The 144,179-nt window shown below is 40.5% G+C and overlaps 8 protein-coding genes across 21 annotated transcripts in view; 3 read left to right on the forward strand and 5 right to left on the reverse strand.

Moving 5' to 3' along the window:
* Positions 1 to 2,629: 2,629 nt before the first annotated feature.
* On the reverse strand, positions 2,630 to 51,851 carry LOC127513401 (mediator of RNA polymerase II transcription subunit 13-like). Of its 8 annotated transcripts, none has more exons than XM_051895144.1 (31): positions 51,683 to 51,851; positions 33,389 to 33,626; positions 26,968 to 27,052; positions 25,370 to 25,453; positions 24,945 to 25,090; positions 24,668 to 24,853; positions 24,443 to 24,580; positions 23,045 to 23,189; positions 22,874 to 22,942; positions 21,570 to 22,124; positions 21,003 to 21,192; positions 20,160 to 20,238; positions 19,953 to 20,071; positions 17,647 to 17,746; positions 17,355 to 17,569; positions 16,711 to 16,868; positions 15,513 to 16,366; positions 14,644 to 14,823; positions 14,301 to 14,524; positions 13,658 to 13,844; positions 12,392 to 12,635; positions 10,704 to 10,947; positions 10,436 to 10,624; positions 9,788 to 10,011; positions 9,581 to 9,723; positions 9,354 to 9,512; positions 7,465 to 7,629; positions 7,001 to 7,158; positions 6,761 to 6,922; positions 4,865 to 4,962; positions 2,630 to 3,984 (listed from the first exon to the last, which is right to left on the reverse strand). In XM_051895144.1, exons 1-31 carry the CDS (start codon positions 51,695 to 51,697, stop codon positions 3,852 to 3,854), a joined length of 5,886 nt encoding a protein of 1,961 aa, XP_051751104.1. In that variant the 5' UTR covers positions 51,698 to 51,851; the 3' UTR covers positions 2,630 to 3,851. The 8 variants fall into 8 exon arrangements, with proteins under 8 accessions (XP_051751104.1, XP_051751105.1, XP_051751103.1 ...); XM_051895145.1 differs by lacking the exon at positions 51,683 to 51,851 and adding an exon at positions 50,980 to 51,588; XM_051895143.1 differs by lacking the exon at positions 51,683 to 51,851 and adding an exon at positions 45,928 to 46,670 and having other exon boundaries at positions 19,953 to 20,068.
* Positions 51,852 to 55,574: 3,723 nt separating this feature from the next.
* LOC127513405 (zona pellucida sperm-binding protein 3-like) lies at positions 55,575 to 59,698 on the reverse strand. The gene is made up of 10 exons (XM_051895155.1): positions 59,569 to 59,698; positions 59,319 to 59,500; positions 58,717 to 58,814; positions 58,555 to 58,640; positions 57,083 to 57,263; positions 56,746 to 56,851; positions 56,573 to 56,661; positions 56,376 to 56,464; positions 56,206 to 56,301; positions 55,575 to 55,754 (listed from the first exon to the last, which is right to left on the reverse strand). The coding sequence occupies exons 1-10, from the start codon at positions 59,621 to 59,623 to the stop codon at positions 55,600 to 55,602; spliced, it is 1,137 nt and encodes a 378-aa protein (XP_051751115.1). The 5' UTR covers positions 59,624 to 59,698; the 3' UTR covers positions 55,575 to 55,599.
* Positions 59,699 to 62,005: 2,307 nt separating this feature from the next.
* On the reverse strand, positions 62,006 to 66,206 carry mtfp1 (mitochondrial fission process 1). The gene is made up of 4 exons (XM_051895161.1): positions 65,992 to 66,206; positions 62,980 to 63,107; positions 62,667 to 62,899; positions 62,006 to 62,572 (listed from the first exon to the last, which is right to left on the reverse strand). The coding sequence occupies exons 1-4, from the start codon at positions 66,059 to 66,061 to the stop codon at positions 62,506 to 62,508; spliced, it is 498 nt and encodes a 165-aa protein (XP_051751121.1). The 5' UTR covers positions 66,062 to 66,206; the 3' UTR covers positions 62,006 to 62,505.
* On the forward strand, positions 65,927 to 75,617 carry lman2la (lectin, mannose-binding 2-like a). Of its 2 annotated transcripts, none has more exons than XM_051895157.1 (9): positions 65,927 to 65,950; positions 69,233 to 69,351; positions 69,710 to 69,827; positions 69,998 to 70,080; positions 72,476 to 72,508; positions 72,623 to 72,784; positions 72,867 to 72,981; positions 73,057 to 73,176; positions 75,139 to 75,617. In XM_051895157.1, the coding sequence occupies exons 2-9, from the start codon at positions 69,268 to 69,270 to the stop codon at positions 75,279 to 75,281; spliced, it is 858 nt and encodes a 285-aa protein (XP_051751117.1). In that variant the 5' UTR covers positions 65,927 to 65,950; positions 69,233 to 69,267; the 3' UTR covers positions 75,282 to 75,617. The 2 variants fall into 2 exon arrangements, with proteins under 2 accessions (XP_051751117.1, XP_051751116.1); XM_051895156.1 differs by lacking the exon at positions 65,927 to 65,950 and adding an exon at positions 67,000 to 67,214.
* Positions 75,618 to 78,668: 3,051 nt separating this feature from the next.
* On the reverse strand, positions 78,669 to 83,861 carry wbp1 (WW domain binding protein 1). Of its 2 annotated transcripts, none has more exons than XM_051895158.1 (4): positions 83,607 to 83,861; positions 82,830 to 82,932; positions 82,278 to 82,445; positions 78,669 to 80,368 (listed from the first exon to the last, which is right to left on the reverse strand). In XM_051895158.1, the coding sequence occupies exons 1-4, from the start codon at positions 83,667 to 83,669 to the stop codon at positions 80,061 to 80,063; spliced, it is 642 nt and encodes a 213-aa protein (XP_051751118.1). In that variant the 5' UTR covers positions 83,670 to 83,861; the 3' UTR covers positions 78,669 to 80,060. The 2 variants fall into 2 exon arrangements, with proteins under 2 accessions (XP_051751118.1, XP_051751119.1); XM_051895159.1 differs by having other exon boundaries at positions 83,490 to 83,619.
* A 287-nt stretch (positions 83,862 to 84,148) lies between these two features.
* LOC127513408 (ADP-ribosylation factor-like protein 3) lies at positions 84,149 to 95,554 on the forward strand. The gene is made up of 6 exons (XM_051895160.1): positions 84,149 to 84,217; positions 89,698 to 89,841; positions 89,931 to 90,047; positions 92,665 to 92,715; positions 93,011 to 93,196; positions 95,111 to 95,554. Exons 1-6 carry the CDS (start codon positions 84,215 to 84,217, stop codon positions 95,156 to 95,158), a joined length of 549 nt encoding a protein of 182 aa, XP_051751120.1. The 5' UTR covers positions 84,149 to 84,214; the 3' UTR covers positions 95,159 to 95,554.
* Positions 95,555 to 116,013: 20,459 nt separating this feature from the next.
* On the forward strand, positions 116,014 to 127,629 carry pax8 (paired box 8). Of its 5 annotated transcripts, none has more exons than XM_051895151.1 (12): positions 116,014 to 116,175; positions 116,514 to 116,653; positions 119,190 to 119,355; positions 120,382 to 120,579; positions 120,698 to 120,774; positions 120,872 to 120,997; positions 121,582 to 121,745; positions 121,828 to 121,933; positions 122,261 to 122,500; positions 122,607 to 122,708; positions 125,781 to 125,867; positions 126,701 to 127,629. In XM_051895151.1, the coding sequence occupies exons 2-12, from the start codon at positions 116,632 to 116,634 to the stop codon at positions 126,769 to 126,771; spliced, it is 1,359 nt and encodes a 452-aa protein (XP_051751111.1). In that variant the 5' UTR covers positions 116,014 to 116,175; positions 116,514 to 116,631; the 3' UTR covers positions 126,772 to 127,629. The 5 variants fall into 5 exon arrangements, with proteins under 5 accessions (XP_051751111.1, XP_051751114.1, XP_051751110.1 ...); XM_051895150.1 differs by having other exon boundaries at positions 116,018 to 116,175; positions 122,258 to 122,500; XM_051895154.1 differs by lacking the exon at positions 122,261 to 122,500 and having other exon boundaries at positions 116,016 to 116,175.
* Positions 127,630 to 135,744: 8,115 nt separating this feature from the next.
* Positions 135,745 to 144,179, reverse strand: part of LOC127513183 (PH and SEC7 domain-containing protein 3) — an 11,364-nt gene continuing 2,929 nt past the window's right edge. Inside the window, exons 2-6 of the mRNA XM_051894805.1 lie at positions 143,302 to 143,372; positions 143,009 to 143,154; positions 142,787 to 142,931; positions 139,120 to 139,266; positions 135,745 to 137,214 (exon numbers count right to left, since the gene is read on the reverse strand). Of these exons, the coding sequence (XP_051750765.1) occupies positions 136,930 to 137,214; positions 139,120 to 139,266; positions 142,787 to 142,931; positions 143,009 to 143,154; positions 143,302 to 143,372 (794 nt within the window). The 3' untranslated portion in view covers positions 135,745 to 136,929. The remainder of the gene's footprint in view (positions 137,215 to 139,119; positions 139,267 to 142,786; positions 142,932 to 143,008; positions 143,155 to 143,301; positions 143,373 to 144,179) is intronic.

Below are 144,179 nucleotides of genomic sequence, written 5' to 3' on the forward strand. Positions count from 1 at the left end.
TCGAGGAAAGTAAGAACAAATCTTTGATACTCCAGTTAGATTACAAATATGTTTGAATTTTAGGCCAATCTGAATCTTTAAACCTAAACAGCCTCGCCAAACTTTCTACAGCTTCTGGTGTTCTTAACGTTTATAACACCAACACCGAAAAATAAAGGGATAAGCATTCATCTTAAAGTATTTATATTATTAATTATTTTGATGTTCATGTAGTCAATTGTTAGACTTCAGACTAATGAGTAACACCACAAAGGAAAATGATTAAAAAAACTGTAAATATAGTTCAGACACATTCAAATCTTTTTTTATAAGTGTGCACAACAATCCGGTTGTTAAGACTGACGTCACGCGGCAGCGCTTCCGGGTCCAAACACTCTATCTCATACTACAAGAAACAACAAACGGTGCTAAAATATACACACGATGTGGTGTAATACTACCAAAAAATTATAATCATAACTTTTATCTCCATACCAAAATCCCAGATGGCCAGACAGTGATTCATCTTTTGTAAATTGTTAAAATATTAATGTCGGTGATGCTGTGAGCATGGAGACTGTTGTGTAGACTGTAAGTATTTAAAATTTTTAACTTTTTAAAATGTTAAATGTTTATTATGAATACATAGCGCTCATAACCGGCCGTCGAGATGGCATTCTCAAGTGAAACGAGTCGAGGCTTGGACCCTGAAACAGCGTTCCTTACGTCACGACTTAACAAGCGGATAGAGTCAAACTCAAACGTAACACTTTATTTTAAGGTGTAGTTACATGTACTTACTATTAGTATCAGCAGTTAATTATGCATAATTAACATCAACTAACCTAAACCAAACCTTAACCTGAACCCTATCGTAAGTAGGCTACATGCTGTTAATTAATATCATCCAGTACTTTGTCTAATTACACTGTTACTTTAAAATAAAGTGTAACCAACTCATATTTCATATTGTGTATAAACCGTTACGACTGTCTACCTGTTCAGGGTGTTTCCCAGCATTTGGTACACTGGGATTCGCTCCAGCATTCCCACAAGCCTATGTAAGATGGATGGATGGATAGATGTTACAAACTTTTTCCATGACTGAAAAGTCACAAGACAGGTTTATTTTGAGAATGAGCCAAACACAATCAAAATGTAATTAAAATTGTAATGTTTCTTGACCCGGAGCTGCTCAGAACTTCTGGCCAAAAGCAGCTAAATATGAACTATTTCCCGTACAGAATCTCCAGATCAAAACACAGGTGAAGAAGAAGCAGAAACAAGCAATAAAAGCATTGCTTATGCTTAAGTCTTTGAAAAACAAAACAAAACAATTTTCTCTGATTTTGTTCAAAACGTTGCTTTTTTTTTTTTTCATGAAACATACCCAAATCCAAGTGTTGATTTAAAAAAAAAAAAAAAAAAAAAGAGTGCATGAAGGTAGAATAAAATGTTGTTGTTTTAAAGCAGAGGCTCAGTTCTTTCTTTTGATATAGTTCAGATATTTACACAACAAAATATTTTGGGGGGCACTGGCGGGGAAACAGTTAATTACTTTCTATGCCTTTCCTTAAAGGGAAAGTTCACCCAAAAATGAAAATTTGATGTTTATCTGCTTACCCCCAGGGCATCCAAGATGTAGGTGACTTTGTTTCTTCAGTAGAACACAAATGATGATTATTAACTTCAACCGTTGCGGTCTGTCAGTCGTAAAATGCATGTCAATGGGAACTCCATCTATAAGAGCGATCGGTTTCTCGCATAAACTGATCGTTTCGTGTCTTAGGACATCAATGTGTGGTCACGAGCCGCAGGGTTTAATTTGGATTTGTCTGTGCATGTTTTTTTTTATTCTCATAGATGGTGTTACCGTTTCAATGCATTATATGACTGACAGACTGCAACGGTTGGAGTTAAAAATCATCATTTGTGTTCTACTGAAGAAACAAAGTCACCTACATCTTGGATGCCCTGGGGGTAAGCAGTTAAACATCAAATTTTCATTTTTGGGTGAACTATCCCTTTAAAAAAAAAAAGTCAAACTAATAATGTGAATTTTTGCTGAATCTGAACACTTTAGTCATGTTTGGTCTGGCGTGTTGCGGATATTTAATAAAGTAGAAGTTTTCAATCCGATTTTCAACCCACTTTGTATAATGTCGGTAGTTATATGGATTGTAAATGAACAATGGTTACTCATTCTCTGTGTCACCTATACCAAGAAAATCAGGTTTATTTGTCAGCAAAAGTCTTCTCCCTGTTGAAAAAAACAGCATATGATGGTTAGGTATGTTTTGAAGCATGGAAGCTGGTTTGAGCTGGTCAAGTGCTGGTCCTACAGGTATTTCCTACTAAATCAAGGCGGTATTTGACTCTGGTCAAGCCTATCAGACTGGGCGTGGCCTCAGACGGCAACATGCCCAGTGCATTATGGGTGTTGGAGTTTTCCTAACTATTTGGAAAAAGGGAAGACAACTGAACCTGAGTCAGGTAGAACAGATTTCAAAAATTTTCACCTTTTTACCGCATAGGCAGCCAAGTTTTATTGAAAGCCCATTTTGACATTGGTGAATTACACCTTTGAGCCTGAACATTTAAAAGAAGACTGTGCTAGAATAACAGTCAACAAGAAAAACACAGGCAGGAGAACATTCATATGTCATTTACTTTAAAAAAAAAAAAAAACGTGTAAAAGATACAAATCACTCTGTTGTCACATCGGCTTGATATTTCAAATGATGGTTGGTATAACAAATGCTTTTTATTGGTACATTAAGAGTCATATTTGCTGCACTTGAATAACATAATATGAATAACATAATATATATATATATATATATATATATATATATATATATACACACACATATATATAAGTTATTCAATAATGATGTGTGGTAATATTTCAAAAAGGCAGAGAAAAAAAAATCAATAAAAAAAACTTCATAGGAGTCATGTAGAATAAAATAAAACAAACTGACATGAAATGTACAGTTTTAAGAAATATCAAAACACACTGCTGAAAAGTGTATTTACAAAACATGCAGGAAAGTACAAACGCAGGTCGCTGTCGATGGACCGATCTGACATCTTTAAAAAGCAAATAGCAAATAATGCATATGCAAGTTTTATGCTGATATATGCTGATTTAACTCTATTGCCTATTCAAGTTTATTTAACAGAAAATGCATTATAAATATAATTTGTGCTGCATTTTTAGTTAAGTTATTAAATAAGAAAAGGCTTGAAGACATTTCATAACAGAAAATAAAAAGTAATGCATCGTCATTCATACATGTTTTATAATGCGTCATCCTCTGGAAAACTGTTCAGATGTAAACCGAGCACAGCGGTCATCATGTGCGCCACAGCGGCATTAGAAAGACATTTCATATATAAATATGCCTTTTAGCATCTCATAGTTCTATTTAAAATTAGAATTTGCTTGTGTGATCTCAAGGCTGTGAATCTAGAAAAAAGGCCTTGATTGATTTTATTCAAATGTTTCATAAAAATAATCCTCTGTAAATGTTACTCTTACACTATGAACATTTTAAACAACTGTCAGACGTTGCTTATCAAGTTTGTCAGTCCAATGTTGGATCATAAAAGTGCCATTTTGTTGTTCGTTTCTAATATATTTCAGTTCTAACGTCTCCTTTAACCGTGCTGGAGATGATCAGAGTCTCTCACATGAACGAATGAATCAAATCACCCACATGATGATGCTGAGCTCTGTTTTTACATTGATGATTATATTCCATCTTCACACTTCATTTCAGAAGTGTGTCTGTCTTTCTCAAGCACAAAAACCTCATGCGTTCCCAGCTCATCATGAGAAGCGGAGGAGAATCAGTGCGTGAGCTCCTCTACAGGAGTTTCAGGATACCGTTGTACATCTGCGTGAGGACGGTGAAATGAACGGGAAGGCAGGAACGCCGGTCTTGTGCGGCGGGATCACAGGTGAGCCAGGACAGAGCGTTATACTGCTCCAGAACAAACCTGAAACACAACAGCACAAACCTGAACATGTGAAGACCAGCATGAACCTTCACGCTGGTGCGGGTTTATGGGCTTTAGTTTGGAGCTGTTTACCATCAAAACTCTGCTCAATCTTTCTGGTGGGTTTGAGTGTGATGATAGCCGATAAAAAATAGGTTCTAAGAACGTTTCACTAACGTTCTCATTAAGTTATGAAAACATTATCTGAATAATCTCTTAACATTCAAAACTTCTTTTTTTTTTAACCAACATCTTCTTGCGAAACGTGATTTATACATAAACTTCTGTAATATGGCTGTTTTTTAAAGCATGACAAGAAGAATAAAGAGAAGAAAATTTAAAATAATAATAATAATAAAAAAAATAATAATTAAAAAAAAAGTACCAATACACCACTAAAACATAACCATCAGAACAACAACCTTGGATGGAATCAAAAAATTCAAAAACGACAAAAAGTTAACCAGCCAATCTTAAAAAAACAAAAAAAAAGTTCAAGAAAATTTTAAAAAGTGTGCTCAAAAACTTCCCCTTTTTTAAATGTTTTAAAAATGTTTTTTCTTGGTTATGTGAACGTTAAGGGAACATTCCATTTTATCATTCTTCAAACATTACGGGAACGACGTTACTTCTGAATGTGTTCTCTGAACATTCTGAAACAAGTAGTGACACTTTAAAAAAAATGTTTGACGATCGTCCAACTAAAATGTATCAGAAAAATATTCCATGGACGAAGTATAAATAATGTTTTTGTGCTAACGTTTTGGGAACATTATTACCGAACATTCTATTAACAGGAAGAACGTTTGTTCATTACATTGAGAGAACATTCTGAGAGCGTTCCCTTTTAGCTGGTTAGTAGTTGTGCTGGTAAACAGACCTGAGCACGTCTGAGGTGGTTTTGGAGTCCAGCGGGTGAATGCGCAGAGACACCAGATCATCCGTCTGAGCGATGGAGATGTGATGATGCAGAGACGCCTGCGAACACAAACACATCTTAGATGAAGAGAGATGCAGGTAATTCACACACACATCTTTCTCTAATTCAAATAAATGCTATAAATCATTCATTCATTCAAATAAATGTAATCATGCACACTACTTTATCTCTAGGGGCTTTCGCACCCAATAGTTCTAGGAACTCAGTTATAGGAACTAGCCACTAGAATAGTTCCCTGAGAACTAATTTCTCCCCAAGGCCATGTTCCTGGTTGCATTCACACCGGGAATAGGAACTCTGAAGTGGTCGACAGCGGCACCTTTAAGCACGGCATTTACAAACGCTAAAAACCGGTGGATGGAGGATGCCGTGATCGGAGTTGTGTTTGTTGTGTGTCGTGGGTTTCGTGATAACGGAGATGGAATGTAAACGCATAATTTACGCAACTGAAAGAGCAAAAAGTGGGGCTAAGAGACATAATCTCCTATGACAACTTTCAGTATTACACATATCATCGAGGTGGAGAAAAGAACTCAACCCTGCAGACAACAGGTAAATGCCGTTATCACTGTTTTCCATGTTCGTGAAGTAAATATGTTTACACAGCTTTTTAAAAATGCCGGGTGCCAGAGTTTGACATGTTTGACCAATCTACGTATACTTACATCATTGATAGATTCTATAGTGCTGGTTTAGACTTTACTCTGAAGTAGGAGCTAATTTAGTTCCCCCAAAAGGAGTTTCTAGAACTAAAATCGTTCCTAGTTCCTGCGGTGTGAACACGCCAAAATCTGGGTACTTCAGCCAATAGTTCTAGAAACGATGAAAAGGTTCCTCTGGTGCGAAAGCCCCTTCTGTATCTGATTTAAAGTGGGCAGAATACTAGATCTAGTGAGCCATAACTGACAAAATGTTAACATTTTAACATATCATTTTAACCCTTCTGGTCAATTACAGCTTTAACTTGTCAATGCTGGTAAATGACAATGGTATAAGTGGGATAATCCATGGCTAGCTGTGCATTAAACCATTTGAATGCACTCCGCTTTGCGTAAGGCGGTTCTTTGCCTCCACGTCATGCATTAAAATCATGTAAAGCACAGCTAGCCGTGGATTATTCCTTACTTAAATGGGTCCTTGATAATGATTTCACGTTTTAACTTTAGTTAGTGTGTAATGTTGCTGTTTGAGCATAAACAACATCTGCATTTACGACGCTCAAAGTTCAATGCAAAGGGAGATATTTTCTTTTACAGAAATTGCCTTTTAAGGACTACAACAAATGGCTGGTAGGGACTACAACGAGCTTCTTCCCGGGTTAGTGACATCACAAATGCCAAAATGTACATAGCCCGCCCCCGAGAACACGCAACAAAGGGGGTGAGGCCATGTTGGGCTGCTTTGTTGATGTTTGATTAACCCAAGCGTGAGCTGTTAAAGCTCCGCCCTCTTCTGGAAAGGGGGCCGGGAGCAGCAGCTCATTTGCATTTAAAAGGGACACACACAAAAACAGTGTGTTTTTGCTCACACCCAAATAGGGGCAAATTTGACAAGCTATAATAAATGATCTGTGGGGTATTTTGAGCTGAAACTTCACAGACACATTCTGGTGACACCAGAGACTTATATTACATCTTGTGAAAAAGGACATTATTGGTCCCCTTTAAACCCCAAAGGTGTGATAAAGGCAAAATATGGTGATTTTCCTCAGTAACTACAGCTGAAAATCAGTTCACATCCATCCTGTTCTTGCTAGATTTGTAAACATTTGACATTACAGAACATGTTGTTGATAGTGAGCGACGGATGTGCTGTCAGTTGACAGGCAGCTGGTACCTTGAGGAAGAGCGGACACTGATGCTGCGCTTGCGGGCAGGAGGCCCAGAACCAGTGCGGTAGCCCGTCGGCCGGAGCCGTGGACACGTAGTATCCCAGAGCCAGCGGCTGCTGCTTCAGCTCCTCCGGAGAGTCCCGGGACAGCAAACGCTCGCTCTGACTCTGCAAACACACCAAAACACACAGTTTCACACGGTCCCAGAGCGACGTGGAGGAGCAGAGTGTGCGTTTGGGACTCACCCGCGTATGCTGGAAGTGAGAGCCGGTGCTCGGGGACCCTGGGGACGGGACGGGGGACGCGCTGGGCGACGGGTGCAGCGTTCCTGTGAGCAGCATCATGTCGTCGTGGCCGATGTCACTCTCCAGCTCATCGGGGAAGGGCAAACCGAACATGTCATCTACACACGGACGCACAGACACATTAAACAGATTGTAATATAGAGCAAATCTCAATGTATGTGTAAATGTGCGCTGTGCTTTGGCGACATATTCCTTGTGTGCTCAGGCCTACTTGGGTAATAAAGTTGATTAAATTCGATTTGATATGTGGGAGTGATGGTGCTTTATATTTGTAGGAGTCTCTTGACCCTCTTTCTGAAGTTACATGCTGCAGCCAGATGTACTGTACACCCACTGACTGAACACAGAACACACGTCTGCGCCCTCTAGTGTTGTGAGAGTTGTGTGTGAAAGTGTTGTCGTACCGGGGTTGTCTTCGGTCGGGTAGGTGCTCGGCGCCACCTGTGTGGTGGAGGAGGTGGGAAACACCAGGATGTGTGTGCAGGACGCGTCCTGAGGAGTGTTGAGCTGAGACGTCTGCAGGTTCAGAGCGGTGCTGCGGCCGAACACTGAGCCCATCGTCACTGCGTCTGTGCAAACACGCACACACACAAAAACACAAAAAATTCAACATTTAAATTTAATAGCAATAGGCAAAAATGCATCTAAGCTGCAGTGAACTCTTGTCACCATCATATCTGCAGGTAAATACATGGACCTCACCCAGATGATGATGAACTTGAACGAGCACCTTTTTCACACTTTCTTTAGTGTGTAATGTTGCTGTTTTACAATGAAAAAACTCTGCAATGTTCCAAAGCACAAAGTCTCTCCAGCAGGAGTTATTTTCTATATCAGTAGAGCTGAAATTCAGATATGTTAATGAAGTTTAGTTTCTGACCAATCAAAGCAGACTGAGCCATCTGACCAATCAGAGCAGAGGAGGTTCTCGGAAAGGCGGAGTTTAGAGAGACAGAAACCTGATCGAACTGTTTCTGTTGAAAAGGCTCAGTAAGTTGGTTGTTATTGGTGGGTTGGGAATTATTGACAGCCGTAACTTAGTCCCGCCCCCAGAGTTTGACGCAACTTGTTCATGTTCCGGAGGGCTCGCGTGATTTCAAGCCATAGATGAGTGTGAGTAACTTTGACCGTCTTAAACCTTGTTTTATTGATATTTGTTGTATTCTGTGTTTAAACGTTATGATGTTGAAGGTATCCGTATTTCCGTGAAGCTAATGCTAGCAGTATAACAGTGTTTACTATCTTTGCACGTGTGTTCCGATGCGCGCTGCACAGGTTAAATATTGATGAATGAAACATATTTTCCATATTTTTACTTTAGTGTTTACACTGTACAAATGCCATTAAGCCATATTTATGTGGATTGGGAAGATTACACTGAACTGAGTAGTTATAAGAAAATGATTATGTGTATATGTCATACATACACATTTAATATCACGTGTCCTCACGTGTTTATTCATTTGATTTAAGTGTCTACCATTAACCGATTATTTATATTTCTGTTTTTATTATAGAAACCACTAGGGCAATATATTGCAATACAAAAATGCAACAATATCTTATCGTTGATAGTGACAATGTATTGTGTAGTTCACCCAAAATGAAAATTACTGTGTGAGAATTTTCAAGTTTATATTATCTAAAATAAATCTGTGTTTCAGCATTAAAATCATGAATATTTTTATTCTGGTGTCACCATCGTCCTGTGCATTGGGTAACTAGCACCAAGTCCAAGCCTAATTATTTCCACTCCCAATATAATACCAAATTTGCAATTTAATAGTACATTTTTGTTATCGTTTTACCATATGTCTTGGAGTATCGCAATAATATTGTATCGTGAGTTTAGTATCATGATATGTATCGAATCGTGACATGAGGGTATTGTTACACCCCTAGAAACCACACCTAATATCACATACACCTGTTAATGCTCCGCATTGAGTATGTCAGATGGCTTGAACCTTCTTTTAAACAACAGTGATTGGACTTTTGAACTTTTGTGCATTTTTACCGATGCCCCTTGATGATCCCAATTAAGTCAGAATCAAATACAGTCCAGAAACCTACTTAACAGTTTCAGACACTGAGAAAAGAGCTGATGCTGCAATGTATCTTATGAGAAAATTGAAGTTTTTGACCTTTGATGCATGTAAACCTGTTGTAGGAGACTCCAAAACAAAATTAGAAGCCTTTAAAATAGCATAATAGGGGCACTTTAACTCCCTATCTTTATGCAGGTGAATGCTGTCTGAAACTGAAGCATTCGGACTGAAGTGCACATTTTCACCTGGCATCACCACAAAAGATCCCTGCGGCTCCATGGAAACCAGGCAGGCGCTGAGAATGGAGGGCGAATCAGCAGCGGACAAACCACACATACGACACGCTTCCCGCAGCTGACGGCCAATTGAATGCAGCGAATGCTCGCCCAGCAGCACACTCCAGTCTGAGAGAGAAATAGAGAGTTTAATAAACTGATGATCTCTGTTGAAAATATTAGTCAAGCTGACACACCTTTCAGTTCCCCGTGGCCCAGTCTTCCCAAACGACCAATCACGATCCTCCACGGCAGTGAGGTCATCTGAATAATGCCTACGCACCATTCCCATAACTTTTGGAGGCCAATTTTCCGAGGAGAGAACTTCGGCCGCCGAGCTCTGTGAGTAATGAGAGATTTTAGACTGGAACTGAAACGGATGAACTCAAATGAACAGGCTTTACCTGTTGGGCACATCGATGTTGATGACGCAGGTCTCCAGCAGCTCCCCCTGCTGGTCTGTGCAGGACACCAGGATCCAGCGCTGGTCATGCGACAGACAGTATCCCACAAACAGCACGTTACAGCGTGAAGGAGCGTCCGAACATACGTCACCCGCCTCAGACGGTTTGCTGCGTGTCGGAGCCAGAATGAAAGGTGGGGAATACAGACGCATAACACCGGGGCTCTGGGAAATAGACCGGAGAAATCATTTATTCAACACAAATCAAAGCAAGTAGACAAATGAAATGAAACTATGTTATATATAAATACATTACAATCACAAAGTTTGGGGTTAGTAAGATTTATGGTTTTCAAAGAAATGCTCACCAAGGCTGCATTTATTCGATCAAAAATACAGTAAAAACAGTAAAAATGTGAAATAATATATTAATATATGTGAATATATAGTAAAATGTAATTTATTCCTGAGATCAAAGCTGAATTTTCAGCATCATTACTCCAGTCTTCAGTGTCACATGATCCTTCAGAAATCATTCTAATATGATGATTTGCTGCTCAAAAAACATTTTGCGGTCCACATAGCTCTGTTTATTATGACCAGAGTGATTTAACACATGCAGTGCAGACATAGTATAGTGAAGCGTGACCTCTGGGCTCCTGAGCACTGACTGTACAGTGGCCGCAGGGCCGAATCCAGTGAGGGACCTGATGTGCGTCTGTGTGGGTAACAGGCGGCGGCTTTGTGAGTATGTGGAGAAGGCCAGCGATCGCAGCTGCTGCAGGTACACAGGACTGTCTCCGCTGGCCGGCTGCAACAGATACTGACACGGCAACACCTGCCAATCAAAGTTAACAACTGAGACACCATCAGTGATTCATGAGCTGAAGTGAAAGGAGTGTTAGGATGAGCCTGACCTGCAGCACCAGCGCTGGCCGAATGCTCTCTGGCAGCTCGCTCAGCATGTCCGTGTAGCAGCGCAGCAGCGCTAAAAGCCACACGCTGCCCGCATCCACGCTATCCCTGCCCTCTTCGTCCCCTGACCCCGCCCCCGAACACAGGAAGGAATCCAACACATAAAGCACGATCACGGGTGGGTGGGCGTGGCTGTCTGCTGACTCCGCCTCTGTAGGAATGCCAATCCGTTCCCTCTCTGCTGAGCTACAATGACATTAATCATAAAATGTAGTAATTAATAACTAAAAATATTAATAAGGATGACTGGATGATTTATAATATATAACAAATCAAACATTATTATCTGTTCACTTGAAAAGGATTCTGCTGAACCACCTCAGGTACGCTCAATTCTTAAAGGTGAAGCATGTAAGATTTTTTATGTTAAAATACATTCTCTCAACCCAGTTTATTGTTCACTCACTACTATTAGTATGTCATTTATGGGTTTATCTCGCCCAGAAGTGTAAACGTTGAGACCCCCAGGCAGTGTTGCCAAGTCCCCGGTTTTCCCGTGGAATTGGGCTACTTTCACACTCTTGCCGCAGGTTGTTTTTTATGTCCGTGGGTTGAAGTGACCCCAAATAGCATGATATTTAGCACCTGGAATGCGAATTTTACCAGAGGAACCCCGCCAATAACGCAGATTTTACCCCCCGGAACATGATTTTTACCCGGGGACCCCCCTGAAAGGTGATTGGGCTAGTTTTCAGTAGCAATCGGACGGGTTTTGTTGTGAAAACCTAGCAACTCTGCCCCCAGGCACCATTGAGAGCATCCGCTCAGATCTGTCAATCATTTTCCAGCTCAACCAATAGCGAGAGTTTGGGCATGGCTACTGTAGCAGGTGACTGATTACATGGGAAAAAGATATTCAGCTTCAGTTACTGAAGTGCAAGCCATAATTCACTGCATTTAGACCTTCAAAGATTAAACAGATCATGAACAAAGACATTGCGGGACATTGCGATGCTATGCACTACAATGGACACTTCAGTACAGCGTCATGATGCACCCGTTCAGAAAGACAAATGTCCCAGTTCATGTTTTCTTTGATGTGTCCAGTGTAGACAGACTCAAACAGCTGTGGTGCAGATACAGTGGATGGGTTTATTATAAGCAGGATGCTCTTGTTCACTGTTTTAGTCTACTCCATTGTTTACTTATGACACATAGTATCACAGCTAAAAGTAATATGTATGTTGGACCTTTTATTGAAAGTAGCCTACTTTTAACTGTTGAGACATGCCTTCACAAGTACCTATAAGAACTGTGAGCTGAAAGGGGTTTTTGCGAGACTGTTTGAAAATATGCTTTATTTTTTAATTCCGCTAGGTGCCACTAGGGTCACAGAAACTACATACTTCACCTTTAAAGTATTAACCAAAATCTAGATACAGTATGTTGTTACAGCCTTAAGAAGCACCAATTGTTATTTATCATTACTGGTCTTAAAGCACTGCATTATTCCAACCTGAGCACAATTCATCTATTTCTATTTTTTTTTTTTTCATAACCCATTATATGCAACAGTCAATTCTATGCAGTATGCTGGGAATTATATCAGTGGAGAGTCATGGACACACATGAATTGCAGCGGTTCACACAAATTGATGTTCTGAGACCAGCTAAAGTTGTGTCGTCTCACCTCTCAGCGCTCTCTGCTGATGGTGTGGTGTTTAAGTCGCCCGTAACCCCCTGTCCTGCTTCTGTGCTGCTGGACTGGGACGTGGTGCCGCCCGTAGGGTTAGGGGTGTTTCCTGAGTGTCCGTCTCCATCAGCGGCAGCAGGCTGTTGAGTGGTTGCTGGCGTGGCGAGAGGAACAAAAGCAGGTGGAGGCTTTGGGGGCAGGAGGAGGCTGCTGTCCAGCGTCAGGGCAGAGAGCTGCGGCACTGAAAAAAAGAGTGATGTCACTTCAAAATACGCCGTGTAGAACTTGCGATTTCACTCATTTTTCATCAAACTGCCAGATAGCCTTCTGTGTGAACACAAGCTGGAAAACTCAGTGATCCCAGCATCAAACTCTTTTTTTTTTTTTTTTTTTTTATGTTTTTAAAACGTTTTTTTTTTTTTTTTTTTATAGTTATGTGAACTTTAACTTACATTTTATCATTTTGCAAACATTATGGGAAGGTTAATTTTGAATGTTTTCTGAACGTTCTGAAAAAAAGTAACATTTAAAAAAAAAAAAACGTTCCATGAATGATGTATAAATAATGTTTTTGTGTGTATATAAGAACATTATTAAACACTAGATAACTTAGAACAAACATATTAATGTTACTAAAAGAACGTTTGTTCATAACGTTGAGAGAACCTTGCCAGAACATTAGCTAAAATTCTGAGAACGTTCCCTGTTAGCTAGGAGAACAGGGCTCTTCAGCTCCAGTGTCTTGCTGAATTCGGCTCTAACCCTAACCAAACCAACCAAACACGAACAAGCTAATCAAGGTGTTGAGAATTACTTGTAAATTACAGATAAATGGGTTAAACTAGGATTGGTACTGAAGCCTGCAGGACACTGTCTTTCCAGGACAGGAGTTGAAGAGGGATCAGTCCTGGAACGCTTCTATGTGAACAAGAGCCAGAGCGGATACTGTGTAGCGTGTTGTAGTGAGAACACCAATTAAAGTTTGTATACGGACAAATTGCCATGAACAGGAGCAATACTGCAGCCAGGGAGCTGCTCACCATCTGCGCAGAATGTGAAATGAATCACGAGTTAATGTGTATTTAATGGTTGAGTTACATTTGTTTGACAAGAATATTACTCCGGGACCAACAGAAGACATTGATCCAGGAACACATCCTACTTGGTTAAATCGCGGCCACCTTTAACGGTACAGAGCATCGCCACAATCATTAGTGATTTGCTTCAATGAAACATGAACAGAATAACAGGAGAGGTTCCTACCGAGTGTGTGTCTGCAGGTGTGTGTGTAGAGTTTGAGTTTGTTGAGATTTTCCTCCTGATGTTGTCCAGCGCAGAGCCCTGAGAACCACTGATCATCTGTCTCCTCCTCACACTCCACTGATCCCACTGGGACAATCCCGTCTCTGGACACCCGTGCCAGCGGCCGGTGCTTCCCCAGCCGACACGTCTGTGTGAAAGAAACATGAATGCAAGATGAGTCCTCAACATTTCTGTTTTCCCAAAAGAAAAATTTTGTCAGCTTTTAAGAGTTGTCTTGCAGAGTTTAACTCCAATCCTAATTACACACACCTGAACAAGCTAATCAAGGTCTTCAGCTACTAGAAACTTCCAGGCAGGTGTGTTGAGACAAGTCAGGGCTAAACTCTGCAAGACATTGGCCCAACAGGAGCAGGATTGGACACCCCTGACCCAAGCATTGGGCAGGGCCCAGTGTGAGGTAGCGAAAGCGGGGTCCCCCTCAGCCCGTTCGCTGTCGGGCCCACTCAGGCACGGGGCCCGGTGTGGTCACACCATTTGGACCACCCTAAGGACGGCCCCGCTCCTGACATAGACAAGAACCTCTAATTTACACAAGGGAGATACATGTCTAGCAGTTCAGAACATGTGAGTGATAATGATGTACCTCATAGACAGCGCTGAGATCTTGGAAGAAAGCTTTGGTGCCGCTGAGCAGGGCGTCACTATTGGGACACAGTACCAGGAAGGCCACATCCCTCTGACCTCCGTACGGCTCCAACAGAAACTTCTCCCAGAAGGGAAGAGCCAGTGGAGACAGAGAAAGAAAATCCCTATCATATCCCAGTAGCACGCTGGGGATCGGCAGAGGCTCTGGGGATTCCTCAGAACCTGACCATCAGAAACAGATGTTTAATCATTTCAAAAATTTGAATGAAGAAAATATTTTTTAGAAATATGGAGAATAGTCGTAATGAAGATCTGATGTGTTGTGAGGAGTGTAGTCTTACCATATGAACCTCGTCCAGCCATCTTGTGGAACTGCTGCCATGTGAGAGGACCCTGAACGTGCTGGATGTTCTCCCAGCTCCGGCCTGTCCTCTTCTTCTGGATCGCATCCTGCAGGAATGGCTGGAGAGACAGCAGCATCCGCACCACATCTTGAGAGGACAGCTTGCTGATGTCCAACACTGAAGACATGCAAGGAGAACAGCTGCGTTAATAAGGCATTGCACAATTCTGTGGGATGGGCAACTCCGGTCCTGGAAGAGCACTGTCCTGCAGTTCAGCTCCATCCCTAACACACCTGAAAAATCTAACCTAAGTCTTGAGAATTGCTTGAAAATTATGGGCTCTGTGGGCAATAAGGTTGCCAGGTCATTGCTGTGTGACTGTTAAGGTGTTCTAGGAGATTTTTGGTGTGTTGCTACATAGTTGCGAGAGAAGGAAAGGAAGATTCCAGTCCTGGAGTTGTGTTTTTATCAGTTGTGTTTGAGTAGGGAAGGAGCTAAACTCTGCAGTGGATTTCTGGGATTTCCCCCAGTGTCCCCAGTGTTCTTGGTGGTTGCCGGAGGATTGATATGTGTGGTCTCTTTAGCATGTGTCTCTGCAATTGCAAGAGTGCTCTGGATGTTTGCTAGGGTGTTGTGGGTGATTGCCGGGACATTGCGAAATGGTTGTTAGCATGTTATGTGGTTGCAAGGGTATTCTCAGTAGTTCTTATGTGGTTGCAATTTTTTCTTGCCGTTTTTAATTGCTTGATTTACAGTAACTATGGCTTTGGTGAGGTCTTCTGAGTTAGGGTTAGCAATAATGCATAATATTCTGGTCTCTACATACTATACATCTAGAGTCCCTACAGCCATTTAGTAACTCTTACCGTTGGTCTGTGGCCAGGCGTGCAGTGCACTACTTCTCACTGTAGCTTGTTCCACCTTCCCTCCAGCTGCATTGTCCACATACTGCAGTCCCTGCACCAGCGCGTTATAACACTCCACACATGCATCACTGCTGTCTGCCCACAGCCTGTCCATTGCCCAGCTCTGCATCAGCACCCCCTGGCGCCCGTGACAAGAACAGCCAGGTGATCTGTGCAGGGAGGTCAGGGATATGATTGGCTGAGAGCACTGCTCCTGTAGCAGAGAGATCACCGCGGAGGGCGTCTGTTGTTCCTGAACTCTTCGGCCGGAAGGGTCTCGTCTGCACAGTGCCAGTCTCCTCTCTGCTGCCCGGCCTGCCTCAGAGCCACGGCCAAATATGTCCAGCTCATCCTCCAGGAAGAGGCCCGCCCCGTGTGCCAGCCTTCGGTTTACGATCGCACTGAAGCCGCACATGCAGCGATACTGGTCCTCACAGGTGGAGTCTGGGATATAGACACCAACATCCGCCCCTTTAACATTCATGTTACAGGCACAGATGCAGCAGCTGTCAAAGTTGCGGTCTTTGAAAATATTCAGGACAGAGTCAGACAGCAGCAGTATAACGTAGAGACTGTGCGCCTCAGGCAGCAGCGCTCCCGATACAGACAGCTCAACCGAGCTGAGCGGCACGCTGGTGGAGGGGGTTGACGCTGGTGAGCTGAGCTCAGTACCATCCTGTCTGACGGAGCCCTGCCCACCACGGGGGGTACGAGGTGTCGGCACAGAGAAGCGAGAGGTACCAGGGGAAGGCAGGATGCCTGCGGCGGTGCCAGTGGCCATGGGAGTGAAGTCCTGCTCCAGAAGAGCACCGCTGCTGAAAAACATTCACGTGAGTGACTCTTGCTGCAGTGGCCAAAGTGAATATGAAGTGAATTTTGCCAAAAGTACAAAAAACACGCATGGCATTTGGCATTAAAAAATGAAGCTTATTTTTAGGACCATTAAGATTGATTTGCATTGATGCCTTTTCATAACAATTAAGCACATTTTCTCCCACATACTCTTTATGGTAATGTGAAACAAATACATTTAAACTGTAAATTTTAATTGTATGCATACATGATGGTAGCATTTGTTGTACTCAATTATGCTGATTTTTAAAGATTGACAGCTTTTTCATGCGATTCACCCATCAAATTTTGAGACATTTGGACTTACATGCCGAAGGGATTTTGAGAGGTCAGGCAGTGCTGCTCCATCTTGGTCATATCAGCCCAGGACGGTCTGTAGAAGCAGTGCTCAGGGATTTTAAGAGCAGGCAAACACTGGCTGGGTAAGGAACGCAGTGGGGCGTACATGGAGCAACCAATCAGCAGCTGGACAGAGGGCATACGGGACACAAATGAATAATCAGATATCTACACAAAATAAGTGGGTAAAACAGTGGTTAGCATGAAACTGTGAAGAGCTTAACTGGTCAAGTCATTCTCTATATGTATTTTTCCTTTCAAACTTCAAGACTTCAGTATTATTAAACTTTTAGACAAGGCTTTAACAAGGCAGCATCTAAGGTTGTTGTGATGAATTTTTGATTTCTTATTCTCCCAATGTATTTTGCTTTATCACTATGTGTTTTCAATCGAATCATTGTTAAGGTTCTTTAGTGTCAGAATTCAGACGTAAATAATATTTGAAGCCACTGCTGAAGCAGCACATAGATACGAGGCCCAGAGAAAGAATTAGAATTAGCCACTGAAACAGATAACACGGCTCAGTCCTGAATAACCCTAACCTAAGTTTGCTGCGGAAAACACAATGTAACTGTTATACAAATAAAGATGGCGCTAAACAAGCAGACGTACATCCTCGGCTATGGGGCTGATCATGTCTTCTTCCACTTCCATCTTGAAGTCTGCAAGCTGGCTGTTGGGCTGAGAGGTGCCGGACTGATCCTGACCCGCTGAGGGGCCGGCCGGCTCGTGGCTGGGTGTGTCGCGGTACGTCATGATGGGAGAAAAGGCCGCGTGCTGCTCTAGAGACGGAGGTGTGGGGAACATGCGCTGGAGCTCTGCTACTGCTGAAAAGACACACCATAGACTGTTAGAGATGACGGTTCTCCTGGTATCTGCTGACCTGTAGTGCTGCTGGACTTACTTGAGGGATACGGTGCTATAGCTCTCCCCTCGACTCCTAGTGGCCGCTCCTCCACTGTGACGGCCCCAGTCCTGGATGACTGCTGGTTTGGAAATGTGCTCTGGTTTACATGGAGAAACATTTATGAATCATGCAACATTTAAGACATTTCAGAGTTCTGATAGGCCAAACAATAGCCAGGGCAGCATTTCCCCAAAACATCGTAAGCCTAAGTAAACCTAAGAGAACGTTGGTTTCAACCATCTACTCACGATGCTTTTGGGAAACGCAGCCCCGGACATATATGTGGCAAAAACTACTGATATCTCTCTCTCTCTCTATAATATATATATATATATATATATATATATATATACACACACACACACAGGTGCTGGTCATATAATTAGAATATCATCAAAAAGCACTAATTCCATTCAAAAAGTGAAACTTGTATATTATATTCATTCATTACACACAGACAGATATATTTCAAATGTTTATTTCTTTTAATTTTGATGATTATAACTGACAACTAAGGAAAATCCTAAATTCAGTATCTCAGAAAATTAGAATATTGTGAAAAGGTTCAATATTGAAGACACCTGGTGCCACACTCTAATCAGCTAATTAACTCAAAACACCTGCAAAGGCCTTTAAATGGTCTCTCAGTCTAGTTCTGTAGGCTACACAATCATGGGGAAGACTGCTGACTTGACAGTTGTCCAAAAGACGACCATTGACATCTTGCACAAGGAGGGCAAGACACAAAAGGTCATTGCAAAAGAGGCTGGCTGTTCACAGAGCTCTGTGTCCAAGCACATTAATAGAGAGGCGAAGGGAAGGAAAAGATGTGGTAGAAAAAAGTGTACAAGCAATAGGGATAACCGCACCCTGGAGAGGATTGTGAAACAAAACCCATTCAAAAATGTGGGGGAGATTCCCAAAGAGTGGACTGCATCTGGAGTCAGTGCTTCAAGAACCACTACGCACAGACGTATGCAAGACATGGGTTTCAGCTGTCGTGTCAAGCCACTCTTGAACAACAGACAGCGTCAGAAGCGTCTCGACTGGGCTAAAGACAAAAAGGACTGGACTGCTGCTGAGTGGTCCAAAGTTATGTTCTCTGATGAAAGTAAATTTTGCATTTCCTTTGGAAATCAGGGTCCCAGAGTCTGGAGGAAGAGAGGAGAGGTACACAATCCACGTTGCTTGAGGTCCAGTGTAAAGTTTCCACAGTCAGTGATGGTTTGGGGTGCCATGTCATCTGCTGGTGTTGGTCCACTGTGTTTTCTGAGGTCCAAGGTCAACGCAGCCGTATACCAGGAAGTTTTAGAGCACTCCATCCTTCCTGCTGCTGACCAACTTTATGGAGATGCAGATTTTATTTTCCAACAGGACTTGGCACCTGCACACAGTGCCAAAGCTACCAGTACCTGGTTTAAGGACCATGGTATTCCTGTTCTTAATTGGCCAGCAAACTCGCCTGACCTTAACCCCATAGAAAAAAAATGGGGTATTGTGAAGAGGAAGATGCGATATGCCAGACCCAACAATGCAGAAGAGCTGAAGGCCACTATCAGAGCAACCTGGGCTCTTATAACACCTGAGCAGTGCCACAGACTGATCAACTCCATGCCACGCCGCATTGCTGCAGTAATTCAGGCAAAAGGAGCCCCAACTAAATATTGAGTGCTGTACATGCTCATACTTTTCATGTTCATACTTTTCAGTTGGCCAAGATTTCTAAAAATCCTTTCTTTGTTCTTTGGTCTTAAGTAATATTCTAATTTTCTGAGATACTGAATATGGGATTTTCCTTAGTTGTCAGTTATAATCATCAAAATTAAAAGAAATAAACATTTGAAATATATCAGTCTGTGTGTAATGAATGAATATAATATATAAGTTTCACTTTTTGAATGGAATTATTGAAATAAATCAACTTTTTGATGATATTCTAATTATATGACCAGTACCTGTATATCTATATATTGAAAAATGCATATATGGTAAAATCTTTTATTAGACATTAAACATGATATATTTAGCATTTTTATATAGTAGTTGAATAAACCTGAATCAGTAAACCTCTAGTCTTAGCCTTGTAAGACTGTACAGGGAGATATACAAAGACGTTTACTCAATGAAATCAGATGACTTCCTATTAAGACAGCAGAATGTCTGGAAATCTCAATGTAGCTACACTGTTAAGACGTCATGAGCAGCCGAGATGTTTACTATAGATCAGAGATGGACAGGTTTGTCTATTCCAGCCACTATTCCAGTGACTTCCACAATACTTTCAGTCATTATAAACTTCTCACCGCTAGTTCATCTTCTTCCCCAAAGATATTCTCCAGGTCAGAGATGAGCACAATGAGATCTTTCTCTCTGGTCAAGGGAGGATTCACTGTGTCATCTGATTCATCTGGATTTGACTCTTCTGAACAGGACAGACAGTTTGAGTGACATCATATTTTGTCATTTATTTTCCATATGTCTCATTGAGTTTCCTGGAAGTGTGTACTGACCTGAATGTGGGGATGAACTAAAGATGGACATGGCATCTTTCCCCTCAGGAACCACGCTGTTCCCATTCACCTCCTCAGCCTGCATGACACGACACAAACAGTGTTACAGAGAACTGAATCACATGAAGAAAAAGGACACATATGCAGAGCTTTTCAAAATCTACAAGCTTCAATCTGATTTGCAGGCTTCATACACTCTGTGATGCAGAGGTTTATCTCAATCTGCTGCGATACAAAGTCATGTTTACAAGAACTACAATGGATATAAAAAGTCTACACACCCCTGTTAATCTAGTTCAGGTGAAGACAGGTGTGTGCTACTTCACATAAGCTTGATGATTAGCTAATTCTGAACACAACCACATAGCTAATTATAAAAGGGTGTGCACACTTATGCAGTTAGGTTTTTATAATTTTTTTTTAAATGTGTCACATTGGTTTTCAGTGGCATTGCATACATCACAAAAACCAGCTGTTTTAACAGGGGCGTGTAGAATTTTATATCCATTGTAGTTGCTTGTTTGTGCACTGAATCTCATTCAGGGTTTTGTTTTAGCCACTTTGTGGCAAGTCAGTGAGCATACAGGATGTAAATTCTGATCACATCTGCTCACATTTCTTGGGTGTTTTTGTCTTCTGCTGTGCCATTATTGAAATCACCACATTGTCTTACACAGTTCTATTAACATTTCCAGAGTTATCCACTTTTAAGAAGAAAGCTGTGGTTTGTAACTCTATATATCCGTCAGATGGCCTCGATTCTGGACCAGAATAAACTGCAGCATTTAGTTATCATACACTAAACATTATCGTACACTCTTTTAACAAGTGTCACATGCCAACCTTAGATTTGCGGTTGGGGTCTCGGCTCAGTCCTTTCAGCTTTTTGGTGGCAGGGAAGCTGTACTCAATGTCTCCCTCTTTAAAGTCATATGGATCATCGGCGGGATCTTCCGCTCCAGCCTGTGTCGGTATGTCCTTCCTCACGTGCTCCTCTGAGATCTTTAATCTCTTCTGCATCTGAGTGAACAGCCTGAGAGGAAGTTCATTTCAGCGTGTTGATGTTGTGAGCGTGTGTAAGTGTGTGTGTGTGTTTGTGTCTGAGAAAACAGTTTAGAAACATACTACCTAGTACATCTAGCCATGCAAGTGTTGTTGTGTTCCGAAATTGACTGGATGATGGATCTATTGGTGGTTCTCATGAGATCCACCGATATCAAACCACAATCATCAAATCAATTCCCCTCTGACAAAATCAAGCCCCACATTTGTTCTTGTTCCAGAAATCGTTTCACTCAGATATACGTCATAATTGCATAAGAAAAGACTAGTATAACTTTTTTCATGCCGACTTTAACTTCATCACACTTGTTAAGTATGTACATGTGCATGCTTGACGTCTGTTTGTACCTCTTGAGAGCGGCTCCATCACTCTCCGTTCGATTCTCCTCTGAGATGCAGCAAAGATCCAGAGGTCTAAATTCCATCTTGTCTGTTGTGGGAATCTTGTAGCTTCGCCACCATTCGCTGGTGGTGTCCTTTGTGCCCAGAGGCGTCCCGTACCGCATGCTCTCACTTGCCTCCACACGCGTGAGTCCTGACGGCCCCTCCAGACAGTCGGAGAGGCCCACAGGGGCCTCGTGGTCCCGCGGATGGGGGCTCAGTGTGGGCGGAAGTGGTGATACGGGAGAATGAACAAGTGACTCGGGGGCTTTTCCAGCAGCGGACGGCGGTTTGGAGTATTTGCAGTCTGATAAGGGAGCATCCAGAGGCATCAGGACGAGCTCTGGCCCCGAGGAGAGCCGCGGATCCGCAGACACGCGGTGGTGGAAAGGCGTCTGAGACACACGTTTGGGGCCCTTCTCGGGTTTGTCGGGCTTTTCGACTGCCTTGTGTTTTTGGGTGGAGGGTGGAGGGATGGAGCCGGCAGACACAGTTGTGCTGTTCATCTGCTGCTGCTTCACCCTACACCATCAAATACGCAGAACACAAACTAACAGTTCAGCAGATGGAAAAGCATGTTAACTGTCAAGAATCATGTTTGCACTGTGTTAGTTATAATGAAAGCATTCGTGAGAGAGCAGAGGTGAGATCTCTGCATTCATGATGCAGCGCTGCAACCCTTTATGCTGTAATCAACACTTTTCACCATTAGTTAATCTCAGCAGCTGTAATAGTAAAAATGTAGCTAAAGTTTTCAAAAGAACACAAATGAACATCTTTTAGATCCAATGCAACTACTACTTTCAAGCCCCAGAAAGGTAAAGACATCCTTAAAGTAATCTATGTGACTGTCACGTTTTGAGTTTGTTCATGTTTAGAGTTTGCTTCTGAGCTCCTTTTCTGTTCTGTTCATGTCTGTTTCTAGGTTGGTTTTGTTGTTCTGTTAATTCTCCTGTCATTCTCCATTTCCTTGCCTGTTAAGTCTCCTAGGTTACAAATGGGACACTCGTGTCGCTTCATAAATTTGAGGTTAAACCATTGGAATCACATGAAGTACTTTAATGTCTTTCCTACCTTTCTGGACCTTGAAATTGGTAGTTACGTTGGATCTCTATGGAGGGACAGAAACCCCTCAGATTTCATAAAAAATATCTTCATGTGTGTTCTGAAGATGAATGAAAGTCGTACGGATGTGGAACGACATAAGGGCGAGTAATTAATGATGGAGTTTTCATTTTTGGGTGAACTAATGTGTGGCTGAGGAGACTTACCTGTAGCAGCCGCAGGAAACTCTCTCTCTCGGGCTGGAAAGGCCCCAGATGCTGTCGGACCGAGCGCTGCTGGATCACACATTAGTGCATTAACAGACCAATCAATCTGAACAGAAATAATTTCTCACGTTTACAAACAAACATCAGCGGCTCGTGTCATGCAGTGCTCACTTGCGCTGAAGTGGATCGACGTAACATTCCCTACAGGCCTCATGGAGTATCTGATACATGAGCTTTCTCCCAGAATGCTTTGGGCTGGAGTTTGGGGCATTCTCTTGGCTAGACATACAGACGGTCGTCTGATAGCCAGCATCTCCTGGAAACAGACAACACACGCTCCACTTACTTAAGCTAGTGAATCCAGAACAAATGCTAAATGTCAAGATTAACAGAAAAGATTAACAGAATTCAGACACTTCAACATGAACTACTAACTACAGACTAACTGCAAATTACATGCCAGTCACATGAGAGTACACTTCAGCTTCTTCAGAAACCAGCTCAACAAGAGATCATGAGCAGCCTGAGACATGCTGTCAATGAAATGACCGCCTTCCGTATTCAAATTATGGAAAAAACGTAAATGGCGTTGTGCAGTTCCGTAAGTTGAATAGGGAAGGCGTAGGATGTACAGTGTAAGCTTTTTGAAGAATACGGAAGGCGGTCTGGTGGAAGCTAGATATTTTACTTCATAACTTGTTAAATATGGATATTTTTTTTACACAAACACATCGCTTCGCTTCAGAAGGCCTTTATTAACCCTCTGGAGCCGTGTGGAATATGTTTATGATGGATGGTTGTGGACGTAGACACTTTCTTCAGCTCATACTCGTTTGGTAACACATACTGCCATTATAAAGCTCGGATGCATCAGGATATTTATTAATATTTCTACGATTGTGTTCGTCAGAAAGAAGAAAGTCATATACAGATGGCTTGAGGGTGAGTAAATCATGGGGTAATTTTAATTTTTGGGTGAACTATCCCTTTAAATAAGCAAATGCTTAAGAGTCTATGATTGGATCATTATTGCAGTGATTATTATGTTTCTAGCATGTTATATGTTTGGCAACAGTTCTTCTAACCCTTATTGATGGAGATTTTAGCTTTTCATTTCTTAAACAACGATGTTGGAAGACGTATCATGGCCAATGCCATATTCCAGGAGGACAAAGCCAACATTCATCAGGCTCAAATTGTGAAAGTATGGTTGGGAGGGAGCATGAAGAATCATTTTCACACATGAATTGGCACCTCTGAGTCCAGACCTTAAATTCAGTGTAAGTCTTTGGGATGTGCTGGAGGAGACTTTACATAGTGCTCACCTCTTGCATTGTCAATTCAAGATCTTGACCAAAAAATGATGCACCTCTTGATGAAAATAAATGTTGTGATGTTATTTCCATCAAGTGGTGCATCAATTTTTGGCCAAGATCTTGTATTGACAATGCAAGAGGTAAGCACTCTGTAAAGTCTCCTCCAGATTTACTAATTTATTAAAAAACACTGACAATTAACAGGCTAATGGATGTTGAAGATGCCAATAAAGAAGCTTTATTGCTTTATTACCTGAGCAGTGCTGTCCCGGTGAGCTGGGTGGTGTGAGGGGCGTCCCGCAGCTGGACAGGTCTCTGACTGAACCCTGCACAGGTGCGTCACTCTGAGCCACGAGCACTAAGGCTTCTGGGTAAACCATCCGCACTCCTCCTGAACACACACACACAGACGGACGGATGTGAGGTCTCACACCAACCCCAACACACAATCACACTACTGTCGTTGTAAAGCACTTACCTACGATGACCTCGAGTGCAGCGTAACCCTGAGGGTCAAAGGTCAGGTCGGCATCCGTCCCTTTGTGTTTCAGCACCACAGGGTAGAAATGACTCCAGTCCTCCATGATTTTACGCACCGCAGGGTCATTCATCTTAAAGGCTCGACCCGTCAGTGTCCCGCACAGGCCGTACGGACTCAACACCACTGCAACACACACACAAGTGAGGGTCATCAGCACGTTTATAATGTGGTTAGACTGAGCAGTGCATGCAGTAGAGAAGCTGACGGGACGCACCCTTCAGTGAGCGGCTGCCGCTCTGGACCAGACGCATATGATCCTCCGTGACGCGGTGCAGCGGCTGATGCTGCGACACCTCCACGCTGCAGCACACGCTGCTCAAGCCATGCAGGAAGAACGAGAAGCAGCACGACAGGTGCTCACTGCACACACACACAAAAACACTCTAAAGTTCAGCTAATTGCAATATAAATTTACATGGAAATAAGTGCCTGAAAACATTACTTAAGTATATTCATTTAAAGTATATTATTTCTATAATAAGTATGCTCAAGTGTAGTTCTTTTTTCACACTCTCTCCTCTAACACTCGTCTGTCGTGCGTCTGCTGTTACTCACACTTTCGCAATCAAACATGTTCAGAGTTTCTCTCCTGCAGTCACACATGAAGAAATAAAGATAAAGACACTGTTGGACGCTCACCTGCTGCTGACGGGCTTCTCCTCCATCTTGTGTGGCTTGACAAACCACTTCCCAATGCGAACAAAATCTTTATCCATCAAACATCTGTAAATCAAGCACACAGGTCACTCTGAGAGCAATTACAGTCACACATTTTTTTACATCAGTCACAGATGTAAAAGTGAATTAAACAAGAAACAACAATGGAAGAGACAGTCTGAGTCTCTTATCAGTCACTCATCTCAGCGCATACAGTATGAACATATGCAGTATAAACGTACAGTATGAATGTGTGTACAGTATAAGCATGTACAGTATTAATGTGTACAGTATGACTGTACAGTATAAGTATGTACAGTATGAACATGTACATTATGAATGTGTGTGTACAGTATAAGCGTGTACAGTATGAATGTGTGCATACAGTACGAATATATGCATGTACAGTACAAACGTGCATACAGTATGAATGTGTGTACTCATACTCATATGCGTGTACAGTACAACCGTACATACGGTATGAACATGTACAGTATGAATGTGTGCATACAGTATGAATGTGCGTACAGTACAAAAATGTACAGTATGGACGTGCATACAGTATAAATGTGCAGAATGAACGTACAGTATGAATGTGTGTACAGTATAAGCATGTACAGTATGAATGTGTGTGTACAGTATAAGCATGTACAGTATGAATGTGTGTGTACAGTATAAGCGTGTACAATATGAATATGTGAAACGTATGAACGTGCAGTATGAATGTGTGTACTCATATAAGCTTGTACAGTGCAACCGTGCATACAGCATGAAAATGTGAAACGTATGAACATGTACAGCATGAATGTGTGCATACAGCATGAATATATGCAGTATAAACGTACAGTATGAATGTGTGTACAGTATAAGCATGTACAGTATTAATGTGTGTACAGTATGACTGTGTACAGTATAAGTATGTACAGTATGAACATGTACATTATGAATGTGTGTGTACAGTATAAGCGTGTACAGTATGAATGTGTGCGTACAGTACGAATATATGCATGTACAGTACAAACGTGCATACAGTATGAATGTGTGTACTCATACTCATATGCGTGTACAGTACAACCGTACATACGGTATGAACATGTACAGTATGAATGTGTGCATACAGTATGAATGTGCGTACAGTACAAAAATGTACAGTATGGACGTGCATACAGTATGAATGTGCAGAATGAACATGTGCAGAATGAACATGTACAGTACGAACGTGTGTACAGTACGAACGTGTGTACAGTATAAGCATGTACAGTATGAATGTGTGTACAGTATAAGCGTGTACAATATGAATATGTGAAACGTATGAACGTGCAGTATGAATGTGTGTACTCATATAAGCTTGTACAGTACAACCGTGCATACAGCATGAAAATGTGAAACGTATGAACATGTACAGCATGAATGTGTGCATACAGCATGAATATATGCAGTATAAACATACTCATATGTGTGTACTGTGTACAGTACAACCGTGCATACAGTATGAACATGTACAGTATGAATGTGTGTACAGTATGAACGTGCATACAGTATGAATGTGCAGTATGAACATGTACAGTATGAACACATACCTCTCCAGCAGATTGTGAATGGCCTTGAATAGCAGCGTCCGGCACTCATACGACAGGCCACATTCCCACAATCCCTCCTCCACCACTGTAAGACAATCCCACATTACAATAGTTAATTAACACTACTCTGTAAAGTTACACAATACACACACACACACACAAATATTTTGTGTGTGGAGTATTCATCAGCACTTTACAGTATTTCTAGAGAAATGTGTTGAACACAGATATCTGCTCATGTGTGAAACTGGACAAACTAGAACAAATGAAAAGCTGCAGTAAAAAATAGTATGTGAATGCTTCCAATCCAGAGGAAAGGCACATGTACTGACCAGTAGGTGGTGCTGTCACCCCACTGCACCTGTACACCGTTGCCAATGACATGCACATCAATGAATGACTGCAAAGATAAACAGGATGGTCTCGAGATGTGGAAGTTCTGAGAAAAGTGTTGTGAACTTGACGGGAAAAATGGTCTGATTTGGCTGAGTGGAAACTGAAGCCACAAAGTGAAGCTGCCAACTTCAGCAACTCACCATGAGGAGAAGGACTGACTGAGATTGAGACTGAAACTCTCTGGTGGGTTCCACAAACTCAATGACGGAAGAACAGATGCAAACCAGCCAAGCAGCTCATACAAACACATGCCGTGATCTTCTGCTTTGTTGATGTTTTACAGCAGAGTGAATGAAATATCCTTACTCGCCAGAATTCCCTTGTAACCATGGCAACACAGCCGGAGAACACACACACACACACACACACACACACACACAGTCTGTGGCTCTTTATTGGTTTGAATGGAGACAGACAGATGAGCAGCACTGACAGTCTGTACATGCAGCTCACAAGCGTGATGAGATCTACATGCTACATGTGTCTCATTTGATGGCATGTGATACATCTTCAGCTCTATCAACAGCATTTGTATCATAATGCCAATTCAAGCAGAAAATAGTTTCCCCATCCTGTCTGTTATGTATTTGTTCTTCAAAGGCAGTGAATGTAGCTGTAATCGATCTGCTCAGCTGGAATGTGCAGCTCGTGCTTTTGTTCAAAGTCTCTTTCTGCTTCGTGTTTCTTTACATGGACATGACATGAAATACGGTATGTAACTTCATACAGATCAGATCGGTAAGTCACACTAGTCTCATGAGAACACTGTAATGTTTGAGTTTGGCGACTTCTGAAACAGTGTGTATTGTGTTTACATGGGGAACAGTAAACTCAGCTGAGTTTATTTAGTGCAGTAAGAGACTTAAAGCCTGAAATGCTGTTGACAGAGCTTGTATTGAACTTTATTACTTTCACTTAAGTATGATCTCACAAGGCCAGTAGATCAGGACTTTATGTGTTTATTTTCTCTCTCTCTTCTCAACACAAATAAGTAGTGACTGAACTGGGTCGCTGCTGCATGTGCTGCACTGCCTCATTCTGGCCACTAGTGGGGGTTATGCAGCCGAAGCCAGTGTGTTTCCTGTCCATCTGATAAATAAAGCGAACAATCTCAGGAGGCACAACAGTGCTTGAATGTGGAGTAATTATCTAAAATGATCACTCAGTGTGTGTACAGTACACAAGTCACTCCTGAAATTGTGATGATTGACACAGTAGTTACCATAGCCACGTTTTGGTGTCTTGCGGCTGTGAACAAGAAACACAGTGCCAAAATTTTAAAGGGATCGTTCACCAAAAGTGAAGGGTTTTCATTCCAAACTTGTAAGACTTTCTTTCTTCTGTGGAACACAAAAGAAGTTATTTTTGAAGAATGTTGGTAATCAATCCGTTTCGGTTCCCACTGACTTTCATTGTATGGACAAAAATATATAATGGAATATGGGAATGGGAACTGAAACTCCTCTTGTTACCAACACACTTCAAAATATCTTGTTGCACAGAAGAAAGAAAGTCCCTTTTGGGAGGACTATCCCTTTAACCTGTTTACTGGCCACTGTAGTAATATTAGTAAGCTAATTTAGGACTGACCCACCGCTGACAGTCGCTGTTTTGTGCTCATGAAGCCACTGCACTCTCAGGGCCCTATCATACACCCGGCACAATGAGGCGCCAGGCGTGACGCAAGTGTTTTTTGCTAGTTTCAGCCCGACGCAGTTATCATTTTCATGTCCTGCACCACGTTGTTTAAATAGCAAATGCATTTGTGGCCATTTTTGCGCCCATGGGCGTGCTGGTCTGAAAATGAGGTGTGTTTAGGCGCATTGTTGGCGTGTTGCTATTTTGAGGCAACTGAAATAGACTGCGCCATTGACTTTAGACCAGGTTTCAGTTGGTCAATGGTGCAGTCTATTTCAGTTGCCTCAAAATAGCAACGCGAGATTCTCTGGATTCTGACTGTCAATAACTATCAAAAAAAAAGTTGAAATTTCAATTCACGGCCCCTAAGGGCCGCCAAAACATTCAAAGTGGGTTGAGCCACTTTTACTGAAATGGTTATAAAATGGTTATAACTGGTGAACGGAATGAGATATTTTCACCAAACTCTGCACACCTATGTGAGAGCTCATTCTGCAGTCGTTTGAAAAAGGAAGCGGCGACTGGCCACTTGGTGGTGCTATAACAGGAAAAAACTACTTCACTATTAGTCTGATTGACTTGAAAATTGGCATGCAGTGTCTTTGTCTGAGGTGCCATGATTGTCTATGAGGACATTGACATATCTCAAAAAACATGTCCGCCATCGGCCAATTAAGTTTGAGCAGCTATCAGAAAAGGTTAAAGGAGGCCAATCAGAACAAAACTCACTGGGCCTGTTTGACTCACGGCCCTAGAGGCCTGTGAGAAAGTCGAAAGAAATTGGACACCGGGGGAGCGCCTTCACGTTTTTTCATGTTCCGTAAAGGATTGTGTATCAATTTTTCGCACACCCTTGACATTCATACCTCATGGTAGAAATCCTCATTCTGAGAAACTTTGCCTCTAGGACCACCGCTGTCCATCAAATCATTTGTTAAATATTAGAGATTATTTAAACCAACTTTGGCAAACTAGTCCTAGGTTTTTGGCTCAACCTTGATAACACGATTTATTTCTAATGATAAATTGCCTGTATTGGCTGTAAATGGTCTTTTCTATCTATGATCGGGATGGTTACAAGCTTGCTAAATAAAACAATACCTTTTCACGCTTGTGCTTAAAGACCTTATAGCACTTGAACCCCGATAATTGCTGCTCGCAGCAATATTTGATCCTGTATCTTAATAAGTCACGATTCATAATAAAACAACAGACCTGTTCACATCATTTGAGCACAACTGAAACACCGGATGGACCAATCAGATGCGCATCTCTCCACTTTATAACGGTGGATGAACAGAGGATGAGGAAACACTCGTCTCAAAAATTTGAACAGATTCAGCTTCTGTACTGCAGACACACAGCTAAACTGTGCGCAGCGTGTGTTTCTGCTGTTTGAGGAAGTTTTCCTGTGCAGAAAAATGACTGTTCACTGATCTGGTGTGTGTGATTTAGGCTTTAACGCTCAACACTCATTCACTTCTTCCATTCAGGAGTACAAACAGGAAATGACTGTGGTCATGCCCAGACAAACCAGGAAGTCCTGAGAAAAGTTCCCAGAGTGGTCAGATGTTCCTTGCATCAGATTATTACGCATTACAACAGCTGCAATAACCTGCTGTGTGTGATTACTGATCTTGACGTCAACCACTGTCACTCAACATGACCACGACTCCAAAATATCAGAATACATCACAAAATAGCTGGGTTTTTTTTTGTTTGTTTGTTTGTTTTGGTAACACTTTACAATAAGGTATAATTTGTTAACATTAGTTAATGCATTAACTAATATGAAATAACAATAAGCAAAATATTTTTATGCCATTTATTGACATTTGCTAATGTTAGTGAACATAAATGTTCACGTTAGTTCACATTGTGAACTAACATTAACTAATGTTAACAGTTAACTTTTTATCTTAAAAATGTATTAGTAAATGTTGAAATTAACATTAACTAAGATTAATAAATGCTTTTGAAGTACTGTTCATTGTTAGTTCATGTTATCTAATGCAGTCAGATGTTAACTAATGGAACCTTATTGTAAAGAGTTACTGTTTTGCTGACAAATTCTATAACAGACTCCAGCCCTTCTTCATTGTAAATTTGTGGGATTTTGCCTGCTTTGTCATCTAACAGGTGTATGGTGTAACACCGTGTCTACACCAGATGTGACCGTTGTCGCTTCGCATCGCAACAGCTAAAAGCCGTCTACACTGAAAGCGACAATCCGACCGTTGCAAAGCACTTGGACTATGTCAGAAATAGAACGGTGAATCCATTTACTGTCAGGAATTTGTTGTGTCACGTCGTGCTGCATCCAGTGTAGACAATATCACTGATTATAATGGAAGGAAGCGCATGTTGAGCCATTGTTTTGTTTTTGTTTGATTACGCACCAGTGCGGTGTTAATAAAGAGGACCTGAGTCCACCTTAAGCTGACCCTGACTTCTCCTTATTTCAAAGACTTGTTACATCGGTGCCGAAACCCGGGAGGAAGGAGGGACATGCTGTTGGAGAGCCGTCGCTGCTGAGGGGAATCACGGTGCCGAGGAGGTCGGGCAGCATGAAGCAGTGGAGACCGTCAGTGGCTGCCTGAGGCGATGGTGCTGAAGCGATTGAGCAACAGGTGGGACGGAGAGCGTGCTGCCGTGCTCCTGGGTCGAGGTGGCTGCCATCCGTGAGGGGATGGAGAAGTTGCCGCCGTTTGCCGGAGGTGAGGCCTGCTGCCATTCCGCCATGATGGGGAGGAGCAGGCAGACTGAGGGAACAGGGAGCTTGCTGCCGGGCCGTCGTAGTTGAGGAGCCATCGGCGGATGGCAAGAGGCGGAGGAGTATCGAGCCGTCCAATGAGCATCCAGTACCATCGCATGGCACCACGAGTGAGAGCCAAGTGGCAATGTGTCCAGGAACCGGACCAAGAATTTTTTTTTTTTTCCTCTCCCTTCTCTCATCTCTGTCGCTCATGATGCTTCCGTTTCCTTTTCTCTTGCCTCGTCTGTCCTTACCCCCAGATGCTGCGGCCGCCGTGATGATCCCCCGGAGGAGGGAGTAGAGTGCAGTCTCCCCCCGGCCTGCGAGGGGTGATGGGGGTATGCGGCAAGCAGGACAAGGCCCGCCACCTTCTGCCCTGAACAACTAACCTTGTTACAATAACGTTTTCATAACTTAGAACATATTATGTTAGCTGGAAAGTCACTTAGAAAAGTAATAACCCTCAAAAGGTTGGATGATTTTAGGTGTCATTCATATTCCTCACCCGGTGCAGAAACCGGTGCCCGGTTTGTTCAGATCAATATGACACAGACACACACAGCATCAGTCATTAGCCGGTCTGTCTGTATGTCAGTCGTCAGTCGGTCTGTCATTCTGTGTCTGTCTGTCAGTCTGTCTCTCAGTCATCAGTCTGTCTGTCAGTCATCAGTCAGTCTGTCTGTCAGTCATCTGTCAGTTTGTATGTCAGTCGTCTGTCATCAGTCTGTCTCTCAGCCGTCAGTCAGTCTGTCTATTGGTCTGTCTGTTGGTCTGTCTGTCTGTCAGTCATCTGTCAGTTTGTATGTCAGTCGGTCTGTCTGTCTCTCAGTCGTCTGTCGGTCTGTCTGTCATTTGTCAGTCAATCTGTCCGTCAGTCGTCAGTCATCTGTCGGTCATCTGTCTGTCAGTCTGTCATTCGTCAGTCAATCTGTCTGTCTGTCTGTCAGTCTGTCTGTCTATCAGGCTGTCTGTATGTCAGTCGTCAGTCGGTCTGTCTGTCTGTCTGTATGTCAGTCAGTCGTCAGTCGGCCTGTCGGTCTGTCTGTCTCTCAGTCGTCTGTCGGTCTGTGTCTGTCAGTCATTTGTCGGTCATCTGTCAGTCTGTATGTCAGTCTGTCTTTTTGTTGGTCTGTCAGTTTGTCTGTGTGTCAGTCGATCTGTCTGTTAGTCATCAGTCGGTCTGTCTGTCAGTCATCAGTCGGTCTGTCTGTCTGTCTGTTTCTCAGTCGTCAGTCGATCTGTCTGTCAGTCATCAGTCGGTCTGTCAGTCAGTCGTCAGTCGGTCTGTCTGTCAGTCTGTCTGTATGTCAGTCTGTCTGTATGTCAGTCAGTCGGCCTGTCGGTCTGTCTGTCTGTCTGTATGTCAGTCGTCAGTCAGTCGGCCTGTCAGTCTGTCTGTATGTCAGTCAGTCGGCCTGTCGGTCTGTCTGTCTGTCAGGCTGTCTGTATGTCAGTCGTCAGTCGGTCTGTCTGTAGGTCAGTCAGTCGTCAGTCGGTCTGTCTGTAGGTCAGTCAGTTGTCAGTCGGCCTGTCGGTCTGTCTGTCTGTCTGTCTTTTTGTTGGTCTGTCAGTTTGTCTGTCTGTCAGTCGATCTGTCTTTCAGTCATCAGTCGGTCTGTCTGTCAGTCTTACCTTGCAGCTCATGGTGGATAATATCCGTCAAGTTTGGTTCTTCACCCCACCAGAAGATCCAGAGCTCTTTGGCATCAGGTTTGACTTTGCGCCGCCACACACACAGCAGGTTTGCACGAACGCACTGCATGAAGCTGTGCAGAATGGGGTCATCCTGCGCCGGAGCGGATATCAGCGGCCCAAATTCGCCCAGACCACCACAACTGTAGCACCGCCATTTAATGCCCGTCAGCTCTGCCTGCAACGAATCAAAAGACATGCTCAAAATTAATTATTCAAACAATTATTTTTTAAAGTTGTAAACAAAACAAAGATTACTGGAGTATGTTTTAGTAAGAAAATACTGCAAAATTTCACATTTAATTCAATGTGTTTCTTGTTGTTTCTTTGTAATTGTGAAATGCACCAATGATTTCTGAGTGAAAACCATTTCTACAACTATTTAAGAGAGTGAAAAAAATTCTGTAAGCTGAGAGATGTGAATGTAGTTCAGATGCACACAAACATTTAGTTTTTTACAATCACTAGGAATCATTTCTCAAAACTTAGATCATACTATAATATATAATGAAGCCATAAATAAAATAGTTTCTCTAATTAAACAATCAACCCAGATTCATAACACTATCTGTGCTGCACATTTCATGTGCCATTTATCATTTACTAACCCTGTAATTAAAAGTGTTTGATAAGTAATTGATGAACGATGAAGAGCAGCTGGTAACGCTGCATTATGAGCATATAATTCTCCCTTTATCACTGCAGATTTATAGTTACAGTATCTTGATATTGGGTCATAATTACGCCTTTCAGTTCTAACATCAGTGTCTGAAACAGCTCGTGTGCACATACATTTTCTGAGGAGTCTTGATAATGAATGCTGTATTATAATCTCTCTAATCACCAACTCAACACTGTCAATGGAACAGATCTTGCAGTGCCACATAAAGACTATAAGCGCAGCAGTGAGGATTCAGTGTTTCAACACATAATGGAGCCGAACCGATGTGTAGTTTGTGACCTGAAAATGTGTTTCTGCCAAAACACATTTTCAGGTGTTTTGGCAGGTTTCAAAGGCAGATGGTTGCGAGGGTGTAGGAGTCATTAACAACATACTGTGGGTTTTTTCAGCTGTTTACTGGTCCAGCATGTGAAAATTGTGCATCTGATCACTTAGTAAAGCAGCAGCTCACTCTCTTTACAAACACATTTTGAAGTTTGAAGCACAAATGCTGCAGGACGATGCACACACTCAACTTTAAAGCCACCATGAAATCAAAAAATGACAATGATGTTTTTATGGCATATTGCAGTATTTATTCTAAATGATTTATCAGTGCACATCATCGTTTTAAATTCATGTTCCTCGTAATCTTGAATCACAATATCTCTCAGCAACATCTCTTCTCTGATGACGAGGGAGGGGCATCTTGTCACTCACATGAGATCCAATAGCAAACCACAACCATCCAATCAATTCACCGCAGACAAAATCAAGCCCCGCTCTACATTTGTTCTTGTCTCAGAAACCACGGATATGTTACAATGGGGAAGAAAAGACCAGCGCAAATCCTTTTTCATGCTGACTTGAATACTTAGTGCTGGAGGTTTGATCACATCATTATCAGCACTAGTACTAGCGAGGATTGACTTGACAAACAGCAGTAATATGAGTTTGAGAGACATGCAGCGATCAGAGACAGTGGTGTGAGAAATCCTGTCAATCAGCGTTTGACATCTTTATGCTGATGTTTGTTTGAAGGATCGGATCTGACAAGCTGGAAAGACTCTGAACTGTACTTGGAGGAAATCAAACTGAATGAAGACTGAATGTTATCTGAAAGGAAGGAAATAAGTGAGAAGTTTTATGAGCAGCAGAAAAAAAGACGTGGCTGACTAAGCAGATTTTTGAGCTGATATCTGAGGAACATGAAAGTGAAATTCTCAGCACAGCAAATATGCATGTGGTTATTTATCACTAGCACATTCACCTAGAGCTTAACTTTAACTATTATTTTCCTGTTTATTACTGTGAAACAATCTGTATTGTATAAAGCACTATATAAATAAAGCTTACCTGACTTGACTAAGTACATCACAGACTAAAAGAGATGCATATAAACTGTTATTTAGGGAGCCCCACACATGAAGAAAAAAACAAGATATCATGATCACAAATTAAGAATTCAGTCCCATGACATTAATTCATTCCATCTTGTTTTCCTTGGCTTAGTGTTTGATATCAGAAAGCAGTAAAGAGGGGATCATGACAAAAGGAGGCCTGTAGGTCGTGTCACAAAACAAACTGTAGGCCTATGTGAAACATCAAACATCTTCTGATGGCCACCGGAGACTCGACAGCATCTGCTTGCTGCAAAAGCCGGCCGAGACATTTTTATTGTCTTCTTGAATTATCACAGTAATAAAAGCACCTCCGTTGCATCCACACAGGACATTAATAACACCAGCTCTAGCCGTGGGCTTGGTAATGATCGGACAGTCCGACCACAGAGAACTGAGACCTTCAGTGAACCAACTGGAATTCCAGTGCATCTCAAACAGGGCCCACTAGGAGGACTTAAGGTGACTTAAAATTATTTTAAAATATAGCTGCAAGCAGCAATGATGGGCCCTGGCACCACCGCCACCCCGCAGGCTTTTGTGGGGAACGTGCACGACAGGCAATATGCATTTAAACTAAGATAGGCGACTTTTCCGGTTTCCCTATTTTGACATTACTTTAATCCCTCGCTATGGCAACACCGTTCAAGATATCCGATATCCATTCACAATTTAGCATCTTTAGTATATTGTCATCATCTTAAAAAAGTTTGGTGTGAATCATATAAACTAGCTAAAAATTTTTCAAAATATCCACATTCAAACCAAAATAGCTGACTTCCTGTTGGTCAGAGCTAATGACAGTAAATTAGAAAGTTGTCCGGCTTGATGAGAACAATACAAGAGCGTGATCTCAAAGCATTGACTCATAATAGTCACATCCTTGTGATCAGCCTCCTACAATAAACACACAGCTGAAGTTTCATCAAAATTAGGCTATGTATGTGGAAGTTATAACACGCTTCATGTTTCCCTTGTCTCGCCATAAATTTGTTTCAACGCCACGACCAAACAGTTCAAGATATAAAAAATCCGCTTGCAATTTAGCATCCTCAATGTCTTGACTTCACACTGACCAAGTTTGGTGATGATTGGATGAATTTCCTAGGAGGAGTATAGTGTTGTCAAAAATACCGGTACTTCGGTACCAAGTCGGTACTGAAATTTTGAAAATGTGACGATACCCGTATTTCTGTAGTACCGGTAGTACCGAGAATCCGGGTATATTCGGTACCCACTGATAGGACTGTGCCAGTACTTACTTGAATATGACACGAGTGAAGCACAAAGCTTTGTTTACAAAAGAAATAATAGGTTAGCAATTAAATGTGACATCACAGCCATGGAAACATTTTGGTTCATGCCGAATGAGAGAGGTACGAGAGTCCATAAATTTAAGCTTTGTATTCTGTTTTGCGAATCGCGATCTGGTCACCTGATTAGCAGAGAATTTAACAATATTCCATTAGTTATTCCACTGAACATGGAATATCTGTTTCTTTTCCCTAATCTTCACTCACGCAGGGGATTATAACGTTTCTTCCTTTCGTTCGCTTTTAGGCCAATTATAGGTTATTTGCATTCTTTACTGTGGTAAAGTAGAAAAAACACTGTAGGACAGAAACCTTTTTGTTTGCACGTCAGTTTCTATTTAACACAGTTTGTGCTTGTTATTAGACTTTATAAGGCACGTCAAGTTTATTTGTATAGCGCTTTTCACTCACGCTGGTGATTTTTACTTTCGCTTTCTCTGGCAGCGCTAAATCAAATATAGCCTGAATGTGTGAAGATAAAACTCTTTCTTCAGACCTTTCACAACAAGTGTGAGTTCCTTGTAACATCAGGAGATAACATGAAGATATTATTAAAGAGAAATGGTCTCTTTCCTGCTCGTGTCCCACATCCCTCTCAAAGCGCAGAGCAGTAGGCTATATGATGCATCTTTGTGTAGAAATAAAAAACGAATGTTTTTTTTTTTTAAATAATATTTAACTTTCTTATTATTTAGGTTACCATTATTTACCGATATTTATTTCATAGTTTTACAGGCTGTAGTGTGTCGTTTCATTGAAGGAATAGCTAAAATAAACACGCGCGTCTGTTACAAAACAGACTCAAACAGTCTGTTTGAGCATTTTTTTTTTTTTTTTTTATATTTCAAAATTTATTTCATTGAGGTATATATACACACACAAACATACACACAAGCTCCAAATATTTATGATTACCATATTTAATATGTTTTTAAAATAGGCTATATAAAATAGTAAAATGGTTCCAACAGATTTTGCTGTGGTACCGAAATTGGTACCGAGAACCGTAAAATTTTTATGGTATTGGTACCGACTACTGGAATTTTGGTACCGTGACAACACTAGAGGAGTATATCAAAATCCAGAGCATGCGTTTTCCAAACAACCCTAAATAGCCGACTTCCTGTTGGGCGGAGCTAATGACACAGAGTGCGGAAGTTGTTCGGCCCGATGAGATCTATATGTGTACTGAGTTTCATACATGCTAGTATGTAACCATGATTTCAGATTGCGTTCAAGGGGGCGCCGCACACCTGTGCGGCAGCTTTGGCCCGGCTCTAATGGCCGCAGATTCTGACCCGTGCGCAAATTTTCAAGAGTTTTTTAAAACGTTAAGGGCCCCAAAAGCCCCCAAAACCCTGACAAAAAAGAATAATATGTAAGAAGAAGAAGAATCCTAAGTATCGCTCTTTCAGGGCTTGGGCCCTAATAAGACAAAACAAAACTGTAAACAGGTCCTTCGATTCTGCTGCCACCTCTATGAGGCTCTACAGCCACTCGGTCGCAGCGCTCGGCCCCGGGCCGGGACGCACCTGCCAATCAGGCGAGAGCTTCACACTGCAGAGCGCCGACTTCTAAACTGTCAAGGGCCGTCGCAGCGGAGAACGCGCACGACTGATGTTATGAACAATGAACAAAGAGCCGCTTCGTTGGCAAACAAAGGCCACGAGGCAGATTCGCTTCAAAACAGCGAACCGGCGTCCCTGCTTACACTAAATTATTAACAGGCAGATAAATAAACCAAAGCTCGTCTCCTGTGCGACTTAATTAACTCTGACAGGCACAAAGAGACAGGAAAGAAGGGAAGTCAAAACAGTTGCTAGGCAACATACAACATCTGTAGGACTTCAGCAACTTATTCCATTTTCAGGATTCTGTCTCCAGGGTTACAGCAGAGCGCTGCGGCTGCCAGTCGTTTGAGGGGCTTTTCTATTGACTGCACATGACAAAAGGGATGTAATTCGCACCAGCTCAGAGTTTCACACACTCGGCAGTCATATCTTCACCGGAAAATGCCAACAGAATCTTGATTTGTGGACATACAGCTGCAGGCACACGTCAGTCCCGCTGGATTGCCTGCTTCAGCGGTTTTATCTCCTCATAACTACCCATCTGACAATCAGACCCTCAGTCGACAGACATTTCTTCTTCTGTGCACATCTTTACTTTTTTTGTACCAAAGCTTCATGATTCTGAATAAACTGGGAGTTGCAATTTTTTTTTGTTTAAAATATAGACGATTCTGAACAGACAGCTAAACAAAACATATCATTTACTAGAGGTTCTGACAAAATGTTAATTGCTGCAGACTATTTTTAAAAAAAGTTTTTAAATCAGTTTGAATGAATGATTCAATAACTCACTCATAAAGACTTTGCTTGTTCCATTACAGTGTTATTGAACGAATCTCTTGAATGAATGATTCAATAACATATTTTTAACAGTCACTTGTCGTCACCCACTGGAGTAACGATGTAATTGAAAATCGTTTTTTTAAGCATTAAGTTTTCACAAGGTGCTTTACAGTATTTTGATCGCTATTGTAGACATCAGTGTTTATATCCGAACTATAAACTTTTATCCCAGTACTTCTGTGATAATCTGAATGATTGTAAGATAAAGATAATAATGATACTGTGTGGTTGAAAAGACTGTTTGTGAAGCTGTTTCATACTGATACAAGACAATGTCTTTCTCTGGCTCAGAACGCAGATCTGAATGTTCGCTGTGATTTTGACAAAGGTTTAATAGACAGAGCCGAATCACTGTCATTTCGGAATGAAATCATGAGAGTGTCTGAATCAAGATCGCCATCATTTAAAGATGAGCTTTTGATATACAAGAGCTCATCTACTATCAGAATATCCTGTAGGTTTCAGAACTGAAAACTTCCTTGTTAGTCCAAAAAAAGCTTTTATTGACACCAGGCCCAGCGAACGACTGATCCTATAATGTGTCTATCTATAGATGGGTGAAACTCCACCTCAGCAGAAGAAATCAACGCCTACTTTATCATTGCAACGTTAGCCCCGCGCACTGGCTTGTCAGTGAGATGAGGAGGAGAGAAGAGCGATACAAGACTAAAAATAACATTACTTTTCAAAGGATCCTAATGCTAGGAATATGGTTATTTATTTTCAACAATGTGAATTTCTCAGTTGAGCTTTATTTATTGTATTTGGTACATTTCACTGTGGATTCTTTGGTAAATTAATCGCATTTCAGCGCAGGCTTTTATGATATGGACTCGACAGTAACACAACAACATGTTAGTAACTGTGTTCATTCTACTGCCTGATCTGATATTAATGATTCATGTACAGTCAGATGTTCTTTGTCTATGAGTCAGTAAATCAAACCAGTGACTAAACGCTCAACTTTATGTTGTTTCTCTTAGTAGGATGAAAATGATCTGATATTTAAACAGATTATATACAGAAAGCAATCAAAGAACGCTCCCTTTTCAATCGCTGGAGCTGTCAATCAAACAGCGCAAGTTTATCAGTGACTGAGTTCTGGACTCACGCCAAAACTCCTGTTTTATTCAATGAATCTCTTAGTTACATTGAGTTTGCACTGTCAGTTATGATGAAAGCATTCGTTAGTGTGCAGAAATTGAGTTGCAATGACGAGATCACTGCTTTCAACAAAATCTGTGATTGACTACAATGTTCATCACTGCAACCTTTCGTGCCACGATCTAAATATAAAGCCATAGATCTAAATGTAATGCTAATCAACACTTTTCACGATTAGTTAACATTGAGAGCTGTAATAGTAAAAACGTGCTATTTCATATTCAAAGATGTCAGCCAATCACAGCAGTGGGCGTTTACACTGAAGCCTCACAGCAGACACGCCCCTTAAAACAGAGCGTTCAAATCAGAGGGCTAAAATCAGGGTAGGAAAATGGCTTTTATTTCTAAATTATGACAATTTTTGATGTAAAAAGCATACTAACATTATAAGTGCATCCCAGGAAACATTATAAAACAATAAAATAACACAGTTCATGACCCCTTTAAAGGACTCGTTGAGTCGAGAAAAATTGCAAGTGGAAAACAAAAACGCTGTTTTCTCAGATCACAGCGGCCTTATAATCCACAACTGAACGCATGCATCGTCACGCTATCGCTGCTCATAGGAGCTGCATAAGGTGCTCGTCATACACATGATCCACTGCATGCAAACTGAGCAGCAGCTGAAGAAACTGAGGTCAACATCTGATGTAAGAGAAGATCCAATGGCTCATCTAATGTTCAAAAGGTTTAGTGACAGGAAGACGCTCACAGAGCACCAGTGATATCAGCAGGTCTCCTGTGATCTGAGAGGACTGAGCGCTCTCCACGGCACCCTGGACAGGTCACAACCTGCCACTGCATTTCGTCTAAAATCTTCTATCTCTTATTTGCTTGCCAAATGGGTGCGGCATTGATTCAGAAAGTACAACCTGATTTGAACGCATATATACAACAGAATGCTGGACTACAGTTGCACTTGCTCATTTACCATCTCAGTCAATGCAATGAGCGTCACACTGTGGCATCTCTTCCTAACTGCTTCAGCTGAGGATAACTAGATAAAGACATGCTGTGATTGATTCAGTTCAGACCATCCCTCTAGATGAAGTCATTGCATTCGGGACATAACAGACGGCTGCATTCAGCAGCGCTGCTGGAAACATCGATATAACCTTGAAGCAGAGCAGACGCCTGCAGAACCGCCGCCATCCTCCACGTCCTGCCAGTCGGCCTGCATTTCTGCCAATTCTTCTTTGCTATTCCCTCGTGTGGCTCCGCGCGCAGGAACACCAGAGGGCTAAGAATAGCACACAGCTGGCACTGCAAGCCTTACATATTTCACACTCAAAACACCAGCGCTCCTGAATATCAGCCTGCTGCTGCAGACGCACCACTGATGAAGCTCAATGAAGCTGATCGTCAGGATGATGCATTCAAGCTTTCATGAATCCTAGAGCTGCTTCTCACATTAGGAGGCCTTTCACTTGATCTGTGCTGTTAGGAGTCAATCACTTCACTGATAGTGATAAGCTGAAGTGTTAAAATTGGCATGAATGATTCCTCAGATCACGAGTGGATCAGAAAACAGCTGAAAAATCCCACAGACGCACACTGACTATGTTTACATGCATCCTCTTAATGCGATTATAATGAGATTTAGCCAATATTGCAATTGAACTTCATGTACGCAAACACAAAATGGATGCGATTAAGCTTAAAATCATAGCAACCATAATTGTAGTAAATATGTAGCATATGCAACGAGCAGGCATGTAAACACTTAAATTATACCCATTCAGAAGGGGTGCTGAACAATGTGAAAAAAATTATTTTATTTTACTATGTAAACATAGAAAAACTAAAAGCTCAGAGGAAAAAGCAAACATTGACTACAACATAAACAGTATTAAAGGGGACCTATAATTACCATTTTACAAGATGTAATATAAGTCTCTGGTGTCCCCAGAATGTGTCTGTGAAGTTTCAGCTCAAAATACCCCACAGATCATTTATTATAGCTTGTCAAATTTGCTACTATTTGGGTGTGAGCAAAAACACGCCTTTTTTGTGTGTGTCCCTTTAAATGCAAATGAGCTGCTGCTCCCGGTCCCCTTTCCAAAAGAGGACGGAGCTTTAAGAGCTCACGCTTCGGTCGCTCAACAACAACAAAGCTGGAGAATCTCACGCAGCCAAAATGAGGATTGTCAGTAACGGTGTTCAGCCTTACATTGTTCAAACCGGAGTCGGACACTGATGGAGAGACTCAGGAAGAAGTTACAACATTTAGAATGAAACTGGACGTTTCTGAATGGTTAGTGGATAAATTTATGTAGTTGCTGTGGAGTTGATTCAACTCATCCACTAGCATGTGCCGTCATGTTAATCTTTTGTGCAAATCCAGCGTTGAATTGACCCTCGTTTGTGAAGCAGTCCGGCGTAAAATGACGGCATGTCAACAACACTCTACTACAGCAACTCTTCCTCTTCTCTAAAGCAGCCCAACATGGCCTCGCCCACTTTGTTGCGTGTTCCCAGGGGCGGGGTTTATGTAAATTTTAGGGTTAGTGATGTCACTAACCCGGGAAGAAGTTTGTTGTAGTCCCTACCAGCCGTTTGTTGTAGTCCTTAAACAGCGAATTCTTTAAAAGAAAATCTCTCTTTGCATTAAACTTTGAGCGTTGTAACTTTGCAGATGTTGTTTATGCTCAAACAGCAACATTACACACTAACTGAAGTTAAAAAAGTGAAATCATAATCAAACACCCCTTTAATATTTGGTTGGTTCTCTCGTTTTTTGCATGTTCATAATTTCTTTGTATGACAGTCTGGACAAAAATGACGTCACACAATTTGGCATGTTTCATTGCGTTATCACAAATAAAACAATCGACAAGCACAACTACGCAATATGATAATAAAATCTTTAACACATTTTTAATAATATTTGAATAAAGGGTGAAGATGGCTGGATGTCACTTTTAGGCACTTAAAACTGTATTAAGAAACACAACTCAGCCAGTGGCTCTAACCAGAATATTATCAGAAAAAATAAAATTGCATGTAAACGGTTTCAGAAAAGTTTGATTGTGTCATGTAAACATCTTATTGCGATTTAGTCCTAATCAATGGAAATAATCACACTACATGTAATCGTAGACAATGAAGGAGGAGCCCGAGCCACAGAGGAAAACACAGTGATGGTGAGTCTATGCTGGCAGGCAGAAAATGTCAAATCTAACATGCCTGTGGAAACTACAGCTCATGTTCAGGGCAGCAGGCGCAGTGAGTTTAAAGAAGTCTATAAAGTCACTGCTGGACACTCGTTTCGCACAGATACAGGACATCAGTGTCAGCTGGATCGGTCTGTTCTCCACGTATCCACACATGATCACACTGATGTTATGAGTCAGAAACTGCTCTGTGTGTGGAAGAGTTTAAGGAGGCGTGTCAGACGTGCAAAGAGAGAGGCTGAAACTGGACTTGAGCTGGAGTTCAGGAAATGCACATCACACACACACTGTCACACACGCACTCACAAAAACACATTACACACACACACACACACACACACACACACACACGCTCTCTCTCTCTCTCTCTCTCACACACACACACACACACACACACACACGCTCTCTCTCTCTCTCTCTCACACACACACACACAAAATACTTTCCTAAAATGAAAACAGATTCCTCTGCTCCCTGCATCACCTCTCCCTCTCCTTCTCTCTCTCTCTCTCTGCAGCTGGACATGTTTTTTGAGCTCAAACCTTTTTTTTTTTTAGACATTGCTGTCTTGTTTTCCTATCGGAGGCAAGAGTTTCCATGTGCACTGCTTTATGTCAGTCTTCAGTGAAAGTGTGTTTGTGTGTTTCTGGGAATGTTTCACTGGTTTCAGTAACACAGAACAGTTCAACAGGAAAACAACGCAAACACACTCTCTGTGACTCAAACATCACCATCACGTCATGCCTTTGGTTCACTACGAGCCAATGAAAATGCTTGTATTTTCAACATATGTATTTTCATCAAAATCAGTGCAACTGACTTTTTCAGAGTTCATGTTCAGATAACACAAACAAATTGCATTTGAAACATTTGCATTTTAAAGTTTCCTGAAAAAAATCAATGAGAAAAATTACTAATTTTCATAATGGTAAATTATTCAATACAAGCAATATAAAGTCTGTCACTAGTTTAATGACTAAATGCTGAGACTGATTTTAACACACTTCTACATTTTTGATTAGGAAATATTCCTGTGTCCCTCTCTCTCACAGCCTCTCTCTCATAGTAGATAGGGTCCATCATTTTGAGTTAAATGTGTTCAAAAGTCTGAAAATCTGTGAGTAACTATAAGGAACGTCACTACCAAACTTTTTTGTGCGTTAGTCCATAAACTTCCATAAACTTTAGTTTTTGTGTGTGTACAACTGTTCAGAACTGTGCTAGCTAACCATGTGCTGATTATCATCTTTGAGCTAGGCTTGAAAGCATCGTAAATTGTCACTACCGAAACAGTCACGACCGAAACATGTGGTGAAGTTTCGGTAATGACGTCATTGTTTTTTGAGTGTTATTTGATCAAATTTAGTTAGTTTTCTGTGTACAACTGTTCAGAACTGTGCTAGCTAACCATGTACTGATGCGCATCTTTGAGCTAGGCTCAAAAATATATAAAATTGTCACTACCGAAACAGTCACAACCGAAACATGTCATCATTGTTTTGGTAGTGATAAAAGGGAACACATAATCATTTGTTTAGTACAGTTATGCAAATCATTAGTATTTTAATATGTTTTAGAAGTGTTTTAGTATGCGTGTTAAAATTCTGTAATGTGATCACTACCAACACATTACTGTCTCTACTGAAACATGGGATGTTTTGTCAAAAATAAAGTATACCGAATTGTCAACTAAGATGTTTTTATAGTGTTTGGTTTAATTTATATTCAAACTAATGAATCCTTAACTTTGAAATCAGTATGATTAACTTTATGCCTTTTACAAAGAAAGATTGGATTCAAAATACAACAAATCTCATAAATTACACTTGAAATATTGTTAAAATTGTAATTGTTATTGATTTACCTTTGAAAACTTTTTTTTAAAAAAATAGAAAAAACTATATTTACGAGGTAGATGTAAACAAAATCTTAATAGGTCAATGTAACCCTTCTTATTAAATTATTTATTATTGCGTTTCGGTAGTGACAAATTTGGGGAGAGGAATAATATTCCAAAACTTTCTGAAAATACAATATGAGAATTAACTGCACAATTACTAGAAATGTGTACCTTGGATATTTTGCATACATACAAAATTTGTGGAAAAAGACATTTTTTCAAGACGTTTCCAACTCTGACTTTGAACCAATTATGTAGAAAGGCCCTTATATGTTATATATAACTATATATATTACCTGTCAGTCTTGAGTTGTCAAGAGTAACATCATAATTTCTTGTTAAACAACTGACCTTGGAACTACAAGCACTATGACCTATGACCTCACAAGCAGACACAGCATACAATATTGAGGCTACATGAGACTGAGATTTAATAAGATCAAAGGGTCTGTACCAGAGAGAAGAGGTTGGAATGACAGTCTTCTAAACTCGCCCCGTTCGCCACCCAGTTCGCTGCTGTAGTCATAATCATCCAGAGCCGAACATCCCGATTACAGCCGATCAGAGCCGAACGTCCCGATTACAGCCAATCAGAGAAGAACATCCCGATTAATCGCCGAATCCATCAGATCAGATAAATAAATGCAAACGCGTGTATGTGATTCTTCTGCTTTATAGTTTCTCATCGGTTAAATCCTTAATCGGTCCGACAGAATCAAGTGTTTTTAATCCATGACAGATAAAGCATCCAAAAATCATATAATCCACAACGACTCCATATACAGACGCTCGTGAAGTTTCGGATCATCCGGTTGACAGTGAAATAAAGAATCAGCCAGATCTCACACACACGCGCATGATCACAGGCTGCTTTCACTTTAATAACACACTCACACACACATTTACACTTACACTCACTCACACACACACACACACTGAAACAGAGCGTTAAAATCCTTCAGATTTCCTCCTCACAGACTGTAGTGAGCAGTGAACACATCTTCCTCCTTCCTCTGAGAGACCATGACGAAACAACGACACAAACACAAACAGCGATACCAATCACACCTAGTGGAGATCATTCAGCAATAATCATCAACACAAACACGCAGTGATGTTGAAATGACTCCAGTCTGAGCGCGCATTGTTCACGCGTGTCTCATACAGTAGTGCTGAGCGCGCTCCCGCGCGCGTGTGTGTGTTTGTGGTCACGTGATCAGGGATTACAGCAGCGCTGGAGAATCCGCGGTAATGGCGCTGTTCGGCCTCTAGGTGCGCCGCTGATCAACAGCGTCTATCATTTGTTCCCCTGTTCTGATTAGAGATTAATACATTATTATACACAAGTGTCAGATCTCTGTGGCTCAAAGGGTTGAATGTCTTGTTCATTTGCTTGTTGGGATGATTAATGATTATATTTTATATTTTAAAAAATGCTGGGTTAAAAACAACCCAAGTTGGGTTGAAAATGGACAAACCCAGCAATTGGGTTGTTTTAACCCAGTGGTTGGGTTAAATGTTTGCCCAACATGCTGGGCAGTTTTATTTAACCCAACTATTGTTTAAAAATTACTACTGTAGATGGTTAGGAAAATATTCAGCAAGAATTAGACACAAAATGTGCTCATCTAGCCATTTTTCCCAAAAGTGTAATTCAGTGTCGTCGTGAAGTAGTTTTTACACACAATGTAAAGTAATGTTGCGTTATATCCAGATTCTGTCCAAGTCTTTGATAACAGAAATCCTATGAGCTACAGTATATGAAGCTCTCGATCGAACTTCAGATTTAATACACAAACATACCTGGACAAAAGTCCCTTCAGTGAACAGTCAAACTTTCTTTTAGTGCCCTCAAGAAAAGATGAGTCTAACATATTGTCAGTCAGTAATTCATTCATAAAATCATTTAGTATGCTGAATATTTAAGTATCAATTAAAGCACACTGTACTATTCTGAACTCATAACAGTCTTACGCCTAAATGGATCATGCGATTTTCTGGATGGTTTTATATAAGGTCTGTTCAGAACAATGCTGTGAAATCCTGCGAGGCTTGACCTAAATCCTATAAACTTCAGCGGCGCAATCAATGTTGTGATAAGAACAGAGGCAGTAACCCATTTGCCAAATTATGGTTATTTCCGTAATGCATTGTAAAGCCCAGCTGTATCTGATAACCTGCGCTGCTGGAGAAAAGTAGATTCTGGCCTTGTGCCTCTTCTTATTGCTGAACGAGAGAGAGAGAAACACATCAGACAGATTAGAGCTGAGAGCAGCACATATTGATCTCAAAGAACATGGCATTTGTAGTTTCTTCATCTTGTTTAATATGCCCACCCGGGCTGGAAATGCCTCTCATTAGCAGCTCTTATTTTCAGAGCTGTTCTTCTGTAAATCACAACATGGTTCGCTCATGTGTTTAATGCCACAGAATGAGTCCGAGTTGTGGGAGACATAACGTGCTAATAATCTGGTCTAATGTGGTTTTATAACATTTATGACTTTAATAATGCATTTGAAGTTATTTAAGGCCTAAATACAAACTTCAAAAGCACAGAAGATCTCTTGCACTACTGGCTCATTATTGCATCTCATCTCATTTTACAGATGCTTGCGATCTTGAAAGGTTTATTTGAACCAATACAGTGTATCTACATGCAAAAGGTGTTGGGCAATTATAAATCACTTTTTAAATATATGTACTCGTAACATAAGTACAGTCCATCAAAACTGTTTAGTGCAACAAAAGACAAATCAAAATTCCAAAACATTCTTTGTTCTCTCTCTCTCTCTCTCTCGACAGACTCAAAACACCTCACTAGCATTTCCTGGAAAGGCGACAGTCTGGCAGAAGAATAGATGGCATGCATTATAATGAACAGAGTCTGACACGAGGCCATCGATCATCCAGCCCGGGAAAATGATCACACCGTGTTCACGCGAGAACCACTTCACAAAGACACAGCGCTTGCTCAAACAACCTTGAGCTGAATCTGGCCTTCACCTAAATCAAGCTACTGCTGATATGACATCATGTTTATGTATTTTGAAAATACATTTGTTACAAGAAATAATATTATGACTAAAGAGACAGCAAGATAGAGCAGTGTTTAGTGATGACATAAGAAATCAAATTTCCCTTGCTCTTTTGACATATATGAGGTCTTTGTACCATTAAAAGATCCTGCAAGTTTCAGAGCTTAAAACGTCCTCTTCATTACAACGTATTTATTTAATCAAGCTCCAAAAACAAGCTTGTTTTGATATTGCAGGATCTGTGACGTCACACGGGCAAATACATTTACATTTACACCCCGCCTACTGGCATTGAGTCATGTCAAAAGCAAACAGAAGCCATTATAATCATTGACGCTGTCTACACTGGATATACAGTATACAGATGCGCCTTCAGTTTCTGATATACTCCACACACTTGAGTCTGTCGACAACAGGACAAATGGAAGAGTGAAAGAACATTTGCTTTGACGTGTCCAGATTAAACAGCTCGTTTGCATCTCTGTACAGACTTCAGAAGGATCCCAGTGTCGGAAACAAGTGGCAGAGGATTTTATGTTTTAAGGTTTGTGCCTTGGAGAATAAGGGATCAGCTGAACAAGCACACTGTAAATCCTGCACTCCTACAAACAAAGATATCCTGAAGAAAAAGATCCATTAATCCCTTGAATGTTAATCATGATAATCAGCCTCTCTGAGTCCAACTAGCATTAAGATCAATTTCTGATCACATGTGGCCAGTTGAGAAAGATCATTAATTGTTTACACCTGATCATAACAATTAAATGCAAACGTATCTGCTGTTTGACCTTTAGTAGCAAAAGATGTTGCTTTCGTTGGTTCTTGCTCATCTGTGTCCAGAAAAAAAAACAACACAGTTCCTGGTCCAGGCAGAAAACCAGTGTGCTAAACAAGTGTTTTTTCTTAATCCCTTAAACACTGTAAAGAGAACAGCATTCACATTTACATAATGTTTCAGAACGCTGCTTTCTGCAAAAACCCTAAAATAAACTGTTTTCTTTAGAGTGTGAAAATACAGTGTTTGGCTACAAAATGAAACGCATCATCTTTATCTAACAGTATATTGATAGTTTGCTCAGATCTCTATTTATTCATGTGAAGTTATCAGGTAGATCAGTCTCGACGTGTAGACTCGCTGTAAGAAAAGGTCAAGTTTTCCTGTCAGGAAATCCAGTGTTACACAACTGACCCCAACAAATTAACCTGTTTAAAAACAACAATCCAGTCAATCCAGAACTCAACCACACCTCTCTAAACCAGAACTCAACCAGACCTCTGTAGACCAGAGCTCAACCAGACCTTTGTAGACCAGAACTCAACCAGACCTCTCTAAACCAGAACTCAACCAGATCTTTGTAAACCAGAACTCAACCAGACCTCTGTAGACCAGAACTCAACCAGACTTCTCTAAACCAGAACTCAACCAGACCTTTGTAGACCAGAACTCAACCAGACCTCTCTAAACCAGAACTCAACCAGATCTTTGTAAACCAGAACTCAACCAGACCTCTGTAGACCAGAACTCAACCAGACTTCTCTAAACCAGAACTCAACCAGACCTCTGTAGACCAGAACTCAACCAGAACTCTGTAGACCAGAACTCAACCAGACTTCTCTAAACCAGAACTCAACCAGACCTCTGTGGACCAGAACTCAACCAGACCTTTGTAGACCAGAACTCAACCAGACCTCTCTAAACCAGAACTCAACCAGATCTTTGTAAACCAGAACTCAACCAGACCTCTGTAGACCAGAACTCAACCAGACTTCTCTAAACCAGAACTCAACCAGACCTCTGTGGACCAGAGCTCAACCAGAACTCTGTAGACCAGAATTCAACCAGACTTCTGTAGACCAGAGCTCAACCAGGCCTCTCTAGATCAGAACTCAACCAGACCTCTGTAGACCAGAACTCAACCAGAACTCTGTAGACTAGAACTCAACCAGACCTCTGTAGACCAGAATTCAACCAGAACTCTGTAGACCAGAACTTAACCAGATCTCTCTAGACCAGATCTCAACCAGATCTCTCTAGACCAGATCTCATCCAGACCTCTGTAGACCAGAACTCAACCAGATCTCTGTAGACCAGAACTTAACCAGATCTCTCTAGACCAGATCTCAACCAGATCTCTCTAGACCAGATCTCATCCAGGCCTCTGTAGACCAGATTTCGACCAGAACTCAGCCAGACTTCTCTAGACCAGACCGTTTTCGAACTGCGTACGTGCTCTGGTGCGTCAGGGGAACCCCGGAGACATAAGAGGGAACCTGCGATTGAATGAAATTCAACATTGACTGCACAACTGATCTACTATTCCATTTATTTCAGCCAAAATCATTTTTAATGATGTTTTATTAACAAAGTTCAGGAGGAGCACGTTCAGATAATTAACCTAATTAACACGAGAGAGGCGAATTCAGTTAATCAATTCAATTAACAATAAGAGGTATATATACAGCAGACTTACCTTCACTAACTATCACAACCGGATGGAGTACTCTGCTGGTTTGGGCCAAAATTCCGAGCTCGGAGCCCTTCCCCCAGACAGCACACCAAATATACCATAACCTTTAAGGCAGGAACACACCAAGCCGACGGTTGGCCATCGGGCAGTTTTTGTTCGTAGGCCGATTAAGGTTTCTCAGTGTGTTCCACACCGTCGGCTGAAGTTGGTCCTCGTCGGCTTTTTTTCGGCCGATTCGACATGTCGGTCCGTCGGGCCATCTGATCATTCTGATTGGCTGTCCAGCTACTGCCACCTGCCAACTGTCAGCTGTCGAGCATTGGTTTGGTGTGTCAAGGCAACTTTGGACCAAGACGCTGCGACATGAGCCAACCCCGCAGTCTGCTTTCGTCGTTATTAGTTTGTCGACGTCAGCTTGGTGTGTTCCTGCCTTTATCTAATTAAATGTAAGTGTGAACTTGTGAACTTTTCTTAACTTACAGCAGTTAAACCTAGATTGAGTCTTTCTCAAAGTGCAGCAGTAAACTCTCAAATTAAGTCCTGCTGTTTACTTTTCAGTCTTTGCCTGCTGAACCTGACTGACCTTCTAGTTTTCCCTGCCAGTCAGACTCTGCAGCATGATTTCACCATCCAGCTAAAGTACATCATCAATTACCCCATCAAGGTCAACAAGAAATCTTGGAATAATCTTTGATGACCAACTGACCTTCAAAGACCACATTGCAAAGACAGCTCAGTCATGCAGATTTGCACTATACAACATCAGGAAAATGAGGCCTTTCCTAACAGAGCATGCAACACAACTTCTCGTCCAGGCCCTGGTCATTTCTGGGCTTGATTACTGCAATGCTCTTCTGGCTGTACTTCCATCATGTGCAATCAAACCTCTACAAATGATTCAGAACGCTGCAGCACGTCTTGTCTTTAACAAGCCTAAAAGGGCCCACGTCACACCTCTCTTCCTGAAAGACAGCCCTTTTTTAAGCAGTTAACCTCATCATAAAAAACCCTATGCTTTCACTTCCTTTAATCCCTCCCTATTTTAGCTTATACTACGCAATGTTTGAAACTTTGTATTTTGAGCACTTCTTGTTTTTGCCTATTCACGATGAATCACTTGCTGTATTCCTCACTTGTAAGACACTTTGGATAAAAGCATCTGCAAAGTGAATAAATGTAAATCTGTTTGTAGTCATGAAGGACAAGAAATGTTTTTATTCTTTGAATATTTACGAAGGAATCAGTCAGTCTTTCTCATGCAGTTTTTCCAGGACTGTAGAAATGAGCGGAGACTCCTGTCCTCTTGTGGCAGATGAATGTGTCCATTGAACAACCCATCCATCAGGAGCTTCTGCAGATTAAGTCAATTCATCAGCCTTTTGTCTCTCGGGCCTCCTAATGTGACCTGATGTCGCTCACGGGTGTCTTAATGAGCTATCATGGATGTGAACGAGGGCTGACGTTTGCTCAAGCAAATTAAAGCATTACTCTCACGGTCGCTCTGTGCTTCCCTGAGCCGCCGATTGCAGCAGATTTCTAATTATTCTAATGAGCGGGAGATTCAGCCCTGAGGCCGCGAGAGGACACTGTTATTACTGCATGTGTCAATGTTTAAGAGCAGGATGACGCTGAGATCACAGGCCTGATCCAGACCACAGACACCAGCGGATAACATTGAGAGTAACGGGAACGTTCACGCTGATCTCTCCACTGCCTTCATTTGTGCAACCTTTTTTCATAGTCCACATCATTTCCAGCTTTATATTCATAATGTTAATGTTAAGAATACCTTAATGCCTAACAGTCTGCATTAAGCAGTGGTTCTCAGTCCATTACAACCCTAAAAATAAAAGCTTTATTGGCATCAGTGGTTCCAGGAAGAAACTTTAAGATCCATAGAACCTTTCCATTCCACAAACAGTTCTTTACAGTTCTTTAGATTTTTAAAATGTTCTTCTCACCAATAAAAAAAAAAAAAATGCTTCTCTTAAAGGGATAGTTCACCCAAAAATGAAAATTATTCCATGATTTACTCGATGCGTTTGTGTAAGACAAATATCCTTGTTTAAAACTTTATAAAGTAAAATAACGAGCTTCCGGCGCGACAGCCATACACATTCGACATACGTCCAAAAATACGTTATAGCGTAGGACATAGCGTAGTACGTCATGTGTCAAATGTATGCAGCCATTCACAACCATTATAAACCTTGGAGGACTAAGGATATTTTTAAATATATCTCCGATTGTGTTCGTCTGAAAGAAGATAGTCATATACACCTAGGATGGCTTGAGGTTGAGTAAATCATGGGATAATTTTCATTTTTGGGTGAACTATCCCTTTAAGTACTGATCACTGAAAGGTTCTTTGAGGAACTAACAATGGTTCTTCTGTGGCATTGCTGTAAAGACCCTCTTTTTGAAACTTTATTTTTGAAAGTGTAGAAGACACAAAGAAGCCTCATTTTAAAATGATTTCTACAACCCCTGGCAAAAATTATGGAATCACCACACTTAGAGGATGTTCACTCAGATTTTTTACTTTATAGCAAATAAACAAATCACAGATATGACACAAAAAAGGTTTTGTTCAGTAGCTTAACATTCTGGCTCAGGAAACATACCTCAAACAAATCCACTTTTGTTATTATTATTAATGGCATGTCTTTTTCCAGAGCAAGTAGAGGAAAAAAGCATGGAATCATTCCAATGTTGAGGAAAAAAATATGGAATCATCTCTTAATTTCCATTTTTGACAAATACTGGGACGTGTCTAAAAATGCTAATTAGTCAGTTGTTAAAAGGGAGTGCTTGCACCTTAATGGGTTGACTTGGCTAATTGAAATGAAATATGTCCCCAAGAAGAGAGTTCTCAGTTGAAACAATGGAAAGGATTATAAAAATTCAGTATGGCCGGAGTATGGCCAAAGAAGTTGGTTGCTCCCAGTCAGCTGTGTCAAAAAATTTGGTGCAAGTATAAACTAAATGGGAAGGTTATAAAGCAAGACATACGGGCAGACCAAGGAAGACGTCAAAGCGTCAAGATAGAAATCTCAAAGCAATATGCCTTTACAATAGAAAACACACAGCAAAACAAAAGAAAAACAGACAATTTTTGGGACAGAACTGTAAAAAACCAGCTTGAACTTACATATAGAGCTTACTGAGCTTACATATAGAAAAGCCAAATGAAAATGAGTACTAACACTTAAACAAAAGAAAACAAGGTTACAGTGGGATAAAGAGAAGCAATCATGGATTCTGGATGATTGGATGAAAGTGTTATTCAGTGAAGAATCACGAATCTGCATTAGCCAAGGAGATTATGCTGGAACTTTTGTCAGGTGCCGTTCTAATGAAACAAAGATGACTGCTTGAAGAAAACAATCAAATTTCCCAACTCATTTATGAAATGGGGGTGCATGTCAGGTAAAGGACCAGGGGAGATGACTCAATGACCAGGGATCATTACCTCAACAGTAAATGCACTGGTGTACATTGAAATTGTCGATACTTTTCTCATTCCATTGATAGAAAATAGGTTTGGTGATGATGAAATAATTTTTCACGATGATAATGCATCTTGCCACAGAGCAGAGTGTTAAAGCTTTTCTTCAAGAAAGGCATATCAACTCAAAGACATGGCCAAACAGTCCAGATCTCAATCCAACTGAAAATTTATGGTGGAAATTATAAACACTGGTCCATGACAAGGCTCCACCCTGCAAAGCTGATCTGTCAGAAAGTTGAAACCAGCTTGATGAGGAAAATATTGTTTCTCATTAATGAAGTCCATGCCTCAAAGAATTTAGGCTGTCAAAAGCCAAAGGAGGAGCAACAATTGTGTTTTTGTTGATGATTCCATACTTTTTTCCTCTACTTGCTCTGGAAAAAGACATGCCATTAATAATAAAAAAAAAAAAAAAAATATATATATATAAGTGGATTTGTTTGAGGTATGTTTCCTGAAGCCAGAATGTTAAGCTATTGAACAAAATCTTTGTGTCATATCTGTGATTTGTTTGTTTGCTATAAAGTAAAAAAATCTGGGTGAACATCCTCTAAGTGTGGTGATTCCATAATTTTTGCCAGGGGTTGTAAACCTGGAAAGATATTGTAAATTAACAAGATTTTAAATCACAATGGGCACTTTTACAGAATACACATTTTTCTAGTTAAGCTCTAAAACACTGCATTGGGTGGAAAATGAGTAAATCCAGAAAACCATGAAGAAATCATGTAAATCCATTAGTTAATAGAGTGAAATCTTGAAGAACCTTTGGCTATTAAAACATGGCTATTAAAACGTACATCTGTCCACAAATGTCTTTTGGTTCATTAAACACTATTTACATGATAAACATCTTGCTTTTAAAGCTTTTGCAACATTGTCCGTGTTTAAGAAACAATTGCAAAGTTAGTCCAATATTCTAGACCCATATTATTGGCCTCCTGAGCATCATTCCAGACGCTTGGCTTTTCCTTCCACATGTACCAGCAACAGTTTGAGCAGACTGAAGCTGCTTGACAAACAATGGCACTCAAGCGCCCCCCAATGGACAAAACACCAGCACTGACATGACAAAGAACACCAAACAGCCACATCAGACTCTTTATTGAGCATCAGTATTTGGTCAGTAGATCTCTGCTCGGTCTGTAGCCCATGCGTCCTCCTCTCCAGAAACACAGGTAGTAACTCACAGCCAAAACGCCCATGACGGTCACCAGCAACGCCACGATTGCAACCACCAGCAGCCACACAGGAAACTCACCCAGACCTGCACATCAATGACAGGCATTACAAACTTAATGTCATGACTAGGGCTCGGTTGAAAAATATCGATTTCTGATTTTAACATCACATTCTGATGAACTTAAGCTGATTCTTAATCCTCAAGAACTGATCTTTTAGTCTTTGCTGTTTTCAGTTGCTGCATGAACAAAACATCTGTAGCTCCTGCCATCCAATAATCACAAACTTTGATGCTTCTGATATGAAACAGAATCTGAGCTTTCATATTCTGTCAATTACAAAATCCTGTATAGTGTACAGCATTAGTTCAGAGAGATCTCTTTCCTTGAGAAAAACTGGCATGTACTATACCTGATATATCCAAAAGAATCAATATCGAAAAATTGAAATCACAAGCTTGTGAACCCAAACATGAAATGTGTAAATTCCCAGCCCTAATCATGACAGTAACATGGTCTTTGTTGAACATCACCAACCACGTTCAGTGCTCGACAGTGTGTCCAGTGACGCGCTGCTCTGAGAATCATTCTCCACAATCACAAACGGCCCGAGAACTTTACGCGCCGACACGCCTGTGAAGAAAGTCAGGTTGTTAATGCTCGCGTCCCGCTTCAGAAGAAACGCTCGTGATGGCAGGATCACGTACCGTCCATCATGGCGTCTGTCCTCCACAGGCAGGTGGAGTCGCAGCAGGAACAGGCGTAACTCTGGGACGGGTCATCCAGAAGCTCCCATCTACAACAGAACGATCATCACAACGGATTTACAACCTCCTGTGGCTCTACATGAGGTCCAGACATTCAACAGCCAAACCACACAGAAACCGAAGCGTCTGTGAAGGACCTGTGCTGCTCCTGCACGTAGTGACACGCCTTCCGGTCCATGTTCAAGCTCTGGACGGCAAACGCTTCCAGGTCACAGTGAAGGAAAATCTGCCCAAAACAGTGACCAACTGAGAATGACATCAAGCAATGAAAGCTCAACAAGGTGACAAACACAGAAACAGCTGCCCTCACCTTCTCTCCGAGAGCAAACTTGAAGGCTTCGAGATAGAGCCGTATTTCATCAGGACGCTGCCGCGGCAGAAAGCTTGAGTTTCCTGCTTTACTTTCCATCAGACACCTGTGAGACGATCATTAAACATGCAGAGCAGTACCATTACTTGTGGGCTTTTTATGGAATAGTGGTTTATCGGTGCACATTTGTTTTAAATTCACGTGTCTCGTAATCTTGAATCAGAATAACTTCCCCTCCCTCTTGCAGCGACATCTCTTTACTGATGACGTGGGCGGGGCAACCTGTAATTCATGAGATCCACCAATAGCAAACCACAACCATCCAATCAATTCATACCCTGCGTTGGCGATGATGGGATGCACCTGAGTGGCGCGGCTGATGTCGGCATCGGTGGCGAACACGCAGCTCTCCAGGTAGATCCGCAGTGGCCTGTGGCTCCACGGCTCCACCGTGGCTCTGACGGGAATACTGGAGCCCAGTTTAAACGTCAGAGATGGAGCAGGACCGCTGAAATCAGCTGCAGAAATCAATGCTTGTCTGATCAGAGTCATGCAGAAACATCCTCCTGCACATGCCATTCACGTGTTCATATGCGAGTTCAGCAGCACGCGTCTCTTTCCCCATCTGACCCTACGGACACTGTTGAGTTGATTTTAAATCGTAAAGCACTACATTTAGCATACATGTGTTATTGTTAATGTAAGAACCAACCGTATATGTACCCCGTTTTACTTTCATAGTGTGACATATTTGAGTGAAACATATGAAGTAAAAAAAAAAAATTATGCATGGTACATCTTAATTATGACAGTCAGTTATGACTATTACTTCTTAATCTCATTTATGACTTTGTGACAATTTCGACTTTTTAAACCTCATAATTATGACTTTAATCTCAATTTCGAGCTTTTGAATTGATAATTATGACTTTTTAATCTTGTAAATTCAGTTTCTTAATCTCAACTTTGACTATCTAAATTTTGACTTTTAAATCTCATAATGGCTGTCAATTTAAACTTTTTAATATAATAACTTTGTATGTCAATTATGATTTACAGAAGTATGGTTTATTTCCCTTTTTTGTGATTAAATGGGTTTCTAGATCAACAAGATATTTAAAGTCCCCCTGTAGTCAGTAATTTTATCCCTTAAAACTAATCTTTGATCACCAAAATGACAATTTCTTCATGCCTTAAATATAACTTGAATGTAACTAACCCTTGCCTCATTTAGTATACGCTGATCTATGAATATATTCCACTCACTCGCACAGACTCAGAGATCCACTCGGTCAACTTACTGAGGTAAACGCTGCACAATTTTATCGCTTTTTACAATGTCGGACACATAAAGGTAATTAATATGATTAGCCTTTTGCTTGACTATGTTATCAAACAGCTAATAATGTGTTGCTAATGTTACATGTCTCCCTTACTTCAGACTCAGACCAGTCACAATTATATGCTAAAGCCCGCTGGCACGTTGACGTGATTGGTTACAAGGTAGTTTGTGACGCAAGAAACACCAGCGATTTCAAACCGCGTTTTTGAAACTGTCTTCGATCACTGCGGTTTTAAAGAAAATACTCAGCAATGGTGTTGATTTATGAATTTGCACATGGTTTGTCTTAAAGCACAGCCTATTAAAAGCATCATAGACAAAAACAAACAAAAAAGCAGAACATTAATAAGTTTAATCCATGAGGCTGGCAAAAAGTGTCTCAAAGTTCTTTCAGATGTGGAGCAAGTCACTATTTGAATGAAAGTCTATGAAGAAAACTAAACGGGGAAAAAGCGAGTTTCACTGACTGTTCATGATCTCCATGTTGAAGGTCTCCGGTCCTTCAGTCACGTCCGGTTCCTCAGCGCTGAACGCGCTCTCCTCACCTACAGGTCTGTGCCAAACAAGACAAACACTTGAACCAAAACTCACATTCATCCCACAATCATGACTGATGCCAGATCACTTACAAGTCATAGACACACTGAATCGACTGTGAAATGAAGGGAAGTCCAGGTCGTCGCTCATAGATCAGCATGTTGGAGTACGTCACTTGGCCCGCCACCACCTTTGAACGCAGTGGAAGAGAATCAGCGAGAGATTGTTCTGCGTCAAAGTCTCTTTAAGACAAGTCATTTCACTCAGCGGCCATCTTTGAAACGCCTCTCGGGCATGTAGCTCCTATCTCTTTGAATAGGGAAACATCATTCTCCAAAGCTGTTCAAGCTTACGATTAAGTTTCACATTTGAAGTCACCAATGAAATCTGACAACAGCTGTCTCATAAATTGTTTCTAAACGCTCGAATCATGACAAAAAAAACGAATTTTTCAAGCTGGATCAAGCCAATGCGCAGTCCTAAGTGCGCGTCTGATTGTTTCTAATAGGAACCGGAGCTTCTAACGGCCGCTGCAGTGACGCGATAACTGTACCAATCAGCGATTGGCTCTTATTTAGATGGCGGAACTTATTCCGCCATATTGCGCGTTGCACTTTCTCCCATTCATAATAATACGAGTGACGCGTCTATCTATATATAAAAACTTTGTGTTTGCTCTGATTCAGCTCAGTACCTGCTTGATGAAGCCACAGTCATGCAGTAAAGCACGGAAGAGCAGAGTGTCCTTGGACACCAGGGACCTCGGCGGACAGTTTCCCAGCAGAGCTCTGGACGGATCCACCTTCTGGGAGAAATCCAGCCCAGGCCTCCAGCGCACCGTGACCCAATCATCAATGCCGCAGTCTATAGAGAAATCTGAACACAAACCGCTTCGGTTAACCTGACAGACACGACATCAAATGAAGCAGGAATAAAGAACACACCTTTCTGTGCCATTGTAGTGGCCACAAACATCAACAACAACCTCGCTGAAATCATTTTCAGCCAAACAGGAACGCAAGCGCCTCTCGTGCTTTAGTGGAGCTGATGGTAATCAAGTAAATCAGTAACCAGCCGCTCACTCACAGGTGTAAAATCACAACACACACACCTGACAAACACAAGGCACTGATTCTTGAGATAAAGGGACAAAACATATTTTAGAAGTTAGTTTTTATTATTTAATAATACATTGTTTTAAACAGATATATTTGTACACAAAGTTCTCAGCTAATGAACCATGTAAGGGAATAGGTTTTTCTGAAAATGTTTTTTCTTTCTTTCTAAAAATGTACATTCACTTCAGAACTTAATTTGTGTCAGCTCCGTCAGACACATTAAAAAGCATTTTAATTTGATCCATCCAATAACAGTGTAAAGTCTTCAATTATGTAATAATGGTGTTCAGTGAAGGAGCTAAGTGAAAAAATAAATTCTTTTAATATTAAAAATATATAACCAATGTTCTTAGGTAAATCAGACATGATATCATGTAGTTCAGTTGATGTTTTAATATTTTAACACAATGAATTGAAAAAAAGAATAAGACATTTCTTTTAAAATGAACAAAAACCTTCACCTGACGGTGTTAAATACTGACGGAGTTGACAAATACTGACGGAGTTGACAAATACTGATGAAGCTGACAAATACTAATGGAGTTGACAAATACTGACGGAGTTGACAAATACTAATGGAGTTGACAAATACTGACGAAGTTGACAAATACTGACGGAGTTGACAAATACTAATGGAGTTGACAAATACTGATGAAGCTGACAAATACTAATGGAGTTGACAAATACTGACGGAGTTGACAAATACTAATAGAGTTGACAAATACTGATGAAGTTGACAAATACTAATGGAGTTGACAAATACTGACGGAGTTGACAAATACTAATGGAGTTGACAAATACTGATGAAGTTGACAAATACTAATGGAGTTGACAAATACTGATGAAGCTGACAAATACTGACGAAGTTGACAAATACTGACGGAGTTGACAAATACTAATGGAGTTGACAAATATTGTCGGAGTTGACAAATACTGACGGAGTTGACAAATACTAATGGAGTTGACAAATATTGTCGGAGTTGACAAATACTTACGGAGTTGACAAATACTGACGGTGTTGACAAATACTGACAAAGGTCCAGCTGGGGCCAAATATACAGTATATGTAAACAGAATAATGAAACAACATTAGAAGAATTCCCCATATGCATAAAACCATATTAAATCCCATTATATAGACTTTTTGAGAGCACTTGTCAACCATCAGACATAAAACCTGATGGAGCTGATGTCTGACAGAATTGACAAAACTGAATATTTTTCCACCTTAACCATGTGTTGTACATTGGAGCAATTTTGTTTTCTTTCTCAGTTGTAGCTGCCTTAATAAACATCAAAAATGCCAAGATTTATCCCACAACTATTTACACAAACTATTACACCGGGATGACGGAGTTGACATGTTAAAGCTGTGACCGCAGAGACTTCAACACTGTTTGTATAAAATATAAAAAAATATAAAACTTACTGTGCAATCCACAATGAGCAGGAAAAAGTGCTCCTCAGAGTTGAAGATGACCATGAGATTGCCTGATTTATTCAGAATTATAAAAAAATCGATGGAAAATATCATTCAAGACTTACTTTTTGTATTGTTTGATATATTACAGGTCTCTGCCTTTCAATTTAAATGTATATTTTTGAATTTGTTGCATTTTTAAACACTTTGTTTGGCAATTTTACATTGTGACCTCATGATGAGGACAGGCTAAATTACGTGTTTTCCAAGTATAGAGCATGTATTTAAAATAATACTAACAAAACTATTTAAAAATAAAAGCAATGAATGTCCTGAATATCCAGATTTCCTTTAGATGTAACTTTTTAAGTATTATTATTTTGATAAGTTTATTTATTTTTAACATAAAGAGGGCTTTTGTGTGTAGGACATGTTTTGTCCCTTATCTCAAGAACCAGTGAAGGGTTTATAGTCATCAGACACCGTATCATACCTGACACTTTCCACTGAATGTGTTATAGTTCATATAAATCAATATAAAGAAACTTTTATTTCTGTTTGACTGGATGTATTTAGATGACTAATAAAATCACTTTAATCGATTGAAGACAAGTCCTTTTCACAACCCTACTGTTCTTCTTTATCTTATAGATTAATAAGTCTGTCATGTGTTGAAATATGAAAATACTTCAATAGAACAATATGATGTTTTACCATGAGATTCACTGTAAACTTCCTCCTCAGATCCTAAAACACCAACATCAGGATGAATAACTGAAACCAGCTAATGAAGGAAACAAACTTTCTGAATTAGGCAGGAGTCGGGCTGAGAAATAAACAGACTTTTGCATAAAAATATGTGTTTATTACATAATGCCATATTTTGTGTTCCCGCAGAACCTTCAGAACAGAGCTTGCATAGTGATTCATGGCTTGATGAGAAACGTCACTTCGTCCTCTTGACATGAGAAACACACGAACGACAGATCATCAGATATCAGAGAGTAAAATACTTTGATTTATATTACAGTAATCAGAAACTCTGCTTCACTTATCATTTGTACAGTTTGGAAACATACAGTACTAGATTCTCCAACCGTAAACTACAAACATATTAATTTTAAAAAGCAATAAAATGACAACAAATCTGAAGTAAACATCTGAAAACAAGCAATACAAAACAAATAACCTCACAGATAAAAAAAAAAATGACTGTAAAGTGAGACACATGCAAATAAAGGTCTTTGAGAGGCACAGTTTATAGTCAATGTGAGACACTTTTCTGCTGATGATTGCAGACTGGCACTCGTGTTGGGCGTCAGAGGTCAGCGCCGTGATGAGGCTCATTCAGGTTTTTCTCCTTCACCGTAGAGTTTCCGCAGACTGGAGTCCAACAGGTAATCAACAGACCTGATGACCGACATTAAAACACTGTGAATGAGAGACACTCACACGCTCGCACACACACCCACTGACACTCTCACACACTCTCTCACACACCCACCTGTCAATGGGTGTGATGATGAAGGGGATGGTGGAGAGGCCAATGGCGGTTGTCGTCCACTTGCGCACAGGAAGTGGCCAGCGGGTGGTTTTCCCCAGCAGGAAGAGAGACGCGGCACAGACGCGGTTGATGGTGAATCCAGGAATCGCGACTGAAGCCAGAGCCTGCCATACGAAGGTGTCGACCACGGCCACGCCCACACGCACCGCCTTCCCAGCATCCTCCCCGTGAGCCTTCAGACAAGATGAGGCATATGTATTTGTACAGCTCAAGGAGGGAAACAAAGATGAATGAATCCTAATCTGAGACTCACCGCCGCTGCTTTCTTGCCTTTATCCAGCGCGTCCGCAGACACGTATGCAGTAGCCACGGCGTAACTGGCCCACACTGCGCTGACAGGCACCAGCGCGCGGAACGCCTCGCCCACCTCGTTAGCGTAGCCTGTGGACACACACACACAAGACTCGACGCATGAACAAACACGACTGCTGGATTCACAATTTGAAGAATCATGAGGATGACACTCGCTCTCGAAAACCAACATTTACAGCTGGGTCATTCCGTGTCAACTCAACCAGAGATCCCTGCCTGAAATTTTTGATTTTGTCAATATTTTTTCTGAAAGACAAACATAAATAGTGATGAAAGCCAAAATATTAAATGTCACAGATGTATATTTACAGAGTAATCCACTGTTTTGTAGAGGGGGGCAAAATGAACATTTTCGCCTGAGATTTGGAGCCAAATTAGAGTGGTGTAAAAAAGACTTTATAAAGATGGCAGCATCATTATTTTATTTTTACACAGAGATTGGTCGGTCTGTTAGTAAAATATGTTGACTTTAGCAATCTTTGTTTCATTATATGTCAACAGTGACCGTTCAAAAATGGCAAAAAGCACTTCTTGTGTTTTTTGCCTTAAGTTCGCATGCCTGTAACTCAAGAAGTATTAAAGATATCTTAATATCCTTTTAGATTCTGGTTCATAACAAACTTTCCTTTTGGTATCTTCATTTTAAAGGCCCTCGATGGTTCAATCCCAGAGATATGGAGATCTTAATGTGGTTCCATGATTAAATTGTAAATTGTACACATTTTCAGTGGTCAAAAACCAAATGTGTGTCACTTTGCATACAGCTGATACTTCTTTTATTTTAAAGAGGAAAATCTGAAGAACAAATAATGTTTAAACTAGAAATGTATCTCGTGTTTTTCTATCAACACAATTGCATAAAATATACCTGAGTGCCATAAATATTGCTTTTCCAAAGTTGTCATGCCCATAAATCTAAAAGTATTCAAGATATCTTAATATCCTTATAGATTCTCATTCTTAATAAACGTTTCTTTTGGAATCTTAATTTTTAAGGCTCTATATGGTTCAATCTCATAGATATAGGGATGTCAATGCGGTAACATATAGTTGCGATACTTCGTATTTGAACTCTTGGTAGCTTCAAAAGCTGTTAAAATGAACAAAATCCCATCTTCCAAATATCCCTAAAACTGATTCAAATATAGATTCATATTAATATACTTTTGAGAGCAAGTTAATGTGCCTCAACTTAACCTGAACCATTTTTTGTTACTCAGAGAGTTATGTTTTATGCAATTCTTTTGATAGAGGGAAACAAGGTACATTTCTAGTTTCAACATTATTTGTTCTTCAGACATTCCTCTTTAAACTCATTAAGTATCAGCTGTGTGCAAAGTGAACCACATTTGGTTTTCGATCACTGAAAATGGGTAAAATTCAACAATTTGAACATGGAGCTGCTTTGAGATCCTCATATCTATGGGACTGAACTATATAGGGCTGAAAATGAAGATTTCAAAAGAAAAGTTTAATAAGAATGAGAATCTAGAAGGATATTAAGATATCTTGAAGACTTTTAGAGTTACAGGCATGACAACTTTAGAAAAGGAATATTTATGGCACTCAGGTGTGTTCTATGCAATTGAGATGATGAAAAAAACAAGATACATTTCTAGTTTTAACATTATTTGTTCTTCAGATATTCCTCTTTTTAAAAGAAAAAAGTATCAGCTGTATACAAAGTGACCCACGTTTGGTTTTTGACCACTGAAAATGTGTACAATTGAACAATTTACTCATGGAGCCGCATTAAGATCTCCATATCTCTGGGATTGAACCATCGAGGGCCTTTAAAATGAAGATACCAAAAGGAAAGTTTGTTATGAACCAGAATCTAAAAGGATATTAAGATATCTTTAATACTTCTTGAGTCACAGGCATTCAAACTTGAGGCAAAAAACACAGGAAGTGCTTTTTCACATTTTTTGAACTGTCACTGTTGGCGTATAATAAAACAAAGATTGATAAAGTCAACAGATTTTTACTAATAGACCTACCAATCTCTGTGTAAGAATAAAATAATCTTTATAAAGTCATTTTTACACCCCTCTAAATTGGCTCCAAATCTCAGGTGAAAATGGTCATTTTGACCCCCTCTACAAAACAGTGGATTACTCAGTAATATACATCTGTGACATTTAATATTTTGGCTTTCATCACTATTTATGTTTGTCTTTCTACAGAAAAAATTAACAAAATCAAACATTTCAGCTGGGGTAGTTTCTGAAATTCGGTTGATTTGACACAGAGTGACCCAGCTTCATGATGATGTTACTTGTGACCAGAATTTCTTTCTGTCATTTCCAATTGTCAAATTATATAAAAAGTGTGAAAATATTAAATTGTGTGTATTTAGGATAAATGCAGCTTACAGGCATAAAATGAAATTAGCTGTAGAAATACAAAGGACTCAGAACAGAAGTTCAATGTTAATATACACACAATAAATAATTTGAGATATGATGGAAATGACACTCATAATAACATTCATTATATCCATAATAATCATTCTAATAAAAAAATAGAAATGACAGAATTGTCCTGTTGTCAAAACTAGTGACGAAGTCAACAAGACTTGATTCTCTAACTTTTTACAGGACCAAAAGTAACATGAATATGACTTTGGTAAATCATAACTATGACGTTAAAATTATGACAAAAACGTCTCATTTTAATCTCATAATTATGACTTTGCATGTCATGTGGCAGAAATGGCCTACCATGGAGTTCAGCTGTTCGAAAACAACAATAAATCAATAACACTTCATTCAATGCTTGTATTATGACCATCAATAAGCTGTAATGATGCAGGATCAATGACGTTCATGTTTCTCAGCTGGTCTGAATAACTCAAATTAAATCATCAGAGACCTGACCAGACTAACCTGAGCTGGCTAACTCACAAACAGGTAACTATCTTCTGGAGGTCACACGAGTGTCTTTGACTCACCTAGAAATCTCACCCATGTGTCTCGATAAATATCCACTTCCTCGCTTTGTTTCTCGGGCGTGTGCTCCATACTGACCCGTGTGTGTGTGATATCTGAGGTAAAACTCAATCAGATCAGATCAGAACAGAACAGATCAGAACAGCAGCTTGAATGTTGATATCTGGTGTTCACATGCAGTCAGACGCGCCATACTGTACTTGAGCTGAGGGACCGTCTGCAAATGACACTCTCTTTACATACTTCACATTATTAATTCATCGGATGTTTCCTTTGTGCTTCAGTCAAAACCTAAAACCAAAAGATTACTTACTATTTACATTAATCACATGAGGGTTTGAATCCAGCAATGAGGAGTGAGCACTAAACACTTGATGATAATCTGTCCGTTTCACTGATTGAACATAAAGTCTTGTATTTTAAAGTGTGTAGTTTGATCATGTGGAAAACATTTCCTTTCCTCGTTAAGATGACTGTTTTAGATGGATAATGTATGTTATTCGTATTTAAACATGACATTAATGTGGTTTAAAATAAATGTTCGCTGTTAGTGTCCGTTTCCTCGTGACTTTTATCAGTGTAATTTTACGATAGTCCTTAAACCAGCTCTTACGTAATATATTACGGAAGTGAGGCGACTCTACAATAATAATAATAATAATAATAATTAATTAATAATAATGATTAATAATAATACAAACACATTAGTGATGCCTTACTGAACTATAGATTAGGTTAAAACATTACTCTTAATTTTTCATTTTTCTAAAGTATGAGGCGTGCGCATTAAATAAAAACGAGCAAATGCCTTGGACTAGATCGGTTATTAAATGTAGAGAGTAACTATTTACTTTAAAAGTTACGTTGCAAACGTACGGCAAATTATTATCATAAATTATTATTTGGCAAATTATTATCATAAATCTTCGGTCCCGTTTGCTGATGTGTAGGAGGGCTGGTGTATGATTGACAGGCGAGGGAGCGAATCGGTAGGCGTCGTGTAACAGCTGCAGCCAATCGGGTGACAGTATTGACTGACAGTAGGAATCTATGGCTGCGAGCGTGAATTCACCGGACGCGTTTGAATATCGTTGAATTTAAACAATGATTTCTGGATCATCGCTGATCATTTTATTTGCAGCTTTCTGCTTTGGTTTATGTGATGACGGCCATGAAATGGAAGAGTTTTTAAAGAGAGAGTATTCACTGTCAAAGCCTTACCAGGGTAAGAGATAAACGCATCAGTTGATTTTTCACGCGATCTCTGACTCTCGCTTTTAGCTCTCATAATAGTAATAATAATGCGAATGATCAGTATATCACATTTATTATCAGTCTGACACAGGAATGAAAGCAGTTTGTGTGTGTTTACATGTCTTTAGCTGCTGTATGAGTTATTTCACTTGTTGTATTGTGTGTTTGATCAAGGGCGTGATTTGCTTTGAAAATTGGGCGGTTTATCAGAGTTGGTTCGTTCATTTGATTTATTTACTTTTTGCAAAATGTTTTTATCACACACATGCAAAGTTGTTTAATGCCCTTAAATAATAATAATATATATATATAATTTCTTTTTTGCACAGGATACACAGATATATTATTTAATCTGGAACCTTTTCAGTTTGAAAAAACTTCGCTTAACATGTTTTTCTGTTAAAAATGCTAATTTTCTTCTTTTAACAGATATTGTTTTCATTTCATCAAGATCTTAATGATTTATGTAATCTTTTTGGATATCAGTTTTTTTCTGAAATCACTCATCATTAGAACAGAACACATTTTACACATAGAGAAAACTATAATTCATGAAGGTCCAGACTTTAAACTGTGTATTAACCTCATAGAAATGTTCATAGTTCTTGTAATTGTGGCATTTGTTAAAGCTGTAACTACAGGTAAGACCACTGATGGCTCCTCATGCTTACAGGCCAATGTAAATTATGTAATTAAAACAATCTATAGTGCTTTCTATGAAGAATAGCAGCCTATAAACTACATGTTACTACAATAAAATGCGATGAATTCTTGCAAGGCTGGTCATAATTAAAAAGCCTGCTGATTTACGATGTTGTGTGTCAGCGTGCCATCTCTTTTCTTCATCAGTCTTTAACTTAAACAGTCCCACAGAGTTTAGCTCCAACTAGTCTCCCAACGGACCGTTGACTGAACGTCTGATGCATAAGGCACACAAAATGGGAAACACTTCAAGACTTTTAAGTCGTCATCTGATTGGTTGAATTCTCCAGGATTTTCAGGAGACTTGTGTCATGTTTATTTCACTTTAAAATGACAATTACCCCAAGATTTACTCACCCTCAAGCCATCCTAGGTGTATATGACTTTCTTCTTTCAGATGAATGAACACAATCGGAGTTATATTAATAAATATCCTGAAGCATCCGAGCTTTATAATGGCAGTGAACGGGACCAACGGGTATAAAGCTCAAGAAAGTGCATCCATCCAAAGCAAAATGTATTCCACACGGCTCCGGGGTGTTAATAAAGGCCTTCTGAAGAAAGTGTAACTGACGTCACGCCAGTTGAGCTTTTTTCTTAAGGTGATTACGGAAGGTGTAAGACGTAGCGTAAGCGTTTTGAACTGCGAGAGGCGTTACACTTTCTTTGTAAGTTGAATACGGAAGGCGGTCTGGCGAAAGCTAGATATTTTACTTCATAACTTGTTAAATATGGATTTTTTTCTTACACAAATGCATCGCTGTGCTTCAGAAGGCCTTTATTAACCCCCCGGAGCCGTGTGGAGTACATGTTTATGATGGATGGAAGCACTTTCTTCAGCTCATACTCATTGGTCCCGTTCACTGCCATTATAAAACTTGGATGCGTCAGGATATTTATTAACGTAACTCCGATTGTGTTCATCTGAAAGAAGAAAGTCATATACACCTAGGATGGCTTGAGTAAAGCTTGGGGTAACTTTCATTTTAAAGTGAACTAATCCTTTAACTGTACACCTGGAAACAAAGCTGTTGTGATGCCAAACCCCCTCATGGAAAAAGGAAAGCAGTGGTGTTTACAACTGTGACAATGAGCGCTTATTAGGATCAACTAAATGCAGGATTTTCAAAAGCTTGTGAAGATCATGGCGCCATTGTAGCTGTAAACTTGCACAATGCTCTTGAATGAATAATTTATTAGATGCACGCTGATCTGTTATCGCAGGGACATCGACAGTTGTGTTTGCAGGTGTTGTGTGTTTGATCGTGTGTGTGTGTGTGTTTGCAGGTGTGGGCGTCTCGGGTTCGTCTCACTGGGAACTGATGGGAGACGCTCTGGTCACCACAGATCATGTGCGTCTCACTCCAGACCAGCAGAGCAAACAGGGAGCCATATGGAGCCGAATAGTGAGTGCACTTCATGACTAATGATCCCTCACTAGTGCCTGTCAGTCTTAAAGTGACATTCTACAATTTAACACATTTTTTTAAAAGTTTAAAAAATTAAATTTTTAATGCCCTATTAAATAAGTTAAATTTTTTCTTAAATTAATTTTTATCATTGGATACTGTGATTCAGTCTGCATTTTCATAGGGCCCTTACATTGTTCAAAAACCTGTTAAACTAACCTTCAAATGTGTTTAGTTGATGGGAATGTGAATATTATATATCAACAAAAGCTAATCAGTAATGACTATGACTAAACACTGTCTGTGTATATCTGTGTGTGTGTGTGTGTGTGTGTGTGTGTGTGTGTGTGTGAAGCCATGTCATCTGAGGGATTGGGAACTACAGGTTCATTTTAAGATTCACGGTCAAGGAAGGAAGAATCTGAACGGTGACGGTCTGGCCGTGTGGTACACAAAGGAGCGCATGCAGAAAGGTCAGATTTCGGCCGAATCTAGTTCAGTGATTCGAGTTACATTTCTCCACTGCATTAGTAACTCATATTCAGAACCAAGCAGTTGTGTAACAAACAGGTCATCGTCATAAACAAACACTGCCAGACTGATCAGGGTTTATTTGGTAATGATCGTCTCTCACTGATTGCAGGTCCGGTGTTTGGAAACAGGGATTTCTTCACTGGACTCGGTGTGTTTGTGGACACATACCCCAATGAGGAGAAACTTCTGGAGGTACAGGAATAAAAGTCTGTCTTATCAATGATGTTACAGTATATATCTGTGTGCAGTACTGAGAACAATCCTTCACAAACACATCTGTTGAAGGACGTTGATTTATATCATGTGCCAGGAAGAAATATCAGATTACATTTACAAGGATCAATTTTCATTGATTGTAATAATCCAGTGAGATTTATGTAGTCGACAGCACAGAGATTCGATCTCACCGTAATCAGAAAAACTGAAACTAAATTCTAAATTGATAGAAGAAGATGCTTGATGCTTTTTTTAAAAGTGCTTTTGATTATGATTTCACTTTTTTAACTTTAGTTAGTGTGTAATGTTGCTGTTTGAGCATAAACAACGTCTGCAAAGTTACGATGCTCAAAGTTCAATGCAAAGGGATTTTTTTGTGATGGTGACATCACAAACCCTAAAATTTACATAAACCCCGCCCCCGAGAACACGCAACAGAGGGGGTGAGGCCATGTTTGGGCGCTTTAGAGAAGAGGAAGAGTTGTTGTAGTAGAGTGTTGTTGTCATGCCGTCATTTTACGCCGGACTGCTTCACAAACGAGGGTCAATTCAATGCTGGATTTGCACAAAAGATTAACATGACGGCACATGCTAGTCGATGAATTGAATCAACTCCACAGCAACTACATAAATTTATCCACTAACCATTCAGAAACGTCCAGTTTCATTCTAAAAGTTGTAACTTCTTCCTGAGTCTCTCCATCAGTGTCGACTCCGGTTTGAACAATGTAAGGCTGAACACCGTTACTGACAATCCTCATTTTGGCTGCGTGAGATTCTCCAGCTTTGTTGTTGTTAAGCAACCGAAGCGTGAGCTGTTAAAGCTCCGCCCTCTTCTGGAAAGGGGGCCGGGAGCAGCAGCTCATTTGCATTTAAAGGGACACACACAAAAAAGGCGTGTTTTTGCTCACACCCAAATAGGGGGAAATTTGACAAGCTATAATAAATGATCTGTGGGGTATTTTGAGCTGAAACTTCACAGACACATTCTGGGGACACCAGAGACTTATATTACATCTTGTGAAAAGGGGCATAATAGGTCCCCTTTAAAATAAAAGAGACAGATAAACACTGAGACAAAGAAGAAAGTCACACAGGTTTGGAACAACATGATCAAGTAAATGAGAACAGAATTGTCATTTTTGCACGTGAGATCCCTTTAATAGATTTTAACTGATAAAAACAATCATTTTTGAAAACTTTACAGCATAAAGCACTATCAGCAGACTGTAGTTTGCTGGGCTTTGTTCCTGCAGTTCTTCCACTTCCACTTTCCAATAATACCACTTAAAGTTGACCATAGTATATCTAGCAGGGATGAAATTTATTGAGAATGTGCCATTATATCACAGTACCACGCTTGAATTCACTGAGCTCTTTACGGTGCTTGATTTTATACACATGTGGCAATGGGTCTGATTGAAACACCTGAATTCAATGATTAAAGGGTTAGTTCATCCCAAAATGAAAATTCTGTCATTAATTACTCACCCTCATGTTGTTACAAACTCGTTAGACTTTCGTTCATCTTCAGAACACAACTGAAGATCTATTTGATGAAATCTGAGAGATTTCTGTCCCTCCATTGACTGCCTTCGCAACTACCACTTTGATGCTTCAAAAAGATCATAAAGAGATCGGAAAACTAATCCATATGAATCAAGCAGTTTAATCCAAATTTTCTGAAGAGACTCGATCACTTTATATGATGAACAGATTTAATTAAAGGCTTTACGCACATGTAAACATTGATTAGAGAACATAAGCAGAAGCTCAACCGAACTTGAATGACACGCAAAAACAAACCTCTTGCAGAAGCTCAAACGTGCTGTGTAACCAGTGAAGTTCATTCTTGTGTTACGCAGCACTTTTGAGCTTCCGGTAGAGGTTTGATCTTGTGCATTATTCAGGTTTGGTTGATCTTCTACTCATGTTCTCTAAAGAAAACATTTCATTTTTGTGCATTCATGATATATATAAAAGTTTTAGCATTCATCCGAAAAACTTTGTGTTTGTTCACAAAGAGCTTTTGACTGGTTCATCTCTTATGATTGTGCTAATGTAGTTTACGAACAGTGAACAAAAACACTTTCGCATATAATATTTTTGTTTGATGTTTACAGCTGTTTGGGGATTATTTTATGGCACCAAAATCTCTTTTTTACTTTACAGTAGGTTACCAAAAGGCTAAATATGTAGCCTAATGTCTACTTATAATTTATTACTTTAACAGTTAAACTAATCAAGAGCAAAATAAAAAATATGTGCGTGTATGTACATTACATTTAAGAGGTGTGTTATGATACATTTGTGCATATAGTGTATGTTTTATAAGTGAACGCTCACAGTGTTTGTGTTTGTCTGTTTTTAGGCTCAGAGGAAGCGATACACGCCACGCACTCAGGTAACCAACCGTTCGCTAGTCAAGCACATCGCTGGGTCAGTGCTGACAGGTTGTGGATCATGTGTTGGTTCTGTACAGCGTCTGGTGACTGTCGTCTCTTGTCGTTGTCGCTAGCGGATCTTCCCGTACGTGTTGGCCATGGTGGGTAACGGCACCATCAGCTACGATCACGATCGGGACGGGCGACCCACAGAACTGGGCGGCTGCAACGCCATGGTGCGCAACCTGAAACACGACAGCTTCATCTTCATCAGATACGTGCGCCGCAGGCTCACGGTGAGACACAGACTCTCCTTCTTGATGAATGTGTCTCAATCACACACACAGAGAGTTGACCTGTCTGTCTGTCTGTGTGCAGATCATGCTGGATATCGACGGACAGCACGAGTGGAGAGACTGTCTGGACGTTCCCGGCGTTCGTCTGCCGCAGGGCTTCTACTTTGGAGCGTCAGCCGTCACTGGAGATCTGTCAGGTGAGACACGCGTGTGCGAGCGCTGCACCTTCACACGGAGCTCGTGCTCAGATTCTTTCTGTGTGTGTGTTTCAGATAATCATGACCTGATCTCCATGAAGCTCTACCAGCTGACCGTCCTGCGCAGCAAACAGGAGGATGAGGAGCAGGAGGAGATCCTGGTTCCCAGTGTGGACAACATGGACTTGCTGAGACGTGAGTACGAGCTGATGATCAGCTGACGTGTGACAGCATGTGTAGGGCTGGACATTGGCACACGTCACCATTCCGTTCAATTGAAAGGCTTGTGATTGGATTCAGTTCCAGTCTCGATTTGATTAGATATCGATTAATTTGGATCTATATCAGGTATAGTACATGTCCATTTTTCTCAAAAGTCGAGTTTCCACCGCAGGAACTTCCCCAGGAGCTAGGGACTTTGGGGTGGTACTCTGTGTGTTTTGACCGCAGGAACCAGGGGGTGGGACTTGGGCACCAAACATGCTGATTGGTTGAGTTACGCAGCATTTTGGTTGGTTGGCTCCACGCAACATTTCAACCACCATTTTTAAAAGTCTGTTGCGGTGCATGCAGTAAGATTTGTTTGCTATTCGAATCAACAATGGAGTTTAAAAATACGACTGATGGACTGACGACGAGGTTCAGGCTTTATTAAGCTTATATGTGGAGGACGAAATCCAGCGGGAACTGGAAAGTCGCACACAGTCTTATATCACCGGACTAATCGTCACGGTACTTTAGACCGCGATGGAAACGCAGACAGCAACAGGTCTGGGGGAAAAATTGTCCTGGGACAAATTTTTCCAGGTAATTTCAGTGGAAACGAGGCTAAAGTAAAAATCTTTCTGTACTAAAGCTGAAAGGTAAATGTGACGTCACGTAACATTGTTCTCAAGCTGTTTTAGGCTACGTTCCGAGCCTTAATGCTCAATTCCGATTTTTGCTCAGATCTGATTTTTTGTGTGTAGCTGTTCACATTGTTGTTTTAAATGTGGCCAAGATCAGATTTCCAGTGTGAACAGATCATGGTTCTGAACTGACCTGCATGCGCAAAAGAACGATACAAATGAGATTGCTTCTCAAAACTAGTCCAAAGCTAGCCCAATCGCGTTCCGTGGGGTATACCGGTAAAAATCGTGTTCTATCACGTTAGTGCGGTCGCTTCAACCTACGGAGTTGCAAAACAACAGTGAAAAAGTAACCCAGTTCTGCGGGAAAATCACAGACTTGGCAACACTCACAGCACGCTGTCATACGGAAGTAAACACGGAGGGCATTAAAGTAAGCGATTACGCATTCATTTATAGTGTGATCTGCTGCGGAAGCCAGCAAAATTATGCACAGGCAATATGAAAAATAAAGTGACAAAAAAGTGCAGAGTTTTAAAACTTTTTATGATATGAGCCCTCATGTTTTACTTTTATTATAGAGCTGTTGAGTTTTGACACATCACTGTCCTTCTACTGACTACCTTTCACAGCTGTCTTGATAATGTTGGGTATGTAAAATCTTTGAGTAGACTCCCATGAGCACGGAATTACGATATGATTGTTCACACTGCGGTCGCATTACAAAACATCTGACCTGTATCGGATTTAGGACCACATATGGAAGTGGCACAAATCAGAATTAAAAAAAGATCAGATTCCATGTGGTTTGTGCTGTTCACACTGTCATGGGGAAAACAGATACGAGTCACATGTGGGCAAAAAAATCAGATTTGGGCCACATTTACCTGCAGTGTGAACGTAGCCTTATTGACGTCTCTAACACTGATTGATTGATTACATGAGACGTGATTTATTTCAGTAAGTTGTTCTGTGTCTTTCAACATTCCTTCTGATGTTCATTCATGTTTATTTGGTGCTGTAACTAGTAGTAAAGAGGAAGAGATGATCAGTTCACGAGGCACAAAAACATTTATTGACTGAATTTAGTGCTAAAACTGACAGAATTTCATTTTCAAAGGACAAATATTATTGTGATTAATGGATGGCAGGAGCTACAAATAATGTTTGGTGAAGCTTTGTTCACGCATCAACTGAAAACAGCTCAGACTAAAAGATCTTGAGATTTAAGAAGTAATATTGATTCATCAAAATGAGATCTCGTGTGTGTGTGTGTGTGTGTGTGTGTGTGTGTTGATGTGTCTCTCAGCGTACACAGACGTGGAGGGCATGAGCAGCATCAGCATCTTCTTCTGCGTCCTCTTCTCCATGCTGGGTGTGTTTCTGCTGGCGGTGGTCGGACTCGTGCTGTACGGACACTGGAGCGAGAGTCGCCGCAAACGCTTCTACTGACACACTTCCTGTCTGAATGTGAATAACGTGAAGTGCTGGAGCAGCGAGCGTGTGAACGGGACGCTTTGAACTCTCGATCTGTCGTCCAGATTCAGCGCAGCAGCTGATGATGATGAAGACCGTACAGCGTCAGGTGTCTCACGAGTCTCAGATGTGAATGTCTTTCTCAACCACCTCTGCTTCTGTATTGCTGCACAGCCAGTGCTGTATTTATATGTTTTATATTATTAATTTATTTATTGTACAGAATGTCTAACATCTTGTCATCTGTCTAGATTCAAATGGGAAATCTGAAGAGCCCATGGGATCAGAATTAAAGTTTTGTTGTCCATCTTATCCAGTGTTATCTGTACGCCACTGTTGAAACACTTACGTTGAATCATGTCCGTCGCTGTCGGCTGCTGAAGCACAAAGATCTCGTGCTGTTATAGACTCATTCAAAGACGTGACTAACTACTATACCGCAATAGTACAGTGCAGAATTGCAGAAACTAACCAGCTCGTCTAAAAGAGGTTTTTTTTTTTTTTTTTTTCTTTCTTGTTTTAATCATAAACCCACTTAATTTAGATCATTTTTCAGAAAATAAGACTTATTATTATCTTCAGTCATTTTGCCTCTCCAGTATCTGGATTTAAGAATGTTTAGATATTTGTACTGGAAAACAAGACACAAACACTGAGGAAAAGCATAATTTTTTGCAGTTATATTCAGTGCTGGGTAGTAACGGATTACATGTAATCTGGATCACGTAGTCAGATTCCAAAAATTAAGTACTTGTAATTCGATTATATTACATTTTAAAATACTCGTAATCAGACTACAGTTACTTTTCTCTTGATTACATGTTATTCTTACAATGGCAGTAAATTACTCCTAATTCATTGCTTCTATTTCTTTATATTTTCAATTTTCCTTTCTCAAAAAGTCTAATGCTTATATACATTCAGAAGATTTTCCAGGGTTGTGGAATTGCACACACAGCACGTGATCACTAGACTTACAGAAATCATTTCACTAAGTGTTTTCTCAATATTGCATATCTAATCAGCTCCTGAAAAACACAATTATTATTTGAAATATCACTCAGTGAGTCATTTAACCATGTTTTACTGTCTCTGGAAGGCTTTTGTCTTTCAAACACATTAAAATGTACAAATTCGCATAATTTCATATTTACATGCAATGCAAAGTTGGGATTCCCCAACTTTTTTTGTCAGCTGAAAAACTTTGCCCTAATGTATTTACTTAAAGTAAGCCCTTAGATTTTAAGTTTAAGTTAAGCTGCTACGGGTAAAAACTAGAAGAATAACAAAGTACAAACCAGTGCTTATAATTATGATCAATTAAAGGACAACAAATATGCATACATTTTTATTCAGCTAAAATAACTGGAGGTGGATGGAACTGGGAGCCTCGCACATTCAAGGTAAAAATTGACCATTTCTGCCCTCTTAAATTGATTTCTAGGGCATTTTTTGGCCTTTATAAACATTTCCCCAAATCTTATTAAATGCATCATTTTTAAATGCATCAATTCTTAGATTAAAAAAAATCAGAAATATAGCTGCAAGCAACAATTAAGGGGCCAAGCACAACAGAAGCAAACAAGAAAGCTAGCAGCAGACCAACAATGTCATAATGGACTAGCAACTGAGACAAAGACACTGCATGACAATTTTGAAGTTAATCAGACCAACAGTACTGTAGTTAGAACCAATTTCATGTTTTGTTCAATTATAGTGCCACTAAGTGGCGCAGACCCACCGCTTTTTTTGTCCTCAGAGTGCCCATATACATAAGCATGTCATATTTGGTGAAAATATCTAATTTTGTTCAGGAGTTCGAGACATTTATATGTATGAACATAAAAATTACCCACACCTGACTGAATTTTTTTGCCACTATCAAAATTTTGACATTTGGCCATTCATGTATAGTCAACAGCTTATGTTTCTGATTTTCCTACGGTGGTTTCATCTTGATCGGACTAACAGTTTGTTAGTTTGTTAGACAAATGTTGTTTAAACACTAAATCACAACCTAGCATGATTGGTATCGTTGGACTCGGCAAGGATTCAGGAATCCAAGGAGATGACTCCCGTGAAAATAAGTCAACCACATCCAAAGTTATAAGAATGTAAAATTTTTTCACTACTAGGTAGCGCTGGTCCAAAACTTCTCAGACTCCTTCAGGGCATCGAGCCGATGACACATACAGAGTTTCGTAATTATACGTTCATGTGTTCATAAAATACAGCATTTTACTGCAAAATTCAGAATGGCTGATATGGGAAAATTGGATATCACTCGACTTGGCATGACGCCTCAAATCTAAGGAAACCTTGGCCCTGTCCCAAATGGCACCCTAAACCCTCACGGTCTTCCTCTGAGTCCGCACTTCCACGACGTAATGCCACTTTGACTGCCAGGTAAAGTCCTCTGCGTAGCTCGCAGTCTTGCGGGCTCAGCTGAAGTGCGCATCGTGGGCGCTTATCAGCCGCAAAGTGGGCGCTCACGAACACCCTTCTTTAAGCTTAAATAACGAATGGGACACCCTACGGTCTTGGGGACTTAACGGACACGCGCATGCAGCGGCCATTGTAAGTCCACAAGACCGAAAGTGCACATGAAGTGTGCCATTTGGGACAGGGCCCTTGATTTTTGGACAAACCGTTTAGAATTTATAAGCGAAAATACCCATTTTTGTACCTCCGGACCAGTAGGTAGCGCTGCGCCAAAACGCAGGATGTAACCAAGTCATGCTTGAGATAACATGGACCAACTTTGGTCTGAATATACGATAAAGCATTGAGAAGATAGCGCTTGCGAAAATAGACGTAAGGCTCTATGTAAAATTCGTTTGCAAATCAACTTGTATTACTCAACTTTTATGGTCTGAAGATGATCTGGTTAAATTTTCGTGAAAATGTATGTTAGAAAAAGTATGTTTTGATTACAAATGTATTGTAATCAAATCGTCTTGAGCCAAGGAATCAGAGGAAAAAATAATTTTGTTTCTAGCCTTTTAAGATTCAAAAGTTATTATCATAAATATAAGTGCAAGTTTGGACAGTTGGTGGCACTAGAGTGATTTAGTTAGAGACTCCAAATTTGCTATGGTGACAGTCCAGACTCGCCTCTATCATATGCCAAATTCATAACTTCCCTGCAAGTGGTTCTATGAGCTGCCATAGACATCCTGAGTGGAAGAAGGCGGCGGCCAACGGATACAATAGGTGCCTGGCAGGTTTTATTTTCACATTACAGGTTCCCTGGGATGTGGATTAAAACGTATTAATAGTAATAATCATGACCAATGCATAAACAGTATGCAGTCATGGGCGAACATAAGGATCAGCTGAACATCAGAAACACAGACAGAGGGCTGAGTGCCAAAGCTGGTTTATTGTTTTTATTACAAAAATAAAATACAAATGACTATAGAGACACAGCAGACGTCTTACTAAATAATGCGACAGTAGAAACGCCACACGGCTGTCAGTGCTGCAATCACAGATCAAACACACCTGTAGATCTGTGAGCATCTTCATCGTCATCATCATCATCATCACCTGCTGTCAGAAAACCTGACGGACGGTCAGATGTACGTTACACACTTCAGCTCTACTATTATAAATGAGTTTGAAGTCAAATCAGCTCAACATGCTTTACAGAAGAGCTGGCGCTGTGATTTGGCTCGATATTAAACGTCACTTATTATTAAACACATATTTGAACAGAAGAAATCATCATCCGTGATGCCTCAGATTTCACCTAAAACAGTTCCTGGATGAAACAGAGGCGTTTTTGAACAACAGACGAGTTATTGAGTTAGCACACAAACTAAGAAATCAGAAACCAGAGTCACGGCTTTCAGTCGCGGGCAGACGGACGCAGTAATGAGTGTCCGTTGAAGAAATCAATCTAGATGAAGGCTTTCGCCGGATCGCACGTGAACATGAGAGCGTATTGCTGATGCCGCGGCGGGTCCTCGTGTTTTGCATAGCCTAGTTAGTTAGTTAGTCTGGTTCTCCAGCGGGAAAAAGGCACAGAATCTGTAAACTTTGCAGGAATTGCGTTGGATTCGGAGAAATGTGAGGACAACAGCGTCCTTCAGTGCAACACACAGAAAACAGATGAGGGTTCAGAGGGATGATGGGAAAACAAGCGTGACGGACACCAGGGAACAACGTTCCGCAAACATTCTGAAACGACATTGATTTTAGCCCTTAATGCAGGTAAACATCAAGTGAAGGAGATTCACTACATAACCGTCATGCAACTATCAGCCTGAGGCTCTACGTTTTGTGCTTTACTAATAAACCTAAATCATAATGGTCGAGTCATGTGACGCTGCTCATGTCACTGACACGGGACGCCACGTCCTGCTGCTCAAAACACACACACAGACACTGGTTTACAGTAGCAGTGCGAGAAGGTAAAGGCCACGATCTTCCAGATCAGCAGATGAGATAGACACAGGTGAGATGAGACGATCAGCTGACTGTGTTTATCTGCTCTGTTAGCGCTCACGGGATTTTCAGGCACACAAACATGAAAACAGACAGGCCCTTTAAACTCTGTGTGTGTGTTGCTCCTCAGGGGCGAGACGCACAGGAGACAGTCGCTCTGGGGCTGCAGTCACGGTGAAAAACAAGCAGTGGATCATTAGCTCAGTCTGAGTCGAGCAGAAGAAAGCGAAAGGGATGCTGGGAAACGGACACACGCGGCGCTGTAGAAACGCAGTTCAAGTCTCGCTCATCCATGATCCGCTGGCGTCACACCAGGCGCTCGGCAGCAGCGGCAGGTTCGGCCGCGAGATCTTTCCCGGCTTGAGAGCAGCATCCGCCGGCCGCTCCCTGACACACATCGCCCTCCTCCGGCCCCTCGCCCTCGTCCAGCCGGCACACGCACACCTCGATGCCCGAGTCGCCCGTCACGTGTCTGCGGCGGCCGCTAGACTCCGGCTCCTCCTGCGCGGGTGGCTGTGGGGCGTCCGGAAGAGACTCGGAGTAGGGTGGAGGGGGCGTCGGCGGGTGAGCCACCACCTCCTCATAGTCGGGCAGCTTACAGTCCGTCCAGAAGCCTGGAAGAGACGGAGACGCACGGATCAGAGCGATCGACCCATTCTGAGGATCTGATATGTCGTCACAGCATTTAATATAAAACACATCCACAACAATTCCTGAAATTACATTTTACATATTTTATATAATATTTACTAATATAAAATAAAAATCTGTAAAATAGAAAACAGATTTATACTTCAGATGGCAACTTCTTGATTCTGTAATCATATTCCAGTATTTTTCACAAATAAAGAAACTGTTAAAAATATGAATAAATAGGAAATAAACACTCAGTAATCTGATGTTTGTGTGCGAATGTGGAAATGATATTTTCTCATACAGCACAACAGTGAAAATAACATGGATGTGACATAGCAGCTGGATAGGGTGTTTGTGGATTGTGAGTCTCCAGTGAAGCAACTCCCATTCGAACACGCGTTCATACAGAAGATTTCACAGCTGGATTCCACTGCAAGGTTTGTGAAATTACATGTTCATTATAGGGGACATATCATGAAAATCTGACTTTTTCCATGTTTAAGTTCTATAATCGTGTCCCCGGTGCATCCACCAACCCATAAAACGTGAAAAAGGACAACCCAGTAACTTTGTTTTGGCAAGCCTTTCTCTGCAAGCATGTGAAATAATGAGCCACTCAGATTTTGCTCCCCTAGTGATGTAGGAAGAGGATCTTATTATAATATTACCACCCCTTAATCTGCACGTTTCCACCCACTGCACTGCCATTTTGTTTTCGCAAGTGACGACAGTGTACCAGTTCTAACGCCATGGCAAAAGTTAGAGCAAAGCATGCTAACTGTTCTGTCGTTGGCTGCACAGACGAACACACAACACTATTTAGAGTCTCGTTAGCTTGGATAGCCTGCAAGTTGACCCTGGCAAGCTCGATTGCTAAAAAAGGAGCGTTTCTGTCCGAGCGATATTTTGGAAAAAATATTAGACCATTCACAGCATTTGATAGCAATCATAAACGTTAGCCTGGTGTGTTTGGCTCTGTTTGGCAAACAGGAACACTATGTATAGTGGGCGTCCATATGGGTTTTGCACAAAAGATTAACATGACAGCACATGCTAGTGGATGAGTTGAATCAACTCCACAGAAACTACATAAATTTATCCACTAACCATTCAGAAACATCCAGTTTCATTCTAAAAGTTGTAACTTCTTCCTGAGTCTCTCCATCAGTGTCGACTCCGGTTTGAACAATGTAAGGCTGAACACCGTTACTGACAATCCTCATTTTGGCTGCGTGAGATTCTCCAGCTTTGTTGTTGTTGAGCAACCGAAGCGTGAGCTGTTAAAGCTCCACCCTCTTCTGGAAACGCCCAGGAGCAGCAGCTCATTTGCATTTAAAGGGACACACAAAAATGGCGTGTTTTTGCTCAAATAGGGGCAAATTTGACAAGCTTTAATAAATGATCTGTGGGGTATTTTGAGCTGAAACTTCACAGACACATTCTGGGGACACCAGAGACTTATATTACATCTTGTGGAAAGGGGCATAATAGGTCCCCTTTAAAAATTCAAAGACTTTATTTAATGATATAAAAGCATATTTGCTGAATGCTGAAGGTAGATGAGTATTATAGCGTTTGCCTGAGTTCTCAACACTTTCAAAATAAAAGTCCTGCTTCCGACACATTGGCCTAACAAAAACGAACTAATGCCCATGATTATAAAATGGCAAATATGGGCTGATATATTAGTTGACCACTAGATCAGAGTGCTGCTCAACTCCACAAACACAACAGACGCAACACACGCTTGCATGTTTCACTGCCACGGTTCGACCGCTGATATCAGGAGAGCTGGAGGACTTGCTGCCGGGTTGTATAAATGGAGTTAAGTAATTAGTTAGTTGCGCACACAGATGGGATGGGATGGTGTGACGCGGCTGTACTCACGTAGGTTGAGAGGAGGAGGAGCGATGAAGGAGCTGGAGGCGCCCTGATACGCCATCAGGCTGATCTCCCGCTGTCTCTGTTCCTGCTGCAGACGCATCTTCACACGCCGGTGTCGGTACGCGCAGCAGCAGCTCAGCATGATAATGAGGGTCCAGACCAGCCAGAACCCTGCAAACACACAACCTTCGTCATCATCATCATCATCTCTTCAGTGCAGTGGATGATGGGATTTATACTGCAGGCGTGAAGCGCTCACACGCGCTTCTGACTTCAGCGACTCGACACCTTCACATCTGTCAAATGCTGTTCATCAACTTCTCCAGTGTTTTCAAAAGCTATCAAACATGTCGTTTTCATGATCTTGTGTGAATTGAGAGACTTTTAAAAGTACAAATATCCCGTGAAATCATTTATCACAAGGCACAGCCATTTAAAATGAACTAGTGAAGACAAAAAGTTGATTAAAATATGTGATCAGGCACATATATACATGTTTTGACAAAATCATGAATCTGCTGGTGTGTGTGTAACAGATGAATCTGCTGGACTCACACCACAGCTCGTAATAGTACGTGCAGCACTCGGTCTCTCCGCAGCAGTAGCCCATCTCACAGCGGTACTGTTCATTGTTCACGCCGAAACAAAACTCCTTCCCCTGCCAAACAAACACAAGCATTCAGTGAAACACAGACGAGCTCTGAGGGTTTACATCAGTGTTTGAGTCTGACAGAAAACACTCAAAACACTGAGAGCAAGAGTCTGACCCTTCAGAACTAGTACAAAGACAAATTCATCCTTTGAAAGCCAGATGACTCGATTTGTGTCAAACATTCAACTATTGTGCTCAAGGTAAAACCGAAATAAAAGAGTCAATAAATACATATTAACCATTCTATATAAAAATGAGCCCCAATACTGTGTAAATTAACCGGAAACACGGTCAGTCTTTGTTGATTTGCGATGGATCATTTACACAATAACCTTTAAGAACAATCAGTACAAGTCAAACCCTAAACCTTACAAACGGACACAAACCGGTCGAACACCCTACAAACACACTAAAACACTACAAAACACTAAAGTCAAAACGAACTATAAGCAGAAATCTTTTCATCTCATCTGCTGAAATGTGTGATTTAAACATGTAAAACATTTATGTCGATCCTAAATACTCAGTAAGAATCAGAATAAAGAACATTCGGTTTCGGTTACCATTAAGCCCGTGTTTTGTGGCTTTATTTCAGTTGTTTATCGAGGCCTCCAAATCGCGCTAAACCCCGAGCTCGAGTTCAAGCATTCGCCGCCTCAGAGGCCGCGCCGCCGGCTTACCTGAACTAAACACGCCCCTGTGCAGAGAAGCCCCACGACGGAGCGCAGCATCTTCTGCGACATCTTTCTGCGCTTTTCTTTCCAAACTCAAGCTTAATCATAAAGCTTTAGTTGAACAGACGCGATGAACGTCCGCGCGTCATGTCTGTGTTAATGAATGTGATTAGATGTGATCCACAGAGGGCAGCAGCATCACATTCAGCACAACAACAATCACAGCAACAACACACGGAAACACATCCACTGTTTGTCATGTGTGTGTCGTTGTATTTATGAAATTTGATCATATTATACCCGTTAAATTCTTTTGAGTAAAACTATTTTTACAACAGGCACATCAGTTGACTTTCACATTTCAAAACATCGTAATTAGAAACAATGATACAAATAAATATATAATATAATTTTTAATATATAATTATATATATTAAATATATATATTTATATATGTAGTTTTTATGAGATACTGACATATTTGCATATTGTAAGATATTTAAAATGTTTTTTTTTTTTTAATGTAACGAATGCGCACGCGGAATCAGAACATGACGTCAACCGGATGACAACAAATGCGCGTTCTGCGAGACAGCGGGAGCGCGCACTGAGGAATGGTGAGTATCTCCGCTGATATCACACACACACACACTCATATCTCATTCATATATATGAAGAACATATGTCGCTTTGTCTTCTTTTGCTAGTTTTATTTTAGCAGTTTTGTGTTCATTACGAAACCGATTCACTGTGTGAAGAAACGCATTTATTCTTTGTAGTATTAAAAACAGCGCTCACAATAGATTTAACAGTTTGTTATAACACGTTACAGATAATTAGAAAACTGCTTGTTTTCAATGTTGTTAAAAACTCTAAATCTGTTATAGCCTATAATATAACCTATTATTATCTTTTCAGTGAGCTCAATAAGCAACAGAAGAGCCTCAGCTGAACTCACGTGGTGCTTTTTCATTTTTCTCATTTAAGTTACACAAGATATTAGATCATGTAAGAGTAAACAGAGGACATTTTATGTCATTGTGTTTGTTTAGTGTTCACTGACTGCACATATGGCGCAGAAACTGGGTTATTTTTGTTAGCAGCTCCCTGTTAAATCTGTGTCAATCCTAATCAAAGCAGATGATTGGTTCATCCGATCAGAGTCTCGTGTGATTGGTTCAGAAGCTTCTCTGGTCAGGCAGAAGTTCTAGACCCATTTTATGGGCCATTCTACAGCTGTCCCACAACCAAAAAACACATTTAAAAAGCATTTATGTATTCAAATTTTAGATGTTTACTAAGATCCTTCTATTATCTAAATAATCCCACAATAATATTTAAAAAAAGTCAGTAAGCTTAATATAAAATCATCATTTTATTGGGTATTTTCAGTTGGGAGGTGGCTGTCCTGAACCCTAAACCCTAAATTTCACCTTGTGAAAATGAAATTGAAATATGGGTTAAAATTGATATTGAGGATTGTTTTTTCCATTGGTTTTTTTTTTTTTTTTTTAAATATATTTTTGATATTTTTTTTTTTTAAAGTGAAGTTAAAAAATATACAGTATCTCACAGAAGTGAGTACACCCCTCTCATTTTTGTCAATATTTTATTATATCTTTTCATGTGACAACACTGAAGAAATGACACTTTGCTACAATGTAAAGTAGTGAGTGTACAGCTTGTATAACAGTGTAAATTTGCTGTCCCCTCAAAATAACTCAACACACAGCCATTAATGTCTAAACAGCTGGCACCCCAATTAGCCATTTTCTCTCCCCGGTGTCATGTGACTCGTTAGTGTTACAAGGTCTCAGGTGTGAATGGGGAGCAGGTGTGTTAAATTTGGTGTCATCGCTCTCACTCTCTCATACTGGTCACTGGAAGTTCAACATGGCACCTCATGGCAAAGAACTCTCTGAGGATCTGAAAAAAATAATTATTGCTCTACACAAAGATGGCGTAGGCTATAAGAAGATTGCCAAGACCCTGAAACTGAGCTGCAGCACGGTGGCCAAGACCATACAGCGGTTTAACAGGACAGGTTCCACTCAGAACAGGCCTCGCCATGGTCGACCAAAGAAGTTGAGTGCACGTGCTCAGCGTCATATCCAGAGGTTGTGTTTGGGAAATAGACGTATGAGTGCTGCCAGCATTGCTGCAGAGGTTGAAGGGGTGGGGGGTCAGCCTGTCAGTGCTCAGACCATACGCCGCACACTGCATCAAATTGGTCTGCATGGCTGTCGTCCCAGAAGGAAGCCTCTTCTAAAGATGATGCACAAGAAAGCCCGCAAACAGTTTGCTGAAGACAAGCAGACTAAGGACATGGATTACTGGAACCAGGTCCTGTGTTCTGATGAGACCAAGATAAACTTATTTGGTTCAGATGGTGTCAAGCGTGTGTGACGGCAACCAGGTGAGGAGTACAAAGACAAGTGTGTCTTGCCTGCAGTCAAGCATGGTGGTGGGAGCGTCATGGTCTGGGGCTGCATGAGTGCTGCCGGCACTGGGGAGCTACAGTTCATTGAGGGAACCATGAATGCCAACATGTACTGTGACATACTGAAGCAAAGCATGATCCCCTCTCTTCAGAGACTGGGCCGCAGGGCAGTATTCCAACATGATAATGACCCCAAACACACCTCCAAGACGACCACTGCCTTGTTAAAGAAGCTGAGGGTACCTAAACCCTATTGAGCATCTGTGGGGCATCCTCAAACAGAAGGTGGAGGAGCGCAAGGTCTCTAACATCCACCAGCTCCGTGATGTCATCATGGAGGAGTGGAAGAGGACTCCAGTGGCAACCTGTGAAGCTCTGGTGAACTCCATGCCCAAGAGGGTTAAGGCAGTGCTGGAAAATAATGGTGGCCACACAAAATATTGACACTTTGGGCCCAATTTGGACATTTTCACTTAGGGGTGTACTCAATTTTGTGGCCAGCGGTTTAGACATTAATGGGTGTGTGTTGAGTTATTTTGAGGGGACAGCAAATTTACACTGTTATACAAGCTGTGCACTCACTACTTTACATTGTAAGTGTCATTTCTTCAGTGTTGTCACATGAAAAGATATAATAAAATATTTACAAAAATGTGAGAGGTGTACTCACTTCTGTGAGATACCTTATATTTTATTTTTAAATCATGAAACTTTATGTGTCCCGCGTTTTCATGTCACTACCGAAACAGTGTATGTTTTAGTCCATTGGCTGTGACTGATTTTAACCACACCCCTACATTTTTGATCAGAAAATTTTGGGAGTTATTCCATAAACTTTAGTTTTTGTGTGTGTACAACTGTTCAGAACTGTGTTAGCTAACCATGTACTGATTAGCATCTTTGAGCTAGCCTCAAAAGTATCTAAAATTGTTACTACCGAAACAGTCATGACCGAAACGTATGGTGAAGTTTCGGTAGTGAAATCATTGTTTTTTTTTTAATGTTATTTGATAAAATTTAGTTTGTTTTCTGTGTACAGCTGTTCAGAACCTATGGTTCAGATCTGTGCTAGCTAACCATGTGCTGATTAGCATCTTTGAGCTAGGCTCAAAAGTATCTAAAATTGTCACTACTGAAACTTCACCATATTTCGGTCGTGACTGTTTCAGTAGTGACATCATTGTTTTGGTAGTGACAAAAGGGAACACATAATCATTTATTTAAGGGAAATCATTAGTATTTTGATATGTTTTATTAGTGTTTTAGTATGCAAGTTAAAATCCTGTAATGTGATGTAGACCAACACATTACTGTCACTACTGAAAATGTGCAGTCACGATCGAAACATGGGATGTTTTGTCAAAAACAAAGTATATTAAATTATCAACTAAGATGTTTTTATAGCGTTTGGTTCAATGTATATTCAAACTAATGAATCCTTCACTTTGAAATAAGTATGATAAACGTTGACTTTTACAAAGAAAGATTGGATTCAAAATACAACAAATATCTCATAAATTACACTTGAAATAATGTTAAAATTGTAATTGTTATTGATTTACCTGTGAAAACTTTTTTTTTTTTTTAAATAGCAAAAAAATATATATTTACAGGGTAGATGTAAACAATCTTAATAGGTCAACATAAGCCTTCTTATTAAATTATTTATTATTGTGTTTCAGTAGTGACAAATTTGGGGAAAGGAAAAATATTCTAAAACTTTCTGAAAATACAATATGAGAATTAACTGCACCTTGGATAATACAGGTGCTGGTCATGTAATTAGAATATCATCAAAAAGTTGATTTATTTCACTAATTCCATTCAAAAAGTGAAACTTGTATATTATATTCATTCATTACACACAGACTGATATATTTCAAATGTTTATTTCTTTTCATTTTGATGATTATAACTGACAACTAAGGAAAATCCCAAATTCAGTATCTCAGAAAATTAGAATATTGTGAAAAGGTTCAATATTGAAGACACCTGGTGCCACACTCTAATCAGCTAATTAACTCAAAACACCTGCAAAGGCCTTTAAATGGTCTCTCAGTCTAGTTCTGTAGGCTACACAATCATGGGGAAGACTGCTGACTTGACAGTTGTCCAAAATACGACCATTGACACCTTGCACAAGGAGGGCAAGACACAAAAGGTCATTGCAAAAGAGGCTGGCTGTTCACAGAGCTCTGTGTCCAAGCACATTAATAGAGAGGCGAAGGGAAGGAAAAGATGTGGTAGAAAAAAGTGTACAAGCAATAGGGATAACCGCACCCTGGAGAGGATTGTGAAACAAAACCCATTCAAAAATGTGGGGGAGATTCACAAAGAGTGGACTGCAGCTGGAGTCAGTGCTTCAAGAACCACTACGCACAGACGTATGCAAGACATGGGTTTCAGCTGTCGCATTCCTTGTGTCAAGCCACTCTTGAACAACAGACAGTGTCAGAAGCGTCTCGCCTGGGCTAAAGACAAAAAGGACTGGACTGCTGCTGAGTGGTCCAAAGTTATGTTCTCTGATGAAAGTAAATTTTGCATTTCCTTTGGAAATCAGGGTCCCAGAGTCTGGAGGAACAGAGGAGAGGCACACAATCCACGTTGCTTGAGGTCCAGTGTAAAGTTTCCACAGTCAGTGATGGTTTGGGGTGCCATGTCATCTGCTGGTGTTGGTCCACTGTGTTTTCTGAGGTCCAAGGTCAACGCAGCCGTATACCAGGAAGTTTTAGAGCACTTCATGCTTCCTGCTGCTGACCAACTTTATGGAGATGCAGATTTCATTTTCCAACAGGACTTGGCACCTGCAGACAGTGCCAAAGCTACCAGTACCTGGTTTAAGGACCATGGTATTCCTGTTCTTAATTGGCCAGCAAACTCGCCTGACCTTAACCCCATAGAAAATCTATGGGGTATTGTGAAGAGGAAGATGCGATATGCCAGACCCAACAATGCAGAAGAGCTGAAGGCCACTATCAGAGCAACCTGGGCTCTTATAACACCTGAGCAGTGCCACAGACTGATCGACTCCATGCCACGCCACATTGCTGCAGTAATTCAGGCAAAAGGAGCCCCAACTAAGTATTGAGTGCTGTACATGCTCATACTTTTCATGTTCATACTTTTCAGTTGGCCAAGATTTCTAAAAATCCTTTCTTTGTATTGGTCTTAAGTAATATTCTAATTTTCTGAGATACTGAATTTGGGATTTTCCTTAGTTGTCAGTCATATCAAAATGAAAAGAAATAAACATTTGAAATATATTAGTCTGTGTGTAATGAATGAATATAATATACAAGTTTCACTTTTTGAATGGAATTAGTGAAATAAATCAACTTTTTGATGATATTCTAATTATATGACCAGCACCTGTATATAATTTGCATACATATAAAATGTGTGGAAAAAGACTTTTTTTTTTTTTTTTTTTCAAGATGTTTCCAACTCTGACTTTGAACCAATTCTGTAGAATGAGCTTTATATTAAGTGTCTTTAAATTAATCATTTGATACAATGCACTTACAGTGAACATACATGTTTTTACATTTTACAGTTTTAAAAATACCTGCATGTAATTGCAGCTGTATTTAATTTCTGTGTGTGTGTGTGTGTGTGTGTGTGTGTGTGTGTGTGTGTGTGTGTGTGTGTGTGTGTCAGGGCCTGCTGTCAGTCTTAAGGAGACTGAAACACTCTCCTGAGCAGGAGGTCCGGATCCTCCTACTGGGTTTGGATAATGCAGGCAAAACCACCTTACTGAAGCAGCTGGCGTCTGAAGACATCAGCCACATCACTCCTACACAGGTCAGCGAGAGTCAGAGTCACGCTTTATCTGATCTGACTCTCCGTCCACATCTGCAGCGGTTCTCACATGCTCATGTCTCTCTCCAAAGGGCTTCAACATAAAGAGTGTCCAGTCTCAAGGGTTCAAGCTGAACGTGTGGGACATCGGTGGACAGCGGAAGATCAGGCCGTACTGGAGGAATTACTTCGAGAACACAGATCTCCTGGTCTCATTAGCCTTCATTTCTTATATTTTGCATACTCTTTAATGTGTGTGATTACAGTTTTCCCAGTACAGCCTCATTACTGTTCAAGCCAACATTCGTTTACTCTCTTAATTCATGTTCTTGGTCTCATTGTGAACGATTAATCAGTGACGTTATTCTAAAGAAAGTAATGTTTGACTTTCATCAAACTGTAATAATTCTCGTCTGCTGATGTTACTCATGTGAATCAATAGTCAGAATTACTGTTTACTCATGTAATGCAGCCTTGCCAATAGTTAACATAGTAGTTTAATAATGCTCATTAACGTTTTAATCAGGAGTGTAAAATACTCGACTTGGTTTTTACTTAATTTACTCACCCCCATGTCATCCAAGATGTTCATGTCTTTCTTTCTTCAGTCGAAAAGAAATGAAGGTTTTTGAGGAAAACATTCCAGGATTTTTCTTCATATAGTGGACTTCGAGTTGAAGGTCCAAATGTCAGTTTCAGTGCAGCTTCAAAGAGCTCTACATGATCCCAGACGAGGAATAAGAGTCTTATCTAGAGAAACCATCGGTCATTTTCTAGAAAATAAAAATGTATATACTTTTTAACCACAAATGCTCATCTTGCACTAGCGTCCATGACTTCACACATTACGTAGTCACGTTGGAAAGGTCACACGTGACGTAGGTGGAAGTACTGAAAAACTCCATCTCATTTTCTCCTCCAACTTCAACATCATCCGACATCGTTGTTTTACCTTTTTTTTTTGTAAAGGGCATTTGACTTAGTCTTTGCACGTTCACTTTGTAGACACTGGATCTGTACTTCCGCCTACGTCACGCTTGACCTTTCCAACGTGATTACGTAATGCGTGGCGCATCGCAGAGCAGTGCAAGATGAGCATTTGTGGTTAAAAAGTATATAAACTTTTTTTTTTTTAAGAAAATGACCGATCATTTCACTAGATAAGACCCTTATTCCTCGTCTGGGATCATGTAGAGCTCTTTGAAGCTGCACTGAAACTGACATTTGGACCTTCAACCCGTTGAACCCCAGTGAAGTCCACTATATGGAGAAAAATCCTGGAATGTTTTCCTCAAAAACCTTCATTTCTTTTTCGAATGAAGAAAGAAAGACATAAACATCTTGGAAATTTTAATTCTGAAGTTAAAAGTATTATTTTGGGGGATTTGTACTTGTGATTTAAACTAAATTCTGTACTTTTTACAATTTGTACACCTTGCAATTTTATTTTGACTTTTAAAAGTACTCATTTCATTTTTGCAGGGGTGTTTCGAGGTTTGACTTATTTTTTTAACATCGATATCGACTGGTCAGTGGTAACTATCCACTAAATTGCATGACAGTAAAATCAGCTAGTTTTTTACAGCAAGAGAATTCATATTTTGATGGCCACTATATTATTAAAGGATTCGCTCACTCCAAAATGAAAATTATGTCATTAATTACTCACCCTCATGTCGTTCCAAACTCGTAAGTCTTTTGTTTATCTCTTAGAACACAAATAAAGGCTTTCTGAAGCGAAGCGATGTGTTTGTGTAAGAAAAATATCCATATTTAACAACTAATAAAGTAAAATATCTAGCTTCCTAGACCGCCTTCCGTATCCAACTTACGAAAAAAGCATAACTGATGTCGCGTCAGTTAAGCTTTTTCCGTAAGTTGAATAGGGAAGGCGTAGGACGTAGCGTAAGCTTTTTGAACTGTGAGAGTTTTACACTTTCTTTGTAAGTTGAATACGGAAGGCGGTCTGGCGGAAGCTAGATATTTTACTTTATTAGTTGTTAAATATGGATATTTTTCATACACAAATGCATCGATTCACTTCAGAAGGCCTTTATTAACTCCCCGGAGCCGTGTGGAGTACGTTATGGAAGTGGATGTAGACATTTTCTTCAGCTCATACTCGTTGGTCCCGTTCACTGCCATTATAAAGCTCGGATGCGTCAGGATATTTATTATTAAAACTCCGACTGTGTTCATCAGAAAGAAGAAAGTCGTATACACCTAGGATATCTTGAGGGTGAGTAAATCTTGGGGTAATTTTCATTTGAAAGTGAACTAATCCTTTAATTTCTTTGTAAATATTTTTTGACATTCTTACCAGGCAGTGGTTAAGTGTTACTGTAATTATATTAAAGTATTATAGAAAATAGTTCATGATGCTTAAACAAGAAACTCCTCTCTCATTTTTATTTTTGCTAGGTTACTTCTACTTTTGAAATACTTACATAATTGTACCATTAAGTAGTGCTTTTTACTTTCACTCAAGTATGTTTTTGGCTTTTGAGTAACATTTTCACTGAGTATCAATATACTTTCACTTTACTTCTATAATAATTTTATACATTTTTTTTATAATGTTGATATACACCTTTAATGTAATAAAGATCATGTGAGGATGGATTTGGGATGAAGCGTGAGCTTTGGGATCCACTGCTGGTGTTTGTACCTCGTTACGTCTGTATCACTGCAGGATTCAAATGGGTTGTGAATGTTGTTTCATGTTGACTTTAAGTGAATATCATCCATTTAGTATTATTTCCATCAGACATTATAAACTTCATATAAACAGATGAGCTTCTGCTTATGTCTGTTGATCTCTTACAGATTTATGTGATTGACAGCTCAGACAGAAAGCGCTTTGATGAGACGGCACAGGTGAGACATTGATTATAGTGTTATTGTTACATTGAGTGGATGCAGACGCCTTGCTTGTTTTAGCCACAGATGATTAATCAGCCAACGGTAAGCTGTCATTTACATTTCACTGAATATGAGCACATATTGTGAAGCATGAAAAATACAAACCTACATGGATCTGAATCAGAGAACCTTTGATAAACCATGAAGAGACCGTAGAGACTGAGTCTGATACTAGTGAAAAGGTTCTTCATGAAGATCAGCCTCTCTTTATGATGGCTTTCTGTCTGTATTTCTGCTCACACATCTTCAGGAGTTGGCGGAGCTGCTCGACGAGGAGAAACTGAGCATGGTGCCTCTGCTGATTTTTGCCAACAAGCAAGACATGATGACGGCAGCGACAGCGGCTGAGATCGCAGAGGGTCTGAACCTGCACACCATACGAGACCGAATATGGCAGATCCAGCCCTGCTCCGCTCTCACGGCAGAGGGGGTTCAGGTACACACACACACACACACACACACACTCACACAATCACACACACACACACCTTTACAATCACACCAGCAAACACACACATGCACACACACACTCACTCACTCACTCACTCACTCACTCACACACTCACACAATCACACACACACTCACTCACACAATCACACAAGCAAACACACTCACACACACACTAACACAATCGCACACGCACAGACATGCACACACTCACACACACACACTCACTCACTCACTCACACACACATACACACACTCACACACACACACACACACCTTAACACAATCACACTAACACAATCACACACGCACACACACCTTAACAATCACACACGCACACACACAGACATGCACACACTCACACACGCACACACACACACACACACACACCTTAACAATCACACAAGCAAACACACTCACCCACACACACACACACTCACTCACACACCTTAACACAATCACACAAGCAAACACAATCACACACAGACATGCACTCACTCACCCACACACACACTCACTCACACACACACACACACACACACACCTTAACAATCACACAAGCAAACACACTCACACACACTCACAATCACACACAGACATGCACTCACTCACCCACACACACACTCACTCACACACACACCTTAACACAATCACACACACACCTTAACACAATCACACACAGACATGCACTCACTCACTCACTCACACACACACACACACACACACACCTTAACACAATCACACAAGCAAACACACTCACACACACACTAACACAATCACACACACACACACCTTAACAATCACACAAGCAAACACACTCACACACACTAACAATCACACATGCACACACACAGACATGCACACACTCACTCACTCACACACACGCACACCCACCTTAACAATCACACAAGCAAACACACGCACACACACACTAACACAATCACACACGCACACACACACATGCACACACTCACTCACACACACGCACACACACACTCACTCACTCACACACACACCTTAACAATCACACAAGCAAACACACTCACACACACTCACTAACACAATCACACACATACACACACACAGACATGCACACATTCACTCGCACACACTCACTCACACACACCTTAACACAATCACACAAGCAAACACACTCACACACACTAACACAATCACACACGCACACACATACAGACATGCACACACACACCTTAACACAATAACACGCACACACTCTCGCTCACACACACTAACACAATCACACACACACTAACACAATCACATGCGCACACACAGACATGCACACACTCACTCACACGCACACACCTTAACACAATCACACAAGCAAACACACTCACACACACTAACACAATCACACATTAACGCAATCACACACGAACACACACAAACAGACATGCACACACTTACTCACACACACACGCACACATTCACACACACACTAACACAATCACACACGCACACACAGGTTTGTTTTGCTATCTTAGTGAGGACTCTCCACAGGCGTAATGGTTTTTATACTGTACAAACTGTACATTCTCTCCCCCTACACTACCCCTGCCCCTAAACCTACCCATCACAGGAAACATTCTGCATTTTTACATTTTTAATAAAACATTGTTTAGTATGTTTTTAAAGCTATTTTAAATATGAGGACTCATGAAATGTCCTAATATTTCATGTTTACATCTTATACCAATGTAATACCCATGTCATTATACAAATTTGTGTCCTCATAAATCACAAAAATGCGCACACACACACACAGAAACTCACACACACACACTCACTCACTCAGAGACACACACTCACTCACAGACACTCACACACACACACACACACACAGTATTCATGAAGTGAGGCTCATGTCTCTGTCTGCTGTAGGACGGGATGGTTTGGCTGTGCAGGAATATTCCAACCAGGAAGAAATGATCGACAAGGAGAAACATGGGCTGAATTTCATCTTGACAGTACGGACTTGAACTATGGAAGCCTGTTTCTGCCACATGAGGAAAAATCATGCTTTTGTAAATCATAATTATGACATAAAAAGTTTAAATTATGACATAAGTCAAAACCATGACATACTAAGTCATAATTATAAGATGAAAGTTGAAAATATGACTTAAAAATAAAATTATATAATAATTATGACAGTGAGAATTTCAACTTTAATGTTAATTGATAGATGCTCAAGTACAGTATTTATTTAAGATTTTATAGTCCAGATTTTCACTGTGATGATCTCATCTGGTCGCTGATGACGACAGTCTCTGTCTGACAATTTACTGGTGGTTTTTAGTAATAAACAAGTTTCATTTACAACTACTAGTGCTTCTTTGTGTTGGTCTTGTGAATCGATACTTCCTCTGGAAAAAATACGCTGAAGCTGCAGTTCTTCATGATGAACACTAGATGGAAACCTTTCTCAGCGTTCACTGGCAGCTCTTCTGAAGGTAAATCATTTTCATTCATGTCACAGTCACACAGCAGCACATTACATGACTTACGATATTACAGCTATCAAATTCAGTCGCGTATTTTCCATGTTTAATCCCAAAAGTGATCAGTGAGAAGACTTTTCCCATATCCCAAAACAAACCCTCATATTTTTTTTTTTTTTTTTTTTTTGCCTGCAGGTCTGCTGCTGTTTTGCACCTGTGCATCTTTCTTGCATTTACAATAAATCAAAACGCACCAGCTCACTATTCAATTTCCAGAGTTCTCACCTTGTTCACCATGATTTAGCGCGAGGCGCTGGAATTCTCCTCAGGTAATCGGCTCGGGCTCGGTACTTTGCTCTTATGGGACATTTACATACGACTCTCTTTCCAAGACCTCTAATAGATCTCCAATACAATTTGCATTTATATAGCCACTTCATAGCAACATGATTTGAGTGTTTTACCATGATGCAAACACACCGGCCCAGCCTTGACTCGAGGTGCCGCTCGGCCTCTCTCCGCGTCAAGAGCCGGACACTCAGCGGAGCTCAAGGTGAAGCGGCCGTCAGCATTCAGCGCATGCGCGGACAGATGGTGCAGCGGCGGTTCCTGCTGAACGGACAGATCCGGTCTGAAACCATGAGCAAACGGGAGCGATTTTAAAAATAATGCTTCAGCAGAGAGCCCTTGTATGTATACGCTTGAGTGCTATTTTGGTTAAACTTTTAAAGAATTGTTAAATTGTTAAAAGTTTCTTGATTCCAAGTAATTAGACATTAGACCAACCCTAATAAAAAACACCTGAGCAAGCTAATCAAGGTCTTCGGAGTAACTAGAAAATTGACCATATGCACTGAACATTCTTAAGAACTTCCGCAATAATATAAGGCAGCTGGAAAACTTCCGGTGAAATGTCACTTGTTGTGTCGGAATCATCAATGTCCTGAGGGAACATTAACAGCATCAAATACTTAGTTTATAATCAGAATATAGTCACTAAAATAGTCAGGCCTAGTGTTAATTTAGTTGAGACGACATACAAAAGACGCATCTCAGTGTTCCTCCTCGGCAAAATTCAATTCGACCACCAGTTTTCACACTTTAGTGTGAAAAAAAAAAAGTGTCAACACACTGTAAATTAAAGATTTATTGTACACTTTAGTTAGATTCAATGAAAAAATGTGAGTTTTCACAAGTGTGCCAAAATCATTGAGCTTCGCTGCACTGACTGACAGCTTCTGATTATAAAGTGAGAGCCGGTGATCGCTTTCTGTATAATTCATTCACAAGAAAAGTTATTGTTTTTCATGAGATTTTGTGAGTACTTCATACTTCACCTTGACAAAAAGTATTTTTAAACCTAGTGATTTTATGTTTAATGTTTATTCAAAAGCGAAACTGAGTGAAAAACTATTACAAGAAATGGCTAATATATGCGCAAATAAATGGTCCTATGCCGCCATCTGATGGTTAAAAGTGTTATAAAAGTGTTTTCTATCAAATGTTGGATTTCCTACATCTTGAAATGTTCGGTTTTACAAATTGGGACAATCTCAGAAGGGTGAACAAATAATGTTTTTGGTCATCACATTAAAAATAACATTTGAAGTGCTGGAGAAATGTTGCATGTGCGTGTCTAATTACAGACACTGCGTTTCTTATTCAAACGTTCCCATTAGCTTCATCAATCAATAAAACTGGTTTATTGGTAAATTAGGCAAGTGTGAACTGCATTAAAATATAAATACAACATTAAAAAGTCAACCATCGATGGTTTTGTGTTGATGTACAGCGAGTACAGAATGACAGTTCACCGGAAATGCCCAAGCTGGTTTAACAAAATCCAGGAAGTAAACGTGCATACGGTCAATTGCAGGTAGGTAAGTTTGATCAGGGTTTGAGCAGTGGAACCCTATTCCCTGCATTAGTCCACTGTAATATATTCCACTTGCGTGATTTTCCCCCTAACCGGATCAGCACGAACCCACCCTGCAGCACATCCTTAAAGGGATAGTTCACCCAAAAATGAAAATTCTGTCATCATTTACTCACCATCAGGTTGTTCCAAACCTGTATTAATTTCTTTGTTCTGCTGAACACAAAGGAAGAGATTTTGAAGAAAGTTTGTGTCCAGGCTGCTTTGGGGCACCATTGACTTCTATAGTAGGAAAACAAATTACTATGGAAGTCAAAGGTGCCCCAGAACTGTTCAGTTTCCCACATTCTTCAAAATATCTTCTTTTGTGAGAACAGAAAAAAGAAATTTATACAGGTTTGGAGCAACCTGAGGGCGAGTAAATGATGACAGAATTTTCATTTTTGGGTGAACTATCCCTTTAAGATTTAATTTCTCGTGTCAATCAAACAGCTGATTGGCTACACAACGCTGAAACAAATACTGACCACTATCCCAAACCTAAACCTCAGAACAGCATTGGTAGCACATCCTGATAGATTGAGCATTACTGTTTGTAGTGATCAGATCCATCCATGGCTTTTCTTGACTGGTGACCCCTTGACCGGTGAAAATGTCTGCAGAGTGGGTTTGTGCTCAACTGATTTGGGAGAAAATCTTGCAGTCCATTTTAAGGAGTGTAAGAAAACCAGTAAGTGAATTTGGACACAGCAGATCTCGCCCCCCATTGACTACCATAGTAGGAACAAAAATACTATGGTAGTCAATGGGGGGTAAGATCTGCTTGGTTACAAACATTATTCCAAATATCTTCCTTTGTGTTCAGCAGAACAAAGAAATTTATACAGGTTTGGAACAACCTGAGGGCGAGTAAATGATGACAGAATTTTCATTTTTGGGTAAACAATCCCTTTAATGCCAGGTGTAAGTAGCGTCTAGGAGTCTGTCACATGACATTATCATTGTGGACAGTGAGACTGCCATGGCCTCAGGTCTCCTCCCTCCATCAGTCTCGTCTCACGGGTGTATCTGTCATGTGTTTGCGTGTGCTGGGAACACGGATGTTTCATAAACACGGGAGCACAGAGCAGGCTTATCTGTATAAAAGATAAGAGAAACCATCGGCCATTTTCTAAAAAAATCAACATTTATATACTTTTTAACCACAAATGCTCATCTCACACTGCTCTGTGATGAGCCACGCATTACGTAATCACGTTGGAAAGGCGAAAGTACTGATCCAGTGTCTACAAAGTGAACATGCAAAGACTAAGCCAATCGGCCTTTACAAAAAAAGGTAAAACAACAATGTCGGACAATTTTGTAGCTGGAGGACAAAATGAGATAGAGTTTTTCGCCCTACCGCAGTACTTCCACCTACGTCACGCTTGACCTTTCAACGTAATGTGTGGTGGATCGCAGAGCTAGTGAACATTTGTGGTTAAAAAGTATATAAACTTTTATTTTTTAGAAAATGACCAATCATTTCACTAGATAAGACCCTTATTCCTCGTCTGGGATCGTGTAGAGCTCTTTGAAGCTGCACTGAAACTGACATTTGGACCTTCAACCTGTTGAACCCCAGTGAAGTCCACTATATGGAGAAAAATCCTGAATGTTTTCCTCAAAAACCTTAATTTCTTTTCGACTGAAGAAAGAAAGACAAACATCTTGGATGACATGGGGGTGAGTAAATTATCAGAAAATTTTAATTCTGAAGTGAACTAATACTTTAATGTATGTATTCATATGTTACGCAGCTGTATGTGGAATACCGTACCGCTGATCTGACTGGCGGTCTGTACAATGTCCTGTACTTTTTTTTGTCTCTGAAAAAAGGAGAAGAAAGCATTGTGTAAGTGTGTGAGCTCTTGTTTATGATGCTGTTATTATTCAGCACTAGATAGCAATGCTTTTAGGACATTTGCCATAAATATTAAGTACAATTTATGTGCTGCTAAAGTTCTGCTTAGTGCTTTGGGAAACCCTACAGTGACGTTTGAGTTTATTTCACAGTAAACAAGCAGTTTTCCTGCAACATCAAGTAAAGTCAACTCTCCATAATCAGTCAGGCAATAACCTCCTTCACACCATCCAAAGCAACGTCTGAGCTGTAAAGTGTCTGTTCAATCAAACTTTGCTCCGTTTATAGTGTCATAACAGTCCCACTGAGAGACAATCTCCATCATCGTCCACTGATTACAGCGGCATGATAAAAGCAAACCAATGTGACCCGGCTCTGCTGAAGCGTCGCCTCCGCGGAGCCCGGGCCGTAAACGCCGGTGGGAGATCACACCTCGCGCGGGTCACGGCAGGGTCCACAGGCTCTGCAGGGGGTCCAGCGCTCTGGAGATACAGACAGATGACGAGATAGTGGCTGGATGGAGATGAATTAGAGGGGGAAGCTGCTGGAGCGTTTAATGTACAGGACATGATAAAGGCGTAACACAGTAATGCAGCTTTACCAAGAGATTTGTTTAAGCTAAAAGTGTCAGATGGGTTGGGAAACTTGTGAAGCTCCATCAATGGGATGTTTCTCTTGGTCTCTCAGGTTATGTTGTATTGAGAAGTTTTGTCTTATTGTAGATCTATAGTTTCTTTCTCATTTGGTCTTCAAAGTCAGAAAATACTTCTCATTTATCCATTTGATAAGGTGTAGCATCATCATGAGGATGATAAAATCAATCACAAAGCATCAATGACACATTTTGTTGCAGTAACATTGAAAAGCTTCCAGAGTTTTTCAGTAAATGAACAAGAAATATGAACGCTTTCCACTTGACATCATAATTGCGACTTCCAAACTGCTTGAGGACGGACAACCATGACGAATCAATGGAGAGCTCAGCTGCGTGCCGCAGGTCAGAGGTCACGATCTTGACTCCCGTCTGACCTCTGACTTCAGATTTCACTGACGGCAGACAGCAGCCATCGCTCAGCGACTCCAAGAAAATCAAGTCCTCTTCGCTGACTGATCGTCCTCATTTTTGAAAGGATCTTTTTCCATTTGCTGCGCCGTCCGCAGGTCCGTCCTCACGTCTGTCTGTCTGCCTGCCGTTTGACTTTTTATCACCTCTCGCCGCGAGAGAGAACCGCCGCCATCCGTCATTACGGCACACGATGACAGCTCCTCACGCATGCATGAAAGAAATAGATTTTTACATTTGGCCAAATCCGGGGGGTTACTTTAGTGTAACCGATTCGATATTCTCCAAACGAGCCGGGCGATATACGTACACGCCGAGACAGATGTGATGATCTATAGCTCGCTCTTAATGGATTCTGTCAACTTTAGAGAAAAGACAGGCCTTCTACTTTTAGGGAGAAAAAGACATAATGTGTGCAATAAAAACATAATTATTCAATTGATTAGGCCTGTAATTTATGCCATTCACATTCGCCGCTGTCTGAATAAGACGGAAGCGTCAAACGTGGCCGAAGTAGGAAATGAAGCGACGCAAAAGAGGCACTTTGACAAAACAGCGCAGAGCGGGCGAGTCCTGCGGCCAGAGAATCACGTCATTACACAAATACACAACCGATCAGCTGAACGATCGTCTGCAGAGATGCTGATAGAGAGCATGAGTTTAAGTGAGCTTCAGCAGCAGGTCACACACAAACATGACGAGGAGGGCGGGACCTCCATCAAGCGCTTGCGTCTGTGGACTGAACGATCACATCCTTCACATTCATGGAACCTTTTCTCACTCAGTGGTGTCATGGCTGATCATGTGATAAACACAGGCCTGAAGTTTCCGGACTTCACCACAACCTAAAACGATCAGCTGTCAACTCACTTAACTATTATGAACACTCAAGAAAACCAGTATCATATACATTACTGACAGTACACTGCCCTCCTGGCAGCTTCATTCATCTGAACTTTAGATATTACACTCTAAAAAACACTGGGTTAAAAGTTTGGCTGGGTAAATATAGGACAGAACTCATGTTAGGTTAATTTTACCCAGCAAATTGGGTTGTTTACGCAATCCAGCAATGGGTTGATTCATTTTTACTATAATACTAGCTTATTTTTTTCTTTTACTTTATACATGAATTAATGTTTACAGATTAACTTAAATCCAGATATTATAGGTAAAAATTAAACATTTAGAAGTAATTCAAGTGTAGTCGACCAGCCTCTGTTGTCCTTTTTTTCACCGTAATGGCGCTGCCATTCTCATGCCGGAGATGGCTCGCGTTCGGCGGGGGAACTGCTAACTTCAGACCACCGCCCTGTGTTTCACTTGTAGCCGAAAAATGTTGTGACTGACTCCATAACCTGTCCATAAATAATCAGTGTACAGTTATATTTTAACATATTTTAACATCCTAAGTATTTATATTCTGTATCTTTTTGAATAAAATCATAAAAAATTTTATGCAAGGCATTAGGTGTTTTCATCGCGTGAAAAGACCAACGCGACACTCGTTTAGGTGACTCACATCGCGCCCCTGTATGTTGCTTTGCATAAAATTAAACGATATACAGAACAATAACTACGTTTTAGATAAAACAAAACATACACAAACCTGTATTTTACCGAAGACATGCACCAATTTGACAGAGCTGCACTGCTCTCTCCTGAAGAGGTCACAAAAAGCCAGCGATAAATAACTCAACCCCTGGGTTGTTACGTCTGACCCAGGATCTTGGTAACACAAAAACTACCCAAACACTGGGTTGTTACGTCTGACCCAGGATCCTGGTAACACAAAAACTACCCAAACACTGGGTTGTTACGTCTGACCCAGGATCTGGGTAACACAAAAACTACCCAAAGACTGGGCTGTTACGTCTGACCCAGGATCTGGGTAACACAAAAACTACCCAAACACTGGGTTGTTACGTCTGACCCAGGATCTTGGTAACACAAAAACTACCCAAACACTGGGTTGTTACGTCTGACCCAGGATCTGGGTAACACAAAAACTACCCAAACACTGGGTTGTTTCGTCTGACCCAGGATCTGGGTAACACAAAAACTACCCAAACACTGGGTTGTTACGTCTGACCCAGGATCTTGGTAACACAAAAACTACCCAAACACTGGGTTGTTACGTCTGACCCAGGATCCTGGTAACACAAAAACTACCCAAACACTGGGTTGTTACGTCTGACCCAGGATCTGGGTAACACAAAAACTACCCAAAGACTGGGCTGTTACGTCTGACCCAGGATCTGGGTAACACAAAATCTACCCAAAGACTGGGTTGTTTCGTCTGACCCAGGATCTGGGTAACACAAAATCTACCCAAACACTGGGTTGTTTCGTCTGACCCAGGATCTGGGTAACACAAAAACTACCCAAACACTGGGTTGTTACAGCTGACCCAGGATCTGGGTAACACAAAATCTACCCAAAGACTGGGTTGTTTCGTCTGACCCAGGATCTGGGTAACACAAAATCTACCCAAAGACTGGGTTGTTACGTCTGACCCAGGATCTGGTTAACACAAAATCTACCCAAAGACTGGGTTGTTACGTCTGACCCAGGATCTGGTTAACACAAACACTATACCCAAACACTGGGTTGTTACGTCTGACCCAGGATCTGGGTAACACAAACACTATACCCAAACACTGGGTTGTTACGTCTGACCCAGGATCTGGGTAACACAAAAACTACCCAAACACTGGGTTGTTACGTCTGACCCAGGATCTGGGTAACACAAAATCTACCCAAAGACTGGGTTGTTACGTCTGACCCAGGATCTGGTTAACACAAAATCTACCCAAACACTGGGTTGTTACGTCTGACCCAGGATCTGGGTAACACAAACACTATACCCAAACACTGGGTTGTTACGTCTGACCCAGGATCTGGGTAACACAAACACTATACCCAAACACTGGGTTGTTACGTCTGACCCAGGATCTGGGTAACACAAACACTATACCCAAACACTGGGTTGTTACGTCTGACCCAGGATCTGGGTAACACAAAATCTACCCAAACACTGGGTTGTTACGTCTGACCCAGGACCTGGGTAACACAAAAACTACCCAAAGACTGGGTTGTTACGTCTGACCCAGGATCTGGGTAACACAAAAACTACCCAAACACTGGGTTGTTACGTCTGACCCAGGATCTGGGTAACACAAAAACTATCCAAACAATGGAAAAATAACCCAAAAAAATGACCCAAAAGGCTCAACCCAGGACTTTCGTAGAAAAAAATAACCCAAGATTTTTTTTAGAGTGTAGGTTAGGAACTGTTTTTTTGTCAGAATCGGGAAAAAAAACATAAAATTCGATTTAAGCCTGATCCAAACCACTGTTGGAGGTGGTTCAAAATCCATTTAAAGTCTGATTTCTAGTCTGAATGATCAGACTTTCCTCATTCATCATGCAATTGGTTGTTTATACATCAGGTGTTGTGGCGCATGTGCTTCTCGACAATATATCAAATGCTTGTCATAATGGAAAAGTTTAACATGTAAAAGACCACAGAGTTTGTCAAATATTTCCAAAACAATGTGAAGTTATCAAGCCAGCTGTCTCGAGGACGGCACGTTCCCACTGGTCACTGCTCTTCCGTGGGTCTATAGCCCTCTGCAGTGACAGCAAGTATTACATTCAGATTTGCACACCGTCCGCATGAGGAACACAATCAATGCTGAAACATCCATTGCTAAAGTCTGGCTAAAATGCGACTGCAGTCTGAACAGAATAAAATCAGATCTGGTCATATGTAAGTTTGGACGATCCATCTATAAGAACCAGATTTGCCCTGCAGTGTAAACAAAGGCACTGTAATTCCTGATGTGACAGCTGTACATCACAGCATCATGTCAGGCAGATTGTGTCCTTTTCACTACTGAATTACCTGATATCTATAAGCTTATTAAACTAAAAGAAGCTCATGCTGTTGTGTTTTGGTGAAGAAAGCAAATGATCTCATTACACGTCACAATTGTCTCGTGTTCTTAAGCAGTGTTTGTGGTAACGCATTACAAGTAACTTGAGTTACGTAATCAGATTACTTTTTCAAGTAACTAGTAATGTAACGCATCACTTTTTCAATTTACAACAAAATATCTAAGTTACTTTTTCAAATAAGTAACACAAGTTACTTTTTCACATTTATTGACTGACAGCTCTCCTGTCTCCACGTTGAGAGAAATAAAGGTCAGAGGTGTTGTGTTCGCTGTGTGAACATGATAATATGAACATGCCTTTGCTCATATCACTTGCACAAAAACATTCATTATTCCTCAAAATAAATAAAAACAGTGAAATGCAATCTCAGAATTTTATGCAAACCTGTAATAATTAACTATATTAAATTACACCGATATACTTTATGTATTTAATCTCACTTTATTAACCAGTGTCTTTGCTGTTGACCATCAGTGATCTAACTCAACCACACTAATAAGCCAAAATTACTTTAGATTAGATTTATTAGAAGTAAGAGCATTGAACGTCCTTCTCCTGTATCCTATTCTTCTTTAATCCAGAACTGCAGCACAGCTGAAAGGTTTGTTTGAGCTGCGCCCTCTACTGTACAGGCGTAAATATGCGTTTCCTTCAGCCTGAGGCTTATTCATTTCACTTTTGGTGTTTAACATTTGCCAAAAATAGAGCTTTTTTTGTTGTTATTAAAAAATAAACAAGCAAGCCCAGCCCAGGTGAGAAAAAGTAACGCAAAAGTAATGTAACGCATTACTTTTTATAAAAAGTAACTGAGTAACGCAATTAGTTAATGCAATATTGTAATGCTTTACTTTTAAAAGTAACTTTCTCCAACACTATTCTTAAGCAATGATTGTGTAAAGGGAACTTCCCAGCTAACAGGGAACATTCTCTGAACTTCGGCTAACTTTCTGGCTTATGAAGTTATGAACAAACGTTCTTCCAGTAACATTAATAAGTTCATTCTAAGTTATCTGCTCTTTAATAACTTTCTCAAAACGTTTGCACAAAAACATATAGATCTATTTTTCTGAAATGTTTTAGTTGGATGTTCGTCTAATGTTTTTTAAATGTTACTACTTGTTTCATAGAACATTCAAAAGTAAACAGAAATAACGTTTTCATAACTTAAAGGGTTAGTTCACCCAAAAGTTAAATTTCTGACATGAATTACTCACCCTCATGTCATTCCACACCCGTAAGACCTTCATTCATCTTCAAAACACAAATTAAGATATTTATAATGAAATCCGAGAGGTTTCTGATCCCCAAGAGAAAGCAACGTAATTACCTCATTCAAGGTCCAGAAAGGTAGTAAAGACATCGTTAAAATAGTCAATGTGACTGCAGTGTTTCAACCTTAATGTTATGAAGCGACGAGAACACTTTTTGTGTAAAACAAAAATAATGACTTTATTCAACAATATCTTCTCTTCTGTGTCATTCTCTTACATTGTTTACGTCCAGCACTTCCAGGTTCTACGTCAGAACTCCACAATAGTGTTTTCACAACTTTCAAAAAGAGGGGAAAAAAAATAGAGAGCGTACCAAGGTTTTTTTAAAAATGAAAATAACTTTGCAGGATTTACGATATTGATGACCGGTAAAACGCGTCATCACAGTCTGTGAAAAGGGTCTGAGCAGGCGTTCTGACGTAGAACCTGGAAGCGCTCTGAACGTAAACAACGTATGAGAATGACACAGAAGAGAAGATATTGTTGAATAAAGTCATTATTTTTGTTTTGTTTTTGCGCACAAAAAGTATTCTCGTCGCTTCATAACATTAAAGTTGAACCACTGCAGTCACATCGACTGTTTTAACGATGACTTTAGTACCTTTCTGGACCTTGAAAGTGCTGTCTATGGACGAGTCATATACCTCTCGGATTTCATCAAAAATATCTTAATTTGTGTTCTGAAGATGAACGAAGGTCTTACAGGTTTGGAACGACATGAGAGTGAATAATTAATGACAGAATTTTCATTTTTTGGTTGAACTAACCCTTTAATGGGAATGTTAGCTAAGCTTTCTTTGAACAAATTTTTGGATTCCTCCTGAAAAAAGTTTCGAATGAAGACTAGCTGTGTTACATGAGCTCAGATGAACTGCTGTGTTCTCAGTATTGAGAAGTGTATGTAACCGATAGTGAAAACACTATGATCAAACTTCAGTATGTCATGATGAGTGTCATTCACTAATGAAGGACAGATTCAGAGGCTTCGGGATTTCACAGAAAGAAAAAGCAAAGGACACAAGGACGGTAAGAGAGAGAGAGAGAGAGCGTTTGTGTTTGGTTAAATATCTCTCTCTTTTAATGGTTTGTGTTGTGCGTTTCTGCGAGCATGTGTGTCGCGGAGCGAGGGAAAGCAAAAAACGAAAGAGAGAGAGAGAGAGTATTCTCAATTTCCCTCTAAAAAGAAAATTCATTTGCGCTTGCTAATGTAATGTCATCGTTGTGTTTACTGAGCGTGGATGATGTATAGGGGATGTTGCATTGAGTGAGACTGTTTAATGATGCATAGAATTAAGTCTGCAGCTTTCAGCTGAGCTCCTCCCGCTCCCGCGCCGCTCGCTCCTGCTCTCCTTCTCTCTCTCTCTCTCTCTCCTCCGTGTCTCGGACCGCTGGCCACACGCCGCTGCGCGCTCCCATGCTTCACTCCATCAATCACTGGTGGGGGGGTGGGTGGGGTGGGGGGTACAAAGAGTAAAAGAGATATTGTTAAAAACAGGCCCAAAGCTCCACACAACAAACAATGAGGACGACAGAGACACGCAAAAACACACACAGAAATAGCCGCATATGGTCTCCAGCCACTTAAACCGTCCGATTGTCTTTAGAGTCTCAGGGAATATACTGATTCATGTGTGATTATAGCTGTTATTATTATGATGATCACGATTATGATCCCGTTTATGGTTATGATGATGATGATGTCATATCCTCTGTTTGCAGTGGAAACTGTTCATTGTTGCAGGACAAACGGTGATAGCAAAACCGAACAGACAGCAGACACACTTTACAATTACAGACAGTCAGATTCTGACGGGGAAAATTAAACGCAACGGCTTGAGAGTGTTTGTCGGGGCTTCAGAAGGAAACCCCATTCCTGCAGGAAAAAAGTAAGCTAAAAATAGTAACATCTCATTTAACTATTATTATTTAAATATAAATATTCGCTATGTTGTGCCAACAAAATACATTTTATGCGTTAAATCAGGTAGAAATTGTTCTTTTTTGGGTGGACTGAAGTGAGAGTCAACACACTGGTCTTTATGCAACTTTTTAATTCACTGTAACTTAAAAAACTTTGTTGGTTTAAGGTAAAAATGTAAGTTACCTGGTTAGCCTTAAAATTTTGAGTTCATTGAAATTAAAAATTTGAGTTAATACACTCTAAAAAAAAACATTGGGTTAAAAACAACCCAATTTGGGTTGTTCTCAACCGAAGTGCTGGGTAAATATAGGACAAAACACGTTGGGTTAATTTTACCCAGCAAATTCGGTTGTTTATTTAACCCAGCATAATGTGTTGATTCATTTTTACTATAATACTAGCTTATTTTTTTCTTTTACTTCATACACAGTAAAACCTCTAGTGTTAAATGAACTTTAATTAATGTTTACGGATTAACTTAAATCCACTAAACGTTTTCTCCACACAACCGGTTTGCATGATAATTCCTTTCGATCATGTTTAATAGTATAGCATATTTTATATATTTTTTAATACATATTGCCTACATTTAAGCTTGTTTAACAAATATTAGAAGTAAAAATTAAACATTTAGAAGTAATTCAAGTGTAATCGACCAGTCTCTGTTGTCCTGTTTCCACCGTAACGGCGCTGGATCTCGTGCCGGAGATGACTCGCGTTCGGCGGGGGAACTGATAACTTCAGACCGCCGCCCTGCGTTTCACTTGTAGCCGAAAAAAGCTGTGACTGAATCCATAACCTGTCCATAAATAATCAGTGTAAAATTTTGAGAACATATTTTAACATCCTAAGTATTTATATTCTGTATCTTTTTGAATACAATCATTAAATTTTATGCAAGGCATCAACCGAAATGACCAACACTACACCTGTTTAGGTGACTCACATCACGCCCTGTATGTTGCTTTGCATAAAATTAAACAATATACAGAACAACAACTCATTTTTAGATAAAATAAAATGTACACAAACCTGTAATTTACCAAAGAAATGTACCAATTTGACGAAGCTGCACTGCTCTCTCCTGAAGAAGGCGCAAAAAAACCCGTGATAAATAACTCAATCCCTGGGTTGTCACGTCTGACCCAGGACCTGGGTAACACAAAAAAAAAAGACCCAAAAGGCCCCAAGACTTGGGTAGAAAAAAATCACCCAAGATTTTTTAGAGTGTACAATAACGGCGACTGTTTTAATCCCAAGAAACTCAAAATATTATGTTACCTGAACCACATTATCTAAGCTGATTTGACAAAAGAAAAAATGTTGTGATGATGAAAATAATGTTAGCATGTTAGCTAAAGGTTAGTCCGGTTAGCATGGGTCAGTTAACCTGCTGGTAGATGTCATAACTGCAGCTGATTAGTGTTGTGATTTACATGATTAGCTGAACAAGCTCCCCCTGAACTCTATGAAACAGAATTGGAAACCAACCAGAATTCATATGTGAACAGAAGCTTCAGCGGGAGATTCTCACTATATCGTCGCCAAAGCTACTGGACACCTGGAGCTCTTTCACGAGGAACGCCCACATGCATCTGAATGAAGATCACAGGTTTAACCTGCTAATGCAACTACAGAAATAATAAGTTATTTGGTTGCTGATAAACATGTGTGGCTGGATGAATCCTCATCTCTCCATCATGACTTGTGTCAGTTATTGAACTAGCAAAACAACTGTTGATTATTTCCACTGCGTTTATAGTAACAGCACCACAATGTCTCTCTACAGCTCCATCCATCATTCCTACTGTGGAATTATTGTTGCTTTGATGTGTTGAAAACAAATCCATTTTACTGGCCATCAATTCATCATCTGGGACGGAAGTCACAGTATAACCCTTCACTGTACCTGCGACAGACAGACAGACAGACAGGTGTGAGGTGGACTCAGCAATGCTCTTAAATAAAGAAGACGGGAACAGAGAGGAGAGAGAGAGAACTGCTCTCTCTCTCTCTCTCTCTCTCTCTCTCCAAATGTCTGTGATAATTTATCACTTCTTCTAGCTCAACTGACAAACTATTTGCAGGAAAATGAGTTTTTCCGCTACGGATTTGTCCTCTGGGAATGAAAAGGGAAGCAGTTGTGTTTTTATCCTCTTTCTCACACACACAGACACACACACACACACACACACACACATACACACATGTTCAGATACTGTGAGTATGTATGTGGGGTTTAAGATAAATGAGGTAAATTAATAGAGTCACTGAAGGAAAAGATTCAGCCTTCAGTCTGACACACTCGAGACTCACTGAAGAGACGCTCTCTGTGTCTATATGTACAAACACACACACACACACACACATAGACATATCTCTGTCTAACACAGTCACATCCACAATTATCAACTATCAAGACTCTGGGATAATCAGTATCAGTGTGACTGCTAATGACTTAATGCTCATTACACACATATCATATCAGACATGTGTTGCGTTTCACTGATATTCTGCATTTAAATGCTTAAATGTCTGTTTGTGTCACTTGAATAAAGCCTGATCTTCATCATCTGAGGAGGTAACCACATATCCACATGTTAGAAATGCCAAAGACTTTTTGAAAAGACGAGCGAAACCCAAGAGTGTTAGTGCCGTCGCTCCATCGGTTCTTGTAAACCACCCGTCATGCGTTGACCTGCAGACATTCTCGAGGAGCTCCGAATGAGGGTTTATATAATCACAGGGCTCAACCAAGGTCAGCGATCCAATTTTCTCTCTTGTCCTCAACAAACAACACACTGACAAGCATTTGATGGAGAGTTACGGGACTATAAAGGCCTAATTGCGCTGAATTTACACAAGAGTGTTTGTAAAGCTCAGTGGATTTCTCCACAGGGTTTCCCGCCAGTAAATCTCCTGCAGACGCTCATGTGACGGGGGAAAACTCCCTTGTTATAACTTAACGACTCTGAAATGCATCGACCGCTAATTGGAATATAAAGCGCAGCTCAGTTTTACTGCATTGAGGTGATAAATATATTTGACTGAAGCTGAGAGAAAGAGCCTTCGCTTTTCACCGTAAACTCATATGTGACGAGGATTTTATCAGCCAGAATGTTCAAGCATGAAGTGCTTGTTTAAACTCTCTAAACTAAAGTTCAGGGTTGTTCTACTTTTAATTTTTTATGGTGATTGAATATAGTGCCGCCATCTTCATTAGTACTTATTTTCCTGTCAGTTAAGCTGCAAACAGATTCGGTGTCGTTCCCATTTATTGCTTTCTATTATTTACAGTGTTAGTATGTTTATGTTCTCTATTCAACAAAAACCTTTTCACTGGTGCAGTTACAGTGACCCACGTCGCTTGGGTCATTCACACATTTCCACCTTTTACAGCTTGACCTTAAAAGCCTGTTTAGCCATTAAGAGTCCCTCAGTAATAAATAAGAATATCTTTGATCTTTGATCTATGAAGACATGCTTTTAGATGCTCTTATATCACTTTTCAGAGTATATGTATGTTAAAATATCTTGTTTTATTTTTCAAATATATGCTCATGTTAGGAAGTGTTCAAGGCAGATCAGTAATATTGTTCAATATTAAAGGGTTATTTCACCCAAAAATGAAAATTCTGTCATTAATTACCTTCTTGTTGTTCCACACCCATAAAACCTTCATTCATCTTCAGAACACAAATTAAGATATTTTTGATGAAATCCGAGAGGTATATGACTCGTCCATAGACAACAATATAATCAACACTTTCAAGGTCCAGAAAGGTACTAAAGACATCATTAAAATAGTCGACGAGACTGCAGTGGTTCAACCTTAATGTTATGAAGTGACAAGAATACTTTTTGTGTGCAAAACAAAACAAAAATGATGACTTTATTGAACAATCTCTTCTCTTCCCTCTCAGTACCCATACTCAGCTGATGCAGTATGCACAGTGAAGGCTTCCGTGTTTACGTCCGAATTCACGTGATCAGCACGACGCATGCGTGTGATGCTGACGCAGGAGCCGGCCAATAATGAGTCGGCGTTCTGATATAGAACTTGGAAGCGCTGGACGTAAACAACGTATGAGAATGACACAGAAGAGAAGATATTGTTGAATATAGTCATTGTTGTTTTGTTTTTACGCACAAAAAGTATTCTCGACGCTTCATAAAATTAAGGTTGAACCACTGCAGTCACATGACTGTTTTAACGATGTCTTTAGTACCTTTCTGAACCTTGAAAATGTTGATTATATTGCTGCCTATGGACGAGTCAGATAGCTCTCGGATTTCATCAAAAATATCTTAATTTGTGTTCTGAAGATGAATGAAGGTCTTACATGTGCGGAACGACATGAGGGTGAGTAATTAATAACAGAACTTTCATTTTTGGTTGAAATAACCCTTTAAGTTTCCCCGTAATCACAATATAAAACATACTTTTCAGAGCTCTTTCCATGTTTATATGGATAGTGAGTTTCTCTTAGAAGTGACACTCTACCTGGCAGAGTCAAAAACAGTATGTTTCTACATTCAAACGATTTAACTTCTTTCGTGACCTCTATAAACCTGGACACCTCTAACCCTGCTCTCTTTGCCATGCGACGGGTGGCTCTCAATCCTCTTGCTAATGGGCTTTTAATGCCTTCGCATTATTGTGGCATGTACAATGGCCGGCATGCTGAGGTTTTGTCACGGGCTTCTCTAAAACAGTTATTAGGCCCCCAAACTTTCAGGGGCGAGTGACCAATAAAAGAAGGAGCAGGTCCTGGAAACGGGGGAGATGGGAACAGGGTTTGGGGTCAGAGGGCACAGGCCGAAGCGGAAACGGGAGACAGAGATGGAACAATGCTGAGGGCTGGACCAGCAGACAGAGATGGAGGGGGGCGACTGCGCACAAAACACCAGGAAGACAGGGATGAGCAGAGAACAGAGGGAGGGGAAAACAGATGGTTAAAGAAGGGAAAGAGAAAAGAAGAAAGGCCTCAATCAGGAGAGAATCGGTGCCTGCGTCAAATGCATATGGTCCACTGTAAAGAGAAATTACAGTGTCACAAACAGATTGATAATTTAATATAAACTAGAAACTTTAGGAAAATGAGAGACGTGGATCATTTTAACTTTCACCTTAACATGAGTTGTTAACTGGAGCTTTAAGCACGACGAAGATGGCGTATAAAAATAACACATATTTATGAAAAACTAATGGAATCATATTTGGGGCGTTTCTTCCGCTTTTATGACCGAATTATTATGTTCTAATGCTTAAAGCTCAGTTCAGCGCAAGCTTAATTGAATTCTTACTTTTATCCTGAAACTGCCTTTTTGATGCTCTTTTGAAACCATAACAAATTACGAAACTTGCAGTTCATTGTTGGCAGTCTTCCCTGCAGATGAGAAAAAAAGACTCTCGATTCATCCAAAACGCTTAAGAAAGTTTTAAATCTGGCAAATAGGCTATCGCTGTTTTGTACGTTACATTTCTGAGTATCTCTCTAAAAACCGGTAGATAATAATAAATACTAATAATTATTTATATTAGTGGACTTTGTGGTCAGTGTGAGTTCGAATTCGTACGAATTAGCCACCTCGTAAAATACGTACGAATTGCTGTGAGATCGGGTTGCAAATTCAGCATCATCCAAAAGCAAACTTGCTATTTGGGTTAGGTTTACTTTTTTTTTTTTTTTTTTTTTTTTTACATTTATAAATCATCACAAGAAGGCCTGCTGAATTAAAACAATAAAAGTTCTCCCAGACCCGCGGTCACCTGCATTCCTTGATCAGTTGTAATGAGGTAAAGATGACAACAGCGCATTGTGTCTCTTCTGATCGTTTGGACTTGAAAGATGCAACAACATGAACCTTTGCCCTCTGATTTCCATTAGGACACACCCGAACCGCTCACTTTATCTTGATCGCCGTGGGAATGAGAAAAAGAGCGAGAGGAAACTGATTTAGCCTAGCAGCTAATTTCACATAAAAACAAGATGCTAGCTACACTTTTGTAGGCACTTTGTGTTTGCAAGTGTTTGAACACATCGGTTATTTTTATAATCTTTATGTGCTCGTCCATTCTTCTTTGAGTGTCGATATTTCCAGTGTTATCGTGTTTATCAAGTTTCACAGAAACTTTCTCCCAGTAAACCATAAACTGACCTTTCTAATAGCTATTTCAAGTTACCTTTAAGCATTATCGCAGACGGTTTCGTAGCATATCTGTCCATTAAACATACACATATACGTCGAGTAAACCAATGCAGAATGTGAATGAAGATCATTGCTCTGTCCCTGTCAAATATTTAATTACATATGTGACCCTGGACCACAAAACCAGTCATAAGTTGCACTGGTATATTTGTAGCAATAGCCAACAATACATTGTATGGGTCAAAATGAAACATTTTCTTAAATGCCAAAAATCATTAGGATATTAAGTAAAGATCATGTTCCATGAAGATATTTTGTAAATTTCCTACCATAAATATATCAAAAATTATTTTTTGTGCGTGAAAATGCATTGCTAAGGACTTAATTTGGACAACTTTAAAGGCGATTTTCTCAATATTAAGATTTTTTTTTAACCCTTAGATTCCAGATTTTCAAATAGTCAAATATTGTCATAGCATAACAAATCATACATCAATGGAAAGCTTATTTATTCAGCTTTCAGATGATGTATAAATCTCAATTTCCAAAAATTGACCCTTATGACTGGTTTTGTGGTCCAGGGTAGCCTAACTGTGCCGTAATGAACCAACAGTTACACTGTAATGAGTATAGGCTATTTTAAGGGTTGTGTTTCAAAATCATTTCAAATTGTATGTATTTATGGAATATGCCACCCAAATCCGTATACATTAAGCACACACACACACACACACACAAAAAAAAAAAAAAAAAAAAAAACGATGAAAAACACTTAAGAGAACTGTGCTTTTCTTTTCTTGGTTTCAAATAATTTCTCATATAGTTACTCAATTAAAGAAATAACTAACCACTTTTGTGCGTTTAATGCATCATGAATTTAGTAGCCTACTAACATATTTTACATTATTAAAAGGCAGATAACTATCGCTCATGGGTTTTAATCCCTTGTTAAACTCTCGGTAACCTCTGTTTCTCTGTCTTTCTCCAGTTCTCTGCCCTCTCCTCGGGCGTTTGTTCTTCATTCGCTCTTTTTTTGCGCTTAAGAAAGGAATTTTCTGCTTCCATTTACTCTGTGATTCTCTTTACTCTGTATTTATCTGAAAACACAAGTACTTTGTTCTGCACTCGCTGTATTTACACGACGCAAGGCATGAATACGAATGAATAAAATGAAAGAGCCTTCAGAGGAATAACAAGATAATAATATGGAGTGCTTTTGACCTGTCTTATTTTCTTTCAGGTCTTTTAATGTGGTTTAATTATCTGCTAGCAAAAACTTACAGAGGCCACAGCCATGTAATGAGTCTAACGGAAGCACAAAGCATTATATTAACACTCATTCACGTTTAGCCCGTTCAAAATGCGCTAATAAAATATTTGCTCCCTTCTGCACTGCCACGCGCCATATGGCAAAGGCCAAACAACGGGGCGTCATAAATGAGTAATTTGGGTTGTTCTGTTTGTTTTAAAGTTGTGAGAACAACATAAACTGTGTGAAGATGCTCGGGAATCCAGTTACCCTGCTGAGAGTTAGTTTATTCGTGGGGAGCAGCTCTGAAGTGTCAAAACAGTCCAATAAAAGAGCGAGAAAACCTTGTCATTTAATGCCGGACATTTTAAAGCTCAGGACTTCTCACCGCGAGCGATTATAGAGCCCATTCTAATCTGAAGTCCATTATTATTAGATTATTATTATTCATAATAATTAAATGCTTTGATAATTCAGTCATTAAAAGCCTAATAATAATAATAAAATTAATTGATAAAACTCAGCCGTCGTCATTATTATTATTAGTCGTAGTTGTAGTCGCCTTCTCTGAGGTAAACCATTGTAAAGTGCTGGTATCCATCAAGGTATTTGTCATGATATAACAGCAGATTATAGCAAATCATGAGTCCAATTGTGTGTGAACGATGAGCGCGTTCACATCGCCCCAGGAGGCGCGTCACATCTCACATCTAATCACTGAGGGGGTGAATGAAAACAAGCCCGATCCTTGACAAATATTTCCGTAAACGTTGACGTATCGCTCGGTGTTTTGTTGTGTTCTGGAAGCGGTCGAACCCCCAGAATCATCCATCCGTACAGTTTGGTCTGGGCGACACCCCGGTGGAAACGTCACCCTATACGAGCCGCCCCTAAATCCGTCGTCCAATGATCGAAGCGCGTCCTGAGCGCCTGAGAGCCGCCGGGATAAAACCTCAGCCGGGCCCGTCAGCCGCTCTTACGGCTCCGTTATTCTGGAGAAACTCTAATCCACACCTCTGATCAGACAAACAGAATATGTGCCATTATAACTGACACTGTGGCGTTGGATAAAAGCCGTCGGATATTTCCAAGCGTTTCTTCTCCAAAAGGTAGGCTAAAACATGCATTATTATATTAATTTTTTGCGCATTGATGTGATGTGGATTTTATGGGGTCGGCAGCTGTAAACTTACTGATACCTGCAGATTCTTCAGCCAATAACTATAGTGTCTCATATAATCTACAGTAGGCCTATAACGCGAAATAGAACAAGACAAATCTTTTAAAAACGAGGAGCTTGACGTCAAATAACTCTTCGACTAAACATAGAGTGCTTAAGTATCGAAGATGAGAGTCTGTGTTATGCAAATAGTCATTAATAAATATTAAATAATAAATATAACAATAGCCGTAACTGCCAGGTTCACCATAAAATGTCCTTTTGCAGGGAGTAAAAGGAATATTTTCACGCAAGACCTCATATGGACTAAAACACAGCAAATTAAGTGAGAGTGGACACTTGGACATTTAACCAGGACATCAAGAGACCAAGACTTCTCTGAGAAATGTCCAACACAACTGGGCGAGGTAAAAATAATAAACTAGTTATTTTGAAATCTATATACCGATCACATGAAATGTCTAAAAATGAAGAACAAGTGCCGCATTTATTCAGGCATCCATGTTCATCATTGTGTTCAAGAAACTATTCAGCGAATATCAGACAAACCTTCCTTTTTTATTTTGCTTGTTTATTTTACAAATACTGTATAATGTTAGAACAATCTAGAAAATCTAAATGTCCATAAATTGACAGTAGTGGTTTGGCATTTTATTAAGTTATGTGTCAATAACTAATATATTATAGGAAAATTTCTGGTTGTGCGTGTGACGAACTCACGTGAGGAATAACAAATAACAAAATGAGGTCTTATAACTCACGTATAACAAATCCTTAAATTCTTAAGTGTAATTCATCCGAGTTTGATATTTGTTTTCCAATAGGCCTAGTTTATCTTTCGATTGCACTGCAGAAGAAGGGAACCAGCAATCTCTAGAGGAGTTGGACATAAAGTCTTTACTCGCACAGATATTGACTTTTCGTTTAGAGGGTTAATGGCTTAAATCGGTTCAACAATTGAGTAAACCCGTCCCAGAAACCACCGCGTTTAAAAGAGCATTATAATACATTGAGTTTTGTCGATATTTTAGTAATAGATATTTGAACACATAGTGGTTGATATTGACATTCGCAAAAGGCCCATATTTTTTCCTGACTTTATTAGTGCGGCGATGGAGAGAGAAATCGTTCGGTTTTTGGTCGTGAAAACCGCTTTCCCGCTTTTCTCTTTTTTACGTGAAATTTTTTTTTTTTTCAATAGCGCTAATATTGCGTTTTAAGGGGTTGCTTTTACGTAGCTTACTATATAAAATGTTTTAAATTACTTTACACAACAGCACGTATAACATTTTTTGTAGAAGGTTTTTCGGTCTCATTTTTACTTTACTGTTTCTCTTTTCGTTCACGTTTCCATATCTATAATTTAAATGATTTCTGTTCTCATTCGTTCATCGAAATACAATTATTATTGTCTAAATTTGTTGGACTTTTGTCTCGGGATTTTTCTTTTCCCCTTATTGCGTACTGAAATAAATCAGTAGGCTAACTAATTTTATGAAATTGAAATTGAGTGTCCATAATGTCAGGCATAACTAAAGCATAACTAAAGCATAACAAGTAAAAATCGCTTTTGTAAATTTTAAATATTTAGTTAGGCTAACATCATTTTTGTAAGAAACGCGCTTAATTTTTTGAAGTTTAGGCCATGATCCAAAATAAATCTGGTTAAAATCTCTTTTAATAAATTAATAAATACGAAAATATCCCAACCCTATAACATTATCATAAACTATTTAAATCCATGATAGAAACAAAACTAGGCTTTACTGTAACCCTTTGCTGCTGAAAAATGAACGTATAACGAACCACCTTAAATTTGTAAAGCACTAGAATATGTGCGTGTGTGTGTGTGTGTGTGTGTGTGTGTGTGTGTGTGTGTGTGTCTGTATTCTCCTGGGGTTTCTCTGCTTTAATATCCTGTCGCTTGCTGACTCTTGGCGAGGAGAGTTTGACACACTCCGCTAACACCGTTAATAGCGCCGTTTGATGTGGAAATGAAAGCTGCAAAAGAGCAAAAGGGGAAGAAGAGACTGAATGGGTTAAATTAAAAGTGAGGCTCTTCTGAGAGTCACTGGTGCAGCGCAGCATGAAACACGAGCGCCGACAAATTTCGTCACAAAAGGGCGCATGACAAAAACACGAAAAAAGAACATTAAAATCTGCTGTTCTTTATTAAATCAATTTTCCAGACACTAAAAAACAACAAAAATAGTAATAATGTTTACTTGTTATTGAATAAGTTTTCTTATGAACATCTTAAATATATGATATTTAAATATTTTTACAAGTAATTTTTGCACTTGTTCACGTACAACCCAGTGCAATGAATTTCATTCAAATAATATTCTTTCTCTCTGAGAAATGTTGAAATGTTTTATAGTTTCCTTAGTGTAGATTATTTCACAAAAAAATGTTCATGGCTTAAATGAAAAATAGCAGTAGGTATTATTAGTTTATGTATTATTATGACTACTTTCATATCTGAGCAGAGTTAGAGTCAGTAAAGCCGAATATTCTTCATCAGGCAGATTGTGCTGCTGTTTGTCATGAGATCCGGATCTGGAACTTTTCCCCCAGAAAACCTGCACAGAGCGGTCTAGACCAGAAGCTGTCAATATACAGTACCTGTAGGTTTATTTGATGCTTTGAGGGAGTGATGTGTGGAGAAAAACAATCCTGAGAAGCTGAGAAAACATTGGAAATGCTGTAGACATTGTAGTATAGTAGGTGATATGTAACTGCAGAGTGAAAAGGAACCTGGAAAGGTTTTATTCTGGATACTGTTCATGCAAAACTTTCAGAAGAGTGTTAATATGATTTGGCAATTACCAAGAGAAACCTGTAGCCTTCTCTTTTTGCTATGAGACAAATGAAATGTAATCTCACAGAGCCAGTGTTCGGTTGGCGTGATGTTTATGTGCGTTCATGTCCTTTCACCCCCAGGTCATGGGGGTCTTAATCAACTAGGTGGCATGTTTGTGAACGGTCGGCCGCTCCCGGAAGTCATCCGGCAGAGGATTGTGGACATGGCGCACCAGGGCGTGCGACCCTGCGACATCTCACGGCAGCTGAGGGTCAGTCACGGCTGCGTCAGCAAGATACTGGGCAGGTAAAGAGTCCAGGAACACTTCAAACACACACTTGACAAAATCAACAATGACGGGATGTATTTTATGAACACATTCACTGACTGTTTTATTCTATTTTTTTCTTTGTTGAGTGTCCTGTGCTCCACTGTCAGACATACTGAATGCGAATGAATCTGCAGCAAATGCTATATTAGTAATTTGTTTTGTTTTTATTTGTTGTCTGGATGCCCTAATGTCATCAGGCACAGGCAGTTTCAGCCTATCTGACATTTTATTTTGTAAAGATTACATATATTGGCCAAGTTGCACTTGCAAGAAATTGGTGCTGGTTTGTTCTAAAGTAAATGTGCCATATCAAGTACTCATGATAAAACATTACACACAATATATAATAAAGCCGCTTTTCCACCCAGACAAATTTGTCCCAGGACTTTTTTCCCCCAGACCTGTTGCTGTCTGCGTTTGCATCGCAGTCTAAAGTACTGTGAAGAGTAGTCCGGTCCTGCTGGATTTCATCCTCTGCATATGAACTTAATAAAGCCTGAACCTCATCGTTGGTCCAACGGTCGTATTTTTAAAACTCCACTGTTCGAATTCGAATAGCGGCACCCACCGCTGCAGACTTTTGAAAATGGTGGTTGAAATAAAATGCTGTGTGGAGTCAACCAATCAAAATGCTGCGTGAACTCAACCAATCAGCCCAAGTCTCACCCCCGAATGTTCCTGAACTTTGAAAAAAGTACTACCTCGTGAGCAGGGACTTTCTGAGGGGGAAATTTTTACCCGGAACTTCATTTAGACACTGGTTCCTGCAGTCAAAGCACACAGAGTACCACCTCAAAGTTCCTAGCTCCTGGTAAAAGTTCCTGCGGTGGAAAAGCATCTTAAGACAATATACAACACAGACTGAGCAGATCAAATCTAGCAGAAATAAATTAAGAATAAGTGAGTAGACGGGTGACCGAAGGATGTGGCGACAGCAGTAATTGAAACTCTCTATCATCAGGTACATTTGAGTTTTGTTTTAATGGTCATTTCGCTTTCAGGTACTATGAGACAGGCAGCATTAAACCAGGAGTCATTGGAGGCTCAAAGCCGAAAGTCGCGACTCCTAAAGTGGTGGAGAAGATAGCCGAGTACAAGCGGCAGAACCCGACCATGTTTGCGTGGGAGATCAGAGACCGACTGCTGGCCGAGGGAGTTTGTGACGGTGACACTGTGCCCAGCGTCAGCTCCATCAACAGGTACCTGAACTCTGACCTCAGGGAAAAAAAGGTCAACAGTCCTTAATTTTCTTTGTCCAAATTCTGTTAACCTCTTTCTCGATGAACTCTGCTAACCTGCTGTTTCCTTCTCTCACAGGATTATTCGCACAAAAGTTCAACAGCCTTTCAACCTTCCTCTGGACAGTAAAGGCCTCAGTCCTGGACATACACTGAGTAAGAATATCCACTAATAATTCCCAATAATCTTGTATTCCAGTTCATTCCGTTCAATGAAATGAAGTAATAATGCTGCCTGTTTGATTTTGCACAGTTCCCAGTTCAGCTGTCACTCCTCCGGAATCTCCTCAGTCGGATTCTCTGGGCTCCACCTACTCCATCAGCGGCCTGCTGGGAATCCCACAGACCAGCGCCGAGGGCAAGAGGAGCCACGACGACAGTGAGTGTCCAGCATTATTAGTGTACTGTAATGCTCGCTGGGCAGAGGAGCAAAAGGTCCTCAGTTTGAGGCCTTTCTGTCCTCATGTTCTCCCCGTGTTTGTGCAAATTTCCCCCACAATCCAAAGACATACAGAATAGGTGAACTTGGGACACTAAATGGTGAAAATGAAAGTGCAAATGTCTGTGAGCTCTGTGATTGACTGGCCATCCATGAGATATCCAACATCCCCACAACCCAGTTTGGAAAACCTAATGCAGTTTCAGACAATGACAGAATCTCCAGACAGACACTAAATAAGCATGACATACTGAATCATGCTGTTCTGATGTTCCTTATATTGCTGTTTACCTGAGGGAGAATTTCGATCATTTCGATCTTTAAACATTAAATAAAATTCCAGGTAGGGTTGAATTAGGGAAAATGCACTGGAAGTAAAAACAGTGGAAGTAAAAAAGTCTTTGACCGTCACTAAGTGAATCTGTGATGAATCGTTTTCAGGATTTGCAATATAAATGCGACTCAAATGTCTTTAAAAGAGAGCGCAGTAAATAAAGAATGCACTTTGATTGTGAACATGTCAGGCGATCAGGAGAGCTGTCGGCACAGCGTGGACTCTCAGGGCAGCGGCAGCGGACCCCGGAAACAGCTGAGGACCGAGCACTTCCCATCTCAGCAGCTGGACTGCGGCTTTGAGCGGCACCACTACAGCTCCGACACATTCAGTCAGACCGGGAAAACAGAGCAGGTACTACAATACTGGAGCACAGGGGAAACGCTCATGCAGTGCACACGGATACTCAACTACTAACTCCCTCTCTCTCCTGCAGTCGCTCTATCCTCTCTCACTCATCAACGGCAGCTTGGATGAGGGTAAAAGTGGCTCAGCTATCAGTCGAAACCTGGCAGCACATCAGGGATACACAGTGGTTGCAGGTAATAACCGTAATACACTTTAATTCCTCTTTGTCATTTGTTCTCTGCTTTAGAGCGATATTTCCATTTACTGTATGAAAAGACACTTCCAGAGTGTCATGTCCAGCAATACATTACACAGTTCATTTAGCTTAGTCCTGTATAGTACATACTGCATTCCTCAAACTCATAATTCATATTTAATTGTTTTATTTGTAATTTGCGCCATCATTTAGCATATGTGCTTACACGGTCTGTGATTACTGTAATCCATTTCATTGTACATCAATTAACATTCATACATGAATTTTTCCACCTGTCTGTCAACCTGTTGCTCCGCCCCAGAAGCTCTACAGCCCCTCCCACTCTGTCTGAAACAGGAAATGTCACCTGAGGTGAACAGCTCAAGCCCCTCCCCCAACATCATCGCTAATTCAGCTTTCCTGGAGCTCTCTTCCATTTCGGCTCCGTCATCAGTGTCCATCGCTAACAGTTGCAGCAATGCCACTCATTTATCTCATGGCTTCAACTCATTTTCCCATCATGCCTCAGTGCACGGGCAGTTCAGCAGCCCGCCCCTCATCGCAGGTAAAGCTTCATGCATCCATAGCACATGACCGTCGCAGTTAGTCCAGCTGTCTGGTGTTTTGGTACTCTAAGACAAAGCAATGAGTGGATTGGTTGACTGTTTCAGGGAGAGATGTGGCGAGCTCCATGCTGCCCGGTTATCCTCCGCACATCCCGTCGGCCGCTCAGACGGGCTTCTCCTCGTCCACCATCACCGGGATGGTAGCAGGTGAGGGAGCTTTTTGAATTCTTCTGCATGTAGTGGTGCTTGTGTCACTATTCAGACTGATTTCTTTCTAGTTGTTAAAGACGCCCTGTGGTGGAAATCAAGTTTTAATGTTGTTTATATGTCTATGTGGTGTTTTAAATATGCTTTAAGACAAACCATGTGCAAATTCATAAATCAACACCATTGCTGAGTATTTTCTCCTTAAAACTGCAGTGATCTCAGAATCAGAATCATTCTGATCTAAAGAAAGTCTTAAACCTGTGGTTTGAAATAGCTGGTGTTTGTGACAAACTACCTTGTAACCAGTCATGTCAACATGCCGGTGGACTTTAGCATATCATTAACAGCGAACTAGCAGGGGAGTCTCGAGAGAAGGTTATCCCTGTATATTTTTCTGTTGATATGAAAAATCGTGTAGATTTAGCAATATGGTGGGTGTATGATGTATATTACGATGTTATGATGAATTATATACCTTTCTCCACTGACGTTCTGAGTTGTTCAAAGCTTTTGTAAGGATACTGATTGTTAGAAGACAGCTGTCTGACTCTGACATGGTGAACAGAAACAACACATTTTCAGCTGTTTGATAATGTAGTCAAACAAAAGGCTAATCATATTAATTACCGTTATGTGTCCGACGTTGTAAAAAGTGATACAATTGTGCAGCGTTTACCTCAGGCGTGAGCGAGTGGAGGCGGGGCTAATTTGGATATTCACGTATACTAAATTAGGCAAGAGTGTAAAGTTACATTCAAGCTATTTTAAAGCATGAAGAATTTTTTTTTCACAGGAAAAAAAACATTTAAATATGTCATTTTGGTGATCAAAGATGAGTTTTAAGGGATAAAATTATTGACTACAGGGGGGACTTTAATTAAAGTGAGGGTCATACCCATCACTGGCTGTGTGAAATCTCCTTATTCTTTTTACAGTGGACATATTTGTGGTGTGAAATACAACAGATGTGTTCAGTTCAGACAGCAACAAAGGGTTAGTTTACCCCAAAATGAAATTTCTGTCATTAATTACTCACTATGTCGTGTCACCTTCGCTCATCTTCGGAACACAAATTAAGATATTTTTGATGAAATCCGAGAAGTATATGACTCGTCCATAGACAGCAATATAATCACCACTTTCAAGGTCCAGAAAGGTACTAAAGACATCAGGTAAAACAGTCGACTTGACTGCAGTGGTTCAACCTTAATTTTTTTTTGAAGCGACGAAGAATACTTTTTGTGCGCAAAAACAAAACAAAAATAATGACTTTATTTGACAATATCTTCTCTTCTGTGTCATTCTCATACGCTGTTTACGTCCAGCGCTTCCAGGTTCTATATCAGAATGCCGACTCATTATTGGCCGGCTCCTGCGTCAGCATTACACGCATACGTAATGCTGGTCACGTGAACAGTGTCAGCCAATAATGAGTTTTTGCGCACAAAAAGTATTCTCGTCGCTTCATAAAATTAAGGTTGAACCACTGCAGTCACGTCGACTGTTTTACCGATGTCTTTACTACCTTTCTGGACCTTGAAAGTGGTGATTATATTGCTGCCTATGGACGAGTCATATACTTCTCGGATTTCATCAAAAATATCTTAATTTGTCTTCCAATGATTGAACGAAGGTCTTATGGGTGTGGAACGACATAAGGTTGAGTAATTAATGACAAGATTTTCATTTTTGGGTGAACTAACCCTTTAAAATCACAAAGTACGCCTGTGAAGCAAATTTGACCTGCCCAAAAACACAGGACTAGTCTCAATGATGCTTCTGAGGCATGAGCCAGTAAGCAAACCTATATATATCCTAGTGTTAGTGCCACTCATTTGCAGGGTCTGCTTCATTAGAATTATCCGCAAACACACATTGGATTTGGCACAGGTTTTAAGCCGGATGCCCTTCCTGATGCAACCCAGAACTATGAGAGTCAACGACACAACTAATCCACAAGCATAAAGGCACTTACTGTGATTTCTGTTCTTTAAAAATTCATTTCTGCATTTCACCTCTGCTCTAGCTTATGCACTAATCTAGCTTTGACTTTAAACTTGTATGCTATGAATCTGGCTCTTATGACAAATGGCTTGTGATGTTCCTCATTTGGATAAAAACATCTGCTAAATGAATACATGTAAATGCTTAGCAACAGCTTCGCACAGGCAAGCGCCACTCGCATTTTCTTTGGGAAATGTAACAATCTAGTTTTGTGATTAAAACAGTGGACTCATAAATGCAGTTTCTCTGAAAACTAATGGTGATAAACATGGTGCGGTATGAATTTGAGGAGCGCGTGAGAACGCCGGGAGGCCGGTTTAGAGATTAACAGAAGGACGGGTGGGTTAATAAGTAGCCGGTTTGCTTTGGAGGGAACGGAGCAGGAGTTCCGCCCTGCTGCCTGCAGCGGCCCCTCTGCTCCCGACCACCCAGGGGCCCCACTGAGGGGAGCATGATTATGAGTCCGAGAGAGACCAGAGAGATGGAGACTGAGGTGGAGACAAACCATGAATGAGTGCACAATCTATATGGAAAGCATATACAGAGAGTATATCCATTAAGGAACAAACGGCAGGAGCGGTACGAGCTCTGCTGAGACTGTGATGCACTTTTCTTTTTTTCATCTGAAGTCTGCCCTGCCAAGCGCGAAATGAGAGGGTCTGATTTATTATTTTTCTGGTGGGCTCGCTGAGAGGAAGCGTTCATACACAATTACTCACTGAAGGGGGGGGATTCAATCCGGCTCCCATAATTACCAATTAGATATTGGAATGTTAAAAAAAAGAATGGCAGAGGGAGGCATGAAAGGCTGAAGGAGGAAGTGAGGGATGGAGAGACGCTGAAGCAGTCTGACTGTATGCACCAGTGAGCAGCCGTCCACCTGCCCGCGGGATTAATGGTTTACAAGCGCCTCTAACCGCCGAGTGAATGATGTGCCAGACCTCAAGCTGCCAAAAGCACAAACGGACTCGCACAACACTTACAGGATCTGTTTCAAACTGAGGATCTGGTTGACATGACTGTTGTCTTGTTTAATGTGTTTGTAATCAGGTGTGTGTTCACTTGTAGGACCAGAGTACACGGGCCAGACCTACAGCCACCCGCCGTACACGTCCTACAGCGACGCCTGGAGATTCACCAACTCCAGCATATTAGGTGAGTCCAGCAGAGTCAACACTGTGTCTTGTGAGGACTACATGGTTGTCTAGTAAAGAAAAAATGCACTAATGACCTGCATACACCCAAATGAGACTGCCGTGCCCTTCAACTATTGCATAAAGTGTCCTCTGAAGTAGGTTTACCCTCTGCCAGTAACTTTGCGCCTTCAGGCTATTGAGCTTTTCTGTGGAAATAAATAATGCCACAGTCATAAGACGGCCGTTAGCCCTCAAGCTATAGAATTATACAGCAGACCATTTCAAAAATACAAAAAAAGCAAATATCTTACCTCCTACCAAAGTCCCTTTCAAGGAAAGTCTGTTCAATCAGCGGCCATATTTACAACACCTCCGGGCAGCTCTTTCGGGCATCCAAGACCAAGTCCTATCTATTTGAATGGGGGAATCCTGAAATTTCAAAAACTGCTAGGCGAACTCACAATTAAATAACATATTTCAAATCAGCAACAAAATCTGACATGAACTGTCCCATAAATATTGTTTCTTATGCTCAAATAGCGTTAAAAAGCTTATTTTTCAGGCTAGATGAGCCAATGCGCATGTGCAGTCCTAAACGCGAGCCTCTAACGGCAGCTGCAGTGACGCAATGACTTTATCAATCAGCGATTGGCTCTTTTACTTAGAACGCGGGACGTATTCCGCCATATTGCGAGTTGCAGTTTCTCCAATTCATAACTAAAAAGAGTGAACCGTCTTTCTATATCTTATAGTCTTTGACCGGTCTCAAAAATACAAAGCAAGCATACATCTTACCTCCTACCTTGACTATACGCAGTAATATATTGATTACATCACTGTCGCCCTCTGCAGGTTCCCCGTATTACTACAGTTCCGCCGCGCGAGCGCCGCCTCCCTCCACCGCGGCGTACGACCATCTCTAGTACCGGAGAAGAACGGACACGAGTTTCTCTTTTTACAGCGGAAGAATCCAGTGAAAGACACGAGGAGTATAAAGAAAACATATTGATGGACGATGCCTATTATTGCCTGTAAAACTATTTATGTCCTTTGTTCACGGCCTGATTAGGCCATTTACAACCACACGTTTACATCTTTATCCACCAGTCAGAACATCTGTTGCTTGTGTTTTTATTTCTCTGTAGCCAAAGACATTTCATACTGTTTTCATATGGCCAGAAACACTTTACCTGCACACGATTCAACAAATATATCCACACAGTTGAACATATTATTAATAATTCTAAAGAACATGAGAAACATCGCGACTTTGTTGTGGTGTTTCAATAAGACGAGCAAATCATTTTGACGAGCACGTGACATTTTATCAACTGTGGATTGGAGCTGATGACCGTTATTCATACATCAGATATTCAAACGAAACAGAAATAACGTTACCTTTAAAATGATTTGCCGTATTTCTAATGGATTATCAAAAACATCACATTCAGAAGTAGCATATTCAGTCCAAACCATTAAAGATGTTTAATGTTTTGGGCAATATGTAAATAATGTAGAGAAGGCAAACGTACCCCTATTAAAATGAAATTCATTTATATTCTACACATGATTATTAGGGCTGAACTGTGTGGGAATTCATTAGTTTTAAAATGTTTATATTCTCGCTTCTATTTTTCCATTTTATCATGCTTATATTTCTGTGATTAAACGAGTTTTGAGTTTCAGAGATTACGTTTTATTGTACTGTTAATTATATTATTCAAATGTAAATTAATAATTTCTACAGAATTATTTTGAATTAAATAAAGCATGACAAAGTCCACTGTTGTCTTTTCCTCATTTATCTGTTTTGTACCATAATAATAAGCGTAGTTGTAAATTAGTAGCCCAGTATATTCCATATTGTCAGAATATAACAGCTTGAATGATTTTTCTTTAATAAATCAAACTTATATAATTATATATAGGCTGCTGCTAGACCAGGGTAGTTGGTGGTGATGATTATGGTGTTTCTACTGTTTTCCTATTGAAAACTATAATTTATTATGTTGCGTATTTTTCGCCAGTCAGCGGTTTAACTGAACACATGAAAGGGACAAAAGCAATGATCCTGAAAACATGCGCATCTGTTTAATTTCCTTTTTTATTTTCTGCATCACGTACTTTTATTTGCAATTATTTCTCGCCTCTTTGTGGCCTCATTATAATGGCTCTTTAACGAGGCCACGGTTCGACGGTGCCGCGGCCCACCTGGATCCGCCGAGCGCGCGCGCGCGTGATGAACGAGCGGCCGTTTCCACGCGGAAACCATGAGCACGAGCGCCCGGGGCTCCGGTGCACGAGAAGAATCCTGAAACGACAAAAACACCGTCCGTCGAATTAGTAGCTATGTCGTATAACTAAATGTACGGGAATGTTCATAACATCATTTTAACCATTTAGAAATGAGCTAGTTGTGAAATCACACACGACAATCACCTTCCTGATGTTACAGAAGTCTTTCACTTCTGGATATTATTATCATCCAGAGTTTTTCCTGCAAAGTAGCTGCTCCTAACACACACCCACCCACCTACCCAGCAATTGGGTTGTTTTAACCCAGCGGTTGGGTTAAATGTTTGCCCAACTTGCTGAGTAGTTTTATTTAACTCAACTATTGTTTAAAACTTACTGTATCGCTTGCTTAAAATGAACTCAAAGTATGTTGTAAATTAACATTTATTAATATGTTTAGTACATAAAAATGTATTAATAAGTTCACTCTAAAAAATGCTGGGTTAAAAACAACACAAGTTGGGTTGAAAATGGACAAACCTTTTAAACTAGCGAATGGGTTAAATGTTTGCCCAACCTGCTGGGTAGTTTTATTTAACTCAACTGTTGTTTAAAAATGACTGTATTTCTTGCTTAAAATGAACCCAAAGTATGTTGGAAATTAACGTTTATGAATAAGTTTAATGAATAATAATTAAACAATAAACATTTATTAAATTGCTTCTTAATAAATGTTCACCTTTTGATTATTATTGTTGCCTCTTGTATTAATTTATGTCTGATTTTTAATTTCCAACCTATTTTGGGTTCATTTTAAGCCTGACATATAGAAATTTTTAAACAATAGTTGAGTTAAATAAAACTGCCCAGCATGTTGGGCAAACATTTAACCCAACCGCTGGGTTAAAACAACCCAATTACTGGGTTTGTCCATTTTCAAACCAACTTGGGTTGTTTTTAACCCAGCATTTTTTAGAGTGCACCATTTCCCAATATAGAAAATAAAGCATAATTATATTATAAAGTTATAATCACTGAAAATTGAGTTTTATTTCTATTCATATGAAGGTGTAAATAATATAGCCTGTCCTTCAAATCTGTTTCCTGCTTTACCTCATACACATGTACAATTTTACACCAATTATGCTTAATAACCCAACAACATGTAAGGTCATGTAAACTGTGTTCTTAGTAAGGAAACTGTTTAAGAACAGTTTAAGGCAAAACCTGATCAAAACCCGATTTCGCTCTGCATGCAAACACCTTCACCGCTATGCGCATGTCCGTTTCAAAACTCTGTCATTTCGAATCTCATGTAAACGCTTTGTCAGGTTTATAAAACGAGCTGATGTTTGATAGTCTGAAGTGTATTGCTGTGCATGTCAGCGCACTCACTGAAAACATTTAAACTTCTGTTCAGGCATGCAGAAACTAATAACTAGGAACAAAAATGTACAAGTGTGTGTGTGCCTTTCATGGAGGCAAAAATGACACAAAATCCCCTCCTGTCATCAACCTCAAAAAATGTCTGCCAGCGATGCCAACTGGGCTCCTGCCCGCTGCGAAACGACCACAACTATCAAACCTTGATGCTGCTGAAATCCAAAGAGAGTGAGAAAACAAGAATGTGTGGCCATAAAGGCAATGATAATACTTCCTCGCTGTCTCTTTTAACAGCCTCTTTCTGTATTTGTGCCTCATTCACACCGTCGCCCCTCCCGTCCCCTCGACTGTGGCCCTATTAGCACGGCGCTCGGCTGTCGCTCTGCCAGTAATGAGTCCGGCAGCACAATACGGGCACCGGGCTGGAACAGCTGAGAGAGGACAAAGCATCTGAAAATGGGGCTGGCGCAGAGGGCACCGAGAGACGGCAGGGCCAGGAGTGTGTGGGCATGTGTTACTATCATCACAGGAGCCAAATCAGAGGCAGACAGGGGCCCTTTCAAAAAGGCAGCTCACTGTTGGTGTGCTAATGCTGTGTGTGTGTTACAGAGAGAGAGAGAGAGCAAACCTTTACACTCCGCTATCTTCCACCGATCGACAACGACAAACTCAAAGTCCCCTCTAGAACCATCGGTCTGCCAAAATAAATTAAGAGACGGTGTCATTTGACATCATGAGGCTGTTCTTCCTCAATTTGCTGGTTATTTGTGGGTGAAGAAGGTCACTGTCGCTTTGACAGAAGCACTTAACCCAGATCGGGTGAATGAACCCATCAGACTCAGTAATTAATTTCAGTAGCATGCAAACTCTATTATTATGACATGAAATCTGCACACATTTTAATGACAATTAATTAGTGATCTTTTCTATTGAGCTTATTGTCCTCAAACAGTGCGTTTGGTTGAACAGTGTTCAGATCCAATAAGTTCATTATGCAAATGGGGACAAATTGTCTCAATGGAACAGAAATCATCTTGTTTACCTTAACAAAGCTGAGGTCAATTCAACTTAAGTTGACCAAAACAGAACGATCGCTGTATTTTGAAACTTTGAGGAGCCAAAACATTGACATCCACCAGCAGGTCTGTCACAAATTAACCCTGTACAGTTTGTTTCATCACAGGTGATATTGTTTAAATGTTTGACATTAAAGCTGCAGTCCGTAAGTATTGCCTCTTTGTCGCCATCTCTGTTTGAAACCTGCAATTGCAGTTATCATCTTTACGTGGGTTGTGCATTGGCACGGCTCCTCAGCGTGGATGAATCTAATGTTTTGAGGTGTATGTGTGGGCTGTCAGTCAACACTTCAGAGTGGATATTCACTGTACTTCAGAATTACAGATGCTACGTCTTGGAAGTATGACCAAAATAAGAAAAATGTCATCTGAACAAGTATGTCTGCCACGTTTGTTCTGACCAACTGAAAAAAAAAAAAAAGTTTTAAAATAAATCGCACTACCAATGGTGATTAAATCTAACGGTCGCTGCAATGATCGTGCAAATTATTATTATTATTGTTATACTTTGTTCTATAATTTGTTATTGTTAACAACATCAACATTGCATGACTATACGTGTATTTAGTGTATATGAGCGTTATCTGTAGATTTCAATTTCTGTATAGTCTAATCTCTAATTTTCATATCATTCGAATTTCATCTAAAGAAATTGTTCTTTTAATCTCAAAAAGAAATTTAATGTTACTTATAATACGCCCCCTTTCAAAGACCCTGCCGAAATTTATTCAAGTTGCATTCCCTTTTTTTTACTGTAGCCACTCCGCAGTCCGAGCTTTCTTCATTACTATCCGCCATCAAAATGACGAGTTTAATTGTTCCAGCTACTGTGAGAAGACCCGAACCACTCAAATTAGAAAACATTATTACAAGCTTACTGTTGTGAATCGGGCTAAGGTAAGGAGATAGTTTTGAACACTGGCTGGTTATGTACTTGCTCAAAAATTGATTTTGGATCATTTTTAACCAAAAAAGTTATGGAAAGTAGCTTTAAGCAAGCATAATGAACTTTTCCTTTTACATTTTTAAGACAATAATAATATTTTGTTATTCACTTGAATATCGAACAAAAAAAATGATCATGCTTTATTTTTACTCTAAATGCCTATAAAAGATAATCCATTCAAATAATCTGTTTATATCAGTAGTATAATTTCAAATCAGTTTATTAGTTATTTACGATGCCCATTAAAATATATAAGAATAATTATACACAAATCAGGCATAACATTATGACCACCTTCCTAATATTGTGTTGGTCCCCCTTTTGCTGCCAGAACAGCTCTGACCCGTCGAGGCATGGACTCCACTAGACCCCTGAAGGTGTGCTGTGGTATCTGCACCAAGATGTTAGCAGCAGATCCTTTAAGTCCTGTAAGTTGTGAGGTGGATCCTCCATGGATCGGACTTGTTTGTTCAGCACATCCCACAGATGCTCGATTGGATTGAGATCTGGGGAATTTGGAGGCCAAGTCAACACCTCAAACTCATTTTTGTGCTCCTCAAACCATTCCTGAACCATTTTTGCTTTGTGGCAGGAGCATTATCCTGCTGAAAGAGGCCACAGCCACCAGGGAATACCGTTTCCATGAAAGGGTGTACATGGTCTGCAACAATGCTTAGGTAGGTGGTATGTGTCAAAGTAACATCCACATGGATGGCAGAACCCAAGGTTTCCCAGCAGAACATTGCCCAAAGCATCACACTGCCTCCGCCGGCTTGCCTTCTTCCCATAGTGCATCCTGGTGCCATGTGTTCCCCAGGTAAGTGACGCACACGCACCCGGCCATCCACGTGATGTAAAAGAAAACGTGATTCATCAGACCAGGCCACCTTCTTCCATTGCTCCGTGGTCCAGTTCTGATGTTCACGTGTCCACTGTTGGCTCTTTCGGCGGTGGACAGGGGTCAGCATGGGCACCCTGACTGGTCTGCAGCTATGCAGCTCCATACACAACAAACTGTGATGCACTGTGTGTTCTGACACCTTTCTATCAGAACCAGCATTAACTTCTTGAGCAATCTGAGCTACAGTAGCTCGTCTGTTGGATCGGACCACACGGGCCAGCCGTCGCTCCCCACGTGCATCAATGAGCCTCGGCCGCCCATGACCCTGTCGCCGGTTCACCACTGTTCCTTCCTTGGAGCACTTTTGATAGATACTGACCACTGCAGACCGGGAACACCCCACACGAGCTGCAGTTTTGGAGATGCTCTGACCCAGTCGTCTAGCCATCACAATTTGGTCCTTGTCAAACTTGCTCAAATCCTTACGCTTGCCCATTTTTCCTGCTTCTAATACATCAACTTTGAGGACAAAATGTTCACCTGCTGCCTAATAAATCTCACCCACTAACAGGTGCCGTGATGAAGAGATCATCTGTGTTATTCACTTCACGTGTCAGTGCTCATAATGTTATGCCTGATCGGTGTATATGGGCTGAGTTATTTCAAGATGACTAAATAATTTAAAATAAAGTTAATAAAAATGATTGATTCAGGTTGTTTAACAAATATATGGTGAAATTCAGAATTGATGTTGCATTTTGTTGTCATAAGTAGACTCTAAATGTATAAAAACGGTGTCATAAACAAAATGACATTATGGTTTGCCAGGTCTCTCAGCTTCACTTTAAAACAGTTCAGTTATTATTGATTGTGCTGGTGTTGTAGCTTTTAAGATATAATAGTTACAATCATAAGTAATATTTACATAATATCTGCCGTGTGTCAGCGGCCGCCATTCTCCATTTGGAAACAAATGACCTTTCCAAATGAGAAAATTTGACTATTTTGAAATTTTCAGGCACAAATGACCTTATTGTCTGAGAATGAATGCGTACAATGCTAAAAAGGACAAATCATAACCGTCTGTCTGTAGTCACATCACTGCAGCAGATCAAGATGTGTGGCATTTAACACCACACACACACACACACACAATACACACTTGTCGACATTCAGCTTGCTTCCCTTCTGGGGATCAAGAATGCAGCCTCTCATTGTCCCGGCGAAGCGTCTCTTCAGGCCGTGTTGTGAGTGGAGGTGATGTGGCCCAGTGCTGAAGCCAAACTCAGGTCATCGGCCGAGACGCCCCGGGCCACACAGACCTTCACCGCCTCAGAGACACAAACCAACACAAATAAGTATCTGCTAATAGAGGGACAGGATCAGCGTTTGCTCAAGATCCCTGAGTGTGTGGAACAGAACGAGAGAAAGAAACACTCACGGATATAAATATGCATTTAAACCAATGAATCCTCATCTAAACTGGAAACTTCTGATCAACAAAACTAAAGTAAGAGGAGACGCAGGGATGGATAGAAATGCTACTTGTGAAAAAAATGGTATTTGCATTTACTGTCTCTTGCATCTCTCCATCTGGGTAAGCGACCTCCAACAAACAACACAAGATGAACACTGGGGAGCGATGAGGAACGCTGCAGGTGGAAACACGAGAATGCTGGGCAGATGGAGAATGAGCGTGGAGAAACTAGACTCGAAAGAGCCGGAGTTAAGGCATCATCCGCAGCGTCTGAGCGCGAGCAACGACACAAAGAGGAATTCAGAGGGATGATGTCAGGAATTTTTGTGACAGACCATGCGAGAACGAGAGAGATGGAGGTGAGTGCCGGTTAGGACCCTTAATGAAGTAAAGCCTCCGCTTGCCTTTTTAATTACTCAACCAGGCCTGACAAGCGGCCACAAAACCCTTCAGCCAGACGGACGTGCAGGAACAAAAACACAGAAGAACTTGAGCTCACTCCAGTACAGGCGTCCTCCATTGGGCCGCGCAGACGTCACGCTCCACGGCTCCGGCGCTGAGCTCTGGTCATGACCTTCTGCCAAACACAAACACAAGAGCTTCAGGGAAAGATGTAAACGCTCAACTGTAGCTGTGTGGACGCTACAAAAAGTGCTTCAGTATTTCTGTAACACTGTGCGTAACAAGGCCGTAGCCATGTCTTCAACATTAGGGGGGACCTTTTTTGGGTGGTGGGTTTATTTTTATTTAAAAGAAATTAATAAATTAAAGGTGTGGCTGATTATGATTTCACTTTTTTAACTTTAGTTAGTGTGTAATGTTGCTGTTAGAGCATAAAAATGTCTGCAAAGTTACAACACTCAAAGTTCAATGCAAAGAGAGATATTTTCTTTTACAGAATTCGCTTTTTAAGGACTACAACAAACGGCTGGTAGGGACTACAACAAGCTTCTTCCTGGGTTAGTGACATCACTAACCCTAAAATTTACATAAACCCCGCCCCCGAGAACACGCAACAAAGGGGGTGAGGCCATGTTGGGCTGCTTTAGAGAAGAGGAAGAGTTGTTGTAGTAGAGTGTTGTTGCCATGCCGTCATTTTACGCTGGACTGCTTCACAAATGAGGGTCAATTCAACGCTGGATTTGCACAAAAGATTAACATGACGGCACATGCTAGTCGATGAGTTGAATCAACTCCACAGCAACTACATAAATTTATCCACTAACCATTCAGAAACGTCCAGATGGATTCTAAGGGTTGTAACTTCTTCCTGAGTCTCTCCATCAGTGTCGACTCCGGTTTGAACAATGTAAGGCTGAACACCGTTACTGACAATCGCCATTTTGGCTGCGTGAGATTCTCCAGCTTTGTTGTTGTTGAGCAACCGAAGCGCGAGACAGGGTTGCCAGGATTTCACAACAAAACCTGCCCAATTGCTACTCAAAACTAGCCCAAAACCAGCCCAATCGCGTTTCAGGAGGGGTTGCACAGTAAAAATCGTGTTTCGTGTGTCAGGGTTCCCCTGGTAAAATTTGCATTGCAGTGGCTAAATATCATGTTATTTGGGGTCGCTTCAACCAGCGGACATGAAAAACAACCTGAGGAAAACTGCAGACTTGGCAACACTGGTGCGAGCTGTTAAAGCTTTGCCCTCTTCTGGAAAGCAGTGGGAGCAGCAGCTCATTTGCATTTAAAGGGACACACACAAAAACAGCTTGTTTTTGCTCACACCCAAATAGGGGCAAATTTAACAAGCTATAATAAATGATCTGTGGGGTATTTTGAGCTGAAACTTCACAGACACATTCTGGGGACACCAGAGACTTATATTACATATTGTGAAAAGGGGCATTATAGGTCCCCTTTAAAGGATTAAAAGGGATTTAAGGGAATAAAAAAAGAAATAAGAACGGTAAAAGGTAGTTGTGAAGTAGTCCATTTAAACTCTTGGCAAATAATATTTTATTTAAAAATATGCACATGTTCACTCTTGTTGGTATGTCTAATATGTCAAAAATAATTCAAAATGCAGAAATTCCATAGAAAAGTTGAGTTGTTTGCATCACAGTATGTTACTGTGGGTCGTTAAACATATCCATCGTAAAACAGTTGTCAAATATTTAATGTTTAGCTATATTTTACCACACACGTCACTGTAAAAACTAAAAGTGTTGCATTGGAATTCACACTTGTCTTCAGTGAACATTAAGCCCCGCCTTCTTTGATCTCCCCCCACAATGGCTATGGTGGTTACGGCCCTGATGTGTAATGTATGTTCATGTAGGTTTCTTGAACAAATTCTATTCAACTTATTCTATATAAGTTGCTCAATTACAAAATATTTTGTCTAGCCATATTCAGGATCACACATCAGTACTTGCGTTGCGATATAAGAGCACAAATCTGGGTCTATCCATGTGGCGTTCAGTCATTTTCTGACTCACTGACAGTTTGATTGTTTTTCCTCACAATCTGTTTACGTGTCAACAGGCGGCATTTATCTGATATTGGCTTTTCAGATCTTTATCAAGCCGACACATCCTGAGCATCCAGAGCCTGGAGGCACAATCCATCAAACACATCCTCAGCATCTGCGCTTAATGACGGGTTCTTGTTTAAATGAAAGGATATGAGAAATTCACAAACACTCAATACACAAGAGCCATTCAGCAGTGGCTCTATCAGAGGTCTCTTTATCACCATGATTTCAAACAGAGGAAATGTGGCTGGAACAAGTGTATTCTGAGCGACAGCACTGAACATACACCGTACCCTTCTTCACACTGTTTACTATTGTTGTGTTGATGACACATTAAGCTGACCCCTCAAAAACTCTTATTGACATGTGATGGTTATGAATGAGGTAAAAACTATTGTCCTTCATTTAAACATCTTGAGCAACATCTCCCTCTTGTGGACAGTATGAAGAGGGTCAATTAATAAGAGGTTTGTGCAAAAATTCTTTATATTTAAAAAGACTACTGTTGTTGCTTTTTCTTTTTTTTTTTTTTTTTTTTTACCTTGGACAGGACAGACTTTAAAAATATATTAAATGATGTAAAACTTTAAAGGATTCAAGTGCTTCAAGCATGACAGTTTGTGTGTAACAGTTCATTTTTTTTTTCAAATCTCTTTGTTCCGCCGTGGAACTACGATCTTTCGATAGGTGCGTCTCTCTGAGATGTTGCGTCGCACTTTCACTACAGGCTGAGGAGGCGTTTCTAACTCCAGGGATGGACTGGAGTGCGATCGCTTCATCCCGGCATCAGCCTCATCCTCCTCCTCGTCCATCTCTCCTCTCCACAATCCCTCATCGAACACGTTCAGTCTGTCTCCGACTGACGAATCGGACGTCTGCAGCATCTGCCAGGCCTCCAGAACTTTAAGATAGACCTCATAACGAGACTTCTGTGAAAAGAAGAAGACAACAATATGAAACAGCCGCATTTACTCACATCTTTTACAGTGGATTTAAACTGAGACACAGCGTGAAAAAAATCTCTAAACATCACCTGTATTAAGATTTTATAAAACTGTATATACGCCAGTGACAAACATCACAGGTAGCAAAAGATGGCATGCACACTGACAGATGAAGTGAATAACACGGATTATCTCTTCATCACGGCACCTGATATATTAGGCAGCAAATGAACATTTTGTCCTCAAAGTTGATGTGTTAGAAGCAGGAAAAATGGGCAAGCGTAAGGATTTAAGCGAGTTTGACAAGGGCCAAATTGTGATGGCTAGACGACTGGGTCAGAGCATCTCCAAAACTGCAGCTCTTGTGGGGTGTTCCCGGTCTGCAGTGGTCAGTATCTATCAAAAGTGCAGTATCTATCAACAGTGGTGAACCGGCGACAAGGTCATGGGCGGCCAAGACTCATTGATGCACGTCGGGATCCAACAGGGAAACAGTATTTCCTTTCAGCAGGATAATGCGTCCTGCCACAAAGCAAAAATGGTTCAGGAATGGTTTGAGGAGCACAACAACGAGTTTGAGGTGTTGACTTGGCCTCCAAATTCCCCAGATCTCAATCCAATCGAGCATCTGTGGGATGTGCTGAACAAACAAGTCCGATCCATGGAGGCTCCACGCAACTTACAGGACTTAAAGGATCTGCTGCTAACATCTTGGTGCAGATACCACAGCACACCTTCAGGGGTCTAGTGGAGTCCATGCCTCGACGGGTCAGGGCTGTTTTGGCAGCAAAAGTTGGACCAACACAATATTAGGAAGGTGGTCATAATGTTATGCCTGATCGGTGTATATACGGGACTAAAGCTTTATTCCCCATCCCTGAAATGACCATAAAAGGAACTTACAATGCTGATTTTATTATCTACATTTTCATTTGCATAGTGTGTCCAGACATGTGATGCTACTGCTTTCAACAGAACGAACAACTAGCAAAACTTGACTAATACAGACTGTAAATGTCTGCTGTGCCAATGAGACGGTGTTTCTCAACCGTATGTCGCAAAACCATTTTGAGTGTGTAGTCAAAGAAACAACAACAACAAAAAAAGCTCATTGTAAATGTTTTTCCTGAAGTGAGACTTTTATTTTGAAAAACACACATGAAAGCTGTTGACCCTTCAGCAAAGACTTTGCTCTTTCTGTAGTTAAGTCATGAAATTACCAAAAAGTACCAAAAATTGCATAACTGGTACGCTGTGTGTTAGCTGGGAAGGATTTGCATGCAGGTATGTTCATTCTATTCATGATATTTCCAATGGTAACAGTCCGTAACCTTAACCCAAAATACCACCGATTCTGTCTTTTTGATGTCTGTGGTGGCTCATACCAGCTTACTAACTTTAGTGTATTAACAAAAACTAGTTCAATTTAATAGCCTTACCTGTTTATTCATCAGTTATAGTGATATTCTTACAATTTATGTGTATGATAAGTAAAGTGGGATGGTACTTGTATGCGTGTTAACTATTTTGAGAAATAAATTTGCTTGGTTCAAATTAAAAATTTGGGTCGTGGCTTAATGACCATGGGAAAATGTGGGTCCCGCGGCCAAACCAAGGCATCACACTGTTAAAAGTTTCCTTGATCAGTATCTTGTTTTTGAGTAAAATAAGGGAGAGTTCACCCACAAAAGAACATTTTTGGATGAACTATCCCTTTAAAAAGAGATAAATTCACTTAAGGTGCAGAATGTTTTAAGATGTATTGTTTGAGTATCATCCCATATATTCTCACACAATACATTTAGTTTTTTATCTCAGCAATTCAAGTTGTTTTGATGCTCATCTTGAGCGATTGTGAGTTTGTGACGGTGTTATGCCTGACAGACGCACCTCATACTGCAGGTACTCCTCTCTCTGCCTCATCTCCTCCAGCTCCCTGGCTTTGGTCTTCCTGCTCTCTGACGCCTCCTGCTGGAGCGCAGACAGATCCTGCTGGAAGCTCTGTAACATGGCCGCATGCGACTGCAGCTGTTTGTCCTGTTGAACGATACAGCGTCGTGAAAATAACAATAAGAGATGCAATGGTGATAAATACACTGATCGACATGCTAAATGAGACGCAGATGCTTGAAGTGTTTAATGACTTTCTGACTTTAGTGAAACCAAACAAATGAATGAACAAGCAAGCTGGTGTCTCACTAGAGAGGTGAAGAGCTTCCTGTGGTCAGAAATAAACATTAATGTAAAAGAGACGTGTGGGTGTCACAGTCGAACTTGAGTCAGTAATTAACAGAACACCCGACCCATTTGACATAAAAACGAGAGCATTTTTGGAATCGAGTCCTGATTCTGGAATCGATTCCTCCTTTTGTTTTCGATTATTTTTCAATTCTTGTTTTTTAAATTGAAGGAACCTAATCTCGCCATGACTACATGGTATTAAGGTTGTAGAAAGTAGCATTCTCATAATATGAAGCTGTAATACAAAGGTACATTTCTATAGATTGATTTTAAATTGTAATTTTGGCTGCATTGCACCTGAAATGGGTCATAGTCCATAGCCCAGCAGTATCACATAAAAAAATAAATAAATAAATAAAATAAAATTATCTCTTATTCAAGGACGTGCATTTATTGCATGGATGGAACAAGACATGAGGTGTCTAAATGTGCACAATTCATCTGAATGATGAAGTTTACTTTAATTGTATGCTTTGCACAGAATTAATAAAGCAAACTGTACACTGAAATAGCTAGAACATTAACAACAACACGAGTCTAAGTGCATGTGGTTTATCTGTCAATCCGTGAAAGTTGTTTTTTACTTTAGCGAGTAGGTTCTCAGCCACTGATATGTGTTCTCGACATGTTTTCTTTCAGAATTATTGGCTGATAGAAAGAAAATGATTACAAAAACTAGCATTTTATTTAAAATGAAAATAATCAAGACCATGCAGCACTCAAAATAATAGAGAATATAAGCCAGTTTCACCATAAAATAACCTCTGAATAGTTTTTTGAACTGGTTTATTGACACAAACTATCCGAAAGAACCCTTTTGAGGAAAGGAATCGGACTTTCAATCACTATATTAGAAAGAAAGAGTCAAATTAATGATGGCTTTGTTGAACTGATAAAGGCTCTAAATGAGGAGTCGATTCCCCTTGACTCTCGATTCCAAACGCCTCGGAATCGATTCCCAGCCCTAATAAAAACCGCGACCCGAACCGCACCCGCATTAAATGAGGTAGACAAAAATCATTTTATGTAGCCTAACACACGCAATAAAACCAACATGAGTCGATGCAATTAATTAAACATTGACATTAAACAACACTAGTAAAATAGAACAAATAATGTTTTAGACAATTTAAAAAATATTTTAGCATATTCACTCGTCATTTAAACGTCTCTTCTGAAACTCAGCAGTGTTTAACCTGGCTGCTGGTCCTCTTTGTAGCAGAAAAAATAGGCTAAAACTTTTATTTAAATTGTGAATGTATTAAATAGGCCTACATAAAGCGCTCCCTTTAATATCAATCAGACGCAGCGCGATTGGCTACAATGCTCAGCGCGGCAAATCGTGCTGTAATTAGAAGCCTTTAACGGTCTTCAGACAGCGTGAACACAAATAAGCACGGGACCATTTGAAACCAGCTGTCAAATGCACCGAATTGAGTTGAAAAAAATCTTTACTATTAGACCCGCAGTCCGCCCATAACTACCGAGCGTTCGACCCGCACCGCACCTGACACGAAAATATTAATTCCACCCTTTACATCAAATATTAGCGGCCAACCGTCGGGTACCCGCCTGTGTGCAGAACTCTACCAACCACAGTGAGCATAACGGTATCGCGCAGCATCAAAATCACCCAACTTTAAAGTGCGCACTAGAGGTAGGTTCACTGAACATTCACAGAATTTTACCAAAGCCACTGGAAGGCAAGCCTGCAACCTTTAGCCAAAAAAGCGTAACGGCTAATGCTAACGGTCTGGCTCTGGCGGTACGCAGGGAAGGAGTTTTGAACGGCGGCAAAGAATATACACTAACAAGAAGCGACACTGAACGTTCCGTTGCAACATCGGCGCTCAGCAGCAGCCCTGCGTTTCCGCCATTTTGGGGTGAAAGCGAGTCGGCAGTCCACTAGTTTCTATGGCAATATAAGCTGCTTTGTTAAAAAAAAAAAAAAACGTACATTAAAGCTAAAATCCAACCTGAATGATGACAACACAGAATAAAATACTATCACTACTGATCATCAAATCCTTTTAACAGTTTATTTTACAGACTTTGTGTTTAAGTGTTTGTGTTTAATTCTTTAAAAGATCTAGTATTAGCATTATAAACACTGAATTAATACCAACATATAAAATTAAATTAAGGACATGCATCAGAAAAATTGTGAATGTTGAACAATAAATATATGAATATAACAGCTTGATTTAGCAGTGTTGTCTGATGTCCGTTAAAGCAAAAGTGTCCAAAAGTGGGAATTATGCAATAACGGACACAGCAATGCATCATGTATGATGGAGTTTGGGTTCCTTGCCGCTGTCGCCTCTGGCTTGCTTAGCTGGGGACACTTGACTTGACATTTGATATTCAACAGTGCTTTGATCTGCCTGCATTGACACTATTCTTTAAGAGCTGCTGTGCAGCCAAACAATGTACCAGTTATCAATGTAAAGCTGCTTTGACACAATCTACATTGTAAAAAGCGCTATATAAATAAAGGTGACTTGACTTGACTTGACTATTATAAGATCATTATGTTTGTAGCGTGATCCATTAAAACGTACAATATAGCCTATTTCAATTCAGACCTAGTGGATACTATTATTAGCTACTATTACTCCAATAGGTCTGAAATATATTGTTCGCTGCAAACATCATGATCTTAAATTTATTAGTTGCATAAAATGGAAATACTCAATAAAGTAGGCTAACTACGTTACCTCAGATGGTTGAATGGTTGGTATTCCACAACTGGTAAAATATAACATATATAAGACAATACAACATTTACTGTGGGAGCCATACAATTTACTGATGATTTCATTTGAAAAATGTTCTTTTGCGCTTCTGATTTGGCAGTGAAATTCGCCGATTTTGGGTGCGTAAGATGTGAAGGATTCTATGGTCCAGTTAGTATTTTCACCCCATAATGGCGGCCGCGCTACCGGAGCACCATCTAGTGACTGTTGACCAAAAAGTATCAGAGTGTCGCCTCTTGGGTTCTATACTCTTTGACGGCGGGCACTGATGTCACTGCCATTACACAATAGGCTGAAAGGTGCCGCACGTAATTAAATTAGCCATTATGCTTTCTCCAATGGTAAGAGATACAGACCCTCTCATCTCCCTATAATATACAATCTCTGATTTTACTCTCCCTCATGTCCAAACCAGGAAGATTTTCGTTCATCTTCAGAACACAAATATAAATATTTTTAACAAAGCTTTTCATCATATTAAGTGACTGTGTCCACCCACACCTGCTGACTGATGGGCTTCGTTAGCCTCTGATAGGCAAGCAGATAAACAAGATGGTTACCAGCACGAGGTTTGACTGCGACGCGGGCAGGATGGGCCGACAGAACTTCCTCTGAGAGCCGACAGCAGCAGGAAAGGGTGGCGAGGAGTACAGCGCAGACACCAGGTTTATCCGCCCGATCCATGAGTTCATCTGCTCTGTGGAACTGAAGGACACAAGATGATCACTCAGATGTGACTGTTACATGATTCTGGTTGAAGGAGAATTTGCACACAAACTCACGCAGCCTCGAAGAGGAAGACCCTCCAGTCGGCCGTCTGCAAGCGAAACACGTGCGGCCGCTTGGTGTAATTCAGAGCTCGCTCTGCCAGAGAGTGATGAACGCTGACCACTTCCTCTGAGCTCTGGCAGTCCTTCACATAATCATCCTGGACAGACAGAGACACTGCTCACCAATGCCCGTGTTTATTGTTATTTGTATTGATGCTTTGGCAAGGTTATACAAAAAGCAGACATGCCACTAAAGCACTCTAAAACATGCAGTACATGCATAACATCAGTATCTAGCAACAAACCTTCTGCAGGTAAAGCACCATTCCCTTCAGCATGGCATAGAATGTCTTCCAGCTTCGTTTCCCCCACGGAGCTGCAAATCAGTTCAAATCAGCATGTTAAATGTTGTCTGTCCAGCACTCTAGGGTGGGTCAAGATGGTCAACTCATTGACTAGACATTCAAAACTAGTTCATTTGTGTTTTTGTCTTGCATGTTTAGCGATGGTGCTTTACAGGGGATGAATTGTTAGACTTCTTGAAGAGGGCGACTGTCTAAAGCCCAAACTTTACTTTTTTGTACAAAGTACACGTGGTTAAGCCCAAAGTATACTTCGCCTGTCCGTAATTTTCGTCATCAGGAGGGTCCGCGGACATCCGCACACCCCATCCCCGTGCAGCCCAATTTTAGAGGCAGCGCGGACGGTCAGCGTACAACAGCGCATGTTCGAGTGACTTTAGTGCTTGAAAACAGCAATCCACCAGATACATGCGCTACAAACGCATCTGTCCGCGCTCAAGGCCAAAGTAGTATACTTTGAAAAGGCTTGTGCGCTCAACTGTGCACGAGACAGAGCGGAACGCGGAAAATGAAGTATACCCGGGCCTTTACAAAAATCAGGTGGTGATTCGCTTCACGCGCACTGTACGCTGACCCTCGCGTACGCGTAAAAATAAAGTATACTTTGGGCTTAACTATACTGTCAGCAGCTCGGTGAACAAGGTGAAACTGTGTCTCTAAATACATCAACCACCACTATAAGTTCATACTATCCAACAACATAATTTCTGTCTGGCTTCAAATCATCTGTTGTGAGCAGTAAAGCCCAAAGTATACTTTGGCCATCCGCACACTGTCTGCATGACAAATTGGGTGTTCAGCCCAATTTTTTGAGACTGCGT

This window comes from Ctenopharyngodon idella, chromosome 5, assembly GCF_019924925.1.
Source record: "Ctenopharyngodon idella isolate HZGC_01 chromosome 5, HZGC01, whole genome shotgun sequence".
NCBI lineage: Eukaryota > Metazoa > Chordata > Actinopteri > Cypriniformes > Xenocyprididae > Ctenopharyngodon > Ctenopharyngodon idella.

Excerpts from the sequence above, each read along its gene's own strand:
- LOC127513401 (XM_051895139.1), bottom strand. The coding sequence starts at position 46,005 with ATGATTATGACTACAGCAGCGAACTGGGTGGCGAACGGGGCGAGTTTA. Across the intron at positions 20,072-20,159 it reads TAGTTCATCCCCACATTCAG|AAGAGTCAAATCCAGATGAA; the intron begins GTCAGTACACAC and ends TGTCCTGTTCAG. Across the intron at positions 10,625-10,703 it reads GGCCAGCGCTGGTGCTGCAG|GTGTTGCCGTGTCAGTATCT; the intron begins GTCAGGCTCATC and ends TTTGATTGGCAG.
- wbp1 (XM_051895158.1), bottom strand. The coding sequence starts at position 83,669 with ATGTCGCAGAAGATGCTGCGCTCCGTCGTGGGGCTTCTCTGCACAGGG. Across the intron at positions 82,446-82,829 it reads GTACTATTACGAGCTGTGGT|GGTTCTGGCTGGTCTGGACC; the intron begins GTGAGTCCAGCA and ends GTGTGTTTGCAG. Across the intron at positions 80,369-82,277 it reads TCCTCCTCCTCTCAACCTAC|GCTTCTGGACGGACTGTAAG; the intron begins GTGAGTACAGCC and ends CGTCTCTTCCAG.
- mtfp1 (XM_051895161.1), bottom strand. The coding sequence starts at position 66,061 with ATGGAGCACACGCCCGAGAAACAAAGCGAGGAAGTGGATATTTATCGA. Across the intron at positions 63,108-65,991 it reads CACATGGGTGAGATTTCTAG|GCTACGCTAACGAGGTGGGC; the intron begins GTGAGTCAAAGA and ends GTGTGTCCACAG. Across the intron at positions 62,573-62,666 it reads ATCATCACACCCATTGACAG|GTCTGTTGATTACCTGTTGG; the intron begins GTGGGTGTGTGA and ends GTCGGTCATCAG.
- LOC127513405 (XM_051895155.1), bottom strand. The coding sequence starts at position 59,623 with ATGATTTCAGCGAGGTTGTTGTTGATGTTTGTGGCCACTACAATGGCA. Across the intron at positions 56,662-56,745 it reads AGTTTGCTCTCGGAGAGAAG|ATTTTCCTTCACTGTGACCT; the intron begins GTGAGGGCAGCT and ends TGTTTTGGGCAG. Across the intron at positions 56,465-56,572 it reads TACGTGCAGGAGCAGCACAG|ATGGGAGCTTCTGGATGACC; the intron begins GTCCTTCACAGA and ends GTTCTGTTGTAG.
- lman2la (XM_051895156.1), top strand. The coding sequence starts at position 67,094 with ATGATTTCTGGATCATCGCTGATCATTTTATTTGCAGCTTTCTGCTTT. Across the intron at positions 70,081-72,475 it reads ATGAGGAGAAACTTCTGGAG|GCTCAGAGGAAGCGATACAC; the intron begins GTACAGGAATAA and ends GTCTGTTTTTAG. Across the intron at positions 72,509-72,622 it reads GATACACGCCACGCACTCAG|CGGATCTTCCCGTACGTGTT; the intron begins GTAACCAACCGT and ends CGTTGTCGCTAG.
- LOC127513408 (XM_051895160.1), top strand. Across the intron at positions 89,842-89,930 it reads GCCACATCACTCCTACACAG|GGCTTCAACATAAAGAGTGT; the intron begins GTCAGCGAGAGT and ends CTCTCTCCAAAG. Across the intron at positions 90,048-92,664 it reads TCGAGAACACAGATCTCCTG|ATTTATGTGATTGACAGCTC; the intron begins GTCTCATTAGCC and ends GATCTCTTACAG.
- pax8 (XM_051895150.1), top strand. The coding sequence starts at position 116,632 with ATGTCCAACACAACTGGGCGAG. Across the intron at positions 120,998-121,581 it reads CAAGAGGAGCCACGACGACA|GCGATCAGGAGAGCTGTCGG; the intron begins GTGAGTGTCCAG and ends TGAACATGTCAG. Across the intron at positions 122,501-122,606 it reads CAGCCCGCCCCTCATCGCAG|GGAGAGATGTGGCGAGCTCC; the intron begins GTAAAGCTTCAT and ends TGACTGTTTCAG.